Below are 144,179 nucleotides of genomic sequence, written 5' to 3' on the forward strand. Positions count from 1 at the left end.
AGACTGATTTGGAAACCCATATGGAAGGAACGCCCGAGACTGATTTGGAAACCCATATGGAATTTTGTCTACCAGCTGGTGATAACTCTGATTCAGAGTTTGATTGGGAAACCTTCATGAACATCGTGCCCCCAGAGGGTGGAGATCTGCCGCATGGGACATTGGAGGATTTTTGGGATGGTGACATATGTGCTTTATTTGCCTAAAGGCTACAATGAATTGAGGCAAATTGTTCAGATTAAAACCAAGTGTTTTTGTTTTGCTGTTGGTGTCTCTCAAGAGATAGGAAAAAATTGTAAATTTTTTATTTGTTTGTTATATTTTGTTGGAGCATAATTCCAGTTCCATCATATTGTAAGTCTTGCAATTTTTTTGCACCCGCAATAGAGATATTTGCATTTCATAAACAATTATGTTCATGTCAAACTTATTACTTTTATTTTTTTATTTTTTTATTTTCTCTTTGATTAAGAAAGAAAGAAAGAAAGAAAACGTTGTTAATTGTGGGATGCTAATTAATCCAATTAAAAATTCATTTCAACATTCTGATTCAGTCACAACAACGCTCAACCCCATCAAAATCGTACTAATAAATCTAGGTACTAATCAATCTAGAGGGTAATGCTAAAAAATAATTAAATAATCAGCGTTGGTGTCTACTACTTCAAAATGATTTGAGGAGAATTTAGTGAGATTATATTTCTCTAAATGAGGTGATTTTAGATGATCTCTCAAATGGAAAAATAAGCAACATATGAACAAAACCTATTTACGTCTGTCTTTCTTCTTCTTCTTCTTTTTCTTTCCTTTTTTTTTTTTTTTTTGAAATTCATTTTCATATAGAATGTAATCTATTTTCTCCTTTCATATGCAAGAATTAGCTAAAGACAAAACATAACTTATTAAACTAAATAAAAAAGTCAAAATAAGCACCCCCCCCCCCCCCCTAAAAAAAAAACAGCTAATTGGTCTTTGAGTTAGACTTGCGTGTCCTCACTGAATTACAATGCATGTCGTCTTTGCTTTATCCTCTTTCTGTTTTTTTCTTCCTCTTTTTTTCTTGTAAATTTACCAATTGATCAATGTACCAACTGATCTTTAGGCATGGAAGACTTTTAACATGTTATGTGATTTTCCTAACAATTTGCGCATATATATATATATATATATATATAGCCATGATCTTTAGGCATGGAAGACTTTTAAAATCAGACGTTTTTTAAAAGAATTTTATTTTAGATGTAGAAACTACTAAATTATTATTATTTTTTTACTAATTTGTAGAAATGTTCCTAATTTTTTCCTATTTTGATCAATTGATTGAAAATATAAAAACATCACCAATATAAACAATTGAAAAATGTGTGAATAGAGTAAAAATTTTGTTGGTACAGTTTCTGATTTGGTGTCGTGTTGCCTTGTGATTCACCTTCTTCAAGATCTACAAGATAGCAAACAGCTTGTCGGAAGTGCCGACTAGATCCTACTTAGTGCGTTCTCACCACACCAATTAATTAGTGTGTTATTCGGGTTTTTTTTTTTTTTTTTTTTTTTTTTTTTTTTTTTTTTTTTTTAAATCATGGTTCTTTTTTCTATTGTGTAAATATCAACTATGGAGTCAAGATTTTTCTACAAATGAAATAATACTAATAAAAACATTTAAATAAAAATTTCAACCTAGAATTTTATATATTAATATTACCTTAGAAATAAACCGGAGTGAAAAAAATATACTTGTCAATTAAAATATATTAAATCACTATTTGTATTAAAGGTTTAATTTGATAAAAAATTCAATTTAATCAATTAATTTATATTTTATATTTATATACATATATATTTTTTGAAGGAAAGTTAGCATTTCATTAAACATTCAACAACAATTACAGATCACCATCAACACCATTAAGGTGTGAATCCAACACTGAGCCAAGCTCAGATTAAACAAACAGAAGAAAACGCCCAAAACGAAGCTGCATCTAGAGGAAGACCGCCTCCCAAACACCCGACCAAACATCAACCACCAAAAGTCACCGGAAACCACTGAGCCACGGCAAAAGGAAACGGAGAGTAGCTCTCACGCGCGACTCAGAACGCCAAAGAAACCTGGCACGTGAGAGCTACGCGCCGAACACAAACCATCTTTCCGGCCGACAAAACCAGCAGCAAGACCAGAAGACCCCTGCGACTGAAGATGAGGGGCGCGTGCCGATTCGAGGGCAGCAAAATAAACAGATCTGGCCTCGCGGCATGCTTAAAACGTTGAGGAGCGGCCCCGCTGCCATCAACGACACTAGAAGAGCTCCACTCCTCCTTCAACAGCTCCCTAAGCGTTTCCCTGTCAACAACACCGAAAAACAAACAAAGCCAAACCTTCAAAGTCCAAAAGGACCTCAAAAGGGGCGCAACCACCACCGGATCTAAACTGTGGGGACAAAAACACCACACAACCCTAAATGGTTGGGAGACTTCTAGCCTCCACTGGAAAGCCAGGGAGGAAACAAAAACCCCTTAGCCCAACAAGGCTAAGAGGAAGACAACAGAAGCAGGGAGAAAGGCATGAAGCCTCCCCCCGGCGAGAAAAACCAACAACAGAGAGAGACGCTCTGTTTTCTTAGAGAGAGAGAAGGCTCTTATATATATATTAAGCGCATTTGTTAGCATTATCGGTTACTTTGATGGGTGGGCCATTTATTTGACCCATTCTCGACTACTTCTATGAAGGCTTTATACCTTTATTTTTTATTTTCGTGTAATAAAGGTTTTATATAGAAAAATAAAAAATTGAAAAATCTATAATGTATAGAAAAATATAGGTAACATGCAAGTATTTTTATAACACATCAACAATTTTTTATTATTATTCAAATAAAAAAATTTACTACAATATAAAATTTTTTCACTTTCTATATAAATTCTTTTTATTTTATATTACATCATTACTTTTTACTAATTTCAAAATTAACAACCCACTACTCTGTTCTATACATGTATTTACCGAACAAGCCCCATGTGTTTGGATATCAACCCATAAAAAATAGCTAAGTCAAAAATCATGTCATATAGTTTTTGTATTTAGGGTTATTTTTTGTTGCTCTCTCGTTTTATTTGTGATCACTTTTGTTGAATGAAAAATAATCCTTTTCGTTCAGCATTTCGTCCACCAGTTGTATACTTATATCTAGTTGAGTATTTTTTTTTTAAGATTCGGTTGAGTTTTTTATAGCATCCAATCCAGATTTTTATATATTAATATTACCTTAGAAATAAACAAAAGTGAAAAAAAATATACTTAGTCAATTAAAATATATTAAATCAACTATTTGTAATAAATTTTAATTGAATTTATAATTTATATTTTATATTTATATACATATATATTAAGTGCGTTCGTCGGCATTATCGGTTACTTTGATGGGCCAGATAATTTATTTGACTCATTCCTAATTGCTCTTACGAAGGCATAGTCGCATTTGTATTTTATTTTCGTGTAATTTTTCTTTTCCTCTTTTCACTTCAAATTTAAAAAAAAAAAAATGTTTTAGAGAATATAAGGGCTAAAAGTTTTTGTAATTTCTTTTCGAATATAGATAACTATATGATTTGCAAGAGAGTGATCATCCCCAAAGTCTTCTTCAAGATTATTCAAAAAAAAAAAAAAAAAAAAAAAAAACCTTCTTATTATTGTTGAAACTTGAAACCGAAAGAGTTAAAATAGCGTCCAACATTGTGGACAATTGGATCACACGTGAAACAATTTATTCCATAAGCACCAATTTCAAAGAAATGTGATTTTTTCAACTTTTTAATTATTAATTTATTAATTAAATATCAATAAACTCAAAAAACAAAAATCTCTTGTTATAGCAAATTGACTAATTAAATACTGTTTAAATATCACTTTCTTCAAAACAAGAGTGTAGAAATACACAGAAAAAAGGAAAAGGATTGGAGTTGGCCTATTTTGGTTATACGAAGATCTAATTTCTAGCAAGGATTGAAACAATACTATAGAAACCAATTAGGATGGTCAGGAAAGAAATAAGAAATTGCAATTCAGTCCTTGATAATTTGCCAGTCTTTTAACATCGTTTTTTCTTTTCAAGTTTTTAACTTCTTTCAATTCCCACTTCTTTCACTAAATACTTGGATATCAGCCCATCTCCTTTTATCTTGGAGAAAGAAAAAAAATTATTTTCATCCAATAAATAGCTAAATTCCTAATAATTAACCGGTTGAGGCTTCAGGTCCTTAGGGCATATTATCTCATAGGTCTCAAGTTTGAGACTTGCTAAGTACAAATTTTCTTTTGGAGCTAACCATTCAGGCGAAGTTTGTGACTCAATTGCTCAATGCTTTGAGTAGTGTGAGGCATTGGACTGAAGATTAGTCAGTCAATTCTGGGCCTCCATGAGCATGAAGTGCTGCCAAGCCACAAAAGGTGAAGACGGATACCTCATACTAATAAATAAATAAAAAATCCTAATATTTATAGAAATTCGTAAGTGATTAGTTAAATCAAAAAGCTAGATGTAAGAACATGTTTATTTGATAGATTTTCCTAGTAAAAATACTTTAAAATAATAATAATAATAATAAACAAATATGAGAAGCTTTTCTGATTATTTTCTCCCTGATGAGTGTTGTTTGGACTCCAAAAAAAAATTGAAGAAAATAAGGGGAAGTTCTTCGGCAGGGCTTAATTAATGCTTTACACAAGAATTGGTCTTTCCTTTATTCATTCAATTCAATGATTAAGCGTGCATTCATTGTATATTTCTGACAGGATGCTTCTTGATTGGTTAGAGCGGATGTATGGGGCCCCTTCTAATACCTTCATTGAGGACATTGTGGAAAATTCAATCCTATCTTAAATGAAAGAAATTAACATTCTGGTTCTACCTTTTAAATATATAAAGCAAGTAAAATTTATTTTATGCATGTATGGAGCAACTTCATGCATGCAGAATATCATGAATATATATTAAGAAGACGTCCGTTAGTTTATTTATTAATTAAGGAGAAAGATGCAATTAATATCTATTTCATATATGTTGTATCATTTAACATTACAAAACGCAATACAAATGCCTTTTTAGGATAAATCTCCTGGCATTGGTGATTTGTGGGTAGCAAGATAAAATATAAATAACATGAGAGTATTTTCTTCCTATATTTTATTTTATAGAAAGTTTGTTTATTTTTGTTTTGGTGGAAGGGAAAGTAGTTCATTATATTAGCAAATATTAACCGAATTATTTTTCACTTTTATAAAAAAACAGAAAATACTTCATTTCAAACTAAGTTAGTTGAATTTGAAAATGTGATTGATACAAGGAACTATTTAGCTAAAATAAATGCCATTTTTTGGGACACATTTTATGTGCTTTTTTTTTTTACTTGGATATCAGCCCATCTCCTTTTATCTTGGAGAAAGAAAAAAAATTATTTTCATCCAATAAATAGCTAAATTCCTAATAATTAACCGGTTGAGGCTTCAGGTCCTTAGGGCATATTATCTCATAGGTCTCAAGTTCGAGACTCGCTAAGTACAAATTTTCTTTTGGAGCTAACCATTCAGGCGAAGTTTGTGACTCAATTGTTCAATGTTTTGAGTAATGTGAGGCATTGGATTGAAGATTAGTCAGTCAATCCTAGGCTGGGCTAGGGTTGGCAATTCGGGTCAGCGGGTCGGGTTCGTGTCGACCCGACTGACCCGATTACATAATCGGGTTGAACCCTTAAACCCGAACACGACCCGATTTCCAACAGGGTAACACGAACACGACCCGGGTAACCCGTCTCCTTCCTTCGATTCTCTGATTCTTTGAACTCTAAAGAGTTGAAGAAGTTTCCTGTTTTCGAGTGTAGCTGAGAAAGGGGGGAGATCAGAATTCAGGAGAGAAAGAAAGTGAGAAACACTGAGATCGTGTGAGAGAGTGAGTCCGATCGGAGGGCTAGGTTGTTGGTCGATGGAGCCAGAAACGACGCCGTGGTTGAGGACCCGAATTCTGATGGAACGACGCCTTCAGAGCCAGAGATCGCCGGTGAAGAAAGACCAAACCCGTATGACCTGAAGAGCCGAGTAGACCCGAGAGGCAAGGAGACCAAACAAGAGCTGATCATCAGTGGATTCGACGGAAGGTCCGGGCAAACATAGATCCGCTTCCTGATTTTGGGGATATTAGATTATTAGGTATATCCCCAAAACCAAAACGCGTTAAAATCTTTAAAAAGGTAGGGTAATTTTTGAACAGAGGAAGCTTTTTGAATAGAACGACGGTGATGTATTGAACAGTGAACACAGCAACTGAGCAAAGAGGGGAGTTTTTTGTCAAAGGAAAATAGAGAAAGGGAGAGTATCGATGATTGCTATAATACGCCCAAACGATTAAGGACAAAATCACCAGATTTCTGTGGGGATGATGGCTTCCTGATTTCGGTGCTTGTTCAGTTGTTCTGTGCTTAAGCAGTTAAGCTTCCATCAGTTCCATGGAAGATTGTGGCCGTCGATGCAGTTGAACGTTTGGGGCAAATTGAAACTCTGAAAGTGATGAAAAGGGCAAAACTCAAAAGGCGTGCGGGTCATAGTCGTGTTCATGGTTTAAACGGGTTTGGTCTCTCTTCAGTGTTCACTTTCAATTTTTTTTTTTTTTTTTTTTTTTATTATTATTATTATTATTATTATTATTATTATTATTTTTTTAAGAAATCGGGTCATAATCGTGTTCGCGGGTCAACCCGCGGGTTGACCCGCCAAACACGATTATAATCGGGTCATAATCGGGTTGACCCGAACCCGATTATGTAAAACCCTAACCCTATATTATCGTGTCGTGTTCGTGCCGGGTTCGCGGGTCGTGTCAAAAATTGCCAACCCTAGGCTGGGCCTCCATGAGCCTGAAGTGCTGCCAAGCCACAAAAGGTGAAGACGGATACTTCATACTTATAAATAAAAAAAATCCTAATATTTATAGAAATTCGTAAGTGATTAGTTAAATCAAAAGGCTAGATGTAAGAACATGTTTATTTGATAGATTTTCCTAGTAAAAGTACTTTAAAATAATAATAATAATAAACAAATATGAGAAGCTTTCCTGATTATTTTCTCCCTGATGAGTGTTGTTTGGACTCCAAAAAAAAAAATTGAAGAAAATAAGGGGAAGTTCTTCGGCAGGGCTTAATGCTTTACACAAAAATTGGTCTTTCCTTTATGAGAAATGATCCCTACACTCATTTCTCACAACAGCCCCACAACAAGTTGACGTGGCTGGTAGTATTTTATTATTTTTTTACAAAAAGAAAACAAAACAAAACAACAAAAGTAATAAAATATTATCAGCCACATCAGCTTGTTGTGGGGCTGTTGTGAGAAATGAGTGTAGGGATCATTTCTCTTCCTTTATTTATTCAATTCAATGATTAAGCGTGCATTCATTGTATATTTGTGACAGGATGCTTCTTGATTGGTTAGAGCGGATGTATGGGGCCCCTTGTAATACCTTCATTGAGGACATTGTGGAAAATTCAATCCTATCTTAAATGAAAGAAATTAACATTCTGGTTCTACCTTTTAAATATATAAAGCAAGTAAAATTTATTTTATGCATGTATGGAGCAACTTCATGCATGCAGAATATCATGAATATATATTAAGAAGACGTCCGTTAGTTTATTTATTAATTAAGGAGAAAGATGCAATTAATATCTATTTCATATATGTTGTATCATTTAACATTACAAAACGCAATACAAATGCCTTTTTAGGATAAATCTCCTGGCATTGGTGATTTGTGGGTAGCAAGATAAAATATAAATAACATGAGAGTATTTTCTTCCTATATTTTATTTTATAGAAAGTTTGTTTATTTTTGTTTTGGTGGAAGGGAAAGTAGTTCATTATATTAGCAAATATTAACCGAATTATTTTTCACTTTTATAAAAAAACAGAAAATACTTCATTTCAAACTAAGTTAGTTGAATTTGAAAATGTGATTGATACAAGGAACTATTTAGCTAAAATAAATGCCATTTTTTGGGACACATTTTATGTGCTTTTTTTTTTTTTTTTTTTTTAAAAAAAATATAATAAAAAATTATTTTTAAGGATAATTTCGACAAATGAACCTTAAAAAAAGGGCACATCTTGTGTAATTGGTGTCCGGGTGTTCATAGTGATGCCTTTTGGTTTTTTTTTTTTTTTTGGTTAAATTTGATATAACGATAACATAAGATGTTAAAAATAACGTAATTAATAGAAGTTTGGGAATCAAGCATTATTTTTTTAAAAGTATGGTGATATATAATATAAGAGGGCTAAATATATATATTTTTATTATATTTCTTTAAAAAAAAAAATCCAAAACTAATTTTAGTTAGGTTTCGGACTTGCATTAATAAAATATTATGTATATTTGCAAGTTTAAGGATAATGAATTAAGGTATTGAAAAAGCAAGCAATTTAGAGATTTTCGATGGCTGTCATTACACACGGCAGAAGGCGGGGGTAGTAGGTTTACGGGGAAGCACAAAAGCAAAGGAAATTGTTTTTTTGCACAATAATAAAGGAAAATAATTTTTGCACAATTAAAAGTGCCCAACATATTAAAATCACATTTTTTAAACATTAAATTCAAACCACTCTTAGTTTAGTCTACCATTTTCAAAATGTTATTTTAAAAGTGTAATTATGCCTCTAAGTAAAATAACGGTTCAACATTTAAAATTGTGATTATTTTAAAATGCACCCATTAAATCCGAATTTGAGAGCTTTTTACCACCGAGAATGGAAGTGGGCAAAGTACTGCCCCCACCACGGACGGCCACCACCTATCTCTCTGTGCCTGAAGCTTTTTTTTTTTTTTTTTTTTTTTTTTTTTTTTTTTGGGATATCTAATTATATTACATATATATAAATAAAAATCAACCCGAAGTCCCACCTTGGATTATAATATTAAAAAAAAAACAAAATTATACCACTGGTTTTGTTTGAATTATTATATATTATAAATTTTGAAGAATTTGAAACATTATTTATTAATATCTCATCATCTATATCTGTGGATCACGAATCGCCCCAGCTATCCACTCTTAATATATAGTTAATAATATTTTATTTCTTGAATAAGAATCCATATGTTACTCAACAAAAATAAAAATGGAAAGTTATTAAATAAAGTCTACTATTTTTAATTATATAACAGACAACTTAGTGCAACTCCGAAGTTTCAGTGTCAATTCACTTCCTTTGTCGACATCAACTGTTAAATTATATGAAAAAAAAAAAAAAATGTGAAATGACCAAATTGTCATTCACAAACATGTTCATTTTACATTTATTCAGCCATAAAATGTTTAAAACGTTGCCTAGGACTAGGATGAACAAAATCCATATAAAAGGGTATTTTAAAATGAGACTATCTATTTCACATTAAATAAAATGGATAATTTAATCATTCCACTTTTCTTTTTTTTTAGGGAAAAATATATATTAGCCCCCCAAACTACCACCTATTCTCCGGATAGCCCCCCAAACTACCACCTATTCTCCGGATAGCCCCCCAAACTACCAATGCTTAGATTCTGGCCCCCCAAACTACCATTTTCTGATTTTTTGGCCCCATCCGTCCATTTATGCCGTTAATTCTAAACAGAATTCCGAAAATACCCCTCCTATACTTTGAAATTCTCACGGTTAAGGGAGGGGTATTTTTGGGTTTTTGGCCAATTTCTGTTAGAATTAACGGCATAAATAGACGGATGGGGCCAAAAAAATCAAAAAGTGGTAGTTTGAGGGGCCAGAATCTAAGCATTGGTAGTTTAGGGGACCATCCGGAGAATGGGTGGTAGTTTGGGGGGCTAATATATATTTTTCCCTAAAAAAAAAGAAAAGTGGAATGATTAAATTATCCATTTTATTTAATGTGAAATAGATAGTCTCATTTTAAAATACCCTTTTATATGGATTTTGTTCATCCTAGTCCTAGGCAACGTTTTAAACATTTTATGGCTGAATAAATGTAAAATGAACATGTTTGTGAATGACAATTTGGTCATTTCACATTTTTTTTTTTTTTTCATATAATTTAACAGTTGATGTCGACAAAGGAAGTGAATTGACACTGAAACTTCGGAGTTGCACTAAGTTGTCTGTTATATAATTAAAAATAGTAGACTTTATTTAATAACTTTCCATTTTTATTTTTGTTGAGTAACATATGGATTCTTATTCAAGAAATAAAATATTATTAACTATATATTAAGAGTGGATAGCTGGGGCGATTCGTGATCCACAGATATAGATGATGTAGTTTAGTCAGCAAAATGACTAATTTAAATAGAGGAAGCAAATTGACACCGAAATTTCAAAATAATATTCAAGTTACATTGGATTATAATTTATACAAATAAAAAACACATGGATGATAGTTTATGAGACCGAAGTGTAATTTACTTTTCTTTTTTAAAAAAAAAAAAATGAATCATATTGATTAAATTTGGGGAAAAAAAAAACGGGGATTCTTTTTTAGTGTATCACGGAAATAAATTCAGGAGATTAATAAAATTGAAATCCCGGAATAATTAGGAAATATTGGGTTTCCTGACAAACACCAACAACATTACCACAAGTAGTCAAGAAATGTCATACTCAAGCATTTCATTCCAGTTGCCACAAGTGGTCAAGAAATGGTCAAAGGTAGACTACAAACAGCATTCATAACTCAAGCTATGGTGGAAAAAAAAGGGGGATTTAGAAGAAAATTCTGAACCCCAAAACAACCTAAGATCGTGAATCTTACAACTTACAAATTAACAAAGTCTATGATTTCATAGCCTTTTAAAAAGTATCCATGTAACAAAAATAGATAATTCCCAAGTTTCTTCAAAAATTCAAAGTTATTTAGTTGTTTTCGGTCATTTTCTTGCGTTTTCTCAGCTACCAAACCGTGCGTAACTCGAGACTTCAATAGAACAAAGAAGAAGCAACCACTATCGAATTACACAACAGCAAGATCTCACACTCCCAATTAGAATTCATCAAGTATAATACACATACACACATACATACATACATACATACATACATACATAAATGTATATGTGCCTGAGTACCTGAGAAGCTGAGAGCGATGATACCGGCGACGAAAATCAGAAGAAGCTGAAGACGCTTCTTCTGAAAATCCATGGCGATTGAAAAACCTAACTCTAAATCTAGTTTTTGCTGTTTATGTACATAAATGCATTTTGAGATCAGAGAGAACTATCCAAAGCTTGACTAAATTTAGAAGTTTGATACACTAAATTGTAAGGGGTAATTACCTTTTCCCCCATGAACTACCAAAAAATGCGCGATACCCCCATGAACTACCAACTCGACCAAAATAGAGCATTCAACTACCAAAGATGACCATTTTCCCCCCTTCCGTCAGTCACACGCCGTTTTACCCTCATTTTCTTCCTCTTTTCCCCCTATGAACTACCACCATCTTCCTCTTTTCCCCCCATGAACTACCATCATCTTCCAACATGCCCCCATATAAAACGGCACATGACCCGTTGACCGTTTGTTTTAACCCCTTTGACTGACGGAATGGGGAAAAATGATTGTCTTTGGTAGTTGAATGCTCTATTTTGGTCAAGTTGGTAGTTCATGGGGGCATTGCACATTTTTTGGTAGTTCATGGGGGAAAAAGGTAATTACCCCAAATTGTAAACTTTTAAAGAGTAATTGCAAATAGCATGGAAGTTCATGGGGTTAAGTGAAGGTTTTCCTAAGAACAAATCCTAACAATTTTTTTTCAAATTAACAACTTGATCTGTTTTTTTACATGTGGGTTCTACATATTCAATGGTTGATTTTTTTTTAAAAAAAATTGTTAGAGTTGTACAAGAGTTATACAGATCCAATTGCAGAAAATCAATCGCTTGAAATTGTGTTTTTAAAAAATTACGATTTGAAAATGCAAAAAATCTGCCATTTCAAATCAGACCATAGTTTTTTTTATTTATTTTTTTTTTTTTCAAAAACAGGTAGATGAGACAAAAACTATTCAAATTCCTTTCCTTGTTTCCTCGTCCCTCCTCAATACATCTTCATCCTTCAGGCCTTGTGTGCGATGCAAACGAGGATTCTTGCCTTGTGTGGCAGTTCAATTTCAGGGACTTCAACAAGGAGACTGATCTTCTCAATCCGGACTCTATTGCGTTACTGGAGCGGCAGGGAATTGACTTCCAAAAAAATCGAGAAATGGGTATAAATTCTGTGGATTTTGTGAGGCTAATCATAAATTCTGGTCTCTTAAGAAATCCGACCATCACTTGGGCAACTTTCCACGGAGCTTATGATTTTGGATACTTGATCAAAATCTTGATCGGGCGAGAACTGCCGTTTGATCTGATGAAGTTTATGGGTCTGGTGGTACATTTTTTTGGGTACAGGGTATTTGATATTAAAAATATGATCAGAATGTGTGATGGACTGTATGGAGGGTTGGAGAAGGTAGCCAAGGCTTTAGGGGTGGATCAGGTTGCTGGGTCGTGTCACCAAGCTGGGTCTGACAGTCTGTTAACGTTGCAGACCATAATGAAACTGAAAAATGTACATTTCTTTGGAAAATTTTTGATTGAGTTTCAGTTGGTTCTTTACGGCTTGGAAGTTGACAGAACTAGACTCTTGACTGCACCAAAGTTTCCTAAGATTATTTACGTTATGCATCCTGGAAATTGTTGTCTAAGCATTCCTTACTCCCTGCAACCCATAAACTGTGGTCCAAGACTGTTTAAAGGGAGTTATGGATACTATGTATAATGTATGCATTATATTGTTAAATACAATTTAGTATATTTTCTTGTGATTTTTTATACGTTTGTTGTACTCTTGCTTTCTGGTTGTAGATTTATTTCCTTTTTTGTTCATTTTTTTTTTTTCCCAAGAAACTACTTACCTACAAAACTAAGAACAACTACAAACAGCAGTTTTCTCTTTAACCATAACCCACCACCTATTTATTTATTTATTTTTTTCTATTTTCTATTCAAATATGGGAAAAGGAAAATGGGTCGATTTACAAACCAACTGAACCTCATCGAAAAAGACAGTAAAACACAAATACAATCAAGAAACATTAGGCAATGGTGTACTCTCTCATAGTCAAAGTATTACAGTTCATATTATAAGTCTCCCAATTTTTTGCACCCGCAATAGAGAGATTTGTATTTCAATGGTAACAATGCATGAACAACTATGCCCAAGTCAAACTTATTACCTTTTTTTGGATTTCTCTTTGATTAAGAAAGAAAGAAAACGTTGTTAGTTGGGATGCGAATTAATCCAATTAAAAATCCAATTTAAAAAAATGAAGAAAAGAAGAAAAAAAGCAAAAAGAAAGGGATGAAGTAAAAAGTGATGGATGAAAGATGAAGTAACAGTTCTCATATCCATATCAAGACTTAATTACGAATTTAAAATAATAAAAATTAAGTTATGCGAGTTTATATATGAGTATAGCTTGTTTAATAATCGATCTTAATTTTATGTTCATGGTCAGCTCAATTATTAATTATTTGATTGGTGTCTTCTCTCATAAAGAATTTACAATTCATATGCCATCTTATATTACGGAATAAAGTCTCGGGTAAGGACAAAACAAGAGGTTCAAGACCCCTAATACCCTAAGCCAGATAAATCTGACTTGATACAACAACCTGAACAATATAAAATCGTTACAGGGACAACAATGAGCCACTCTTTACATTTACAGCACAACTCACAAATAAAAGAGAGCAGATCTAGCACCTAGGCCAACAAATAGTCCAGTAACTTTTCAGCATTACAAAGGCAAACTGCGAAAACAAACACTTAAAAAAAAAAACACCCTAAACCAGAAACACAAATCGGGATCGGAGTCGGGTGGCGCCGTCGCCGGCATAGGCGCGTGTACCACATGCGTCGCCACCGGAGACCTCCTCAACAGCAGAAATCCGCCAGAAGACCTCGGATCCACCATAAAACCCCCAACCTCGCTGTGGAAGACAAGCTATGACCCACACGCGCCGGTCCAGGGAGAGACTTCTCTGGCGCGTGTAGGCCACGCGCCGAGCGTGAAGCACCGAAACGGTCGTGGCTGGAGGTTGCTGGACCGGAAGAAGCCGGCGACCACTGTGGTAAGGCGCGTGTCTTGGAAGAAGCCACCGAAGAGAGCATATCTGACACCAAAGAATGAAACCCAAACAAAGAAAATCAGGTCAGAGACTCCGCCGAAAAAACACGCCAGATAGTCGCTTCACAACCCAAATCCCGTTTAGCCTTCTGTTGGGGATCAACAACCACTACCAGATCTAACCCGGGGGAACAAAAAACTCCAAAAACCTAATGGTTGGAGGAAAACAAGCACTCCACTGGCACTAGCCAAAGAGGAACAAAAGACCATCCCCAGCCGAAAAGGGCAAAGGGGAGGAGAAAAAACACCACCGGGGGAGGGAGGCGTGAAACCTCCCCCAGGAACAAAACTCTCTAAGAACTCTCTCTAGGGCCGGCGGAGTACTGTGAAGGTTTTTAACGAACAAGTGTTCCAATTAATTACGAAATGGAAATAATAAAAATAAAGTTATATGATATGCATGTGAATTATTATTATGTATGATGTATACTTTATTAAATACAGTTTAGTTTCTTTTTCTTTCTTTTCTTATGAGGTGCAAGTTATAACTTGAATAACATAATTTGACATGATTAAGAAGAGTACATAGAGTTTATTAGATTAGCCTCTGTTAGAAAACTGTCCAAAGCATTTAAAGATCTGTTTCGACAGCAAGCTGTTATTCAGAAGTGAGAGCAGTCAAAGATTAGGAGTTGAAGCTAATAATTTGTTTTTCCCTGGATTGGTTGTATGCTTCCATTTCGTCAGGGTTGGTGATGGTATTATGTTATGGCTAGAATCGTAATTTCAGGTTAGGGCTTTCCTTAGAGTGTCAGGACAGGGTAGGGATTCGTCTTTCCTTTCCCATGGTAGGGTGGCTCTTTATATGGTCAGCAGCTTTGGTGTAAAATTTGAAGTGGCAGAATTGGTAGCTTGTTTGAATAAGGTATTGTTTAAGGACAGTAGTGTGGTTTGGAAGGCATTTTCACTGTGCCTCATGTGGTGTTTATGGTGAGAGGAAATCTATGTACATTTTAGGATATTAAAACTTCTGTGTTTGGTGGATGCTATGACATGGGACAGCTTTGTATTATCGATGTGTAATTTTAGGTGGTGTGTCATGGTTTTAGAGGAAACGGCATTGTTGGAATCGGCAAGCCTGTGTTGTCTCTCTTGAGTCTTGAATGAATGGAAAATTGTACTAGTGTTAGAAAATATTGAGGCTACTAATAGCTACATCATGCATGGATCATCAGTCCTTTTTTTCCTGGGTAAGTTCAGAGGTCATAAAGTTGATAGATTATTAGAAAAATAGGTTATTCACACCTCATTAATATATGTGTTTTGTTAGCATTATTGTGAAGCTTTTTGCTAAGCTGAAGGGTTATATCACTAATGGCCAGCAATTTGAAGTTACACTGAGAACCAAACTGGGAATGGATATGTGATGGTTGAGTTGTGGTTGTATAATTTTGGTTCACTCTCTTGTCTTTTCCAGTTTGCTACTTAGTGAATCAGTTAAGTATGTTAATTGGCAGTTTCACTATAAGCGATTTAGAAAGAGCATTTTATTTTATTAACTGAACTTAATTAATGATCTTTAACCGAGGGTAATTTGTTCTTTTTACTTTTTTTTTTTTAGTCAGTCTGACTGGATAATGTGTTGCAGTATCTGATTCTTGATAATTTGCTCTTCTTGTACCATACATATTTCCATAGTGCATTTAGATTTATATTTTTTTGGAAATTTAGAATTTAAGACTAAATTGGGTTTGCAATGTCAGTCCTTTTAGCCATAGATACTAAAGAAATTTAAGGAAATTTTGATGACAGCATTATCATCAAATTTTGAGTTTGTGGTTGCGGTTCAGAATTGAAATCCATTGTTGCGGTTATCTCTATGTTACTCCTTACTACATGCCTATAAATACTGTTGATATACATTCTCAGCTTGTGCTCTTATCATTTCCTTGCATGCTTGATTTCTTGAATATTGCCATCTTGACAAATGTTTCTCATCAAAACTGACTTGTAACTCATTTATCAGCTGACAGTGTGAAATTAGGGAAGCTAACTCTGTAGACTACCAAGTATTGGTCTTTTTTTTTTTTTTTGACAGCACTGACTGTTTAAATGGGTTGTTAATTTTTAATGAGGAAAGTCATTTGATTTAGGGTTTTGAAAATAAGAAATACTACACATACTCTTAAGTATTTACTTCTTGTCGTGACAGTAAAAATCATTATTAGATTTTACATGTACTTTCATTTGATATACTTGTTGCTTGCATACTTCTAAAACCTTCCCAAACCCCAGCATCTGAAAGAAAACTTACGGCCAAGTATCCATTGATCACAGAACCGATCACCAAACCCAATAAAATCAAACGTATTTCCACAACGTTTCTAGAAAATTAATCCCAAATTCACAAGGCCAAAGCAAGCAAACGTATACAAATCTCCAATCAACAATCCAACCAATCCCCAAAATCACAAACGAGGGGGATGGGTTTGGAGAAAGAAGGGGAAATAGGGGAGGGGATTTTATTGACCAACGAGTGAGAAGAGATAGAGTGCTGAGAGAGAAGAAGCTCTATTTTTTTTTTTAGAAAAAAAAATTAGAAGCTCTGTTGTTTTGAGAGAGAGAGAGAGAGAGTCATGAAAGACAAAAAGTGAAAATTGTATGGCGCGAGTTAGGCCTTGGTATCGGGGGAATCGGTGACGGTAGGGGGTTTTCCGCCTACCGTCCTGACTTTGTCGGTGAAATCGGTAATTTCACCGACAATGTGCCGATATATCATTTTTCGACCGTTATCGTCATCGGTTAACTGGAGACAGTAACGGTCGGTGAAGTCGGTTAAAGGGAGATTAGATATGCAGAAGAAGAAGAAGGTGGCTGGTAGTGGTAGATAAGGTTCTTTTCCTCTTGTGCGAAATTGCAAATATACCTTAGCTCTCTTCAAATCAGGCCTCAAGTAACCGAATCTGTTTCACTGTAACCAGTAAACATGACCAAAAAAAAAAGAAAAGGGGAAGGTTGCTTATGCTGTAATGGAAAGAAAGAAGAGGGTGTGACAGTGTTAGACAGGGAGAGAAGAAGATAATGGGGGACTCGGTAAGAGGCAAGACTTTTTAGTAAAAAAAAAGTGCAAAATAATTAAAATAAATTAAAATAAAATAATTATAGCACTGCACGAAGTACAAAGTAATGATGGCATAGATTTACTTGCATTGGGCGATGTAAATGCAAGTAATGAAGGCAAGATTGTGGTCCTGGTTGAAAACCTCTTTTCCCCACCCCCAATTTTTCCCCCACGCACTAGGCAGGCTTTTTGAAGTAGGTGATAGTTTTGCAGACTTTTTTTTTCCCATTTTACCCCGCTTTTCCCAAATTTCTTTCCCATTTTACCCATTTTGTTTTTTTTTTTTTTTTCCATCTTCCCCAAAAGGGGTAAAATGGGAAAAAGATGCTGCGTCAGTGAAAAGGTTGCTTCACATTTTAAAAACAAATGCCAAAAGCACAGAATCGGGTGGATGGGGCCTGGGGGTGGGGGGAAAATGAGTTTTTTTACCACAAAATTAATAAATAAAGTGCAAAATAATAATAATAAAAAAAAAACAAAAAATAATAAAAATCAAAATTATTTTTTAAATAATACAAATATACAACAGATACTATATAACAATTAAACTTAACTTTATTATTCATATTTCTCAAATCATAAAATACTTTAGTGCTTATATCATAGTTCACTAAAACAAATAAACAAAAAAAAAAAAATTAACAGTTTGCAAACCAAATTAAAATTTATAGAAGAAAACTAATACAAATTAAATAGTAAATAGCATCCTTCAATTTGATCTTCTCAATAATCCAATTAAACTAAACATCCTTCTATTACTTTTATTTGATACTTGCAATGATCAAATAAATCAAAATATAAGCATAGTGATTAATAAAAAAAAAAAATACTACAAACGAAATATTAAGTAAAAATAAATTATTACCTAAAAAAAGAGATCATTCGATAAAGCACATCCTTCAAGCCTTAATCCGCATCATATGTGATGGAATTGGATATTATTTCTACCACAAAAAATTTTCAAAAGAATTAATAAAATTAATGAATAATCGAAACAAAAAACAAAATATGAAATTTATTTTGTTATCATTACCTGAGTGAAGCTTGTAGCTCTCTTCATCTTCAACATTAGACAAGTATGTCTCATGGGCACTAATGGGAGTAGATCTCAACCAATTTTGAGTACATACAAGAGCCTCAACTGTTTTTGGAGCCAAAGAACTCCGATAAGGATCTATCACCCGACCCCCAGTACTAAATGCTGACTTAGAAGCAACCGTGGTAATTAGAATTGCCAATACATCTCGCGCTATCTCAGCGAGGATTGGAAATTTTGTTGAATTTACCTTCCACCACATTAAAATATCAAAGTTTTCACTAGGTATCTCAACATCCTCCAAAAAATATTGTTCTATTTCTGTCTTACATTGCATCAAATTTCGAGACGCCCGAAATGAATGAAAATTTTGTAAAAAAGTAGTTCTAGACTTAGAACTACCAACTAATGTTGTATCACTCCGCACTTCATCATTTGATAATATAGACCCACTTCCAACATTTTTAGAACCACGGGTGTAGTGCTCATATAACCGACCTAATACCCACTTCAGTTGAGAGTCAATTCTTTCCGCTTTCTCAGCCCCAAAACTAAGCTGGAACCAATATTCCAAACCAGTCATCTTGTAACGTGGATCAAGCAAAGAAGCCACAAACAACAACGGGTTAATCTTCTCAACATCTCCCCAATACTTATCATATTTCATTTTCATTCTGTTCACCATGGCATTCAACAATGGATCACTGCTTTCAGAATACTCCGTCAAACATGAATGAACATCACAAAGTACGTCGAAATATAAGTTGGAAGTTGAATGCAAGGAACCAGAGATTTTCATTGTGACATCATAAAACACTTGCAAGAACTTAATAAAGTGACGGATATTATACCAATCATCATCAGTCGGAGAACCCAACCCCATTTTTCCCGCACCATCCTCGTACAAATAGTTTAAAAAATGTCCATCTTCGTCTATCATAAGTTCAAATGCCCTTTGGTACTTTTCTGCCACCTCTAACATCATATAAGTAGAATTCCATCTAGTGGGAACATCAAGTGTCAAGGAAGCATTACACTCAACGTTTTTTCTTTCTGCACAAGACTTAAAGAGAGCCAATCTTTGGGGAGAAGACTTCACATACTTCACCATATTTCGGACCTTTATGATTGAATTGTCAACATTTTTCAAACCCTCGTGAACAATCAGATTAAGAATATGTGCAGAACACCTAACATGAATAAACTCATGACGACAAACAACTTCTTTATTGGCTACTGTTCTTTTTTTAAACCAATCAATTGCAGTATCATTAGCACTTGCATTGTCAACTGATATTGTCAATATCCTATGAATCCCCCATTCAACCAAACACTCTTCTAATTCCCTTGCAATTGTTTACCCCTTATGATCTGGCACTTGACGAAATGCTAATATCCTTTTGTGAAAAGTCCATTTAGTTTCAATAAAATGTCCAGTGACACACATATAATTCATATTCTGAATTGAAGTCCATGTGTCAGTGGTCAAGCAAACCCTTTGACTAGTCATAAAAAACGTGTTTTTCAATGTGTTTTTATCTCTCATATACAGTTTGACACAATCCTTCATTACTGTATATCAAGAAGGAACCTTAGATCGAGGCTCAAGAATCCTGAGTAATTTTTGAAATCCCTTTCCCTCCACGGTCATAAAAGGCAATTCATCAACAATAATCATTTCGCAGAGTGCCTCCCTAATAACTTTCTCAGAATACTTGGCAATCATGAGGTTGTTACCACTACCACCTTGCCCGGCCCCAAAGGTGAACTTAGACTGAGACCTATCCTGTTTAGGTTTTAGGCTCTTGTACTTTTGGCATGAATTCACATGATACAACATAGATGAGGTGCCATTGTTCTTTGGGTGACATTTATAGGCAGTCCCACAGTAATTGCAATGAGCGACAGGATCATCATCAGGGGTACTTTTATCTCTAGTGAAATGGTCCCACGCTGCAGATTTGTTTGAAACATTTCTTTTTTTTCTAGGGAGTGGTGGCCGTCCACCACGACCATGACCACCCGCTGGCATAGATCCACTAGCAGATGTTTCTACATCCTCAATCTCTATGGGAGTAACTGGAGTGTCCTCAATCTCTATGGGAGTCACTGGAGTGTCCAAAGGAGAAGATATATGACAAGAAGTACCATTCACTGAATGTGTGCCTAGAGGTGAATCCATCTATAATTGATTAACAACTAAAAATTAATATTATTCCTTATTAATTATTATAGTAAACAAACATGATGCGTTATGGTGATTTCATGATTTGAGTCATTAAAATGAAAATTTTTTCTAACAAATAATCATAACCACCTAAAAATTAATATTATTCCTAATTAATTATTATGGTTTTTAACTATAAATTCTTATTTTTCTAAGAGAAACCGATCTAAGAAATTTTATATAAATTCTAAACCTATCTGTAGATAATTTTTAGGTTGGCAAGCCATTCCACCCGGTGAATAATCGCATTTTTTTCCCATCATAAACAGTAATTCATGTCAATCTGAACCGATCCTGTAAAAAACAATTTTTTCTCTCTGACTTTGCTTCCTGTATTCGCCAAGTATTCGGTATTCCACAAAAAAAAAAAAAAACAAAAAGTGGGTTTACTCGGGAAGGCAACAGGCGCATCACACGAAGAGAAGTCAGAGAGAAAAAATAAGTTGCAGGATTTGGTTCAATAGGATTGACATGAGTTACTGTTCAAAATGGGAAAAAACAAAGTGAAAACGTACTGTAGACGTGCGAAAATTCAAAGTGAAAATGTACTGAAACACGTTGCTCCATAACCTGCATGTCAGTTTGATTTAGAGAAACCGTGTTCTCACTGTGCGGCAGAGGTAGGAAAACCGTGTTGATTTGTCCTAAAACCTTGTTCTCTTTTGATGATTTGGTCATGGTTTTAACTTTCAAACTTTTGAATTGATGTCAGACTTCTTTTCCTCTTTCCTAGACTAAGAGTCTAAAACGTGTGAAATAAGGCAATAAGGCATAAAATATTAAAGTCATAAAACTTCAAACAAAAAAAAAAACATAAAGAACATACAGAAAAGATATAAAGCGTAAAAGACTAAAAGTTACAAAAAGAAAAAACAAAAAGACAAAGAAAAAGCCAAGGCATAAAATAAAAGAACATTAAACAAGTTGGAAGCTTTAGCTGTTAGTGACTTAGTGTTTTGTTTACCCTTCAAAAACTGCACGGCTCCGCAAGAGGAGGAGTTTCAGAATGCAGCTTGTAGAGTTTGAGTCGTTTGACAATGGCAACAGCAGCGTCCTTTCAGCCTTTTAGCCTCAAGCTAGGTTAAGGTTTTGAGTTTTTTCATAGGGATGTATATATAGGATGGAAGAATGAAGAACACGGAGACTCTCCCAATATGTTTCTACTTTTTGTAAACACAAAACGATGTGTTTTTGTTAATAATTTTTTTTAAAGGAAATACGACTGTCGGTTCGGGTTCCGACTACGCGAAAATCATTTCCCCTACCGACCGAACCGATGTCGGCAAACGAAATCTATACCGCCTACCGGCCGCTTGGTGTCGGCGCGATGACGGCCGGTGGTTGGCCGGTGGGCGGCAGGCGGTCGATACGCACTGTCCTAGCGCGAGTTACAAAAAATTAGGATTATGTCGTTTTTCATAAAAGGATGTGAATAAATCGGCTCTCAAATTATTTGACCGAATTTGAAAGAATTCAAGTTGGTGATTGTGAGAGACCACGTATATATGAGACTCACTTGACTAGATAAGTGGTAGACAACCTAATTTTTATTTGGTCAGATGAGTTCCATTAGTGGTCTCTCATAATCACTTGTCCGAATTATTTTAAATTCAGACAGATAATTTAAAAGGATCTTGATCTAAATAAATCACGTCGCTTCTGACAGTATAAACGATGTTAATAAAAACTACTGTATTTATTAACGTCGTTTCCAATCCACAAAGAACGTGAATTTTTAATGTCCTTCTTAGAAATTACGTGAATTCACGTCCTTTCTAAAAAGGACGTGAATAATTACCGTCCTTTATTTTTTAAACAACTTAAAACCTTAATTTAAAGTCTTTTTTTTTTTTGAACGGGAACATTTCATTCATTGCATAAACGCCCGAAGAAATATACATCGGCCCGAAGGCAAAAACACTATCCCAAATCTACAACAGAAGCCCAAAGGCTCAAGGTAGTGAGTAGAGATGAAGAATCCCTAAACATTAAGTCAGGAACAAACCTAGCTTAAAGCAGCTACTAAAGCAACAAGCTAAAATTACAAGAACAAACATTTGACCCTCTCTTAGCAATGAAGAACAACCCACCAAAAGTGAAAAGGTCTGGTCTAGCTAACATGCCACCTAAATGCCCAAGTAAAATTTAGCCCACTACAATAGTAAATTGTGAAAGAAAGAAAAAATATACAGAAAAAACATAGAAACAAAACGCTGAGCCGGAAGGAGGAACCACCCTGACCAGTGTGTGTAAGACCACGTGCCACACCCGGGCCTCCCTTGCTGCAACCAATCAGCCAACCATCTTGAAAACACCACCCAGACGGCCGAAAAATTGCATGTGGCCCACACGCGCAAGCTACACCCTCGGCGCGTGCAAGCCACGCTCCAAGCGTGGAGGTTCGACACCGCCAGAGGAAGAGGCGACAGGATCAAAGACTGACAGTGAACAACATAGGGGGGGTCGTGTTGCAAGAACTCCCACGTAACCATGTAGATCTAAACTTAAAAGAATGCCGGAGAACACGAACGAAGGTCACTCCCATGGACGACTTGAAACGAAATGAATCTGTCAAAACAACCAAAAAAAAACAACCAAAAAACAAATAAACAACACTCCATAGCCCCAACAGCTAGGAGAACCACAACCACCACCGGAAACTAGCCGGGGGGAACAAAAACTCCCACTGGGACAAGCCAGGGGACAAAAAAACACTCTAGCTCAAAAAAAACTAGAGGGAGAAACACCACCAGGAGGAGGGAGGCGTAATGCCTCCCTCCTCTGGAGAAACCTACTCTCAGAAGCTCTCTCTCTATAGACAAAGAAAAACGAGACTCTCTCTCTAGAAAGAAGGTCGTCTTAATTTAAGGTCATTTGTTAATAAAGGATGTTAGTTTTTTAAAATTTGTGTCCTTTAAAAATAAAAGACACAAAAATGACGTTGTTTATATATAAACGGCATCAACTTTAAAAATTCTTGTCACTTGTTTGAAACGGCACTAAATGCGGGTGTTTTTTTTTTTTTTTTTCGTAGTGTGCAATAGTGATTACTTGGCCCTACATGGAAGTGATCATTCCGCATTTATCTCAGGTGCCGTCCAGAAGAGTTAAGTGAAGATTCAGATGCACGCATTTTGAATCGCATTATGTAACACGCGTCTTCAAGGGTGTCCGGACAGTATTGCAAACGGAGCCTCTCGGACTTATGCGTTCGCAAGAGTGTTCGAACGGCGCTACGAACATGAACTTTCTGCCAAGGTCGTCCGGACAGCTGTTGTGCCCGTCTGGACACCTACTCTAGACACCCTATTTCTTGGCATTTTACTAACTCTAATAATTTATTTAATTTAATTTATATTTTAATTACCCAATTAATATCTCAGATAATACAATTACATTTTGTTGTTCATTATAATATCCCATGGATTATGGGTTGGGATTATGAAATCTCAGTTGGTACTTGCATTAAATATATTACCAGAAAAATAGATTATGCAACAAATTAAAGAAGAAAAACAGCTAGGATTAGATGCCAATCGGGTATAACTTTGTATCGTTTGCAAGGCGCAAAGAATGCCTTGCAAATTAACAACTATTCTCTTTTACATCATGGCTAAGTCCATCACATGCTGAATTTACGAGTTTACTCATTATCATCAAATGCTAACAGTTTTAGACCACTTTGGAAGCCGATCGCAGTTTGCAGGCATCCATCCAATCAACTGCTTCTCGTTATCGTAGATAACCATCTTATCTTGCATTGATATGTCTGTAAAAAACGAATTAAGGATGTGGTTGCGTTTAAGTAATGATGATATATCTAGCTGCAGTACTGTATGTTTGGGATGTTTGATATTTTTGTTTCCATTATTATGTACCAATCATTACCTCCGATGATGTTCAAAGTACTCAACCCTTGTTCTAGAATTCCCAAGCAAACATTTCCCTTGGACTGGTATATATATATATAGCATGTTGTTAGTGAGTTTTGACACAAATTAAGTGGCAACTGAGACAAGAAATGATGGTACGGGTATTACCGATATGATTAAATAAGCTTCAGGGGGGAGTTCAAACTGAATTTTGGCTTTCCCACCATTGATGAAGCTCAATGCTAAGGGCTTGAAGTATTTCCTGACATCTTTTAGGCTTTTGAATGGTTTTCGACCTCTCCAACAGATTGGGAGAATCTTGTCATCCAGTTCTTCTGTTAACGGCTTTCCACTTAATTCTCTCTTCACCTACAAATAATATGCATGACATCATCGATCACATGTATATATATAAAACAAAAAGATAAAAGATTTTGCAGGCGTTTAATGATGTAAATCTACTCACCAAAGAAGTTAAAACTTGGTAAGCTTGAGAATTTAGGTAGGTGTAGGAGCTCCCACTGTCAAAAACTAGGACCAAGTTTTTAATTCCAGTGGTCTTCCCTCCAAATATTAGCTCCGCAAAGCCGGCCGATGAGTAATGTTGGCTGACAAATATATGAATGAATGTAAATTAATATATGAATGTCCATGCATGCATGTAAATAGAATAGAGGGGGAAGGGGTAATTAATTAATTACGGATGATCATGTGACATTGATGTCCAAAGCACACGTGAAGAATCATAAGGGCCGTCACCGAAGAAGAGATATCCTCCACCTCGCCCACTTAAACAATGTTTTCGCACCAAACCCTGCCTACTAAGCTGTGATACAATGCTGGACTGTCCCTTGCCGAGCCCAAGTACTCCGTCCAAGGGATGAGAAGCTGGATTAGACATCTGATCATATCCACAGCTGTGTACGTACGTATACAAGAAAATCAGTACGCATATATATATATATATAGAGAGAGAGAGAGAGAGAGAGAGAGAGAGAGATTCAAGTCATTTTTGAAAGTCATTGGTACTTATAAATGTCAACTTTTCCTTCACTATTTCTGAATAATCAATTTACAGTTATATTGTGCATATATATAGAGATATTGCCTATGCTATTCTCGGGTATACAGATTTTGAGGCTAGAATCAAGGTTGACAACTCTTCCTAAATTCACTCTGATTTGCTATTCCTAAATTAAATCTCTCTTGATTGATTCTCAATTTACAACTCAGAGTTTACAACTCACGCCAACACTCCCCCTCAAGTGGATGCATCTAATTCTTTAATGTGCAACTTGTATAGTGAGTTGTGGAAATCTTTACTTGATATGGCTTTTGTAAGAATGTTTGCTAGTTGGTTCAGACTTCACAAATGGAAACCGAATGATTTTAGCTTCAATATTTTCTTTAATGAAGTGCCTATCAATCTCCACGTGTTTAGTGCGATCATGCTGGATAGGATTGTGAGCAATAGCGATGGCTGCCTTGTTATCACAAAAGCGGTCCATCTCAGAGGACGGTGCAAAGCCAATTTCTGTTAGCAGACTTCTTAACCATAAAAGTTCACAAAGTCCTTTAGCCATTTTACGGATCGAACTCTGCTTCAACACTTGATAGAGCCACCACCTCTTGCTTCTTACTCCTCCATGTAACAAGATTCCCCCCGACAAACATGAAGTAGCCTGAGGTAGATCTTCTGTCTGTGGTATTCCTTGCCCAATCTGCGTCTGTATAACCATTAACTCTGAGATGGTTATTTTTTGCAAACATAAGCCCTTTTCCTAGAGAGGATTTTAAGTATTGCAAAACCGAATCATTGCTTCCATATGATCCTTACTAGGTTGGTGCATAAATTGACTTACTACACTCACTGCGTAAGCAATATCAGGACAGGTATGTGAGAGGTAAATAAGTTTCCCAACTAACCTCTTGTATCTTCGTTCGTTCGTTGGTATTTGGCTTGGATGTCCTCCGAGCTTGTGATTCTGAACAATTGGAGTGTCTGTTGGCTTACAATCCAGCATTCCAACCTCACATAGTAAGCCTAATACATATTTTTGCTCGGATAGAAATATATCTTGCTTTGATCTAGCAACCTCTATTCCTAGGAAATATTTAAATCCTCTCAGATTTTTCATCTCAAATTCGGTTGCCAATTTTTCTTGAAGCTTAGCAATTTCCTCTGTATCATCCCCTGTAATGATCATGTCATCAACATATACAATTAAAGCTGTTACCTTGCCCTGTTGGTGCTTCAAAAATAATGTATTGATCTGAATTACTTTGGCCGAAGCCATACTTCTTCATTGCTTGACTGCACTACCCAAACCATGCTCGAGGTGATTGTTTTTGTCCATACAGTGCTCGCTGCAACTTGCACACAACTTCAGTTTTTGAAGATGCTGTATAGCCTGGGGGGATGTCCATGTAGACTTCCTCTTCAAGGTCACCATGGAGAGAAGCGTTCTTTACATCCAATTGATGTAATGGCCAATCAAGGTTGGGTGTGAGAGATAACAAAACCCTGACTATATTCAATTTAACCACCGGTGAAAATGTTTCTTCGTAATCTACGCCATATGTCTGAGTGTATCCTTTTGCAACTAGCCTCGCCTTGTATCGTTCTATAGATCCATCTACCTTGTGTTTGACCGAGAAGATCCACCTGCACCAAACTGTCTTCTTCCCTTGGGGTAGTGGAACCAAGGTCCATGTTTGATTTTTTAGTAGTGCCCCAATTTCTTCCTCTATTGCTTTTGTTCGCTTGGGATCCATTACTGCTTCCTAAACTGTAGTAGGAATATGACATGCATAAAGTTCTTGTGAAAAAGTCTTAAGAGGCTTAGGCAATTTTTCTGTGGACACATAGTTGGCAATTGGATACCTCGACCTTCTTTCCTCAAATGTTTGGGTAATATCTGTTTGGTGGCTTGCCCAAGTTATGCCTGAAAGGTAAGTTATATATCCAGCGGAAGTATCAATAACATTGATGTTAGTATTTTGGCCTCATTCTACATTTGGACAAAATCACTTATGTGTAAAGATGCAGTAAACAGGGATTGCACTATTCAGAGTGATGTCAGACGATTCTGCCTGCAAGTCAGAAGAAATCCAAATTCACTGTCAGCCGTCCGGACGATCGAGCCATCCCGTCTGGACGCCCCTCTGTCCACTGTTCCATCCGTTCAGACGACGTGTCATCTCGTTCAGACGCCAGACAGACCAGCATCATCCGTCCGGACGACGTGCTCCTTCCGTCTGGACCCTTACACTGTATTGAGAAGCTTTTGTTCCAGCTTGCATCTGTCCTGATATTTCAGCAGCACGTCCGGACGCCTCTCAGTTCTCGAACGGTTTTCTAATTCTTTCCAAGTTCCAAGAAAGGGAAGATCAATCAACCGTTTGGACGATGTGGTATCCCGTCCGGACGCATGTCTCCGTAAGGCAAGAATCGCAATTCAAAATTAACCGTCCGGACGTCTGACAGCCTTGGTCCGGACACGCATTCATCAAAGAAGGAAATTGCTGATTCGACTTCAACCGTCCGGACGCCTGCCCCTCATGGTCCAGATGAACGCAATGCATGTATGGAAATTGCGTGTTGAAGAATTGCCGTCCGGACGCTACTCCCCCATGGTCCGAACGTGCGAAGCCTTATATGGAAATTACTTGCAGTGGACGTGCAACCGTCCGGACGTTAGTGTCTCATCGTTCGAACGATGTTCTTATACAGGAAAGATTTTCAGCGAAATTTTCAAAAAATTCTGTCGCATTATTACCCGTCCGGACGGCCCAGCTTCACCGTCCGGAAGGCGTCCGTACATATTACTGCAGTTGCCCATTCTGCACCTCAACCTATAAATAGAGGCCTCTGGGCATTGAGAACTGCAGGAATTCGGTATTGAATTCCACAACTGCTCAGAGACGTGATATTTCCTCTGAAGCCCTGTCAAGTGTACTGTTGCTGTGCTACATCTAAAGTCTATCTTAGAGGTCGGCTCTAAGGTAAAGGATTCAATTGAAGACCCCTTCAGGTAAGAGACCTGGTTATGAAGCGTTCGTGTTGGGTTACACGTCAGAGATCAAGATACGACCACTGCATCGGGTATATGTGAGTGTTACTGTCTTGTATCTAGCTTTGTCTTCTGAATCGTGGAATTCCTGGGTTTGGCTGCCCCGGAGTGGTTTTTCTCTTAATTGAGTTTCCACTTCGTCAACAAAAATCTGTGTGTTATTTATTTTCCGCTGTGCTTTAATTTTTGTTGACACTTGTGCACACACTTTATTTTTGAAGTCAAATTCAATTTTCAATTGATAATTGAGGGTGTGCCAATATTACGTACCTCAGGAATATTCTCAGGAGATGGGCTTGCAGTTACTAAGAGACAGGGGGGTTCTGGCTCTTCTCCTGATGGTGTAGGCTCAGTTTCGAGAGGTTCTTTTCCTAATGGTGTGTTTATGATCTTCAAGCCATTTAAAGGTAAGCTACTTCAACTCTTCATCTAGTGTCTCCCCTTGAAGAGAAGTAGTGGATGTCGAGGAAAGGTAGAAAGGAGTGGACTCCAGAAAGGTGAAATCCATAGTCACATATGTACGCTGAGTAGTAGGGTCATAGCAATGGTAGCCTTTTTGATTTGTAGCATAGCCCAAGAAGAGGCACCGAAGAGCACATGTATCAAGTTTGGTACGTTGGTTCTAGGAAGGTGGACATATGCCACACATCCAAATATGCGAGGTGGGAGCATGCGGGTAGTAGGTAGAGAGATTGAGGCTGACAAGTGTTAGTATTTTATGTTGGCTACATTTTGGATGACAAAAACACTTTATGTAATGGTTGCTATTTAAACAGGATTATCAGTCTTATTCATAATCTTCAAGTTTTATGGACAATGTTTATTTCAAGCCATGTGCCTTGTCACAAGTTTCTAAAAAATGTTCATGAAGATACCATGCAAAATCCAAGTCAGCTAGCTGGTTCCTGTGCAACCGTCTGAACAGGCCTTTGAAGGCATCTAGACGCCCTGTAGAGTCTAGAAGTTTAAGCGTTGAAGATGTCCAGACGACAGGGCAACACTATCCGGACGCTAGGTCGGATTCCATTGAAGACCCCTTCAAGTAAGAGACTTGGTTGGGAAGCGTTCACGATGGGCTTCGTGTCAAAGTTAAAAGTATGACTACTGCATCAGAGGTATGTGAATACGAGTGTCTTATAATTAACTTTGTCTTCAGTATAGTGGATATTATGGGTTTGGCTGCCCAAGAATGGTTTTTCTCTTCACTGAGTTTCCACTTCGTCAACAAATATCTTGTCTCTTTTATTTTCCTCATTTAAGATATTTTGTTGCACACAAACACACACTTGGTAATTTAAAAGTCATTATTTATTTTCAATTGGTATCAGAGCACACTATGTTAAGATTTATTTCTTGAGTGTGATCTTTTTGACTTCTATTTTTTTCATAATGTCTCAATCTCTTAATTTTATTCATGCCTTTGATGGCTCGAATTATAGGTATTGGAAAGCTCGTATGTGCTTATTTTTAAAATCTATTGATGTTTGGCAAATTGTGAAAATTGGTTGGACTAATCTAGAGGATACAATTGCCAAACCATCTATTGTTGAAAATAAAGCACGACTTTCCAATGATAAAACCCTCCATGCTCTATGTCAAGCGCTTTCTCCATCTGAATTCGCAAGAATTTCAAATTGTGAATCTGCTAAAGATGCATGGCAAATCTTAGAAACAACATATGAGGGCACCAAACTTGTTAAATCTGCCAAGCTCCATATGTTAATTTCTAGATTTGAAGAAATTAAGATGTTGGATAATGAGACATTCAGTGAGTTTTACACCAGGATCAATGACTTGAGAAACTCGATGGTGAGTCTTGGGAAGAGGGTCTCTGATGTAAAACTCATCAAAAAGATTCTAAGGTTTTTGCCAGAGCGTTTTAGGATTAAGGTGACTGCCATTGAAGAAAGCAAGGACTTAGATTCTATGAAGATTGAAGAGTTGGTGGGATCTCTTCAAACTTATGAGTGTTCCCTAACCCCAATCAAGAAAGCAAAGGGAATGGCCTTCAAGGCGACTAAAAGCATAGTCTCCCCTGATGAAGACTTAGAAGAAGAAGACGAAGTAGCCATGCTCGCCAGAAATATCAATAAAGTAATGAAGACTGATAAATTTATCAAAAGACCAAGGGAAACTCCCAGTGAAGCCGAGCCAGAAGAAGGATCCTAAAGGTCCTAGATGCTATGAATGCTTTAGCTTTGGGCACATGAGGGAGGATTGTAGGAATTTTAGATAGGCCAAGGGGAAGGTTTACAACACTACTCACAGCAAATCTGAAGAAGAAGAGACCTCAGATAAGGATCATAAGTATCTGGCCTTCGTAGCACCTCATAAAGAATTTGAAGGGTCACAATCCTACTACTCAGAGAGTGGCGATAAAGAGAGGGAAGAATTGAAAAAGGCATATGGACTCTTGGAAGAGACCAATCAGAAGAATGTGAAAGAGATGAATAATTTGAAGATGGAAAAAGGCACATTACTTCAGAAGATCACAAACTTGGAAGATAAACTAATGGAAGTGTAGTTATAGTTGGAGAAGTTCTCAGACAACAAGCTAGCCCAAATGCTGATTGGACAAAAATGCTTATCTGACAAGACTGGTCTTAGGTATGTAGCTACTACTGATGCCTCCAACATTGCTTCTACTTCAAAAACTGTGTTTGTGAAGCCCTCAATTCCAGACTCTCAAAATGCCTGTGGAGACAGAGGTAAGACAATTGTACCAAAAAGCTTCCCTACTTGTCATCATTGTGGGATGGTGGGACACATTAGACTAAATTGTGGTCAATCAAATTCCCCTAGGACTTGGAAGGATTTTCCTAAGAAGAATAAAGGGGTAGAAAAAGATTTCAAGTCAAAGTATGTCCCTTCACATAAGAGACTACCCACTCACAGGTTTGTCCCCACCTGCCATCATTATGGCATAAGCGGTCACATCTGACCTAGATGTCCTCAGCAACACGGTTCTCCTTTTTCACTTGTCAAGAAAGAGCCGCTGAGACAAGCTCCCTCCGGCATTAGACCTCCTAAGAGGCATCAGGCTCCACGGCATCAGCATGGACCGCAGAAATTTGTTCTTTCCAATCAGAGTGGCAAGCCAAAAAAGAACAAATCAAGACATTACAAGAAGAAGCTGTTGAAGCCTGTCAATCAATAGTTTTATGAAGAACTGCCTATTATAATGTAGAACATATTGAGATGGATGGACCACCAGATGAAGGCCTATTCACATCCAACACGGGTATGTCAGACATGGGTCAGAAAGGATGAGACCACTCACCTCCCAAGGGGGAGGGGACCCACCTAGTAAGTGAGGTCACACATGCCTAGGATTGTGGTTCCTAAATCCTAGTGTATGTCAGGTATATTTGCATTGCATCTTTTACATTGTCATATTTGTGCATGCTATGGAACCATTTTTTCTATCCCTATATGGTTTCTCTTGTTGTATTGAGAAAATTCTGCAGGTATTTCATAGGGATGATAGAAAAAGCACGACAGACGGTTGCTTTTCTATCTTGGTTTAGGTAAACTTCTCTCCCTGAGGTTAGGTTTGCCTTTACCCTACATGCTTGGACTGATTATCTTTTATTTTCTACGCATGTTTTCTTTTTTAAAAAAAAAAAAAAGAAAAAAGAAAAAAAGGGGGGGGGGGGGATTCGATGCAAGGTTTCTTCTAAAGTTTTCAGCTATCTTATATATGTTTATCTGTTTTAACAATTCTCTGTGCTTTGATAGAATATGCATTCATATAATTAAGTTTCTCAGTTTGATCTGTGCTGAGTTTTCCTGTTGCATCTTTACTAGATAGTTGCTTTCCTCATGCGATGAAAATGTGCACTATCCAAGGCTCTCCTAAGGTGCATTTTTTTTTTGTCTTTGATTTTCTGCTTCTGAAAATTCTTTTGAGAGATTTTTTATGTGCTAAGATTGTCAAATTGACCAATTCACTAGTTGAACCTAGCTTTAAAAATTCTGGCTTCCTCTCTAAGTTGCAGCACCAAAAAGAAACACGCAATTTTACTTCTGAGCTTAAAGTTATATGAATAAATTCACTGCTTCTGTGCTGATACAACTATATATCTTGTCCTTCATGGTGCATGTAAAATTCAAAATTATGCTGCTTCTTAGGGGGAGAGTATCAGATGAGGGTGACTAGGACCTAGTAAGATAATGTTTGACTTTTGACTGATCTAACTGTGAAATTCTCCTTTTTAGAAAATTCAATTGCTTTAAATCATATCAGCGAACCTCATGCGATGAAAATGTGCACTATCTAAGGCTCTCCTAAAGTGCATTTTTTTTGTCTCTAATTTTCTGCTTCTAAAAATTCTTTTAAGAGATTTTTTATGTGCTAAGATTGTCAAATTGACCAATTCACTAATTGAACATTGCTCTAAAAATTCTGGCTTCCTCTCTAAGTTGCAGCACCAAAAAGAAACACGCAATTTTTTTTTTGAGCTTAAAGTTATATGAATAAATTCACTGCTTTTGTGCTGATACAACTATATATCTTGTCCTTTATGGTGCAATTAAAATTCAAAATTGTGCTGCTTCTTAGGGGGAGAGTATCAGATGAGGGGACTAGGACCTAGTAAGATAAGGTTTGACTTTTAACTGATCTAACTGTGAAATTCTCTTTTTTAGAAAATTCAATTGCTTTAAATCATATCAGCGAAGATCATACCCTATTGAGAAAGTCTTCATACACACACACACACACACACACACATATTGCATGAGTTAAGTTGACTATTGAAATATCTCTACCTGCATGGAATTTATGCTCATTGATTACTTAACTCTTTTCTATATGCTTGTGTATTTTTTATCAGCTATCTAACCGTTTCACAAATTTAGATACATGTGTGTGCTAATTTCTTGTTGAAGACCTAACCTTGTTCTTTTCTCTTGTTTTTGTTTTGGTTATGGTTTTTCTATTATACTTTGTTTACCCTTTGTCCTTTTGTGACAAAAAATGGGAGTATTTTTTGTTTTGGACCGGGAATGTATTTCCAAACTGGCCAAGTGTTTTTTGTCTTAGAATGACCAAATGGGGAGTTTGTTAGTATTTTATGTTGGCTACATTCTAGATGACAAAAACACTTTATGTAATGGTTGCTATTTAAACAAGACTATCAATCTTATTCAGAATCTTCAAGTTTTATGGATAGTGTTTATTTCAAGCCATGTGCATTGTCACAAGTTTCTAGAAGATGTTCATGAAGATCCCATGCAAAATCCAAGTCAGCTAGCCGGTTCTTGTGCAACAGTCCGGACAGGCCTTTGAAGGCATCCGGATGCCCCATAGTGTTTAGAAGCTTAAGCGTTGAACACGTCCAGATGATAGGGCAACATCGTCCAGACGCTAGGTCAAGCTTATCTAATTTCTACATGGAGTTGGATTTTAGTCGACACTTATTTGGGAAGTTTCTGCAAGACGTCTGGACAACGTGGCAACACGTCCGAACCCTACCCAGTGTTTCAGAATATTCTGGTTTTCCTTTACGAACGCCGAAAGGATTGATAGTGAAGACCGTCCGGACGTGGTCCTGTTTTGGGAAGAATCGCACTATTCTGGAAAGACGGTCGCAGAAGACCATATGGACGAGGCTATCTTCTGTCCGAATTTGTCTAGAATTAGGTTTTCTGAAGCCTATATAAAGAGGGCTCTAGGCTTGTTATTTGTAAGAATTGAGTATAGAATTCCGTAGTGCTTAGAAAGGGTGTTTAGGGAGAATTGAAGATCCGCTAGCTCTCTAGCCGTTTCCGGTGTGTGATATTTGTTTTGTGTGAAGTCTATCTTAGGGGTCGGCCCTAAGGTAAATGATTCTATTAAAGACCCCTTTAAGTATGAGACTTGTTTGGGAAGCGTTTATGATGGGCTTCATGTCAGAGTTAAAGGTATGTCTACTGCATCAAGGGTATGTGAGTACGAGTGTCTTGTAACTAGCTTTGTCTTCGGTATAGTGGATATCCTGGGTTTGGCTGCCCTGGAGTAGTTTTTCTCTTCATTGAATTTCCACTTCGTCAACAAATATATTGTCTCTTTTATTTTCCGCATGTAAGATATTTTGTTGCACACGAACACACGTTTGGTAATTTAGAAGTCATTATTTATTTTCAACAGGGATTGTAATGGGGTTTGAAAATTTAAGATTTTGGATGGAAGGTGATTGATCAAATGAACAGCAGTGGAAATAGCATCCGACCAATGTCTTGTGGGAACATGTGTGTTGAGGAGGAGAGCTCAGGCAGTTTCAAGAATATGTGAATTTTTCCTTTCAGCTACCCCATTTTGTTGTGGTGTCTGGGGACATGAAGTCTAGTGGATAAGGCCGCGGAGTTGGAAATATGACTGAAACTAGTGATTGACATATTCTCCAACATTGTCAGAACAGAGAATCTGAATCTGAGCTGAAATTTGAGTCTGAATCAGAGAATGAAATGATCTAAAAACCCCAAATACTTCATCCTTATGTTTCAGCAAACATAGCCAGGTCATGCGAGTGCAATCATCAACAATTGTCACAAACCAATGTACACCAGATACAATAGAAACGGGGGATGGTCCCCGTACATCGGAATGAATTAAGGCAAAAGGAGTATCACTTTTATTAATGCTTAATGGATAAGTAGCCCTATGACTCTTGGCTAAAATACAAGTATCACAATTTAACTTAGAAGTTTCTTCATTGGAAAATAAATCAAGAAGCAAATGCCTTAGATACCCGAATGATGGATGTCCCAAACGACGATGCCACAACCAAATCTGTCGAGTCTTGGAACTCACGGAATAAGACACCTTATGTGCTCTTCCCACACTAAAATCTTCCATGTAGTATAGCCCCCCCCCCCCCCCCCCCTTAGTACCACACCTAATTATCTCCTTGGTGAGAATATCTTGTATAAGACAAAAATCAGCAAATATGAGTACCACACAATTAAGGTCTATAGTGATTTGGCTCACAGATAGTAACTTATGCGACAATGAGGGAATAAGTAAAGTATTGGATAGTTGAAGAGATGGTGATAACGTTATAGATCCGACTCCTGTGACGGGTGAGACCACTCCATTGGCATTTGCAATGCTAGTGCGTCATGGAGGTGAATAGTGAGAGATATCCACAGGATCAAAGGTCATATGATTCGTGGCTCCAGAGTCAAGAAGCCACTCATCACGATCGGAATTGAAACAATGACTAAGTACCGCATGACAGAGATTACCTTGATCCACAGAAGTGGAATTCTGTTAAGGGATTAGAGAGAGGCACGGTTCGACTGCTGCTACAGCAGCCTTGCCTATGCCTGTACCTGTACCAGCAGTATCTTTTTTCTTCCGAGCTTGGAGATCATGCCACTAGTCTAGGTATCCATGCAGCTGGAAGCAATTTTCCAGAGTGTGCTTCATATTACCACAATGAGTGCACTTTAGTCCGTAAAATGATGATCGGGCTTTAAAGCCAAATTTTCCTAAATTGTGGGAAGTCGAACTAGAGGATCCAAGCTTGAGACTTCTTGAAGCCAGCACTGCTTTTGGCAGTTCAAGGTCACTTGTATTCATCACGGCCTGGCGAAGGGCCTCCCTTCAGACATGTACATAGGCTTGTTCCATGGTGGGAAAAGGATGCAGTTGCAATACATCACTGCGAATATTGTTTAGCTTGTCGTCAAGGCCATCCAAGAAAACATACACCCAATCTTCTTGGAGGAGATTATTGTATCATTGTATATTAGCAAGGCATTCCATTGGATTTGGACGTTGAAAGTCGATCTCACGCCAGAGTCCTTGTAAGCCAGTGTAGTATTTTTCTAGGGATCCACCTGCTTGACGGAGACGGGAGACACGACGCGGAGATCATAAACTTGAGAGGTTTCTCCACCATCAAAATAGGTGGTAGCAACCGAGTCCCAAATCTGTTTTGCAGTTGGAAAACGGATGAAGTTGCCAATTAGTACTGGATCCATGGAGTTAATTAGCCAGCCTTTGACAATAGCGTTGTCAGTACGCCATTTTCGGAAGGATGGATTGGTCGATGATGGCTGGGTGCATTCACCATTGATGTAACCCAACTTGCCTTTGCCAGAGATGTACATCTCGACAACTTGGGACCATAGGGCATAGTTGTAACCATCCAACTTGATGCCAATCGGTAGAGCAGCAAGTTTGGAGATCACAATCGAGGCCTGGGCTTTGGACAGAGCTTTGGCCATTTGAGTGGTGAATAGTTCAGAGAAGAGTTCAGCCATCTGGGTTGATATTTCGGTGGCTTCCATAGGTGAAGGTGGTGGTAGACACGAGGCTAAACACTAGTGATGGGTGTGAACAGGGAACCAGATCGTAAGATGCTCTAATACCATGTCAATTTTTCCTTCATTATTTTTGAATAATCAATTTACAATGATATTGTGTACATATATAGAGATGTTGCCCATGCTATTCTAGGGTATATAGATTTTGAGGTTAGAATCAAAGTTGACAACTCTTCCTAAAATCACTCTGATTTGCTATTCCTAAAATCTCTCTTGATTGATTCTCAATTTACAACTCACGCCAACTGTAAATCTCCTTCCTAGTCATAATTTGCAAAAATTAATTCCATTCAAAGTAATATATGATTCTCAAGATTGGCTTCTAAAACAATATTATCTTAAGATTTAGTGAAAATAAGTAAGATGATGATCATGAAATGAAGTGACGGACCCGAGGGGTAGGTGAGGTTTAAGTTGCATCCCATTAGTAAGGTCGATGGAAAAGACTTCCTCGAGAAGGACACCAATGGATGAACTGCCATCTGCATACTGAACCTCATAGTCACATTGCTCTGGGGTTTCACATCTGTGTTCACCGTATGGGTTCAACGCTTGACAAAGAGGGTCCCTGCAGACTACCAGGTTGTTGGGCCTATAAAGTGGATGAGGTGACTGCAGCCAACAACAACATAACAAACTTAAATCATTTTCTCTCTCTCTCTCTCTCTCTCTCTCTCTCTATATATATATATATATATATATATATATATATACATACATATAAAGTGGATGCTCTCTTTTGGTCGAGGTGTCAGTTCATGGGGGCATGTTGACAATGGCTGGTAGTGATATAAATATATATGGGAAGTGATTCATGCACAACCCATATTTCACAACTATCCCACAACTAAGACACATGGGGTGGGACCCATGCGTGTGGGTCTCACATGTGGATCCCACTCAATGTATCTTGGGGTTGTAAGATAGTTGTGCATGAGTTGTAATTTTATCATTTCTCATATATATATATATATATATATATATATATATATATATAGCTAACCTCAGTGCAGCGGACACAGGGAGCGTCACACTGGAGCCATGTGAGGTCACTACCGGTGTCAGGATCCAGAAAGTAAGGCTTTGACGGCTGCCCTATGTTGAGGGTGACTTTGTAGAACCTACAAATTATATATTTGTACGTCTTAAATTCAATAGATGGTGTCTTATTGTGGGTCTAGAATTTGGACATATCATATATATGGACTAATACCCCAAGTGTTTTTTTTTTTTTTTTTTTTAACAACAGGAAAAATCAAGTCATGGATTTTCGTGGGGAAGAAGAAATACATATAACATGTAGATTATATGTACGTACCCAATAGGATAGACATTCCCGTAGAGTGGGAACATGACGGAGGACCCAACTCGGTTGAGCAACAGTGACGATGTTGGCTTGGTTAGCATGGATTTCCTCCTACTATGCACCTGATCCATAGAATTCAGAATGATTTGCAAAAGATTCTGATCCAATATGATCAACATAAAGAGCTGAAGACATTGATAACTCACATAAGCCGCCAAAACCAACATCAGCACTGGTAATAGCACCAACACCACCACCACCTTTTGTCCCTTCATCTCTCTTTGTTTCTCTTGCCTCAATTAGCAAATGAATGAATGAGTTTTAGTGATTTAACTATGTGCTTGACAAAATGACTCAAAGAAATAGCAATTAGACAATTTCTTGGGGCTTTGTGGCCTTTTGCTTGAACCAAGTTGTGTTTTTGATGATGAGGTTTTTTATTGGTAGCCATGGGAATATTTATATATAGATGCGTGACAAATAATGGGGGTCATCGAGCATATAAGTATTACTTCTGAGCTAAGCATGAATGGGTATTGATTGCTTGCTCCTTTAATTGTCTCTAATTGCCTTACTTCCCTTTTGACTTCAACAATGACATTTTGTCTATTGTAGGGGTTTTAGTGATTTAACTACATGCTTGACAAAATGACTCAAAGAAATAGCAATTAGACAATTTATTGGGGCTTTGTGGCCTTTTGCATGAACCAAGTTGTGTTTTTGATGATGAGGTTTTTTATTGGTAGCCATGGGAATATTTATATATAGATGCATGACAAATAATGGGGGTCATCGAGCATATAAGTATTACTTCTGAGCTAAGCATGAATGGGTATTGATTGCTTGCTCCTTTAATTGTCTCTAATTGCCTTACTTCCCTTTTGACTTCAACAATGACATTTTGTCTATTGTAGGGGTTTTAGTGATTTAACTACGTGCTTGACAAAATGACTCAAAGAAATAGCAATTAGACAATTTATTGGGGCTTTGTGGCCTTTTGCATGAACCAAGTTGTGTTTTTGATGATGAGGTTTTTTATTGGTAGCCATGGGAATATTTATATATAGATGCGTGACAAATAGTGGGGGTCATCGAGTATATTAGTATTACTTCTGAGCTAAGCATGAATGACATTTTCTCTATTGTAGGGGTTCTTTATTCTTTCCCTCCTTTTGGGACTCGAGGATTGTATTAAATAATGGATTTTATAAATGTAATAAACCTTGGTTCAGGAGTGCAAGTATGCACAAAAAAAAAAAAACTCGAAATCCAGGCATAAGTGCTGACAAAAAGCACTTCTAGTTGAAATATGTGAAATTTCTTGGAAACTTCTTTGATCATAAACTCTCTCTCTCTCTCTCTCTCTCTCTCTCTCTCTCTCTCTCTCTCTCTCTCTCTCTCTCTCTCTCTCCCCCTTCCATTTCTCCCTTATTTATTAGTGTTTCATATCCTCCCATATAGGAAGCTTCCAAGTTCCATCCACAATGGAAATACATTCTATATATACCTCTAATCATTTATAAAGATTGCAATGGCTATGCCTTATTCAATTGCTCCCAAAAACAGTTTTAATCACTACAAAAAAACTACATTTAATGCCGTTTTGGACTATATAAACAACACTAAACACTTAGTGTTGTTTAATTATTCTAGCTTCTTAAACGACATTAATGTAGTGGTCTTAAAATAATTTCATGTCGCCACTACAAAAATCCTTTCATTTAGTAACCTGTAATGTAAAGTTCAGGTTACTATACCTTCAGTTACTAAAATATGGTTTGTAACGTGGAAATTTGACATCACGTTATTGCATAGTAACAAGACAAATGATCCATGTTACTGAACTCTAGTTATGTGAAATTGCACGTTACTGACTTGTTGTAACGTGTAAATAACAGATTATTGATTTGTTGTAACGTGCAACTCATTTCCATATTACTTAATTTGTGTAACGTGGAAATAATAGGTTACAAAATTCAGTAATGAGGTAATAATTGCCATGTTACTGGATGTTGTAACGTGACATTACTTTTACGTTACAATAATTAGTAACCCGAAAAACAGATTAGGTTACTAAATTTAGTAACGTGCAACAAAACCGAATTTGTATTTATACATAATGCACACAAAACAAGAATTGATTTTAATTGATTAACAACAATAACTTTATTGTTTACCTAATGCACACATTAATTATTATCACATGTATTAATGATTCACCAATTCGTTAACAATTGCCAATCAATGTAGAAATAAATAACAGGAAACTAATAAAGTTTTATTGAATCACTTACGCTAAGATTGGATTTGAGTCTGGTCGGACGTGGTCAAAATCATCACTCGAATCATTATCGTTAATTCTGGTTAATGGGAATGGCTCACACTTATGGTAGTTGTCACATGTATCACGAGACCCGTCACCCTAACCAACGTCGTAGACGTTCCAGGGTTTAGTCCACAAGGCACAAGCCCAACCTGGGTTCCTTTCATCTTCGACATAAAATACTTGGTCAACTTGTGAAGCTAGCACATACGGGTCATTAGTCTCCCAGACTCCCCTGTGGACAAGGCGATTGAAGTTGACAAGTACGACATCATACTCGTCCACCTTGTACTCTTTATCCCTCGTGGTGTCCACCCAATCACACTTGAACATTATGTACTTAGTCCTGTCGTAGTACTCAACCTCAATTATATCTGTTAACTTTCCATTGTACGTTAAGCCATCAACGGCTGGCACACACACGCCGCTGTTCTGAGTCCTCTTCTCCACATCATGTGCAACAGTCTGAAACAGTTTGCCGTTAACCACGTATCTGTTGTACCTAACTGTTGTCTCCTTCGGGCCCCTACAATGCATAACCAGCTTGTCACTCATCTCTGTCCTATGTTGATCGTCCAATTGATCGACTTGCTAGCATAATTACGTAAAATGGTAAGCCAAAAGTTAATTAGTTCAATTAGTTTTTATGAAATTCTTACATAGTCACAGTACCAACTGCAGAACTGCCGATGATGTTAGGCTTCTATTCTTACATAGTCACAGTACCAACTGATCGTTCGTAGTTCGCCCTCTATTGCATGATCGCCTAAGCATATCCATGTACATCCTACAATTTATAATTTAAATTCATTGTCTATTATTCACCTTTACATGCTACAACATTATAGAACACATGCTAGAACTTTTTTTAACTTACGTCCACAGTTGAAGAAACTCGTCAGAGTTGAACGTAATATATCAGTGAATCTGGCTCAACTGAGTACGGTTGAGGCTGACTCATGTTCCCGCCCCCTTGGGACCATCAGGATTTCGTTAGGGTCTATACTGGAAGGTTGATGCATTTTTCAGATACCTCGAGCAAAAAGTCACCAACTCGGTTGCTATGTAGCCTTTCTGCAATGCAGCCCTTAGGAGCTGCTTTATTGCGCACACTAGACTTGAATACCCCGAGCCTCCTACATATTAAAATCAATCAATCCAGTCAATCACAGCCAATTATTCATTGTGATATATAAAAAACACATACTAATTACAATTATGAATATACAAAATCAATATTTTACCTCTCTACCGGATACATCTACCTATACTGTACGGGGCAAAAGTCTTTACTCATGAACCATACTGGTAAAAAAACCGGGGGGAATGCTTGTTCCATCTTTAACAAAGTGACACAAACGTCACCCTCTAGTCAGTACATGTGCTCTTGGGTTAAATTTGTTGAGCATAGGCCCCTGAAGAATGCGGACATCTCAATAAGCAGTCTAACCACGTTATCTGGCAGTGATCGGGGCAATGCAATAGGGAGAACCTATTGCATTATTATGTGGCTGTCATGGCTCTTCAATCCTGATATCGTACATTCCTTAAGGCATACACATCGAGAAACGTTCGATACATATTCGTCGGCACCCTTAGATTTCGAATCACCTTCAGAAAATTTGTTTTCTCTTCATTGGACATTATGTGGCCAGCCGCTGCCATATAGATTTTACTATCATTGCCTATGTACAAATGCAGTTTAGGCCTCAAACCCATTTCTTGCAAGTTTGTGTGAGCTGCGAGGTCGTTCTTCTTTTTTCCTTTAATGTTGAGAATTGTGCCAAGTATCTTGTCCATCACATTTTTCTCTATGTGCATGACATCAAGGTTGTGCCGCAATAAATTATCTTTCCAGTACGGCAACCGGAAGAAAACACTTTTCTTTTTCCACACAACATTCTCAGTTGTCGCTTCTGCTGATTGTCCCTTCATCTGTTTCTTCTCTTTTTTCTTGCCCGCAGTCTCATCCCCAAATACCATCCCCTCCAACTGTCTTAGGATGTCATCACCACTTTGCACGGAGGCACAAGGATGATCCATTGGCAAGTATAGCCTGTGCCTCATATAACAAAATTTCTTACCGCGTTTCAACCATCTAGACCTTGTCGAATGCATACAGACAGGGCATGTCTTCTCACCCCTATTAGGCCACTCGAACAAATCTGCATATACAGGGAAGACATTAATTGTTCACATCAACTGCGCTCGCATCACAAAATTATTTTTCTTTGATGCATCAAATGTGCGCACCCCTACGTTCCACAATTCTTGTAACTCCTCAATCAATGGCTAGAGTCAAACATCTATACCCATTCCAGGTGAACTTGGGGCCCGGGATAATCAGTGATAGTATGAATGACGTTTGTTTCATGCACATCCAAGGAGGCAAGTTGTACGGAACAAGCATTACTGGCCAAGTGTTGTGGGAAGTACTCATATTCCCAAATGGATTAAATCCATTCGAGGTTAGACCAAGTCTCACGTTCCTGCTGTTGGCTGAAAATTTTTGATGTAATAGGTCGAATGACGTTCATGCTTCATTGTCGGCCGGATGCCTCAACACGCTGTCCTTAGTGCGGCCTTCTGCATGCCATCTCATATGGGACGCAATATGCTTTGACATAAAAAGACTCTGTAGGCGTGGGATGAGTGGAAACCATCGCAACACTTTCACCGGACATTTCTTTCTCGACAATATGAGTTGACTATCTTCGTCCAAATGAATTTCATCTTTCCACTTAGATTCACCACATACGGTGCATGAGTCTAATTCCCCATTGGCCTTCCAGAATAATATGCAATCATTACGACACGCAGGGAATAAAAAACAAATTTGAGGACATTTTTTAAAAAAACATTCAAACGGTGCGTTTTAAAATACACAAGAATTTAAATATTAAATTATAATTTTACTATACACTTAACCAGCTATATTTTTTAAAACTTTATTTTGAAAATAATTAGAAAATGGTAGACTAAATTAAGAATCTGTTTGGATTTCTATTTTCAAAAAGTGCGACTTTAAAATATATGATTTAAAAAAAAAAAAATTGATGTAGCTTTTAAAATCATTATTCAATTTGAGATAAATTACGATTAAATTTTGATCAAATAGTAATTTAAAAAGATACGTCAATTTAAAAAAAAAAAAAAAAGATAAAAAGATAAACTTGGTATTACTCATATTTTTAACACAATTTTGATGCACTAAAATATTTTTTAAAGAGACTTAAAATATTGGGCGGGCTGATGAATTTAGGGCACAAGAGTCAAAATTTCACAGCAGTGACAAGAAATGTCATGGTAGAAGGCAGATGTTTAATGCTCTATTGTTCAAAGATGTGAATCGGATGAATTTGAGAGATTGATGAGTGTTGGGTTTTGTAGGAGGCGTTTGAGTTTCCCAACAGGCAAAAGCTGTTGAGTATATTGAATAGTGCAATGGCATTTTGAATTGAATGGTGATCGGACGTTAAGGCTGCTCTCTGTCTGGGTCATTGCACTAAAAAGCTATTAGTTTTTTTTTAAAAAAAAAAAAAAAAAAAATTCCAAAACTATTTTTCCTTAGGGGTTCAGACTTCCATTATAAAATATTACGTATATTTGCAAGTTTTAAGGAAAATGAGTTAAGGTAGTGATCCAAATTAAATCAAACAGTGGGCACCAACTGAACACTCAAACAAAAAACATTTGCAGAGTAACTCACCTTCCAAGAGTAACACAAACTCCAAAGTAACTAGTTTTCTCATTATTCTTTTTCTTTTGCGAAACAATCTTTTGCAAATCACCATAACCCACTTATTCTTCCATATTCCGGTAGACCCATAACACAGGGGGCAGTTATGAAACAAGCCAACGAACAACAATCACGAAAAAGACAGGAAGAACTCCGTCAAGTCGTTTGACGGTATTCGAGGCCTCCTGCGTTAAAACTCTATAGTTTTTCAGCTGATGACCCCTCCGACAGAGTCTCTATCGATGTCACCGATGACCCAGTTGCTGAGTTGGTCACTGGATTCAAGCGCCATTATGAATATTCATATGTATGCTATTCATTTAACGAATAGGGCAATATGACACGTCGTCTTACATCGCCTTACTTAAACAGTAGGCTTGCACCATTGCGGCTACTTTTATTTGTTTTATTTATTTATTTATTTAACTGTGTCGGTCGGTGTAGGGCTTACAAATACATCTCGAGTTTGAACTTGATTTCCAACTTACGTACTGAGAGAAGTCTTTGTTCTTATTGTTCAAGGAGAAAAGAAAGAGTGATGGAGTCAATGGTTGCAATGCTGCTGGTGGGGTTTCGCTTTCGGCCTAACGATGAAGAGCTCATTAGTGACTACTTGTTGAAGAAGATCAAGGGTGAAGAGCTTCCCTGGGATGGCATCTGTGAGTACGATCTTTATGGTGAAAAGCCCCATTGGCAAATCTGTGACAATCAGGAGGAGAATGTTTACTTTTTCACGAGGCTGAAAAAACTAAGCAAAAATCAAGTGGCACGAACAGCTGGTTGTGGGGTTTGGCATGAGAATTCTTCTGCCAATATATATGGTTATCAAGGCGATGTTATTGGGGCCAGGAAACTCTTCAATTTCAAGGTAAAAGAGGGCTCAACCATGAAGAAATCTAACTTGATTATGCACGAGTTCTCACTCTTTGGGGAGCAAGAAGAGAATTCTAACTGGGTCCTCTGCATCGTTCAAAAGAAAGGATCAGAATCAACAAGTGGGGTCAAAAGGCGCTATGAAGATGGATCCCAGCAGAGAAAGAGGATTTGCTGTGATATTGTTCAATACGATGGGCTTCAAGCAAAATGTGGAACGCCCGAAACTGATTTGGAAACCAATATAGATTGTTGTCTACCTGCTTGTGATAACTCTGATTTTGAGTTTGATTTGGAAACCTTTATGAGCTGCCTGCTACCAGAGGGTGGAGATCTGCCGCTTATTTGCCTAGAGACTACAATGAGTTCATGATCAAAATAGTGATAGGAAAAGATTGTAAATTTTTATTTGTTTGTTCAATTTGGAGCATATTGGTGTACTTAGTCAACTTTGTTTGAGACATCCTCAAAATAATATTATAATCTCTTGTTTGGATTTGTTTTTATGATAGAGAACTTGTCCACCTTAAATCACTTATTATTTGCGGATGATTTGATTATCTTTGCAAAGGCAACTTCCTCTGAGGCAAACTGTGATCACCTCATGTCTCCACAAATATTGTATTTGGTCCGGCCAGAAAGTTAATAATGGGAAATCTTCTATTCTTTTCAGCAAGAACACCTCTCCTGCCAGTATTTCCAGTGTTCTAGGGATTATTCCTTATCGCCTAGCGACCTCTGCTCCATTCTATTTAGGTTTGCCTCTGATGTTTGGATCCTCTCAGAAGGAGGCTTTCCAACCCCTAATTGATAAAGTTCTTTCCAAAATCAATGGCTGGCGCATGAAGACTCTGTCTCAGGCTGGACGGACTGTTCTTATTAAATCTACTGCAGCGGCTATCCCTACTTATGCTATGAGTACTTTCCTTCTGCCTTCGTCTCTTTGCAAAACTCTGGATCGGTGTTTCAAAGATTTTTGGTGGGGGTTTCCTCCAGATAAATCTCGTAACCTAAGCCTCAAATCTTGGGATTCAATTTGTCTTCCTCAAAACCAAGGTGGTCTTGGTCTCCGGAACATGACCACCACAAATCTGGCACTTATTACCAAACTTGGCTGGAAATTCCTTCATACCAATTCTTTATGGGTTCATCACTTGCATAAAAAATATATACAGTATGGGTCCTTCTTTTCGGCTCCCTCTACCCCTACTGCATCCTGGCTCTGGAAAGGAATCCAAAAATGCAAGCAATTTCTCATTTCTGGTTCTTGTCTAAAGATATCTACAACCAGCTCTGACTCCATTTGGACCACGGCCTAGGTTCCTTCCCTACCTTCGTATCGTCCTTCTCCAAGAAACCATCATCAAAGGAATCTTCCATCTGTCTCTATTTCTGATCTCATTGTTCCAGGTACTAGGCAATGGAATGTGCGTCTTCTTTATGCTATCTTTGATTCCTTCTCTGCTGATGCGATTAGCCATTTGCCTATTTCACAGACAAGCACATCCGGTTATCTTTGGACTCCATCTACCTCTGGCCGGTTCACAACTCATTCTGCATACCTGGCCATTCTAAATAATGACTTTACTGGTGCCTCTCTCCACTATCCATCTTCTTTCTGGAAGGATATTTGGAGATTACAGCTTACAGATCGTCTCCAACTCTTTATTTGGAAAATTGCTTGGAATATTCTCCCAACTACAATGCGGTTACAGTCTATTATTCCAGCCTATAGACTTGATACTCCCTGCCTGCTTTGAAGGTTGGTCCAGATTCTACCACGCATCTTTTCTTTCATTGCCGTTATGCGCGTGTTATCTGGCGCCTTTCGCCGTGGCCGTTTGATTCTACCACATTGGATTCACCCAATTTATGCGACTGGATCAGAATTATCTTATCTCCTAAAGCCACTCTGAACATTCCAAGATCGGAGCATCATCGCTTTCAAGTCTTTGCTGCTGTTACTTGTGACCTCCTTTCGTTCCATTGTAATAAAGCTTTCCATGATGGTCTTTCCTTTGATGCTCCTATTCTTGCAAAGCTTATTCTCAAAAACTACCACCAACACTGTGCTGCTTGGTCGCACAAGTTGGAACCTACCTCAGAAAAGTGGATCCGCCTGCCCCTGCATTGGCACAAGATCAATTTTGATACCGCTATTCGAGACTCATTTTCTTGCCAAACTGCTATTTGTAGAAACCATAATGAGCAATTGATCAAGATGATTTCCCAAATACAATCCAAATGTTCTCCTAATAAAGGTGAGGCTTTAGCCGCACAACTTGCTATTTCTCTAGCTTCCTCGCTACATCTCAACAAGTTCATACTTGAAGATGATTCTCAAGTAGTTACACTTGCTCTTCAACAGTCAACAATTGTTCAGGATTAGCGTATCACTGACATTATTACCAATACACTAGACTTTATTCTTGCTGATGCTTCATGGTCAATATGGAAAGTCAATAGAAGTGCAAACTTCGGTGCCCATTATGTGGCACATTGGGCCGCAGCTAGATTCAGTCCTAGCAGCATTCTCACCTTATCCTTTTCCCATCAATCTCTTGTTCCTCTTGTCAGTGACAATGATCCTCCGAACAATAGTGCCTTGCTTTCATTTTAGTAGTTGTAATCTCACCAAAGCCTTTCGGCAATGGTTGTCTGTTTCTTGTAACGTATCTGAAAAAAAAAAAAAAAAAAAAAAAAAATCGATGGGATTTTTTCATATATCCACACGTTTCATAGTGAAAGTATTCCAGTTTATCATATTTTAGCCTCTTTTAACATTATGTTCTTTTTCTATTTATACAGAATTTGAAAACTATATCGTACCAAGAGAAATCGAAGCAATCGTTTTATGAGAATATGTCGGAAGTTGTGTATCTTTCATAAACAGCCATAGTTTCTGCTTCAACACGACATCTTGCGACAAGTGATCTGAATGTTGCATTTCTTCACAGTACAAATTACAAGTCTTCCATTTTTTTGGCACCCCCAATAGAGATATTTGCATTTCAAAAGTCAACAATACTGACAAATTACAGGGTTATGCTATTATGAAAGATAACATATAGGATATAACTTTCAATATAGTATAAACCCAACTTGCATTCCAGACATAGTTTGAGAGTGAAAAAGAACAACACATGGGGGAAAAAAATTTCGGTAAAGCATTAATTCGAGCAACGTATAGGAGTTTCTTGTTTACCCAATAATATATGCAATTAATTAGCTATAAATATTTGAAAAGAATGATAAATGAGTAACGCTTTTTTTTTTTTTTTTTTTTTTATTTTTTTAGAAAGATAAATGAGTAATGCTACACACATTTTCATTTATCGACACCCTTAGGTGGCTTTTAAAACCACAATTTGAATTTGATATAGATTTTTATTGGATTTTAATCTAATGATGGCCTTAAAAATTACTTAAGGGTGTAAAGAAATGAGTGTAAAGAAGTGAGATTATGTGTAACATTACTCTTTTGAAAAAGCAAAAGCAACGTATCACTGACATTTTTTATTACCTCAAATCTACTTTGTCTTTCTTCGCTTATTTATTTCTTTACTTCTTTGCATTTGATGCTCCTGACAAGCAGCCATCACTGCTCGCATACTTTCCTCGCGTTCTCGAAACATGAAGCCAAAACCACCAACCCCTTCTCCGTTGCTTACCTTCACATGAAATTCGGGCAAATGCTCTCATTTCCATCTCAAGAAAATGAGGTTTTGTTTAAAAAAAAAAAAAAAAGTGTGCATGATGATCCTCTCTCAAATGATAATCCTAGGACTAGAAATTGTACAACGCCAGGTAAGTTTATGATACATGATGCTCATGCTGGCAATTTTCTAATGCATTATACATATTTGTTTGGAAACCATGAATGTAGATAGAGGCAGATTAGCTCCAGCTCCAAATTCTAACTGTTAAGACAACCTGAACTTCATACATAGCAGTACAATGCTCAAAGAGGGAGACTTCTAGTCAATGATTTCACCCTCTTCTTCCTCGGGTCTCTCAGTTCCCTCACCAATACTACTACATTCTCTTCTAACAAAATAAGATGCTTCTTTTACTTGCCCATCATTATCATCAGCATTGCCGTCGTCATCATTTTTTTCTTCACCATTATCATCATTAGATCTTTTAATCGTGGTCATGATGCTACCTTCAGCATCTTTCACCACGGAAGGAGATTTCACTTCAACCACATCGTCCTCACATCCACTTTCTTTAACTATTACTAAAGGAAACTTCAGAGGTTTATCAGTCATATCTTTGAAAAATGAGTTCATCACCATGAACCTAAAAACCTGCAACAAGCGGCTTTTGTCTCTACCTATATCGGCACTCAGAAGTTTCTGCAGTAGTGTTGGCTTTCTTTTGTTCAAAGAAGCTGCATTCGATGAATCCTTGTCTGCTAACCTCTGCTTCTTGGCAAATCGGTCTTTTTTGTCATGTCTTCCTCTCTTATTAAACTTGTTTTGGAATCTCTCCTTCTTAGTCAATGGCCTTCTGTTCTCTTCCCTTCCATGCCGTTGCTTCTCTGAATCCGAGAGATAGTATGATGGTACCTCTGCAACTTCAACTCCCAATTCAGCCTGCTTTGCTAGAATCTCCTTGAGTTGCTGAAAACAAATTTTTTATCATATTATTACTAGACCTTAAATACTAATCATGACAAAAAATTAAAGAAAAGTTTGAGAAAGCATATCACGCAGAAATTATACTTAGATATAGACCAGTGAAAAAAGGAGAATATGAAAGTCAAGGCAAGTATGGATGTGTTAGACATTTCTTTCTTTTTCTCTTCCTTCTCCTCCTTTTTACTCATTTCTGGGATAAAACCAGTCTCCATACACAAAAAACAGTAGACATTTCATGTCCTGCACTCTCTAACTACTAGATTAACTTCGGCAAAATAAGGGACAAGTTGCACTCTCTAATTAAACAACATGGTAAGAATGTACTTAAGAATGACTGGAAAGTGTCGAAGGAAACCAATTAGTATCATGTAAAACATAAAAACAAGTTCCATTACTGAAGGTTATTTGGATATAGAAATATTGGTCCTGACAAATTTAAGTAACATCACACTACAACAACAGTGGATAGGAAACTTCGTCGCTTCTATTCCCGTTGTTTCTGATTATGTGACTTACCTTCTAGATTGTGGAGATGTTGACATGTTGGAAAGAACAGTTTGTTAGGCAAGTCGTTTAGATTCCTGCTCCTAATATTGCATTTCAAGAGGATGGCGAACTAGTTATTGTTAATTTTCTTCTTATGATTTTCTTTTAATATGTTAAACTTTAGGCCCTAGTTTTTGTTTTGTTTTGTTTTTTTTTTTTTTTGATATATTTCTCTAGTATACTTCCTGGTAGGATTTTGATCCTCTTTTTCACATTTTTAATAATATTTAACATATAAAAAAGAGGAAAACAATCCTATGGTCGGGGGGGATGGAGGAAGCAAAGAGGGAGGAATGGAAATTACCCTTTTTTCATGTGTTTTATTTATTATTTAATTTTTTTTTGAAGAATAGCAGAGAAAGTAAGTGGTGGGGCCATATAGATTAAAATAGAATTAAAAATAAACTCTCTATCACAACTCTTTCTTTCCATCTCACTTGATGGAATAGGAAGTAAACAACCCTTTCCTTCCCTCATTCCATTTCCAGCAAACCAAACTAGGTAAACACCTTTGTTATCCTCGTCAATCTCTCCTTTCCTTTCTCCCACTTACCAAGTGATTAGAGAGAAATGAGGCTTTTTCCATACAATGTCCTTCATTGAATGTTTGTATTTCTTTACATGTAAGTAGCTGTGCTTTAGTTGGCCAAAGTGCGGTAAGATTGAGTTAAAGGATTGCTCAAATTTCATGCAGTGAACATCCATACCAAAGAAAAATGAAAAAAGAAAGATAAAAGGTAAGTTATTATACCGCTTTCCGTAGTTTGGCCTCTCTATCATTGGCCTCAGAGTTTGCTAGCTTCTCAGTCTGCTTCTACAAGTGGTAAATTCAATCATCAGAACATCCATATCCGACCAAAAAACATGGCAAGAAGGTAGTACAATAAATTAAACCTTCTCTATGTTGGCATTTGATGGGTAGTTCTTCCTACGTGCTTCACGCCACTGTTTGATTTCTTGTTCCGTGTAGTTCAAAGGAAGAGATCTTTTTGTGTAAAAAAATTATGGAAGACAAAGGGAAATAATAAAAAATTAGATATTGAACAAGTAGGGACTAATAGATATCCTAGCCCCCCGCTCAAAAAATAAAATGAAAGGAAAAGTAAGGAGTAGCGTATAAGAATGATATTACTAAAGAGGCACTATGCAAAATACACAACTGATGAGTAAACAAGCCAGTTCATGAAATAAATAAATTATAGACTGCAGTGTCAGAACTAAAACACAAAGAAACATCCTATATTTCAAAGTCCTTTTAGGACCACAACATCCACACAAAACATCTGAAAATTCTAGCGTCTTAGTATGCAATAAGAGTTTACTCTTGAATTGATAAGCCATGATATATTATATAGAGATCAAGCAACAATTACCCTTCAAAGTCCTTTTAGGACCACAATATCCACACAAAACATCTGAAAATTCTAGCGTCTTCGTATGCAATAAGAGTTTACTCTTGAATTGGTAAGCCATGATATATTATGTAGAGATCAAGCAACAATTACCTCTTCCACTCCCTGGCTTGGTTGGTAGAATTAGCAAGACCAAATTTTGCTGTCCTCTCATTGCTAAACCCTGGTTCAGCAATACATAGTAGTGAGAGAAGGTTGTCAAAGGTAATACAAAAAAAGGGGCATATAGAGGTTATCATGTAATACCAAATTAATTCAGCAGAAACAAGTTAATGGGCTTTCTTTGAAACTCAAAGTTATAAAAATGCATGGTCAAAAATAAAAAAATAAAAAAAAAAAAAAAGAAAAGAGAAGAAGAAATAAAAAGAAAAAGAAATCGAGAACAAGGTAGTGAACAACCACAATAATATACCAACTTTTTAGCAAATTGAAATTGATCCAACAAGCTATTTTACAACCGTATATAGTACAGTACTACTAGTGATTTAGACTTGAATGCATGTCAGATAAAATTCAGGGCACAATATTTTCATTTTCAATCATCAAGTCCTAGTTTTTTTTTTAAAAAAAAATGGAAATTCGGAAAAATCAATTTCGGAATAAGATTTATTTTACAAGCATAGCTGCCAAATGTCATAAGGTGTGAGTAAGGGCAACTGATCCTGCGACGTAGGAAGCTAGGGGTTGCATTGCCAATGCCTCGTTCATATTACTAAATACATTTCACTGCATCTAATTCCACAAACGTAGAGTTCTAATTAGTGCTTTGCAGATGAGTAAGCAGAGGCAGAAACATGCAAGAGCCTCCAAAGTAAAGCCAATAACACCCATGATATTTCTAATAACTCCTTTAACCTAATATCATTTTTTTTTTGGCAAGTAAAATCAATAAAAAGTGCCAGGGGCGCAACCTTTTGAGTGCAACGAACCCACCCAAACCTATCGTAAAAACTCTAATTTATTGCTGCCAGGAAAATTCCAGCATTCAGTTTTCTCTAAAACCATAACCCACCCCCTATTATTACATAAACAGCCATAAACTCAGTAATACAAAGCTGTCCTATGTCATAGCATCAACCCATCACAGAAATTTTAAGATCCTAAAATGTACACTGATTTCCTCTCTCACCATAAACACCACATGATGCACAGTGGAACTGCCTTCCACACCACAGTACTTCGTCCCTAAAGAAAATCTTGTTCCAACAAGCTAACAAATCTCCCACTTAAAACTTTACGCAATAGACGACGGAGAATTTGTTTCAAAAATTCTTTTCCATGGGAAAGACAAATCCCTCCCGTCTTGAAACCCTACATAAAGACCTAACCTCAAATTATGATTCTAGCCATAACATTGTATCATCACCAACCCTGAAGAAATGAAAGCGCACCCGCTCGCTCGCGCGCACACACACACATATATATAATTCCTACTCTTGGACTGCTCTCACCTCCAAATAACAGCTTGGTGTCAAAGCAGCTCTAACATGCTTTGGACAGTTTTCTAACAGAGGCTAATCTGATTCTTAATAATGTCAACTTATCTTATTCAAGTTATAACTTGTACCTCTTAAGAAAAAAAAAAAAAAAAAAAAAAAAAAAAACTTAAACCTTCTTCTTTGAGGGGGCAGGGGCAGGGGTGTTGATGAAATTTAAACATAACATAGCAGCAAGGTGTAAAACCACAAACCTTTCCCCTTCTGTTCATTAGGAAACCCAAACTTTCTCTTTTCATTTTTCATATGATGAAACTGAGACTTCTGAGATCTACATATGATTTTAAACTGTAAGCAACCAGTCCAAAGTTTTGAAAGTAAAATGATGGAAACAAAAGTAATCCCAAAAAGAAACATACCCCCCTTGTGGTACCCCTCTTTTTGGATTCCTTGTGAAGTTTTTGCTTGGTGAATTTTTCCAGTTGGAGCTTGCAGCATTAATCCCACCATTCTTAAAAGGATTGCCCTAAAATAATTGATAAAACATGAGTTAGTTTATAAGTACCAGAGCTCATTCAATATTATGTATACATCAATTATTTTCGTAAAAGATATCATACATAATTATTCTTTCCAAAAGAGAAAATCTGCCCAACAATTCATGTCGAGAGCGCAACATAAAACTACCTGTGACCTTGTGAAAACAGAAGTTTGCAAGTCCTTAGACTGCTGGGGTTGAACTGGACAATGATTCAGTGGCGCAGATGAGTTCCCTTGTAATTGAGGAGCCGCAATAGGTGATGGTTTTAATGCATTTGCATCTGTTGTAGGTGGAGCCAAGTTTTGCTGATTCTGGTTACCTTGCTGCCCAACCTGATTGCAATGAACAAGACCAAACTGCATATTTGCCATGAAGGTGGGATTTTGAGGAACCGTGGCCTGAGGTGGTTGATTCAGACCACCCAATAGATAAGGAGGGATACCGTAAGGACCAACTTGAGAAGAAGTTGGCATTTGCAAGGGCACAAGTTGGTTCATATTTTGAAACATATTTGGAAAACCGTACTGTCCATTCGGCAAAACCATATTCTGATTGAGTTGTTGAGGTAAATTTGGAAAATTATGCACAAAAGGAGGCTGAGACACATTGACTTGATTAGCATTCTGCGCCAAATTAGAGAATTGTCCATGACCTAGAAACCCTGCAATCGTGTTCCTATTGCATACACTGTTCTGTGGACCAATCCCCAAAAGGGACTGACCCGGTTGAGAACCCAAATGGGTCATACCCAGATGAGTATTTTGGAAGGGAAGAAGATGGGTAGGTCCATTCACGAAACCAGGTTGAGTTATGGATGGCCGCACACTGGGGCTCAAGTGGGCATTGGAATTACTGAAGAGCACTTGAGTTTGAGCATTGCTCATGCCAAACTGGGGTTGAAATTGCATAGGATTTAGCACTAAATTACACGAATTTACAAGGGAAGGATTAGATTGCATAACCTGATGGGTGAACAAATTAAAAACGAAAAAAAGAAAAGAAAAAGAAAAGGCAGATTCAAATTAGATAAAAATCTTTGTTTAAAGCAGATTTAGCACTCTGTATCTGAGCGTGTAAGTAGAGAGAGAGTTACCTGTTGAGGAGGCGGAGCAGTGGAAGCATTGGCTTGCTGGGTTTGGTTTACCAGTTGAGGAAAGGAATTGTAGAAAGGCCGCATTTTATAGCATAGAGAACAAGCCAAGCAAGTTGCAGAGTAAAGCTTAGGGCATTGAGAGAGTGATTTTGTTGAGGTAGAGCTTCCGAGCTTCAAACGCACAATTGGAACTGGAAGAGGCGGGTTTAAGGCTGTCACTGGAATTCAGGGTTTAGATCTTCTTTTTCTTTTTTCTTTTATATTCTTTTATTTTTCCAAGTCTTATAATCTTTTAAACGGCATTGTTGATATTTTATATAGCCTCTATTATAAATTAAAGAAAAAAAAGTTAAGGAGAACTTCATTAAAAAAAAAAAAAAAAACCCTAACTTTAAAATGTGTTAATTTAGAGTACTTATCTTTAAATTATTTTTTAATTTTCAACATTCCTTTAGAATTTCCTGTTAAATCTTGTCAAAATTTTCAAAATACCCTTCATTTTTTTTAGGAAAAAAAAAATTGCTAGAATTTAGGTGTTGGTCAAAATTTAACGGAATTTGCAAAAATATTCATGCCTAAATCTTGAAAATTTTATAATTTTTTTTATTAAAAAAAATAATAAAATAAACATAGAGTATTTTGAGAATTTTGATAGGATTTAATAGAAAAATCTAATAGATTGTTGAAATTGAAAAAAAATTGAAAGATAGATACTTTGAATTGACATGTTTTAAAGTTTAAGTATCTTTTTTCAAAAGTGATGAAAGACGAAGGTTTATAAATAAAAATTTTCCAAAAAGTTATGGAAGTGCATGATAAAAATGAATAAAACTCAAGACTTTTATTTTTCAAAATCTAATACTCATAGAACTGTTTAAAGCAATTTAAAAAACACATGAAACTTTGGTCAAACTATGCTTGAAAATTTCCTACTATAATTCGCCCAACTCACCTTTTACTATTCGGGAAAAGCTCTCTGCACAATTTGTGCACAACCTATTGTGCAGCTATCAGTTTCCTGACCATCCTTAGACCCTTTAGAAGTAATCCACCACTTTCTCGTGAGCTTTAAAAGGTGGTTGGCTCACTCTCAAAACCACCTGAAGGGGTGGGAGGATCTCAACCACCTCCTTAACCTGCACAATTTTTTTTTTTTTTTTTTTTTTTATTCTAAGTATAATCTTTTAGGGGATATACTTAACACATTCAGATTACTTTTGTTAGAAAATATGATGGAAGGACCTTATTAAAATAATTAGAATTCAAAACTTATTATTGCCAAAATTTGAAAACTCTAGGAGTTGTTTGATATGACTTAAAAGTTGGAAGATAATTTGTATTTTTTCCTCAAAAATATTAGGTCCATTTTATAAAATTGTCACGACACATTGGAAAAATTCTAAATCTTGATGTTTAAGTTATATGATAATCGTATTATAAGAAGAAAATACGTTAACTAATTACACATGTTATGTTTTCCACATGGCTTTTTTTTTTTTTTTTTTTTTTGTGTGTGAAGGATTCCACATGGCTTTTTAAGTGTGCGTAATTTCATTCCAATCAAACATCGTTTATTGCAAAATTCGTAAGCTTATTATAGTTTAAGTGTTTTTCAAATAATTTGACAAAAATATATTATAAAATATTACAAGAAATTATTTTAAAATACATAAATAAAATAGCTCTTAATGTAGGTTCATTTTGATATTTAATGGGCATAAAGAATATGAGGAGTACATATAAATCCAATAAAACAATATTACCTGCAAGATTAACAAAAATTATATTAGGTTTATTATTTTCTTTTACAAATGATAGAAAACACTCTATGCCACATCCAAGATTAAGACCGAGTTTTTCTCTAAATTGAGTTGGAAAAAATTCTTCTAATCTAGTCTATTAAATTAACATGTGTTCTTAGAGCATGTAATTCTCATATGAATTTTTAACAGAATTAGCATGCACATGACTTGCCCTTAGAAGATGTGATTTTCACATGAGTTTTAAAATATGCAATAATCATGGCTGTAAAGACACGTGTTAATTTAATCAATAAAATATGAAGAATTTCCTCCGATCTATTTTGGCTGAAAACTCTATTCTATTTTGAAATCCATCAAATTGTCTATTTGAAGAAACAATGCAAAGTTTTCCTATTACATTTCAGGCCATTCGATTTTATGACTAAACAGTCACAATGCTATTTAGCACTCTATCGTCCTTCTCATACATATCCTTCTCCATCTCCATCTTTTAAAAATCAACAATTAAATTTGTAGGACCCACATAAGTCAAGATGTGAGTTATACAAATCAAATGATTAATTTTAATTTTAATTTTTTTTAAAAAAAAATATTAGGATGAAAGAATACTATATAGCATTCCTCTTTTCAAGAACATTTTCGTCCCGCTCTCCATTTTAATTATTTACTTTCACTATTCCCAAAGTTGAGAGAAGCATTTTTTTTAATCAGTTTATTTATGCATTTGATGAGCTACAAGCTCAGCATTGTTGAGCAATATAGCAACTAGCAACTAGCCATTCGGATAGGGCTAGGGCTAGGGCTAGCCAAAATTACCTCTCCCAATAAGAATGCCCTCAATCAACCAGGCTAAGAAAACACATGAATGCAGAGTGACGAATGAACATCTTAATCAACATTAGGGTTCCAGATTGTAAAGTTTTTTAATACATCAAAACAATTTGGTATAGCTGTTACTCAGGAAGTACGTAAGCCCTAGAAATCTGAACATATTAACACTTTAGTTACAAATGGCTCAACCTTTTACCATTACAAACAGGGCATTTGCCTCATCAGCCTCTCAGCTTTCTTCCATTTTTTGTTGGCTCGCAAAGTTCACCAAGTTTGCAGCAAGCAAACATGACAACATGAAAGAAACAACAGCACTAAAAAGTGCATTTGGCCATGAAATCCTTTCCTCTTTATTTGAGTCAGGCATCTGTTAAACCTTGATTCTGTGCAATCACTCCACCTAGAATTTTGAAATTAAATAATTAAAATACCCCCCCCCCCCCCCCCCCCCCCCCCCCCCAAAAAAAAAAAAGAAAAAGAAACCAATAACTGTTGCATGAAAAATAAGGATGGGATTATTGATTAAAGCATCTGTTTACCTAGGAAGCAGAGGCTAGCTTAACCCATGCGCTATAGATCCCATGATCTTTCACCCTGTACAAATATAACAGACATCATTTTTACCAAAAATTGAGGAGAATAATAAATATCAGAGTATTCGAGTCATAACAACTTCACTGATATATGACAGTGAAAAAGACCTTATCATCATCTTCATTGAAAATATTATTGAAACAGAAACTTATTATTTGTGAACAATGAACAGAAAACGATAACTTAAGTTAAATTATCAGTGGACCCCACTAAAGCAGCTTGAGGAATAATGGTGATCCAAAGGGCCACAATCAGGGCAGGTGTGATGGCCATGATCTTTCCAACTATAGTGGAGTCACTCTTAGCAAGCATTTTTGCTGTCAGTTATAAGGGCACCCCACTTACCATGGATGGGTAGCAATTCCTAACTATTAAAATTTCAGCCATTGATTTGTTTAAGGTACAAAACTTGTAAGACCACCAAGTTTGGCTTACTTCCAATTCGATCAATCTCTCTCTCTCTCTCTCTCTCTCTATATATATATATATATATATATATATATGAATGATAATAATTTATTGGAAAAAAAAAAGGCAAAACCCTCGTACATGAAAAGTATACAAGAGAAAACTACCCTAATGGTGTCTAAATCTAAAAAGTGAACAAGTTCTACAAGATTCAAGAAGGCAAAATTAAGAACAAAAACTACAGTCCAATAGGACTTTAAACAAAGCACATTAGACTCTCAGTCCTCAAATAGGCAACCATTTCTCTCTCTAAATGCTCCACAATAATAGTGCAAGAACGACTTTTCAGATGGCTTCGTTGGAATGTCCCTGTCCTTGAGTCTTTCAACGTTGTAACAGCTCTAGAATATTGCTAGGCATGACTCACAAGACTCTGAATAAATTTAGAATCAGGTGCCAAAGATCGGAGGTAAACTCACAATGTAGCAGACTAGCAGTTCTAACAATCTCAATTGTTAGAACTCATAACCTCCAATTCTAGGCTCTTTTTCTTAAAAGTAAATAATTATTGCTGGTGAGGTAATTTACATCCCACAAGCTAATGACCATCTATCCAAACTTTAAGCTGAGAAAATTTCCAAACAATCAAGCACTTAAGGAAATTCTTTTTAATGCTAATCCTTGTCTGTTGAGTTTTTTAGTAAAGTCCCACTGCAACTGAATGGAAATTGCAGTGAATGGAACTTGCAACTGAATGGAAGTTTGACAGCATTTTCCATTGCCTTATGCAACAGGAGAAAAGCATTATTAACTCATTCCAAGGGGAAAGAATTACAACCACCCACTGCAGGCCCCGCAAACACCCAGTTTCTACCACAGATCACAGCATTCATTGGTCACTTCTCTTCACTTTGGCTGTTGCTCTCTGCCATAGAGTGATAAGGTGAATTATGGAAAGTAATGGTTTACAGCAACCCTTTTGGGTTAATTATGGAAAAGTTTTCACATTCTAATGCCATTTACAAAAGTAGGGGGGGAAACTCCTGAAAAGTGGAGATGTTCTACAATGAGTACTAGAAGTGATTAATTAGACATGTTGACAGAAATGATAGATAAAGTATATAAAAGACCAACCACAACGTAAGAGCATTCATAGTAGCCTCATCAAATTTTACTAATCAAAGTAGCTAAAAACCACTTTTTTCTATTCTGGTGAGCCACCTTTTTAAAATTCCCCTAGCAGCCTCATCATTTTAACTATTCACTATCATTATTCTATTTAAATAATACTTTTTCAAATTTCTTTATTCTTTCTCTATTTAGTCTTTTTATACAAGTTACTATACATCTTCATCTTGAGATTAGATCATTGCTAAGAAATTTACAGAAGTTTTCATTTGCTTTTCAACCAAATTCAAGAAAGAAAGAAAGAAAAAATAAATGAAAGAACTACAAAGTTTATGTCAAGGACAAAGAAATCTTAATGTCTATGAAATAAGGACATCCTCGTGTGGGAGAGATGGGAGAAGAAAATGGGAGAAGAAATGAAAAAAGTGTGCTGTGATCATGTGAGAGAGAAAGGAGAAACAAAATTGGTGAGTGAATATTACTCATCAAAATTGGTGAGTATTTTCACTCACCAAAACTTTTTTAAAGTGGTGAGGCTGTTAGGAGTGGTTTTTCAGTGTTTTCATCAAATTGGCTCACCAAAATAGCTAAAAAGTTATTTTGGTGAGGCTACTAGGAATGCTCTAAGGCTATCATAATAGCATACTAGAAGGTGTAGTACTTGCTAGACCTCATAAAGTTGACCAGCACTTCATAGAAAAAAAAAAAAAAACCGGATATGTGAAATATTAGCTCAAAATTAAATGCTGTCATGTATAATGAAAACAATTTTGTATTTAAAATCGACCCACATAAGCAAAAGAGTTTACCTAAGAGGCAAAATGTTTCACACTTACAGCCACAGTACGAACAAATTCAAAAAAGAAAATATAACGTCCTCTGCCCCCCCTTTCTACTAGTGAGTTGCTAGGTAGTTTCGATATCATTTGAATGACCCAAAAAAGCACTACACATTTGTGATATCATTCCAAAAGGACAAGTTGTAATTGAAGCTCTTCAAAATCACTTATAAAACTCAGTCTCACCTAGTAAGAAGCCAATATGGAACTTAGCATCCATGAGCTTCTTTATAATCCACTCACTCCATATGGGGCAATTTATCTTCCCAATGTGATATTACCTTTTCAAAGTGTCACACTAGGTCTTGTATGGAACTTAGCAAGGAATCATACATAACCAATATGAGACATAGCACCATGATAGGCTTGGCAATTCAGGTTGGTGGGCCGGGTTCGTGTCAACCCGTCGGGTTAGCGGGATGGAGTACGGCCCGATTAGCAACCCGATTAATAATCGGGTTGGGATAAGTCATCCTGTCGGTTTGGCGTGTCAACCCGATTTTTTTTTTTAAAATAAAATAATAAATAATTCAAAAAAATGCCATAAACGGGTTGACGGGTCAAGGAAATTTTTTTTAGCCGGGTCGCAATCCAAACACGACCATAATCGGGTTGATCCGATTATGACCCGAACCCGACTAGCCCAAACCTAAATCTATATTTTCGTGTCAGGTTCGGGAATCATGTTAAAAATTGTCAACCCTAACCCATGAGTTCTTTTATAATCCACCCACTCTATCTAGGCAATTTATCTTCCAAGCATAGGACTAACTTTTAGAGGTGTCACACTAGGTCTTGTACGGAGAAAACTTTCTCCTTTGTTGTATTGGGCATCATTGAAACATGGGTCACACAATAACCCAAAGGTTGGCTTTCTTTAGTAGTAAATATTACACATTGCATAACGTGCCAAGTGCAAATACTTGCATGGTTCTAGTACTATGTATTTAAAAAAAAAAAAAAAAATCAATTTTGATAACTATTAAATGGAATTTTAGAGAAGGAAAGCATTTAAGTCACTCTTTTACACTACTATAATCTATAATTGGTTAAATAGCACTTTCTCACCCAGTCCCCTTAAATTATGAGGTTAGTTATAACATTTGTCTTAAACTTAATATTTGAGCAATCAACTTCTCGAACTATTTGATCAATAGCAATGTCACCCGACCATTAAAGTTTTTCCAATTTCTATCATACTCAACTTTAAAATTCAAATGCCTATCTAGAGATCACATAAAAATAATAAATAATAAAAAGAAATAAGGACCCTTCACTTGCTTATTCTCGCCAACAAAACGTGAATAGACAGACATGATAATTCTCCCTCTATTTTTTTCCTTTTTATTCTTTTCTTTTATTTTTTTTATAATCACTTAATAAGTGTATGGAAATTAAGGTTAAAAACAACAAATATTTGGAAAACATTAACAGAGAGGAAACATAGCAATTAATCAAATGATTTTTTAATAAGTAAACAAAAATTTGTTAAAAAATGCAAAGGTGCAACCCAAGTACACAAGAAGTATACAAGAGATATAGCTCACCAGAAAGAAAAGAAAAGAATCATGAAAATAGTATTTCATAAAGCACTAGCAGTCTCACAATGGAGAAAGATGATCTACAGTCTCCCACTCCTACACATACAACATCAATCAATAACTATGACATGCCGCTTTCTTAGGTTATCCATGGGAATATTACAATTAATTACAAAGTTTCAAGGATTAATTGCTTAATTTTTAAAGTTTAACATGAATTGTAATGAATCTAAGATGACTTTCCCATATGTCTTAAAACTCTCTTACTTGCACACAAAACTTGAGTTTATCTTTTCCAGGATGCACAGAAACTGATACTCGATGGCACACTTCCACAACTATGCTAGCTTATCTTTTCGGTGAACACATGCAATCTAATCTTAAAAGTAACAAAGGCAGGTGCATAATATACAGTAAAAGAGCTTAACAACTGAATAAATTAGCACCAAAAGATGCAGGCATATAAAACTCAGAAAACAAGCTGTTGTGCCTATAGAGAAAGAAGCACCAACCAAAATATAAAATAGATATGGACAAAGATCAAATAACCAAAATCAAACATAGAATATTTACTTACAAGTAAATATCATCTCGACTAATTTCAGTAAAGAGGTTACTATAAAAGCGAAAGCCATCAGGGCTTATATCTCTGCATAGCAAACCTGCCACATAACCACCAATGATCAATTAAAGCACACAACTACAACAGTAATATTCCCATCAAAAGTTGTGCAGCAGTCTACCTTTGCTCTCAGCAGTTAAAAGATGTTCCTTTGCCATGGCTGGAGCAATTCCTAATGTGATTGCAGCATCACTTGCACTTATCCCAGTTCGGAGGGCATTAGGATTTGTTACAAGGGCCTTGATTCTTGCAAAAACCTACATTCGACAGCACTAGTTGGTTATTGTCATGCAACTTCAAATAGTTCCAGAAATTATGCAGAGCAGAGTGAAAGATAATACATGTGACAAAAGTCAAGATTTGTTTCCAATCTAATGTGAAATACAAAGCTGTGAAAAGAATAGATTTTGGTTTGCTTGCTCTTACACATACCTTGAGCCACATAATAGGAGGAGGAAAAAAGAAAACTAAAGTTTCCTCCAACATATGCTTTTTTTACTTCAGATAAAAAATTCAAAGATAACAAATGATGGGGCAGCACCACTTCAACATTGATGGAGCCTCACCCATGTCCACATAAATTTGTAAAATTACTCATAGATTGAAACCATACAAATAAAGGTACAAACAGAAATGGTAGCCCAAATATTTTGTTCATTTTTTTACTTAAATTTTTAATGGTGGATAGCATGGTATATATGGAAAAAAAAGAAAAGAAAAAAAAAAGCATCTGTTTTACTTATAGAAATAAAAATAATAATAATAATAATAATTCAAATATATCACTTTGTTATCTCTGTACAAAAACCAGAAACCTATTAGATATTCCAAATTGTTATAAAATTTCAAAAATTAAAAAATTAAAAAATTAAAAAAAAATGAAAATGGGCGAGCCCCCATTAAGATTGATGGGAGGCTGTCCTCCATAGTTTATCCCAAAATCTAAAATATAAGCAGCTGCCATTATATACAGATATGTTCAAGCCTCAATAGGGAAAAAGGTTTTGGAATAATGCAGATGTACTATGGCATATTCAGAAACTACTTGATCAAAATTTTGATTTGAGAGAGAGAGACCTTTTGTCTTTTTGATGGAAAGTGTCTGAATTGTCAAATAATACAGAAAAAAAAAAAAAATCATCTCATGTAGCAAAACATTGTGATTTTTTGTCAGCAATACCAATAGGCATAAATGATATTCATAAGAATACAATACGTACCGACACCGTATTTGCAACCTTCATTAAATCCATGAACATATGGTTTTAATATTCCCCAAAAATTAAATCATAGGGGAAAAACTTTCTAAGATGTGCACTTCACAATTTCATTGAACGAATGATTCATGGACAAGCCTCCAAATGAAGAAGGGAAGAACTGCATTCAGTTTTCTCTACTAGTCCTTGAAAGATCTAAGTAGCTAATGCTCAAAGTTCCACATCTAACATCATAGTGTATTCTACCTACTATAGATTTTACTCACCAGAATCTTTAACATGTTTGGATGTCCTTTTATTTTTTACTCTTTTCTTTTCTTTTTTATTTTTTTATTTTTTTTTTTCGAATTTTATGTTTGGATGGGACTACACGCAACTCAAATGTTTTCAACTCAACTCAAATTTTTTTCAACCTAACTAAAAATAAAATAAAATAAAATAAAATAAAATAAAAACAAAACAAAAATGAAAAACAAAAAAAAAATCAACCCAACAAAAAAAAATATAAAAAACAAAAACAAAAAAAGGGTGGTTGAACCTACCGTTTAGCTAATTGTGTCAGGTTCAGGTTAGCGGGTCATAAACGGGTTGATGGGTTGAGCCGTCAGCTCGTTTAGCCTAAACCCTAACCCTATAATTTTGTGTCGTGTTCGATTCAAATTCACGGGTCATGTCAAAAATTGTCAACCCTAGTTGAACCACCCCCAAAGTAATGGGGGATGGCCAGGCCACCCCCAAACAAAAGTTGTGGGTGGTCAAGCCACCCCCAAGCATTTTTTGGGGGTGGCTCTACCACCCCTTCTATTTATTTTTACTTTTTTCAATTTTAGGTTTTTGAGTTTTTTATTTTTTATTTTTATTTTCAGTTTTAGTTTACTTTTCCCAATTATATTCATTTGATTCACCTTCCCAAACATATATTCCCAATTTTGTTTTCTATTCTATAAACCATCTAGACCTAATTTCAAATATTTTTTTCTCTCAGTATTTACAATTTTAAAAACAATACAAAAAAAAAAAATCGCACATCCAAACAAGTCCTAAAGGTGAAGACTTATGATATGTAAGGATGTACCACTACATAACTTTATATTTCTATAGTTTTCAACTTTTCAAACAAGTTAACCAGTATATTCAAGCTAATTAATATGCAACTCATAGGACAAGCAACTGCTGCTCCATTCACTATTTAATTTGAAGGTAATCAAGAATATAAACTAATAAGACCATTTCCAATCAAAAAGGAAAAGGGGGAATTTGTTTCAATCATAGACAAAATATGATTTCATTATCATGAAACTTGTAAGGACAAGTTGGGAGAAGGGAGGGAGAGAGGGAGGGAAGGAGGGAGAGATCACCTCCTCATCACTGTGGGACTTGTTCTGGATGACCATGACTCCACTATCAAACTTCCGAAGCATTACTGGACTGCAATAGAACAATAAGATAAATTACTCCAAATGTTAAGGATGAGCTTGAAACAGATAAAACAGAATTGAACTCCATGGACTATAATGTTGATATAAGCTACTCTTTTAGATTTTTCACTCTTATCTCTACTATGGGGTAGACTGCAACATACATAAATTGAAGAATTAGACATACACATCAAACGTTTATTATTTACTTATTTATTTCTAATGAGTACAACATACACATCAAACTTCTCCCAGAGTGAACATGCTTGCAACAAATCCTCCGGTGAGATCAATTCTGCGTAAAAGGGAGATACAAAAAACAGGTTTCACATTCTACAAAAGTTGACAAATGATATATCAGAAACTTATTAAGATAGATCTTGCTTCTATGCAAAACAAGAAATATTAGTATACAGACAAACAAACCTGTCCCTCGAGCACGGTTGAAGAGACAATAGACATCAATAAGATTGATCATTCCTCCAGCTCTATCAAGTGGAATTCTGACAAAGTCTGCCAACTAAGTGTTAAAAAATAAAGTTAAAATTATCTTCCTAAGAAAGAGAAATCAATCAGAAGGCAACCTATATCAACACAAGAAATTACCAACTCAATGATGAAACAACACATGTGGGGATGAAGCTAGGAATTTACTTTTGGGGGGGGGGGGGGGGGGGGGGGGGGGGGTTGAATCAAAAAATGGATAACTAAGAGAGTGTGATTAAAAAAAAAGAAAAGAGTCAAAGTGAGTGGTATCCTTACATTTTGCCCTTTTTATTTTGTTAAAACCCACTAAAAATATCATAGAGTCTCCAGCATCAACCTTCCATTGATCATACATATTTTACAAGTCAAGTCACAGAAAATGATAGGCAAGTGTTCAAGTTGACTATTACTCTATTAGAAATGCAAAAAGGAAAGTGTAATTCTACATGTTCACACATTTAATACCATTCTCATACGCTAAAAAAAAAATATCATTCTCATACAATTGCATGCTCTTCTGATAAAAAGGAACTAATGAGACTATCACCAATAACACATACTGAGGAGAGAATAGAACCTGACGAGACAACTGTTGATGATACAGTGCACCAGCGGACTCTTTTGTAACAGGGGATATAATACCAACACTCAACAACCAATCTTGCATCTCCTCTTTGGAACCCAGTTCGTCATCATTTGTTGAACCAGTCTGAGAATTTGAGCCAGATAAAAGTTTTTGCCTCATTTTCTCTGCTAGCATCACCATCTCTTTAGCCTTACTCTGTAATCCAAGATGGTTCTAATACTTAGAGCAGCAAAAGCAAAGAAATTAAACAATAACATTGCATTTACTATTAAGTGCTCAATTATTCTAAAACTCAAAATTTGAAATATGTTGCTTTCCCTACATTTTCTCAGCAAGTAAAAGAAAGAAGAGCTCACTTTAGTTATTTGCTCTCCAACCAATCTAAAAAAGAAGAAGAAGAAATTCCACCAGAAATGAGCCAAATGGTTAGAGCTAAGTTCAGTTTATCACTTTCTGTTTCCCACATTCTCACATCCAAAAACTTTTGCGCATTACTTCAAATTTTCTAATGAACCAATCAGACTTGTATCACAAAAATCAGAAGGACATGCGCATAAACCATAAATCATAAATATAAACCAACAACTACACAGGGACACATCCCCATGATAGCAATTGAGGAAAAGAAAAGCATGCTCTAATTGTTTGGTCCCCACCAATTAAAAAAAGAAAAAGAAAAAGAAACTCCACTATAAACAAGCCAAATAGTTCAAATTAAGCTCAACTTATCATTTTCTGTTATCCCACATACCCACATCCCAAAATGTTCGTACAGTACTACGAATTATGGATAACAATCCTCTGGAGATTCTAATTCTACCTTGTAAAGTTCGTTAAATCTTAACAATCCTTTTCAAATCAAATGGTTCAGATTTTACCATCCCAGCATTTATCACCTATAACATCCATTTAATTTGAGAATTTAATATATATATATATATATATTAGGATTAGTACCATACTAATATCACAAAAATCATCAGGACAAGCACAAAAACCATAAACATAAACAAAGAAAAACACACACACACACAGACATTACCATGAGAGCATTCAAATCCTGGAAGGCGTCCTGCAAGCTCTTGTCCGTACTCTCCCACATCTCCTGCTCCTTCCTCAGTATCCCCGCCACCCCCACCATCCTCACCGCCCCTTCCCTCGTATAAAACCCCGAACCCGACCCAGACACGGACCCGGACCCCGTATTCTCTCCCCGAACCGGCCCGGCCACCTCGCTCTCCCATGCCCTCCCCCTCCAGCTCTCCCAGAACTTCCCCAGAAACGCGTCGCAGTCCCCCTTCCCCCTCACCACGATGGTCAGCACCGCCGATCTCGGACCCGCGTCAGGGTTTGGACTGGGGTCGTGGCAGAGGGAGGCTTGGAAGCGGATCCGGGGGGAGTGGAAGATGGACTTGAGGGACTTCTTGGTGGAGAAGATGTGGGAGACGGAGGAGAGAGGGACGGCCACGGCGGAGGATGTGGTGGAGGTGGAGGTGGTGGAGGAGTCGGGAGGCAGCCAGATGAGGCGGTGGTTGGTGAGGATGAGGAGGCCGGACTTGAGGGAGGGGAAGGAGGGGAGGTCTTCGCATTCGAGGTCCGCGGCGGAGACAAGCGAACGCTCGATCTCGTTCGGGAGGAGCACCGGCCGGCCACTGCCCGTTTGCTCCACCGTCGAAAGCCATTGCCCGCTCATTGAGGAAGAAGGCTTGTTGGCGTGTGAGCCGACGAGTTAGACTTGCGGACAGGGAGCAATGGGTGACATGGACGCCTTTAGATTATAGGACAAGTACGCTGTCGCGTACGCAGAAGATTCGAAATCTCTGATTTTCTGGAATTAAATAATTTCAAAGTTTTCTTGCAAAAATAATAATAATAATAATAATAATAATAATAATAATAATTATTGAAGGTTTACTATGTTAATATTTAAAAAAAACAATTAAAAGAAAAAATATACATACCCGGTAAACTATCACTACAGTGTTAATGTGGTTCCAAACTATTTATTGAGTCCGCGTCCCTCTTGAGATGATGATCATTTTCATTTCAAATAAAATAGAGAGGAACCGATTAATTGATTTATGAGGAATAAAATGGTTATTTTTTTTATTTAAACCATTTTGCTCCTCTTAAATCAATTAACCGGATTTAAAATGGAAATGATCCATTTCCCTCTCGAGTTACCAAATTTCGTCAAAATCTCCCACAGTCAAAAATAACTCTCATAAAATTTTTGAAAAAAAATCTTAACATTATTATAAAAAAAAAAAAATTATTATTATTATTATTATATATATATATATATATATATATATATATATATATATATATAAAGAAAAAAGAAGCATCCCCAAAACCTACATTTTTTTTTTAATTAATAAAGGCATTTTTGTCTTATTAAAAAACATAATATCATTTTTATATTTTCACTAGCCTTTGGGGACATTGACAAATTTTAGTAATTTGTAAGACATTGACTCAATTAATAATTCGAGAAGATATTGACAATAAAGTTGTAGTTTGAAGAGGTGTTTGTATTTTTTTTTTCCATTTTTAAATTAATATAAAAAAATAGTCATATTAGATTGTAGGTTTATAGGATAAGAACAATGAAAGAGAGTTTATGTCCTATAAGTGATTTTAAAGTCTCTTTTGAGACTTTTAAAAAATAAAGTGACTTTTAAAGTTATAATTTGATCAAAATTTAAAAGTGATCAATCACAAGCTCAATAATTATTTTAAAAGCCACATAATTATTGAAAGGATACAAGAAAAACACGAAAGAGACTTCTAGTATTGCTATGTCGGAGCATAGGCTCATCTCTAACAATGGCTTCTTCTTTTTTATTGGCAAAAGTACAAATTACTAATTGTGTCAATGTTTTCCTTAAACTACCAAACAATGTCAATGTGCCCCACAATGACAAAAATGCCCTTTATAAAATTATAAAAATTCTTAAATTTTTTTATAAAAAAAAATAAAAATAAAAATCAAGGCTTTTCACTTTTTTAAAAATAAAAAAATAAAAAAAAAAATTAGATTTTGTTTTATATAATTTCTATTCGGGTCACTCCTTGGATTTTCATTTTTCTCATTTTTTTTATTATTTTATTTTGGGTTTTTTTTTTTTAAAAAAAAATAGTTCAATCTTTCAAAAAAAATAAAATAAGTTTTTTATTTTCTTTTGAATTTTATAAGGATATATTTGTCTTATTCAAACTTTTTTAGGATTACTCTTGTCTTTTTATTGGCTTTAGGGAGATATTGACTTTTTTGATAGTTTAAAGAAGCTATTGACACAATTAGTAATTTAAAAAACACATTAACAATAGAATAATATTTTGAGAGATATATATACTTTTTCCTTTTATTTATTTTATTTTTATTTTAGCTATTTAAAAAGCAATTACATTCATAGTATTTGCAAAATCTTGAATAAACGCGGTTTGAGACGCCGTTTGTGCTAAAACTTGTGAAGTTTAATCGTGACCGTTTATTTGGAAGGGAATGACGTGTCAGATTAAATGTAATCATAACAGGAGATCTAACAAAAAACACTCAATTTGGCTTCTTTCTTAAAAGCACAATATTTTTTGTTCGTGCAACCGGGAAAAACGTTATGGAAGATTTTGATAAGAAGGTATCGATCAAAGACGAAGAGCCAATGGAGGCCGGAGAACCGGTCTGCGCCGATTCCCCCAAAGTCGTCGATTTGCTCCGGAGATTTCTCGCAGTTCAGCAGCGCAGAGCTGAGGCCTACGCCAAGCTCAAAAGGTTCGTCCTCTTTTGATCGTCTCTCTGAGATTTGGGAAATAGGAGATTTTGATGCGTTTCTTTGTTTTTATTCGTTCTTCAATGTTAGTGTTTGATTTTTGGCAGTGGGTTTGGGGAGTACATGGTTTCAGGAGGGGAATTAGCATATCAACAACTATGCAGTGAGATAACAGTAGAGTTTAATGATTGCTCTAAACAAGTACTACTTTCATGCCCTTAAATAATGGTCTAATTTGTGTTTTTGAAATGTTTTAGGGTTTGATTTGTGTAAGTTAGTGCTGTTTTAGGTTCTTGAAATGGAGTCGCTGTTTCTGAGTCCTGATTATAGCCGAGTTGATTTAGCACAGCTGCTCAGAGCTGTTCAAGCTCAGGAAAAGCAGAAATTGCATCTGGTATGCCTTTTATACACATTAGCAATAGTCCTTCAGTAGTTTTTTCCCGATAAAGAAGAAAAAAAGTTCAAATTTTTATGGCCATATAAAAAAGTTAACCAATCAATGAGACACCTAGATTACATGGTTTGGCTTGAGTGATTTGGTTTGTTTTCTACTTGTTTGTGGTCTCAAAATCTTAATTTGTTACAAAAAACTGGTATCGGAGCTTTTGCCGTCATAACATAAATTGATAAGCTAAGCTAAACACGCTTTCTCCATTTCTTTTGTTATTATAGACTTTGACCAAAATGGTGGTTGAAAGTTCTGCTTAAATTTACTTGTTGAGTTTGTTTTTAGTTGAACCACTTCTATGGATTACATTTTGGGTTGTGCCACTGTGCATTTTGTATTACCCTTGTTTACTTTTTGTTGAATGTGTAATGTATGCTTCTACCTGGTGCCAGGAATGCACTCATCGTTTAAATGAAAGACATGATTTTTTCTATTGTGGTTTAACCTCTAAAAATTTGATTCTGAGACAATGAGGACTAGCTCTATCTTAGAAATTATTGCTGTCATTTAAGGATGGAATTCTGCCAAAATGGGTTGCAAGATTGAATGAGTAAATTTTTAGAGCTTTGGAGCGTGGATGGAATTGTGGAATTTTTAGACAAGTTTCTCAAGAAAGGTATAATTTGAATATACGAAGTGAAGACAGATTTTTCAAATGAGCTCTGATGCAGAAATAGTTCTTTATGAGTATAATCTCACTTATTGTCAGATACAAAGTGATCTTGTTCTAGCACTATTTGTGGAAGGATACTAGTTTTATACTAGGAAAAAGAAAATAATGTTTTAGCAAAGGGTCACTATGTGCTTTTTGAGGCAAAGAAGATACCATATGGAGAGAGGTTGAAGATTCATGAAAATGAAATGATGCTTTGAGCTTCTTTCGTGTGTATCCTTCCTTAAAACAGGGGCTATTTATGAAGAAGGCTCTGCTTGTTATTAGAATGCAGTTTTAGAGATCAAATTTTGCAAGGTGTGGCTCATTTTCCTTTGGACTACATACTAAGATCTTCAATGTGCTGATGACCTTTTTTTTACTCTCTCTGGTAATGTGGTGATTTTTATGAAGAAATAGAAACAAAGGGTGAGGTAGAAACTAGTCCCGTGTGGCAAAAGGCTAGACCATCATGAAAACTTTGACCCCTACTTATAATTATACATTTTCTTTATGCTCTTCACAATTTGAAAATGGAATGACTATTTGACAATGAGATAAAAAAGAAAAAGAAAAAAAAGAAAATGTTTGCGAACCCATAAAAAGAGAAAAGAAAAAGAAAGAAAAGGTCAATACACACAAGTCTGGAGAAGCTGCAGGATAAACAAGCCGAGCAGTATGGGCCAACTTTGACAGCAACCCAGCAGTGAATGGTTCATGATCGATCATTGTAAACTGCTGCAGACCATGCACCACCTGCATAGTGTTTACTCATAACTATCAATTTGTCTGGGAGGACCATACTTGGACAGGAGTTAACTTGTATTGTCACTAGTAGACGTCGAGGACCCTTAATGGCCAATGTCAAAATCGATCAAGCGGGCTGGTTGGGAAGGGGTTATTAGCGGAAAAAAGAATCACTGAGAAATAGATTCTACTATTTGGTCTGGATGAATGAGCAAGTGGCATATTCACGGGCAGCAGCTTAGACTTTCCCTAAGGCAAAGGGGCACTCAATTATTGAGACACGGTAGCGAAACGAGGGAAGTGGAATCTCTTCAAGTGAACCAGCCTATACTCTTTATTGGGCTTATGCGGTGGTTGGAACAAAGACATGTTTATTTACATGTGAATTCAATCAAATGTGGCTGATAAGGAACTTATTTGCACGGACTAATCAACAGTTCAAGTCACAAACTACCACAATCCCCTTTCTCTTCGTAGAATTCAATTCAACCATTAGTGTTGCATTTTACTGGGAAGGATCGAACCATGGGAACGAATCTTTAGGGCTATCACCATCTTTTGACAAAATTAGCCCCTCAAAGGTTTTTGCTTGACCAAATTAAATTTTAGGGTCTACTTGTCCTTTTTAAAAGTGCTTTGTAAAACCTTAATGCATATTGTAAAATTCTTTGGATGAATGTTTTAATAATCTATTTTGCATGAGCACAACGCAACGACAATTGAAGATGCTAAATATTCAGTCATGAAGCCGGAGATGCTGTTTTTCGATCCTTGTTTGATTGCTTGACAGCTTTTAATGATCTATCTACTTCGTTGTTTATGAATTTCTTAGATCTTTTTAGTTTTAGATTCCAAAAATTACTTTGCAATTTAGAGGCAAAGATGTCAAACTGTCTCTCTCCATGAATAATATGTGATGCAGCTGGGGACGAGAGGTTTCGTGATTGTTTTACTCCATATCTCTATCTTTTTTTTTTTTAAAGAGGGGGGGGGGGTAGTTTTTTTTTTTTGGATAAGTAATAAAATTCAATAAAAAGCGCAGAGGGGCGCAACCCCAGTATACAGGAAGTATACGAAAGTGCCTATAATCAGAGAAAACAAAAGAACATGAATGTAAAAACTCAGCGAATATAATACGACTCAGGCTATGTGCCGAGACCCAAACATATAACATATTAAGCACATTTTGACCTAAGTCCACAACCGGTAATTCCACATCTTCAAATAGCCTTGCATTTCTTTCACGCCAAAGACCCCACATAACACACAAGGGAACCTAATTCCAAAGACACGTAACATGACCACGACCCAGCAAGGTGCTCTAACTACTCAACAAATCCAGCACGCTTCTTGGCATGATCCACTCCACCCCGAACAAATTATAGAAAGAGCTCCAAACAACCCGTGCCACGTCACAATGAAGTAGGAGGTGATCAATGGATTCCCCTATTCTTCTTACACATGCAACACCACTCTACCACTACTATATGATGCCTACGGAAGTTGTCATGTGTCAAAATCTTTCCTAATGCTGTTCACAGAAAAAATGCCACCCTCTTTGGAGTCTTAACACGCCAAATACCTTTCCAAGGAAAAGAGACCGCTTCCTGACAAGCTAAGGCTCTATAAAAAGTCTTCACTTCAAAGCTCCTCCTCTTAGAAAGATTCCACACAAACCTATCAACCTCTCCATGCCGAATCCGAGTAGAATATAGTTGCTCATAAAAGGAAAGAACCATTTTCACCTCCCAATCTTGAGCATATCGCGTAAAGATAACATTCTAATGAGCAACTCCATCTACCATAGACAAATTATCAACCACCCAAGCATCTGGAAAACGAGCAAGAGTGTACAAAACTGGATAACATAGCTTGAGAGGCATATCTCCACACCACGGATTGGGGGTAGTTTTACAGCAATTCTCAATTTTGGCAGTCTAAATTTTATCGCAGAGGGCCCATATGTAACCTTTTCAAGGAAGTGTTACAAGTAGCTTAACTATTCAACAGTTTTTTGATTTGGCTCCTTGGTTAAGGAGATATAGGAATACGCTTTGTTAAATTTTGGAGATTTTATCGTTCCCGCCTCCCAACTACTTCAAGAAGTAGCTGCCTAGCAATTCTTCCATAAGACTTCTATTGCCTTTTTCTTTCTTTTCTTTTATTTGGCCTCTAATTATAGGTTCTCCTGATAAAGTGCAAATGATTGTGTAGACTCAACTAAAAAGGTATGATTTTCTCAAACCTTCTTGGAATCTACTCTAAGATTTAATAAATCAATAAAGTCGTGGTCTTGAACAGTCGTCAGCTTATGCAATGATCTTGACTATAAAGATGTCAACATGTTAGAGGTTAGCTCCATTATGTGAAAAGCCTAACTGTTTCTTCACGCAAGATCACATTAAGCAAACTTGGACAGCACTTGAAAATGCATTGCGTTTGCAATGGCCGTACATCCCTTTCCAGCAATGAATTACTTCATAACCCTCTTTGGCAGCACCCACTAAACCCCACCAGGAGAAAAAAATTAGTGACAACAGAACCCTCACAACTTAGCAATGTAAAAATAAATGGTCAGTGGCCTCTCCATTCAATTTGTGCATAAAACACCATTATGCTGCCTTCCTGGTATCTTGGTACACATACTTATCCAAGGGAAAAACTCAAAAGTAGACCCTCTGAAACCCTCCAAGTAGGATCGAGCATAAAAATACCGTTATGGTGTAACCTTCAAGCCAGCTTATCATCCCCTCTACATATCGGCCCATTAGCATTAAACTACTCAGAAAAGGACTACACTAATTCTATTTCCCAATCCTGGAAATCACAAATACATTAAAAATTTGGGTGCTTTTGAGATCTATTTAGTAATGTTTTTAGTTGGGAAATATTATAGAGCTTAGAAATTGGTCTCTAAGTTATAAAATGAAAATCAATTTGATATTCATCAATAATATTATTGAGGCCTCGTTTGGTCTGCAGAATGACTATTCCTTTAAGAAAAGGAATAACTATTCCTAAGAATAAAAGGTGGCGGAATGATATGGCTATTCCTAATCTTTAGTTTGGTAAGAACTCATATATTTTAATTGGAATCCAATCAAAATAACTAAAAAAACCCCACATATTAAAAAAAAAAAGAAAATCAAATTATTAAAAAAACAAAAAAAAAAGAAGGAAAAAAAGAAAAAGAAAACCCATGGGTGGCCGGCCGCCCACCAAGAGCTGGGGGTGGCCGCCACCCCCAAAATACCCGTCGGGGGTGGCCGGCCACCCCTGAAACCAATCCAGGGTGGCCGCAGCCATCCCCGAAGCCAACCCAGGGTGGCCTGTGCCACCCCCAAAAGCGCTGGGGGTGGTCGTACCACCCTTGGAACGCCTCGGGAGTCCACCACGAGGTGTTCCGGACCACGAGGCGTTCCGGGGGTGGTGCGACCACCCCCGGCTCCATATATGGGGTGGCCAGCTAGCCAGTGAAGGGTTTGGTTTTTTTTTTTTTTTTTTTTTTTTTTTTTTTTTTTTATTAAATAAAATATAAAATAAATGGTTTTTTCTGGAAAATATGGCCTTTACTTCAAGGAATAGCTATTCTTCTCATTTTTTAGAGGAATAGGCATTCCTCTTCGTAAAGGAATAAGTATTCCAATGGGAATAACTATTCCAAGTATACCTCTACTAAACAAAAGAATGCCTATTCCATAGGAATGGCCATTCCATTCCAGGGGTTTATTCCGCAAACCAAACGGGGCCTGAGTGTTTATCTTGTTTTCTGGTGGACTTCATAGCTCTTTCCCTGTGGATTGAAGGATTTTCTAGGGTGTAGTCCTTGACTTAGCCTTCCTGTACTATTAGCACTACAATGAATGATGATCTACACAAACTTAGTTTGCCGATATGGCATATTATTTAATTGTTCGCCCAATCATAGTCTTATCTAGGCTGCTGAGCAAATAGAGAACTTTAACAGAAAAAAGGGGGGGGGGGGGGGGGGGGGGGGGGGGGGGGGGGGTGGAGGGAGGGGGGTGGTCTTTGATGGCTAATGATAAGAATATTTAAATTATGATAAGAAAAAGAAAGTTAGGATAATCACATCATTTTAAGTCATGATAAAATGATTTATCAGAACAAGCCAGAGTTATTCCAAGCCCATCTGTAGCTATTGCCGCCATCCCATACAAACTAATTCTAAAGCCAGCTGATTTAAAGGAACTCTAGGAATTCCTCAGTCTGCGGGCCTCTATCTCAATTCTCAACCAAGTTTAAAAGTAGTTTGTGTTTCCTTTTTAAATAAATAAAGAAAAAAAAAAAGTACTGCTTGTACCTCTATAGCATGAAAATATTATTTAAATGATGATCTCCACAAGGCATATTAATCAAATTGTTGCTTTCAAGTATGATTGTTTTATAACTTCTCTCTATATTCTACTACTACTGACATAGGTACTTAGTATACATATTATTGAAATGATGATCTCCAAAAGGTATATTATTCAAATTGTTGCTTTCAAGTATGATTGTTTTATACTTATCAAAAAAAAAAGTATGATTGTTTTATAACTTCTCTCTATATTCTACTACTATTGACATAGGTACTTAGTATACATATTATTGAAATGATGATCTCCACAAGGCATATTAATCAAACTGTTGTATTCAAGTATGATTGTTTTTTTAACATTTCTCTATATTCCACTGCTGGCATAGATACTTAGTATACATATTAAGAGCGTTTTTATGTATGTATCTTTTGTTCCAACATATTGAAGTTGCTGATCCCTTGTCTTTTTCCTTGCAACTCAAAATTTACTGGTGCTTGCTTTTGTGTTTGCTGAAAACTACAAATTCTTTTTCTAGACAGCTACAATCCAGGTGTTGAAGAAAGCTGGTCGTCCCTCGGAACGTCTAGTGAGCCATGACAACTGCAGATACAAGAAGCCAATGGAACATGAGTGTGCCCACGTCCATGAGATAACTGAAGCTGCTGGAACTGAAGAGGCAGAAGCAGAAGCTGAGTATGATAACGCTCTCAAGGAGGCCATTAGAGGTGTGCAGGATGCGGTGACCACCATAAATGAACATTTGGAAGAAGTTAGATACGAAATTGAAGCCCTTGAAGCTGATTGACTTCACATCTTTGTCTGTAGGCTGGGGAAAAGAAAAAACCGAATGGGTTATGTAAAGCATTGTCACATATTTGCAGATTGGTGCCTATTCAAATCAATGTGTTTTTGTTTTCAAAAAAAAAATCAATGGGTTTGTTTGACAACTTTTAAGTGAGTTTTTTTTTTCTTGGTTGTGATGTGACATGATGGCTAAAATAGTTGAGTTATTTGTTAACATTTTTGCCTTTGCCATAGTGAAACCGTACATTCTTTTAAAACTCATCCAGCACAAGAGAGAAAGGCTATGAGTTAAAGTTGATGTGAATGACTGATTTGAACTCGCTGCTGCTTGAAATGACTTTAAAGTCATCCATCCACTGCATGCACTTCTGCATCCAAGACAATGATAAAAAATAATAATAATAATAATAATAAAAGTTAGAACGTGGTGTTATATATTTGTAAGTTAAAGATTGAAATCTCTTCTATTGGCTATTCGAATCGACTGAATTGCAGCCAATTTCAACAGCCAATTGAGAGGAAGCTTAAATGGAGTTCATTTGTTCGGGCATGTAGGCTTTATCAGGGCTCTCTTACGTAGGGTTGGGTCAATGAATTGCAACTATCTTGATCTGTCAGTTAAATAGACATAAGAATGTTTTTGAGTTTCATGGAAAATGGTGTGAAATAGCTGTGACTGAATTGTAGCCATCCCGATGAGAAAGTTGTGACCGAATATCAATCATGACTAGACTTTGGCATGGTAAAAAATGTGAATGGGGAATCGCTATAATCTTCTGCCCAAAGAAGAGGGGCAATGGGAATTGTAGTGAAATCCCCCTCCATGTGGGAGACTGCCAAATTGTTGGAACAACTTGCTTGGGCGATGAGCTCCCTACTCAGGCAATGATGTAGGCTGGATTTTAGCAATGAACAAAGAACAAAATAAATGTAAAATATCTAACGTTGAACCAGAGTTTCACTGATAATGATGAGACTCGAATTTGAACCAGAGTTTTACTTGCCAACGATGGAGTGCTGTGAAGTCTCATACCCAAAAGAAAGATGGGTCATACTTCAAAACAACATGTGTTTATTCATCAAAATTTGTATTATTAAAATAAGAGTTACAAGAACTCAAGAGACAATATCACATAAGAGTTATAAGCACTCAAGAGACAATGTTTCAATAATTACAAGCACTCAAGAGACAAGAGTTACAAGATGATAAATTAGATTTATTGTTGTTAATGTAAAAGTAGAAAAGACTTGTAACGTTTATTTCTCTATAAATAGTGTCTTGCATACAATCAAACAAATAATCAAGGAAATATGTAGTCAAACAAAATACTTTGATGTGTGGATGTAGGTCATAGATCGAACCACCTTAATTATATTCTCTTTATCTCTCTTTCTTGTTCTCATTTCTTTCTAAATTATGTGTTATTATATGTATATCTTCATTGGAGTACAAATCACACTTAAATCGACACACTAACTAAAGCCTAACCCTAATTTTGAAAATTAGTCCAACTACTCCTAACAACACCTACAAGGGGAGTTGAAAGTGTTTCTCTTGGTGTACTGTGGATGACCATTTTAAGTTCTCTTACGAACCATATATTCTATGTTTTAAATTTAATTAGATATCTGCATATTGTCCAACTCCCCCTTTATTTTTGCAATAAAAAATCTGTAGGATTTTGTTGTATATGGGGAACTGTCGGCAGCAGTTTAAATTTTGTCCTTTGATTTAGTGCAGTTGATTTGAAATGTTTGATGTTGTTATGGTTTCTTTCCTTGAGTCTAAATCTTCTGAAATATCTATGTTTGTGGGCAGTAGTTGTCTTTTCTGTATTATCTGCAGTCAAGCGGAATATTACCTGGGAATAAGTGGATTTGGAAAGTCATTACCAATTTATCATTGGATCTATTTATTTAGTTTTAAAAAAATTTGATTATCTAAAGGTAAATTGACAATGCCACATTATCATAATGGGATGGTGGTGAGATGGAAATCTACCATATAGTTTTACTCAATATAGTGTTCTTGAGTCTCGTAGGTTTGCTTTTTTAAGTTTAGCTAGACCTAAATCACTCGATGTGTATTTTATTGAGCCTTGGGCGCAGAAGGTGATTAAGCCTTAATTACGCTATTTACTTTTGGCTTTTCTCAAAAGTTTTAACAAAACTCACAAAACATGTCATTTAACGAATTCTTCGCTCAATGTTAAATTTAACTTCATGCATTCATGTTTTTTAAATACAAAAAGCCTAAAGGTGAAAGTTATTTATTTTTAAAATGTACAAGCAAATATGAGGGTGGAAGCCATGCAGCGCGCTTTAAAGTCTATAATAAAAACCAGTAGATAAATCTAAAAGATGAACGCACCTCGTTCCAAGAGGGCTGGCTCCGAAAGATTGAAGGTAGATAGAGAAGATGAGAGCAAACAAGGAATGAGATTCTGGTTAGTTTAGGTAGAGAAACAAAAAGAATATTTAGTTAAAATAGAGAAATATTTAGATAGTGTGATCGATGTTTATTAGGACCGACCTAGCTACGTACTACAGAAGCATATGCAGCAAGACGGGATGGAACTTTGCCGAGACTTGGGATTTCACTCGATCATGCTAGAGCTAAATCAGTTAAAGTAGATTTTTAGAACTAAATTTAGAAATCTTTTGAAAAGTTTAATTAGAATGATCTTATGGGTATTATCTATAGGGATTCCATTATGAGAGATGTTACATGTAATTTTAAGTGTTTATTCATTGATGTGGCAGTGAACAGTAATGGAGCTAGCCAAGATCTCGTTGATCTAGGCGCGGATTAATAATTAATTAAAATAAAATAATATTATATTTTAATACTGGTTACCAAAAAATCAAATAAATATTTTCGTTATTCCAAGTACCCCAAAGAAAAGTATTGCATCATGCCCAATTAATTGCTTCTAATATTTAATTATATGTCAATGATATATGTAAATGTAATTATTTTGGAGTTATTTTTTTCGTGGTAAATAGAATTATTCTGGAATTAAAATGCACTGAAATACAAATAAGATAGAAGCGAGTGCCACCCACGAGATCAAAAGCTTTTTTAAAACCACGTTTGAATTCAATGATCCATCTGAAACAAATGAAGGGTGGAGATGAACGACAATTGGCTCACATAAAAACATCGACTTTTAAAAAAAATCAATCAACTTTTAAATAAAAAATCTCACTATAATATAATTTTTTTTTTTTTTTCATTTTTTTATAGAAATTTTTTCTATTTTATATTACATCAATCACTTCTTATTATTATTCAAAAAAAAAAAAAAAATTATCTCAAGTATAAGAGAAAGGAGTTGCCAAACGGGAGCGATCATCTTTGAAGATAAAAGAAGAATATAAATCCTACATATTGAGAAATATGAGTACATGCATGGAATTTGGGGGAATTTGAGTAATATGCAGGAAGAACCTTGCTTTTCTTTTTTGAAATAGAAAAATGATAGAGATTTCATTGATTTGCTTCATCCAAGAAAGAACCTTCTCAAGAAAAAAGAGGCACAAACCTTCCCCCCCACACACACACACACATATATACCAACATTTTATTACAATTAGTGAACAACCTCCACTGGTTGCAAACTCTCACTTTTGGCATTGCTCGACAAAATTTCTATAACTAATACAAATACTTGATCATGTCACGCTTAGATCAGGATTCTCTCAAATTATCTTATCGAATTTGAAAAAACTACAAGCTCAAATAGCCAAACTCTCTCTCTCAAACAAATCACAAAAGCACATGGAAAGATAATTGCTTTTATTTTAGATCTCTTGCTGCCACACCAAAGAAGAGTAACAATCAAGGGCTCTGATGACTCTCTCTACCAAAGAGTGAAAGAACAAGGGTTCAAACCCCTTACAAGGTCAAGTGTACGTGGCCTTAGTAGCGGGATTAGGATAATCTATATTTCAAGAGATATAGAAAGGTTTCATTTCATGGTTCAGATTAAATTTCACTGATATAATTAATAGTATATATATTGTCACATGGTGAATATATTTTCATGCCATTTAAAATTTTTAAATGATATGTAGAAAATTTACAATGTTGGATGTAACAAAACAAAAATTGTAACCGTAAAATAGGTCATCTCTATTTTTATTCTTTCTAGTGACACAAACAAACCATGAAATATTTAATTTCAGCCAAATCATTATTAATGTTGTGAATAACCATACTCCAAGTCGAATTGGGGTAGTAGTCCCAATTCGGGTCTAAGAAGGACTCTTGAAGAATCTAGTTAACAATTCAACTCTCAGTTGAATGAGGATAGGACTTCTGGACCAAATCAAACTTCAGGCCAGAGACGGAGCTGGGAGGTGGCCAGTAGGGGGCCATGGCCCCCCCAGCTCATTTGAAAAAGAAAAAGAAAAAGAATGATTATATGGTGATCATGAAAGATACAACATCAAGAATAATGGGTACTCAGGCGATGATACTTCAGAAGAATATGGAAGTAGAGGGGATTAATTACCCGCAGCCTATATCTTGCGTGAAGCCACTAGATTACTCTTTGCTGCCGTTGGATTTTAATCCGATAAGGGGGAATGATGATCAGGATTATTTTGCTAACTTTGGAGGCATGTATAACAGTGATATGGTACAGAAATTTTGGCCCATTTTTGCTTTATAGAAATTTTGGCCTATTTTTGTTATTAAAGTTTGAAGGAATAAATCTTTTAGAACTTATTTGTGTCGATTAGCTTTTTGTGAAATAGTCTATAATTTGTAGAGAAATAGAAATAAATTAAAGTATGGGTGCATGCCGAAAATAAAGGAGCAAATTTCTCAATATTTTTTTTTGGAGGTTCGTTCTTGAGTGCTGAGAATTAACTTGGGAAAATGAAGATTTAGAAAAAAAAAAAAAAAAAAAAAAAAAAAAACTTGAGAATATTAATCTTTGCAGGAGTTGGAATCTTATGAAGAAATTTTGAAATAATAGGCGATTCAACCACGCCGTGAAAAGCATCACTCCAACATATTGTGACTGATATAACCTGTTGAATAAAAGGAAATATTAGTTTGTATTGTAGATGATGTAGTGTAGAGTTGAAACAAAAATAAAATAAAATAAAAAGAAGAGAAAAGGGGAGCATTTTTTTTTTTTTAAAGCACTTAAAAGACTCAATAAGGCGTTGAAAAAACTTGAAGATGAAGAGATACCAAATCCACCCAATATATTTTGTATTTATACTTTAACTACATATTTTAGTTTATTTTTTGTTTGGCCCCCTCCCAACTAAATGTCTAGCTCCGTCCCTGCTTCAGGCACTCGTAATTTAAGTGGAAGTAGTAAACTCAATTCAGATTTGACTCCACATTTTTGCCTATAAATAAACTCATACCTCAGATTGATTATTTTATGCATTGAACATACTTTTCTCTCAGAAGTTAATTTAGGCATCGGAACGAGATCTTCGAAAGGGTCTCTTAATTTTAGTTGTTTTGCAGTATTCTTGGGAAGCGTATCTTAGAGGGATTTGGATTAAACCCCATGGAAAATTTATTTTCATTTCTTTCCACCAAAATTAGGAAAGGCAACTTAGAAATTACAAACAATAATTAAGTCCAAGCATGCTTGAACTCAAACAAAAAAATTAAAATTGGCGTGGTGTTTCCAGTTATCTATTGAATTGATACAGTAACCTATAAACTCTTCTGTATGATAAGAAAATCAAATCAGAACTAATTAAATAATAACATTGCCATTTGCCACATTTTTCTGTTTTAATTTGGAGAGTGAAAAATCCAATAAGGATAGAACATGTCACATCAAAATGGAGCATGTCCATTTCCATATAAAGTTGAAATGAAGTAGCATAACATTTGTTTCTCCTTTAGTTATTTTGATGTTTCAATTTCTAATTATTATGCAAGACTCTTCACAACATGTTATGATAGCCAACGGAAAAAAAAAAAAAAAAAAAAAAAAAAATGTAAACCTCCTTGATAATCAAAGTTCCTTACTCGGAGTATACATATGATTTTTGGTGATTTCAAAGAGAGTCTGGGAAGACTAAATAAACTTGAAAGCATGCTTATGAAGTGTACAACATAATAACAATAAATATAGAGGTAATTGCATCGTTGGTTCTTGAGGTTGGCCATAATTATTTTTCACTTCTTGTGGTTCAAAAAGTTCATAGGAGATTCTCATGATAAACAATAATTACAAATCAGCCCCTGAACACATTTTTCGTCCAAAGTTAACAGATTCCGTTAGTCAGCCATATTACACCCAATAGAAAGTCGACACGTGTCCATTACAATAAAAATATATAAAATCTAATAAAAATATAAATAAATAAAATAAAAATATTTGGTTTTTTAAAAAAAGAAATTAAAAAAAATTCAAAGGTTGTTTTAATTTTTTTTTAAAAAACAAATATTCATATTTTATTTATTTATATTTTTATTATATTATATATATTTTTTTTATTATAATGGACACGTGTCGGCTTCCTATTGGGTGTGAAGTGGCTGACTAACAGAATCTGTTAACCTAGTGGATGAAAAATTGGTCTAAGGAGTGATTCGTAATTATTATTTACCACGAGGATCTCCCATGAACTTTTTGAACCACATAGAGTGAAAAATAACTATGACCAACCTTAGGGACCAATGGTGCAATTATCCCATAAATATATCACAATCCACAACTATCATCTTCATGTCTTATCCGTACCCATAACCTTTTTAGAATGAGGTTTGTGCATCTTATGGGACATATGGTGCAATATTGGCGTCTTGGAAAGGTACAATAGCTAGCCACCCACAAGTCGCTTGATAGAGGCGATACTAGTGATGCCACAAATGTGACCTTTACCCGTGGGTAGTTGCGCTGGTCACGGTAAACCACAGATACAAAGTCAAGAACAATAAAAATATATGGGCCATAGGATCAAGTCTATATACTAGTGTGCATGTATTACAGATTCTTCACCCATTTTTTCAATGGCGGTATGCAACATAAGCATTATAAATTCATAGTTAATTTCATGGGTATTGATACTAGTAACAATGCATCATCAGATTAACATTTATTAGAATGCTAGGGATCAAAACACTTTTTTTCAAGAGACATGTCTGTTAAAATGCATGGTTTATAGATGAAAATATTCAAATCGATGATAAAGTGTTGTGGCGTTTCCACTTCCATGAGTGATTACTTGAAAACCAAGCACTTTATCATAAACAAAAAATACTTGATCAGTGGCTAGTATTAGAGTATGAAATTTGACTTCAGGAAACGATTTGTAAATTAAGCCAACCATATGGATCTCAAAATTAATTTTGATAACAGAGGTAACAATTTATAATTTAGACCAACCACAATGACCAATTATGCAATTTTTCTTATTTTTAACCGGTAGTTTTTTTACGCTTTTCAATGTAAAAAAAAGTCTAAATTTAAAAAATTTAAAAATCTAAAATTTCTTTAAAATTATAACAGTTGTAATTTTCGTTGCCATAGGAGTTGTCTTGTCAAATATTACAGTAGATGAAGACGCAGTCGCATTTGAAAAGCCACGAACAACCTCCCCCGTCTGCAGACTCCCATTCCATGCATTGCTTTGCACAATTTGGGGTGCAAACACCCGACCACGTTACGCTCGCTCTCCAACATCTGATACAATCACCATAACTATATGGCTTACAGTTGTTTGTGGCGTAGACTCCTAATAAAAAAGCACAAACAAATAATTATAAAAAGGAAACGAAAGATATATGTTAATGTACAGCCACAACCATACCTGAGCAAGTAAAGTGGACGAAGATGAAGAGGTTGGCACACACAAAAACATGAATAAACTTTTGATTCCTAGCCATGCTTTCCATCAATTGCACCAAACACTAATGAATTTATAACGAAAGTTGCTGTCTTAATTTCATGCTAAAATAATAAGAGATGCGGCTTAAAGTTTTGGCTATAACATGATCTCAATAAGTACTTAACCTTTTGATGTATTGGGAATTAAGCTATGCAAGACTTAATCTGTTGGCATGGTAAGCAATATTAATAAATTGAAATAGAGAAATAAGAATGCAGTAATTATGTGGGAAAGGGCAAGGGAATGCCTCATAGTTGTCCTTCTATCTGATTGAAGAGTTACACTCTCAGAATAAGCTTTAATTTGGCCCAAAGTAATTAATAAGATTTGCTAAAGAATCTTTCAAAAGTTGGCGGAGGCCGGCCATGACCTATATTGATTCCCTGCGTCCGTTTCTGCACATGGTGAATATATTATCACGTTATTTAAATTTTTTAAATGATATGGCGCAATGTACATCATTAGATGTAACAAAACAAAAATCTTGACAGTAAAATATATCATCTCCATTTATGTTCTTTCTAGTGACACAAACAAACCTATAAATATTTAATTAATATTCTTCATCTAACCCCTTGGAAGATTTCTTCTTGTTTATTTCCACCAAAATCAGTAAGGCTGCAACTTAGAATTACAAACAATAATTAATGAAACCATAATATATAAACTCTTCTGTATGATAAGGAAATCAAATAATAACATTAATTGTTGCATTTTCTGGTTTAATTAATTTGCATTAGAGTGAAAATTATGCATCAAAATGGAACATGTTCATTTCCGTAATAGCTAACAATTAAATATATGTAATCCTCCATAATAATCAAATTAAGTTCCTAGCTTGGAGTATACATATGATTTTTGGGGAGTCTTAAGAGAGTTTGCAGAGACTTTTTTTTTTTTTTTTTTTTTTTTTTTTTTTTTTTTTTTTTTGAACAGAGAAACAATTGTTATTGCTACTTCAAAAAATACATCCATATTGATCCTATACAAGTAGGATCTTAGGGACCTGATCGTTCCCTAAAAACAATGTTACTAACACTCAAGGGGGTGTCTTCCAGCCAGTGGAGATCTATATTGTTATGAGAGGCCATCTTTGCTAACTTATGGGCCGCCATATTATAATCACGAGGGATAGCTTGAAAACTGGTTGACCGAAAATGGTGCCTTTCCTTTTGAATACTCTCTATAAAATGTCCCGCCTTTGAAAACGTAGGAGGATCCGACAGAATTTCCTTGACCACTTGAGTTGCATCTCCTTCGAAAATCACCTCCCAGAAGCCCGCTTCTTTGCAGAATTGCATAGCTTGCAGAGACTAAATAAACTAGAAAGCATGCATAAAATCGTAAATGTAGCAGCCTAAATTCTTTATGCACAAACTCTCCCTTAACTTTATAAGTAACTTTATTCATAATTATTACCCCTTTATTTCAAAAACTTAAGCTTATAAAAATGATATGAATTTAATCATTTAATTTATATTCTAATTACAGTAGGTAAAGTAGGAGTAGCATTTTAAAAGTATCGAGCATCCTCCGTCGTTTGCAAACTCCCAGTTCATGCATTGCCGACCACATCCGACCACGTGACGCTTGCTCTGCTACATCATATGTCCTACAATTTTTATCATATGGCTTACAATTGTAGCCAATGACATGGGCTCCTAGCAAGCACAAAGAAATTAATAATTTGAGAAAAGTATAGATAACCTCCTCAAACTACTACTTCATTGTCAAAGTTCCCCTCCCCTCCCCCAAAAAAAAAAAACAACTAATTGTGGCAATGTCCTCCCCTAAACTATCAAAAAATGTCAATGTCCCCCATAATGACAAAAATATCCATCATAAAATTATTAAATTTAAAATCAAAAACTAAAAAATTATTAAAAAAAATCAAAAATAACAAAAAGTTATACAAAAAAAAAAAAAAAAAAAAAAAAAAAAAAAAAAAAACTCAAACTACTACCTCATTGTTAAAGCCTCCCCCCCATCCTCCAAATTTCCAATTGTGTCAATGTCCTCCTCGAAACTACCAAAAAATGTCCATGTCCCCCCTCTAATGACAAAAATACCCTTCATAAAATTATTAAATTTAAAATAAAAAAACAAAAAAAATTATTAAAAATAACAAAAAGTTATACAAAAAATAAAAAAAATATTTAAAAAAAGTCTCCCCCCACCCCAAAACTACCAATTGTGTCAATGTCTTCCCCTAAACTACTAAAAAAAGTCCATGTCCCACTAATGACAAAAATACCCATAATAAAATTATTAAATTTAAAATAAAAAACTAAAAAATTATTTTAAAAAAATCTAAAATAACAAAAAGTTTGTAAGGACATTTTTGTCTTATTGAAAAAATTTTAGGGTCATTTTTGTCTTTTTGTTGGTCTTAGGGGGGACTTTGAGATTTTTTAGTAGTTTTAGGAGGGATATTGACACAATTGGTTGTTTAGGGGGACATTAACAATTAAGTGGTAGTTTGGGGAGGACATCGACAATTGGTTGTGTTTGAGATTTTATTTAGTATTCTTTTCTTTTTGGTCTTGATGTAGATCTATTTCTCTTAGAATATTGGAGTTTTCTATTAATATATATACTCATTGATATACCAATATCAACCCAAATAGGCCATCAATTAGGCTAAGCCCAAAGACAATCCAATGGCCCCAACATGCCGGGGGGGGGGGGGGCAAGGAATGATACCATTAGAGATAACTGCTTTGCCACATCACCTTAATTGTTCCCTACATTCTCAGATGACATTTAATTTGGTACCATTAGTCTACCATGGCCGTATTCTTAGGGAACGTGCCTCACCAGGGACATCAACCAAATGCTACACCTATTGATGACCAATTTTGTGGGACCCAATTTAAGCCCCCAAAAATTAACTAACTTATAGTTAACTCGATCCACTTCCAAGACCAGTTTATAACATAAATACGGCTTAATGGATCTAACTAACTAGTTAACTCTATAAAAATAAGCCTAAAAAATACTTGAAACTTAAGCAAGATAGCATATCTAAACAATTCCATAATTCAGTAATTATCCAAATCAGTTCCTAAGTCACCAAAAGAAAACAACTTAAGTGTTTAGGTATTACAATTCTCAAAAGAAAATCCTTAACACCAGCAAGAGGAAACTTCACTTAATCCCCAAAATTGTCTTTGCTTTTGCAATTATCCCTCTAAACTTCAAAAACTCTCAATTCAATATATTCATTTTTCAATTTTTTTTAAATTTCACTAATTCATTAGGATTTTCCGTTAAACTCTAGCGGAGGGGTGTCAAAATTTTCAAAATACCCGTCTCTTTTTTTAGGAAAAGAAAAAAGAAAAAAGAATTGTAAGAATTTAAGCATTGGTCAAGATTTAACGGAATTTGCAAAAATACCGAGGCTTGAATCATTGAAATTTTTGTATATATATATTTGAAAAGAAAAAAAAAACAAGGATATTTTTAGAATTTTGAAAGGATTTAATAGAAAATCTAAATGAATTGGTGAAATTGAAAGATTGATACACTAAATTGAGAGTTTTTGAATTTTAGAGGAGTAATTGCAAAAACGACGATAATTTAGGGGAGTTAAGTAAAGTTTTTCCAAACCAGCAAATAGTAAAGAATCTTTATTGCGTAAGTCCACAACTTATTAAGTAAATTATTATGGAATTTGTCATGCAATAAGCCCTTTGTAACAAATCACATTCCACAAACTATAGTAACCATTAATGTCATAGATTTTGCAAAATGGACTAGTGTTGCCTCTGTTAATATGCTAATAAGGAAAAACAATTTATTTTGAAGTAGAGGGAGCATAGACCTTGGGACAAATCACATATTATTAAGGATTAAACACCTTATTGGTATCTATGGTTTTGAAACTTTATTTTTTGCCCCATATGCTTTCATTCGTATCAGAGATAGTACATGTAGTTTAGAAAAAGACGGAATTGGTATCTCTGTTAGTTTTCTTGTCCAAAAACTAATGGTTAGACATGTGTCATAATGTAAAAAAATAAAAAACTTTAAAAATTAATAAAAAAATTGAAAAATTGAAAATAATAAAACTTTTAAAAAAGGTATTAAAAACTTTAAAAAAAAATTGAAAAAAAAAGAAAAAGAAAAGAAGAGGGGTGGCTGTCCTTTTTCTTTTCTTCTTCTTCTTCTTCTTTTTTTTTTTTTTAAAACTTTTAATACTTATATATTTTTTACAGTTTTATTATTTTCAATTTTTATTAATTTTTAAATTTTCTATTTTTTTTTTTTAAATTTTTAAATTTTTAAATTTTTTTAACATTATGACACGTGTCTGCTCTCAGGAGTTAATACATGTCCAACCGTTAGTTTTTGAATGGAAAAACTAGTGGAAGTACTAATTTCGTCTTAGCCCAAACCACAAGTACCATCTGTGATATGAATAAAAAAACAGGGGGTAAAAAATAAAGTTTTCAAATCACAGGTACCAATAAGGTGTTTAACCTTATTGCTAGTTTTATTGGCTACATTCTGTTGACAAAATTACTGCCATGTTAGTGTACTGCTGAAATAGGGACACCGTAATAATTCAAAGTCTTCAAAATATTCATAGCATATTTTCTCAACCATGGAAAGGCCTTAATATGGCAAGTATCAGTGTCACAAACTTCAAGAAGACAATTTCTGGATCCTAGGAAGATTTTGCGTAGTTTTTATCTTAGCAAAAGTTAGTTCCCTAGTTGCCATCCGGACGCCCATTAGAGATTGAGAAGATTTTAGACAGCTCAGCAGACACTATTAATGAAGACATCATGCAACAGTTCGGACGCTAGGGCAATACCATCCGAACACGAAGACTGAAGTTTAATGAAGAAACGTGTGAAGTGTGTTATGTAAGTCGGTTGCTGCTTGTCGTCCGGACACCCTATGTCTAAGTCTGGAAGCCGCCCATAGAACTTTGAATCAGTGTTGTAATAGGTCTTCTAAAGCCTACAAATAGAGGTATCTAGGCTTGTATTATTTACAGAATGCAGTATTAAATTCTTTTGTGCTTAGAGAGGGTGTTTAGGTAGAGATTGTGAGATTTGCTAACTCTCTAAGAGTTTTTTTTTGTGTGATTTGATCGTTTGAAGTTTAGCTTAGGGAGGAGCCCCATTGAAGACTCCTTAAGGCAGGATACCTGGTTGGGAGGTGTTCACGTATAGGTACGTGTCAGAGTTAGAGGTACGACTACTGCCAGAGGCGGAGCTAGGAATTTATTCTAGTAGGGGTGAAATTAGAATCTTCTTAGCATCTTAGAAAGGCGTCGCTCAGGATTTGAAACTTGAGGATTAGATGTGGAATAACACATTTTAGAATTGGAATCTGCATATTTTTTCTTAAAAATGCATCAATTATTTTTTGCTTGCCCATGGGCCATTATATAATCTAAGATTTTTCGGAAACCTAAAAATTTATTTATTTATTAGTTTTAAGTGTTTTTACACTAAAAAAACTCATTACTTATGACACATATTCCAATGATATTATAATTAAATTATTACAATATTATGATCACCATTAATCTAACCAATCTTTAAAAAATATCTTAATAAAATGACCAAACAGTAACAAATAACTTACCTAAAAGTGGCAAAAATTTACTGAAACTTATTGACACTAGCAAAATCCCAAAGTATAAAGAAAACCTTCTCAAAAGATGTCAATGTTGTTCTTATCTGAAGAATAAAAAAACAATTATAATAAAATAATAGTTGTCAATGAATCACATAAATGTAAAATAAATAATCAAAAAAATTGTTAGCATAAAAAAATTTCTAAATTCATGGATACACCTTTACATCTACAAGACACATATACGACTACCCATTTAAAAAAAAAAATTGTACATATGCAATCAAACATAAATAACTACCCATTAAACAAAATCACACATATTTAGAAATTGTAATCTAACAAACGAAAAAAAAAATGGTGTATGATGACCGGGTAATCGTGTTATACAAAAAAGAGGAGTTTTACTGTTTTATGTCTACTAAATTTTTTATTTTTTATTTCTTTTATATTGGTATGTCTAATTGTACAAAGGTGGTGAACAGAGGTGTAACTGGTTCTGTTCATCTTGGCGAAAGCCTTGAAGCTAATTTGTTTTGTGGGAATTTCTTGGTGGTGTGAGTTTTGGAGGTATTCTTGTTATTGAGCATTTGGATCATCAGACATTCGTTTAATTTATAGCAGACTAAAATGGTTCAAGGCGTGTCAAATGTATCATGGGGTCCCTGCAGCCTTCCCTAGCAGACTACAAATTTACATAAACACATTGACAAGTGAAAAAGACAAATAAAAAAATGTTTTTTATATTCTAAGACTACTACAATATTACTCGATTACACAGTCTACTACTAGACTACATGTGACATGACAAAAGACTACACTGCACAGTGTACACACTATACTGTACTGTTGTACAGCCTGTACACACCGCATGTCCCCATGAATCTGAAATCTCCATTATTTTTAACTTCGGACATGAATCTCCATTAAACCATTCCAGAATGAACCATTAATTCTAATAGATGGAAGATAGCAGAGCAGACGGACAATATTCATCAAAAAGAAAGAAAGAGGAAGATAGCAGACGGTCGATGGACAAGATGGACAGACTCACCATGGTTTGCAAGCATATGCTACCACCATCAACGATTCAACCGACAAAGAAGAAGACCAGAAAAGGCCGAAGAGCCAACTTCTTGAGCCTAGCAGTAGCAGCAAAGGCTTACTGAAAGAAGATTAGGAAAAAGGTTTATTTCATTGTTTCATTGTTTCGTTGTTTGCTTTAGATCAGTTGTGCTTTAGATCGGAGTAATCGCCGCATAAAGAGAAAATAATATTATACATTTATACGGCTGTATAGCCTGTTGTTAGGTAAAAAAGTTTAGTTGGGTTGTTTGTAGTGGTAAATGGAACTAAGAAATCCATCTAAATTATAACATGTCAACCTTAACGATCTATCTTGATTAGGAGAAGCAAGAAGGGCTTCGGATTGATATGTTAGTGTAAGTGCAAGGTAGTGCCATGCACCGAACAGTGACCATATAAGCCATCATTCTTTCAACACTATAATTAAGAATGATGTATGTGCACGACAACTTATAATAGTTACTCTAAATCTTGAGAAGATTGCGAACTCAGATGTAAAGTGTAGGTCACTTTGATGTACAAGAATAAGATCAAATCACTGGTCAACACTTCTGTGCGTTGGGTGATCGGATGTAGCATTGTGGGAACACCTTCTTCAATAAGGAATCAAAATCCTTTGTTAGAAAGAACAAAGCGATAAGGAATATTCCCCTTGATGTAGATTTAATGAGGTTGATTATCCTAAAGCTCGAGCCTGAGTATTTCGGTGGAATTTACTGAAACTTTTTATTTTGTACAAGATGAGATGAAAAACTCACAAGGTACAAAAATGATATATCATGTGATTAAATCAGAAGTATCAAGGAAAAAGAGGTAGTGAACTAAGTAACAGTGTTTCGACTATGGTTTGGCTACAGAATGGTTCCATGGAGGGGTAATATGTAATAAATAAGTATGTCGCGGGAATTTATTCATTAATTTGAAAATACATAGTAGAGTGCAGTCACATTTGTTTAGTGGAATCAATTGTGATTAAATAGGGTCGTGTGAAATACTCACAGACCTATTTAAAGCTAATTGTATTTTTTCTCTTTAGGTCCATCATCAAGCTGATTTAAATTAACCAGATCAAGCTTTTTTATTTAATGGGTTGGTTGTTTTTATTTAATTAAAAACATGGGATAGAGAGAAACTATGCATTTGATGCAAGTGGAGATTGGGCTTTGGGATAAAACTCAAACCCAATAGCATGTATGGGACACATGGGCCAGGGAGCTTATCCCTAGCCCATGCGTCACATTGAAGTGACGGAAGGCTAGGATGAATCCTAGTCCGAGCTATCCACCACTTGGAGCTCTAGTCTATCTAGAACTTCATTTAACAGCTTGTCCCACATTGCTTGTGTCTCCCAGTCTCCTAGTATTTCGAGCCTATAAATAGATATGCCTGTAGTTCTTCAAAGGTAAGTGATTTTGCTATAGTTCTTTAGTTTTTACTAAGAACTAATATTCTTGAATTACCTCTCGAGAATAAAGTTTAAAACTTTGAAGAGGGAGTTGAGAGCCCGCTTTCTTGGTTATTATCAGCCATTGGTGAGAAGATCTAGAGGATGAGTCAAGAACACGTTCTTCAACATGCAATGAGCAAATCAACCAAAGTCAACTAGCCCTAGTAGCCTAGGAGAGGCTGATTTCGATTGTAAGTACTCTAAACATGTTTGTTTAAATTATTTAGCCTTGTTTATCTTGAAGAAAAATTTTGTGGGATCGGTATTCTGCTACATCTAATTGGATTAGCACAAGATCCCCAACAAGTGGTATCAAAGCCAGGTTCAAGAAAGCTTGGTTTAGATTTTATAAATGTTTTGTGTTTATCAACTTATGGGTATATTGCTTGTGTTGAATCTTGACTCAATTGCTCCGAGGATTTTTGATTGATCGTTCTCGATCCTAAATGATGTTTTTTAACATGTAAGGATCTGATTTGGAACGTGTTAGTTTATTGGCTACATTTTGTTGACAAAATCACTACCATATTAGTGTATTGCTTTAACAGGGATGTCGTAATTATTCAGAGTCTTCAGAATATTCAGAGATTATTTCCCTAACATGAAAAGCCTTAATATGACAAGTTTAGTGTCACAAATATCAAGAAAGGCAATCAAGGAAGATTCTGACGCACTTACAGCTCAACAAAGTCAATTCCCTTGCTATCGTCCGGACGGCCTAGAGGAAGAGTTCGGACGCCCATCAGTAGTCGAAGAAGTGTCCGAACACTTCAGCAGACACCAACCACAGGGAACTCATGTTTGCATAGATATTCGGACAACCCAGTGGACATCAACTCTCAAGAGCACCTGTTCACACAGGTGTCCGAACAGCAAACTGAAGGCTGCAAATAGTGAAGACAGCATGCAACCGTCCGAACGCTAGGGCGACACCGTCCGGACTCGATGACTGAAGATTAATGAAGAAACATGTAAGACCACGTGAAAAGAAGTCGGTTGCTGCCTGCCGTTTGGACACCCACTATCTAGGTCCGGACGCCACCCAGAGAACTCCAAATCAAACTTGTATTAGGTTTTCTAAAGCCTATATATAGAGGTCTCTAGGCATGTATTCTTTAAGAATTCGGTATTGAATTCCATTGTCCATTGTGCTAAGAGAGGGTGTTTAGGCAGAGATTGTTAGATTTGCTAGCTCTCTTAGAGTTTCTTTATGTGTGATTTGATCAACTTGAAGTCTAGCTTAGGGAGGAGCCCTAAGCTAAAGGAGTCCATTGAAGACCCCTTCAGGTAGGAGACCTGGTTGGGAGACTTTCACGTATAGGCACGTGTCAGAGTTAAAGGTATGAATACTACATCAGAGGTATGTGAATATGAGTGCTTTGTTACTAGCTTTGTCTTCTGAATAGTGGATTTCTTGGGTTTGGCTACCCCGGAGTGGTTTTTCTCTTGATAAGAGTTTCCACTTTGTCAACAAAATATTTGTTTCTTTTAAATTTCGCATTTAAATATTTTGTTGCACAATTGATCACACACACGTTAAATTAGGAGTCTTTATGTTTCAATTGGTATCAGAGCGGGTTCACTATTATTGGATTAATTTCCTGAATGCAATCCTTGACTCCTTATTTTATCTTGTCTCAAACTCAGAACGAATTATGGCTATTAGAAAGAGTGTTTGCGCTTCTTTTAAAAATCTATTAATGTTTGGCAGATTGTAGAATCTGGTTGGTTTAAGCCAGAGGATACAACTGATGAATTCACAGTTGCTCAAACTAGCGCACGACTTTCCAATGATAAAGCCCTCCATGCTCTTTCACCGTCTGAATTCCCAAAAATTTCAAAATGTGAATCTGTTCAAGAAGCGTGGCAAATTTTGGAAACAACATATGAAGGCACAAAAATTGTTAAATCTTCCAAGTTCAAAATGTTGATTTTAAAATTGGAAGAAATTAAGATGTTGGAAGATGAGACATTCAATGAGTTTTACATTAGGATCGGCGACTTGAGAAACTCTATGGTGAGTTTCGGGAAGAATGTCTCTGATGTAAAACTCATCAAAAATATTCTAAGGTCTTTGCCTGAGCGTTTCAGAATCAAGATGACAACAATTGAGGAAAGCAAGGACCTAGAGTCAATGAAGATTGAAGAGTTGGTAGGATCTCTTCAAACTTATGAGAATTCCCTGCCCCCAGTCAGAAAGGCAAAGGCAATTGTCCTCAAAGCATCCAAAAAGATTTTGACAATGAAGAAGAGGATGTAGTTGCTATGCTCACCAAAACCTGTATTTTTTATTAAAACCTCTTCTTTCCTTAAGAACTTCGGTAGATTGATGAAGAATGATAAATTCAAGAAGAAGTTTATCGAAAGACTAAGGAAAGTCCCCAAAGAAGTCGAGCCGGAGGAAGCTGAGAAGAAGGATCCTAGGGGTCCCCAATGTTTTGAATGATCTGGTTTTGGGCACCTACGGGCAGATTGTGGGAATCTCAAGCAGGCCAAAGGGAAGGCTTACAATGCTACTCTCAGCAAATCTGAAGAAAAGGAGACCCCAAACAAGGATTAGAAGTTTCTGACCTTCGTAGCACCTCATGAAGAATCTGAAGGATCATAATCATACTACTCTGAGAGTAGTGATGAAAATGGGGAAGAACTAAAAGAGGCATACAAAGTCCTCTATGTAAAGCTCTTGAAGCTAAGGGAGACACGCTAACAACATGTACAGGAACTGAACGAGCTAAAGACGAAGATAAGCACAATGCTTATCAAGATCACAGATCTAGAAGAAAAGATGTTGGAGGCACAGTTGCAAATAGAGAGGCTGACTGATGAGAAGCTGACCCACATGCTATCAGTCCAAAAGAGCCCAATAGACAAGATAGGACTCGGGTATGTAACCTCTACTTCTGATATCCCTTCTACTTCCAAGACTGTGTTTGTCATGCCCACAATCCCCGAGCTTCCTCCCGCCTACATGGATAAGGGAAAGGCTCTCATTGGTGAAGATGATTCGGTTGTTACAGAGTCCACGCAGAAGCCTCCTACCATGAGAGGGCCTCCCATATGCCACCACTGTGGCATGAATGGTCATGTCGACCCAAGTGTCCACTTCTCAAAGCTCAGAGATCGAAGATCAAGAAGGAGCCACCAAGACAAGCTACCTCTGGTAGGATATCAGGCTCCACAGCATCAACGGAAACAGCAACGATTTGCTCCTGCCAATTAGAGTGGCAAACCAAAGAAGAACAAATCACGGCATTAGAAAAAGAAGCCTCAGAAGCTTGAAAGCGACCAATCTTATGGGGGTTACCTATTTTGATGCGGAACTTGCTGAGATGGATGGACAACTAGATGAAGGCCTGTCAACAACCACCACGAGTAAGGCAAGTGAAAATTAAATTGACTTCTAATTTAACAGTGTGTGTGTGTGTGCAACGTGTAACAAAATATCAAAAGTGCGGAATTAAAAGAGACAGATATTTTGTTAACGAAGTGGAAACTCAATTAAGAGAAAAACCACTTCGGGGCTGCCAAACCCAGGAAATCCATTATCAGAAGACAAAGCTAGTACAAAGATAGTAACAGTCACATACCCGATGCAGCGATCGTATCTTGCCCTCTGACATATAACCCAACGTGAACGCCTCCCAACCAAGTCACCTACTTGAAGGGGTCTTCTATGGATTCCTTTACCTTAGGGCTCCTTCCTAAGATAGACTTAAAAAATGAGCACAGCAACAACACAACAGCAACGGCTTGAGAGCTAGCGGATCTTCACAATTTCTCCCTAAACACCCTCTCTAAGCTATAAAGAATTCAATACTGAATTCTGTATAGAGTACATGCCTAGAGGCCTCTATTTATAGGCTAAGAAGACCTAAATCGAGTCTGTCTTTGATTTCTCTAGGCGGCTTCCGGACGGTCTTCTGTGCAATCAGCTTTCCATAACGGGCTCCTCGCGTTTTCATATAAAGGCCGCGTAAGGATGGTGTTGCCCTAGAGTCGAGACAGTTGCATCTCCTAATGCACGTAATTACCATAATAAAGACCGCATCCGGATGGTGTTGCCTTGACATCCGGACGGTTGCAATTCTTCTCCACGACTTCCCTTATTAAGGACCTAGTCCGGACGATGTTGCCCTGACGTTCGGACGGATGCAGCTGTCTTCCCATATACGTGTCTGTGAAGGAAAACTTAATTCTTCTCAAACTTTGATGTGCGTCCGGACGTGTTGCCATGACGTCCAAATGGATGTACATTGAAGCATTGAGAATCTTCTAGACACTGATGGGCGTCTAGACGCATGACTGCGCTGTCTAGTCCGAATCTTGGGATCTGACTTCTCTGAGTTGGAATCTGCATAGAATCTTCTTTGAACATCTTGTAACACTTTTATGAAATATTCGGCATCCCTGTGAAAACAGCAACATTACATGATAGTGATTTTTGTCAACAGAATGTAGCCAATCAAAAACTAACAGCAAGTTTGGGTCAAAAAGGATGAGGTCATTCACCCATAGAAGGGGAGTGGACCCACCTTGTTTGTGAGGTCACACATGCCTAGGATTTTGGTTCCTAATCCTAGAGCATGTCAGGTTTGCTTGCATTGCATTGGTTTCTCTCTATCATATCTTTACATATGCTTTGCATTCTAGGAACCATATTTGTTTTATCCCCATATTTTCTCTTGTTTGCCTTGAGGAAAATTTCTACAAGTATTTGATGGGGATGACGGAAAAAGCATGTCGGGCTACTGTTTTTCTGTTTTGGTAATTTCAAACCTCTCTATGAGGAATAGGTTTGCTCTTACCCTACATGTTAGGATTAGATTTTATCTATTTTCCACATAGCATGTCTTTGTTGTTTTTCTATTTTCTTTTAACAAAAGAAAAAAAAAATTGGGGGAGAAGATGCAAATATTTTCTTATTAGAAAAAGAGAAAAGGAGATAGACAATAAATCGAAATCTCATGACTTTCCTGTGGAACCCCTAGCTTCAACACTCAAGTGGCAATTTTAGTTCCTAATAAATTAATACTAGTACTTTTAGCTACTTGGAACACTGTAACTTCTTGTCTGCAATTCTGCAATTCGAGCTTTAGGCGAGCAACCTCTTGCAGTGGGTTTACAAGATGATTTTGTTTCGGATTAGGATCCCAACAATTTCTATATTTTCAAATTATGTAAATTTATGTTTTTTTTTTCTTTGCATCAAATGACGTGAAACATGCTACATCTTAAAAATGTGACATGTTACCAATGAGAATTGAGTATATTTTTATCAAATTTTTTAACATTATGCAGTAGAAAAACCTTGAGCCAAAAACTGTCTTTTGGTTTATTGAAGAAGCAGCGTCTCTTTAAAAGTGAAGAAGCACTGCCTTTCCCTATTTTTAACAGGTAGTATTTTTCACGTTGTTCAATATAAAAGAAAATTAATTTTACATAATTTAAAAATATAAAATTTCTTTAAAATTATAATGAATGTAATTCCCGTTGCTATAGGAGTTGTGTTGTCAAATTCAAATATCACAGTCGATGAAGGCGCAATTGCATTTGAAAAGCCACGAACAACTTCCATCGATTGCAGACTCCCAATCCGTGCATTGCTTCGCACAACTTGGGGTGCAAACACCCGACCATGTTACGCTCGCTCTCCAACATTTGAGACAAGCATCACCATATGGCTTACAATGGTATGTGGCGTAGACTCCTAATAAAAAAGCACAAACAAATAATTATAAAAGGAAACCAAAGATATGTGATATGATCATAATTATTTGATATTTCCCATGTCGTGCTAGAGTCCATTAAGGAGTATATCTCCATAGATATTATAGTCCAATAAAGAGTTAGATTCCTTCCTTATTAGATTTGTCCTAGTCCTAGAAGGCAAGACCTAATTAGTCTATTATGTAAACCGTAATATATTGTTTCTCTATTTAAAGGGGAGCTATCAATAAAAAAACAGGAGTTGATTATTGTTTTAGAATACAGTTTACTGTGTTTTGAACGTCAAGGCTCCCTCAAAGTAGACATTGCATGGAGATCACGGCTCTCTCAAAATAGTCGATTTATCATTTTCTATGTTTTGTTACTAGTGGGTTCGCATCAATAAGTTAATGTACAACCACAACCACACCTAAGCCAGTAAAGTGGATGAAGATGAAGAGGGTGGCACACACAAAAACATGAAGAAACTTTTGATTCCTAGTCATGTTTTGCATCAATTGCACCAAACACTAATGAATTTATAACGAAAGTTGCTGTCTTAATTTCATGCTAAAATAATAAGAGATGCGACTAAAAGTTTGGCTATAACATGATCTCAATAAGTACTTGACCTTTTGATGTATTGAGAATTAAGCTACGTAAGACAGAATTTGTTGACATAGTAAGCAATATGAATAAATTGAAATAGAGAGATAAGAATGCAGTAATTATGTGGGAAAGGGCAACGGAATACCTGCTGGTTTTCTATCTGATTGAAGAGATACACTTCCAGAATAAGCTATTGGCCCAGAGTAATTAATAAGATTTACTAAAGAATCTTTCAAAAGTTGGCAGAGGCCGGCCATGACCTATACTGATTCCTTGCATCTGTTTTTGCACATGGTGAATATAATATCAAGTCATTTAATTTTTTTAAAATGATATGGCGTATGTCGCAATGTACATCATTAGATGTAACAGAACAAAAATCATAACAGTAAAATAGATCCTCTCCTTTTGTGCTATTTTTAGCGACACAAACAAACCAATAAATATTTAATTTGATACCACATAATTAATTAATATTCTTCATCTAACCCCTTGGAAAATTTCTTCTTGTTTATTTCCACCAAAGTCAATGAAACTTAGAAATTACACACAATAATTAAGTCCAAGCATGATTGAACTTAAACAAGATTAAAATTGGCGTGGTGTTTTCAGTTATCTATTGTAACGAAATCGTAATATATAAACTCTTTTGTATGATAAGGGGAGTTAAGTGAAGTTTTTCCAATCCAGCAAATAAGAAATCTTTAAGTGCATAAGTCCACAACTTAGTAAGTAAACTATTATGGAACTTGTCATGCGATAAGCCCTTCGTAACAAATCACATACCATATACTTTAGTACCCATTAATGTCATAGGTTTTGCAAAATGGACCAGTGTTGCCTCTGTTACTATGCTAATAAGGAAAAACAATTTATTTTGAAGTAGAGCGAGCATAGTCCTCGGGACAAATCACATATTATGACATGGATAAATAATGCTAGTGGAATTCTTATACGTATATATCTTCATAACTTTCCTCTGTATAGTCTATTCAAGCCCTTAACCCCTTCTCAATAAGGTTGGCGCTATGCCGAGGGATCTATAGTACGATATCGATGCCCCGATGTTGCCATCTACCGTCATTGTTAGTGGCACAACCAGATTACAACCCCGGGTCATCCGCTCTACAAAGGATGTTGTAATTATGACCCCATCCGCACATGGTCCACTGATCATCTATAAAACCATTGAATCTAAATGCAGACAATAAAAATAAATCTCTTTGATAATAAGATTAGGCCCGTATATAGGTATGTGGCCACCATCCTTACATGACAATCCACACTATGTGTTCAATTATACAAAATTTAATGAGCAAATATTCGTCTTGAAGCATTTCTAAACATTTGATAATATCACTAGGCTCATGAAATAATCTTTTTTAGTAACGTATGAGTAGTTCATTAAACATGTCTCATGGTGAAATAAATAACTGTTTCGTAAGCATTTACTTACATCTTTGGCTCATTCTTATTTCTTGACATCTTAGTCTCCATATTACTGTAAATCATACTCTAATTAATATTAGACATAAAGCATACTAGAAACTTGTTCTTACATGTAAAACATTAACCAAGCATGAAAAACCATAATTGTAACTTGTTGTCCCAATTGAACGTTCGGTCTGTTGTCACAACAACTATAAACCTAAAAAATAACACATAACACCCTAATATCATACAATAATGACCACCTAGTCACCACAAAGACTCTAATACACATACATGGCAAACCCATTAAGAAAGCCTCATGCTACATAGCTACCATTTTAACTCAAAAATGTTTTCTTCCATTTAAATGTCATGCCTCTTCCTAAGGATTAACTTTATTAAGACAAACCATCAACTTAAACCTATGAGTTTTGGAATAATTACTAAACATGTATAAATACCAATTTAAACAGTAAAGCGTGGATGAAAAATGAAGGGTTAGAGTTTGGATTACCCGAAGGTAGAATCCTCCAAGCTTGAGAAGCAAAAACTTTCAAGATTAGCCTTCTCTTCTCTCTCTCTCTCTCTCTCTCTCCCTCTCTCTCAAATCTATTATTGGCCTTTATATAGGAAATTGCATGCAACTAGGGTTTAAGATGTTGTTTTTTAAAAAAACCAAAAAAAAAAAAAAAAAAAAAAAACCTGTCTGGAAAGATTCGAACATTTGGTGGAAACTTCGAACGTTCCTGACCTTGAACGCTTGATGATGGAAACTTTGATCATTCGTTTATTGTATAATTTAATAATTAAAATCCTTTTACAAATTTTTTTATGGAATGGGTACATATACATACTATTTTAAGAGGAAAGTATGTATATATATACATCTTTATACACTTTATTATTAGGGGTAATTACCTTTTCCCTCCATCAACTACCAGTCATTGTCAAAATGCCCTCATGAACTGATACCTCGACCAAAAGAGAGCATCCAACTACCAACTTTACACACTTTGCCCCCTTCCGTCAAGGAATTCCGTTAACTTGGACGGAATATTCCATTTTTGGGCGTTAATTTTGGTTTAAAGACCAAAATGCCCTCCAACAGTAATTAATAAAAAAAATATTAAAATTAATATGTTTAAAAAAGTTGAGGGCATTTATGTCTTTTTACGAATTAAACTGACGGAAGGGGGCAAAGTGTGTAAAGTTGGTAGTTGGATGCTCTCTTTTGGTCGAGGTGTCAGTTCATGGGGGCATGTTGACAATGACTTGTAGTTGATGGGGGAAAAAGGTAATTACCCCTTATTATTATTATTATTTTAGAAAAAGAGCTTTAACAACTTTCCTTATTTGATGATTTGATAGTTATATAAAATTAATTAACTTGTTAATTATACGCCATATTACATGACCACTTTTCTATGCTGATTTTTTAGATGTTGGACCCCCTCTTAAGTGTCGAATTGTGGCGTGATATCGAGAATCTTTCGCATGATACATTTTTGGGATTTCTTTGGGAGTATTATCAGTTTTATGGTAACACTTTGATGGATCAGTAGTTTTGCTTATCTCAAGACTATGGTCACTGATTTATGATTTGGTTTGCAATAACTTAGTATGTGGCTTGATGACCATTGAGGCTGAGGCTTTTGATGATTATCTCTATGTTATAATGTGCTCCGTTTGTTTCGACATAAAATGTTTTCCGTCGTAAAATATTTTTCAACAAAATCATTTTTCAGAAAAAATGATTTCCTTGAAAATATTTTTCGATGTTTGGCTCGATCAAAAAAATTACCATCGGTGAAGAAATTCCAGCAATTATGGCTAGAATCCGGCAGCACTGAATAGATTCTGTCGCCTACTGGCAAAATTCCAGCCAATTTTGCTAGAATCTAGAACAATGCAGCCGGATTCTGGCAAAACTGGCTGGAATCTGGCTGTACAGGCAAGATTCCAGCCAGATTTACCGGTTTTTGATGCCCCGCCTTTTACAAAAAGGCGTAAGTGAAAATTTCGATTTCCACGTGATGTTACGACATCATCAAAGTTTAATAAGGAACTTACCCAAAATATCTTTGAGATATTTTGTAAGGGATTCCAAGCTCACACAAAAATCGGTTAAGAGGGAGTGAGAGAACTCTCTCCCATTTCTTTTTCTTTCTGACCCGAGAACGTGAGAGAAGAAGAAAGTGAACTTCTTCTTCTCTATTTTAAGCCGAGAGAGAGTTACTGAGAGAAGAGAGGGAACTTTTGCTCTTTTTTATTTTCTTTTTAACTCTAATATTTTTGCTTTTCTAAGCGAAGATAGAGAGAAGGAACCAAGAGAGATGCAACAGAAAGTGAAAGACCTTTTCTTTTCTGCAAACAGAGATAGAGCAAGAGAATGAGAGAATTTACATTTGCTGTAAACCGAGAGAAATAAGTAGTTTTTCCTTCCCTTTTCTGTTTCTAACCGAGTGAGACAAAGAGAGAGAGCTGCTGTTTTTAAAAGAGAAACTTGCAGAACATGGAGAAAATGAGGGAGGGAAGTTTGGTTTTGCCTCTTTCTTTTCTTTTCTTTTCTTTGGTTGCAAACTGAAACAAAGAAGAAGAGGGCTGGGTTTGCTGCAATTGGAACCGAAAAGGAAAAGGAGAAAGCTAAAGAGAAGAGAGGAGAGTTGTAGGAAAACAGAGAAAAAACCGAGAGAAGAAGAAATATGCGTGAAACTAGGGAGGGGATGCTTCTCCTTATATAGTGAATTGGACGGCCAGGATTGCACTATTTTGATCTGATCTAACGGTTGGGGATTCTACTTGGGCAGCAAGTTTGCAAAGATGAGATATTTTTGGTTTAAAAATCGAACATATGGTGCAATGGAATCTGGTCTCTGCAACGCTACATTGATCGATTGCCAAGTATTGGCAATCGAGCGCCATGCCGATCAATAGCCCATTTATGGGGATCAATTGCCCACTCGACAGAATAGTTATTTCTTTTTCGATTTATAGTTTAAGGTCCAATAATTTTGTCTAATCAATTTAGAATTATAAACATGCCTTAAATATTAATGAATATTTATTCTTGTAAATATTCATACATTCTTTTGTTATTATTATTAAGTTTTAAATTCTATTTAAGACGCTATATTTTATGTCTTAAAATCTGGGGTGCTACATTATTTTATGCCTTAAAATTTGGGGCGCTAGATTCCCCCCTTAATGGAATTTTGTCATCTAAATTCGTAAACTATGCTACGCATAAAGTTTACACTAACGAAGATTTAGACCTCTAAATCTAATGTCAAGTGACACAAATTTTAACTGTAGTGGTGTCTAATTACTGGACATAAGTCATTCTAACCTTGATCAACAAAATATTTTGAGAGAAAAATGATGTAAGAAAAGAATGTATATTTTCTATCAATTATCTCATCATATCACCTTAATCACTAGGGTCTTTCATCTTATCCTCCATTGTTGAAATTCCATCTACCATTCTGATGAGAGCATTTTATTCATGAGCTAAAGTCTTGACTTTAGTATAGATCATTCCTACTTATCCAAAAAGGGTGTAAGAAAATAATGTTTTATCTAGGTACAAAATTTTCTATAGTATCATGATCTATTTTATGGGTTCGACTAATCAATTAAGGTACGTATGGGTACTAACCTTATATGGTACCATGATCTTTTTTCTCGTTCCATCATAAACACTATCTTAATGGTTGAGTAATTTAAAAAAGAAAAAAATTCATGTAACCAGCGTAAACGAATGAATGTGAAATTTCTAAATTAAGTAGTATGCTTAATGTTATCTATTTAAAGAATGATACCTGCCACCATATCTATATGCTCCTTTCATTGAGATCCGCTAGGGGTGAGTGAATATACTCGTGCTTGGGCAGGTTTTTGTTGCCGTGATCCACTCCCTTGTGGCCTTGATCCAAAATCAAAATTCATAGGGCAACTCCTCTGATAATGACCAGACTTACCACACCTATAACATATCGGGTTTGCCTTCCTACATTCTCCTCTGTGTAGTTTTCCACACGTGTTACAGAGAGGTTTCTGATTTCCAAATGTTGGTGGAAAACTTCTGCCAACAGCTGGTCTGGAATCATACTCTATTGCTGGCCTCTTTTCTTAATATGATGTCTCCTGCTTTGATCGCCTTTTCAGGTCGTAGGTTGCGGTTGATTCGCGGATTCCTCTCTCCGCAAGAGACGTTACCTCCACTAATTTGGCCTAGTCTTTAATCTCAAGGCATACGACTCATTCTTTGATCCGGGGGTTGAGACCATTCTCAAAGCACTCTGCTTTCGATTCCTCATCTGGGATTAGGTTAGCGGCGAGCCTAGCTAGTTTCATGAATCTGACGGAGTATTGTTCCACCGACATGTTACCCTTGACTAAATTTTGGAACTCAATAGCTCTCAGTTGTCTTTGAGCTCGGGGAAAGAATCGCTTGTTGTATTCTATCTTGAACAAATCCTAAGTGATTACTGTCTCGTTTGGAGGTTCTAACAGCAACACTTTCCTCGAGGTCCACCACCTTCCAGCCTGTCAGCTTCAGTCTGATGTACTGGACTCTTTGTTCATTGGAATAGCCAAGAAAATTGAACAACACTTCTATATCCGTGAGCCACGCTTCTGCTACATTTGGTGCTTCTATTCCTTCAAAGGATCGGAAATGGTGACTAGTGAAGTCACGGATTGAGCAACCTGGATATTCGGCTCGCTCGTTGGGTCTTGAGATTTGTGCTATTGCCTCAGTGAAGTGCCTAGTAGTGTCAACCATGAACTGGGCCAAGACTGGGTGTACTCCATCGTAGAAAGGTGGAGGTGGAGGTGGCAATTCTTCATCAGCATTTTCATGGTGATGTGCATCTTGGTTAACATTGCATATGGGGCGGCGTCTAGGTGGCATGGTTCTGTACCAAAGTATCTATTAAACCTTATAAAAGAATATGTATTCACTCTTTTCATAATAATCCAATATCCAGTCCCTTATCCAATGGCTTATGAAGAGTAAAGAAATACTATCATTTATAAGATTACGATGCTAAGCTTCGAGGTCACATAAATTAAAGGTGTTTATACCCATGATCTAGAGCTGTACTATGCACTATGCCAGACATTTCAACATGCATAATATTAGTACATGTTTTTAAAAGTTCCTACTCGCCTTAGACACTTATGTCTAGAAATGATAAAAGCGACATGTAAATCATATCTACATATTATCCATACAGTTTCTTTCTATGGGTTAGGAAACATACAATTATTTCAATAATCATCCAAGGCATACATTCATAAAAGCATAGATAATTATATTTTGAAAATCCTAACTGTGACCCACAATTTAATAATAAAAATTAAGACAAAGTCTTTTATGAATTTTTGTAGAGTTTTTATCACCTATAGCTCTTGTGTTATTTCTAGACTTCTAAGGTCAAGCCTTAAGGTTCTTAGAGCAAACCACTCTGATACCATACTGTAAAAGGCCTTATAATTATTGGTGATTGATTAGTGAGGCTTTGGGACTTAAACCTTCGGTCTTGCTAGGCTTGGGACTAAAACCTTCGGTCTTTGCCATGGATCTTTAACCTTTGGTCTTCTAATTGATTAGTGCCTTGCGACTTAAACCCTCGGTCTTTGCCTCGGGACATTAACCCTTGGTCTTTCTTATTAACAGGTTCATATCTCATAGCAGTAAAATATGCAATGTTAATTTATTAGAAGGCTCATGATTCATAACAGTAAAATATGCAAAGTCCCAACCAAATCGCATACAATTAAATAAAGACGAGATCACAACATTATAGAAACCAATATCACCATATAATTAAATAAACCCATAAACATGATATTAAAGAACTCAGTATCGTCCTCAATAAGTATTTTAGAAATACTTACAGTTTTCTTCAAAGAAAGATCCACAGAAATGATGACTGCATCGTTGTATACATGCAACAATGGATCAACATAATTTACTAATTAAACCTATTTAAACTCTTTTGTCACTTTGACTTCTAAACCACATAATTTCGTATTATTACTTTTGATTTCTAAATAACTTAAAATAATGTCGTTTGGATATTATAATTACATATAATAATTTGGTTAGTTTTATTACCACCCATTTTATTATTACGACATTTATTAATTAATTACTAAAATACCCTTAAGTAAAATAGGTATCAATACAACCATATATATATATATTTTATAGCTTCAATTCAGTTAATTAATCTATTAAAACTAGATTTTAGACAAAACTAAAACTCATTAAATTCACAATAGAGTTTGCAACCCAAAATAACTGAATCATTAAACAAACAATGTCAAGGCAAGTACTCTAAAATAGGAAAGCCAAAATAAGTTTAAGCCAACATATGGCTTATTTTACTAACAACTAATTAAGAGTCATACAACTCAATTATTAATAAAATAGTGTTTCTAATACTTTTAAAATATACGGGAGGCATAACTGCAAATAATAATAATTCTTATTTTATTTTTTTATAAATTGTGTAGAATAACGACATTCATGAAATTAATGCCTAAAAACACTTTTAGAATTTTGGACAGCATAACGACACTTTTATAAAACATTTCTTTTCACTCGAGCATTATAACGACATATTTATTAATTAAATATCCCATTTTAAAAACACATGTTTTAAACACAACATTAAAACGTTAAATAATCTAATAACTTTAAAAATCAAAACAGAGTTTAATAAAACCAGAGGTTTAAGTATCGAGGCACAAATTAGTAAATGAGATTGTGCATATGAATTTGTCATTACATCATATTGTTGTATAGAGTATTGTTAAATAAATTAGTATTTCATTATTTTATTGAAGGCATTTGACTCACTTGATTACAGTATGGGGTTTTTGATAACAACAATCACATATATGTTTATGCAGGATGGGAAAAAGGTCAGAACTACTAGGGTTATTATGATGATCTGGATATTTATGAATGATACTTTTAAGTATTGTTTTTAATATGTAATATTCTATGGTTTGTATTAGATTAAAACAATGGTTACGTATTATTAGTGCCACATGTGGCACATATGTTAACGTTTTGTGTGTAATTATTATGTGAGAACATGTTGGTCATATCTAATTATATATTAAGGTAATTCAGTCAGCTCTGATGTCTTAAATTCCTAAGTTTTTGAGAAAAATATATATTTTGCTGCCAAATCTCAACTTTGATGATGTCGTAACGTCACGTAAAAATCGAAATATTTACCTACACCTTTTTGTAAAAGGTGGGGCATCACAGCCGAAATCTGATTACCTTGCCAGATTTCGGCCATAATCGCCAGAATCCAGCTACTATTTTTAGATTCTAGCTACGATGGTAGGAATCCAACGCAAATGGCCAGATTCTAACATCAACTGGCTAGATTCTGACGACATTGATTGGAATCTGGCAAAAGTTTCCGAATTCCGGCAACAATGGCCAGAATTCGGCAATCAATGTCTCTAGATTCTAGTGCCCAAATCCCAAAATTTGGAACCCTTCGGCGCAAATTTGAGCTGCCAACAAACTCTAATGTTCAGCGGTGGCGAATTTTCATGAATGTGCGTGCAAAAATAAAGAGTTCAAATTCAAAAAATGATTTACCGTTTTTAAAACTATAAATCGTTTTCCAAAAATTAAAGAGGTTTTTTGGGTTAAGCTGAAAATGATTTCTGTTGACCATCATTTTTAGTTGCACCAAACACCGAAAAATAATGAAAATGAAAATATTTTCCACCCAAACAAATGAAGCATTAGTTGCTCTGGTATTGTAATCATTGTGGATGTGTTATTAGTTATCTTGTAATATAGGCGAAAAATATGCAATTTGTTTCTAATAAAGTGAAAAAGACAAACATTATTATTATCAACATGTGTCGCCATCTTATTGGAGCTGACATGACGCTTAACGAAATCCGTCAAAAATTTTAACGGAATTTGACTCCAGGGAGCTATTTATAAATTAAGCCAACCATAGAGATGTCTGAATTAATTTTGATACTAGATGAAGCAATTTGTAATTTAGGCCAACCACAAAGATCAATGGTGCAATTTTCTCTATTTTTAATAGGTAGTATTTTTCGCGCCCTTCAATGTAAAAAACAGTCTAAATTTATATAATTTAAAAATCTAAAATTTCTTTAAAACTGTAATGGATGTATAGGAGTTGTCTTGTCAAATATTACAGTAGATGAAGGCGCAGTTGCATTTTAAAAGCCACGAACAACTTCCATCGATTGCATACTCCCAATCCTTGAATTGCTTTTCACAATTTGGGGTGCAAACACCCGACCATGTTACGCTCGCTCTCCAACATAAGATACAAGCAGCATAACCATATGGCTTACAGTCGTCTGTGGCGTAGACTCCTAAGAAAAAAAGCAAAAACAAATAATTATAAAAAAAATAAAAAAAATAAAAAAAAAATTAAAGATATGTTAATGTACAACTACAACCATACCTGAGCAAGTAAAGTGGACGAAGGTGAAGAGGTTGGCACACAGAAAAATATGAAGAAACTTTTGACTCCTAGCCATGTTTTCCATCAATTGCACCAAACACTAATGAATTTGTAATGAAAGTTGGTGTCTTAATTTCATGCTAAAATAATAAGAGATGCGACTTTAAAGTTTGGCTATAACATGATCTCAATAAGTACTTGACATTTTGATGTATTGGGAATTAAGCTATGTAACACAGAATCTGTTGACATGGTAAGCAATATGAATGTGCCATTAATAAATTGAAATAGAGAGATAAGAATGCAGTAACTATGTGGGAAAGGGCAATACTCTCAGAATAAGCTATTGGCCAAGAGTAATTAATAAGATTTGCTAAAGAATCTTTCAAAAGTTGGCGGAGGCCGGCCATGACATAGACTGATTCCTTGCGTCCATTTCTGCACATGGTGAATATATTATCACGCCATTTAAATTTTTTAAATGATGTGGTGCAATGTAGATCAATAGATGTAACAAAACAAAAATCTTGACGGTAAAATAGATCCTCTCCATTTATGTTCTTTCTAGCGATACAAACAAACCAATAAATATTTAATTTGACGCCACATAATTAATTAATATTCTTCATCTAACCCCTTGGAAAATTTCTTCTTATTTATTTCCACCAAAATCAATAAGGCCGCAACTTAGAAGTTACAAACAATAATTTACCAAACCATAATATATAAACTCTTCTGTTTGAGAAGGAAATCAAATAATAACAATGCTGCATTTTCTGGTTTAATTCATTTGCATAGAGTGAAAATTATACATCATAATGGAACATGTTCATTTCCGTAAAAGCTAACAAATAAAAATATGTAATCCTCCATAATAATCAAATTAAGTTCCTGCCTCGGAGTATACATATGATTTTTGGTTCAAAAACACTCCTCCACATATTGGTTAGGTTTCACATTTGCATACAACTAATAGCCTAATTGCACAAAGGCTTGAACTATTTGTTTACCATGAATGCTGGGGATTTTATGTTTATTATTTGTATCTACATGCATCTAGACAGGATTGCCTCTGTTTGATCTCTAAAAGTGTATTTCATTGATGTGAAAATTTCTATAAGGAGAATTCATGGCTTATTTTGATGTATGCATATATATCACTACCAAGCAGTTCGAGCTCAAACTACATTTTAATAGATAAAGTTCAACACATAGAATATTTAATAGAAATGTGGGGTAAATGATGAAGTCAAGGTTTGACCTCATGACTTTTGACTTTGATACCATGTTAAATCACCACTTGTCCCAAAAACTTAAGCTTATAGGAAGAGTTAAATTTAACCATTTAACCAATACTTTAACACCACAAGAGGAACACAATATGCTTACATTATATACAGCTGACCAGAACTGCACATATGTACATTGTGGTATCTCACGCTATATATTTTATAAGCAAGCAATGGATAGTTGTGCTTAATACATAATCATGCAACCAGGGACAGAAAAAGGAATTTTTATTAGAGAAATGCTACAGGTACTTACAAACCTTTACAAAGGGAGATTTACAAACTGAGGTGGAGTCTATGTGGCATTTTGACGTCATTCTTTTTTTTTAAAAAAATAAAAATAAAAAATAAAAAAACTTCATTGTTCTTTCTAGAAAGCACCAAGGATCTCTGTAGCCCGATCTCTTCCCCGTCGCCAGACGGCTGGTCCTCCAGCGGGAGCTCGCTGGTGGTCACCGAGGCTCTCTGTCGCCGGATCTCTGTGGCCGTGGCCGTTCTCCCCTCTCGCCAGCCCAAGAAATCCAGCACACCGGTCGTTCTCCCTTCAACAGTCCGTTATCCCCTCTCTCGAGCTCCAGTTGCGGCCGTCCATGGCCTTTGGGAATGGACGCGCCTCTGATCCGAAGCCCCCCCCCTCGGGTGGGTTGCCGACCCGATCCCCTCGACCTTTACCATCTATGTCTGCGCTTTCACCGGAGATGGTGGTAGATGTGCGCGACAGGGTCGGCTCGGTGGATGGTGGCGAGGCACAGATCGGCGACGTGGGCTTTTGTAGTGCTGCCGTCATCCTTTGCCGTGGGTCAACGCCACAAGGAGGCGGTGCAGAGGTTGGTAGCTCCGCGATCTGGCTGATGCCGGTGCAGTGGTGCTTTGGATTTGGATTTTCGGTTGGGGGTGGGTTTGTTTCTGGGTATTTGAGTGGATGGGTATTTTGGCAGTTGCAATTTGCTGTCTTCCAGTGGGTTAGGTGCTTGTGTCTTCCGATGGGGTGGGTTTCTTGCAATAGGCTGGACTGTGGTAGTGGGACTGTGGGAGCATGGAGATGGTGGGTTTCCGGCCGGTGTGCTTAGTTCAACTGGACTCCATCCTATTTGTCTATGTTTTTTAATTGATGAAAATCCAATCTTACTTGGAATCTTACGTGTCTAAGTTTTTTAATTGATAAAATGCCACATAGACTCCACCTCAGTTTGTAAACCTCTTTTTGTAAAGGTTTGTAAGTACCACTAGCATTTCTCTCTTTATTATATGGGGCCAAAGCATAAATGAGAAATATATCAACATAGAGGGGCCATAGCAGGAATAAGAAATATATTAAGATTGAATATTAATTAATATATAAAAAATTAAAAAATCAATACTCATTCAATGTTAACCAAATATAAACAAAAGAAAAAACACAAAATAAGTTTTCTAAATACATTTAAAATTTCAACCCAATCACCTATAAAAATGGAACCAACAAGCAAAGACAAACTTCTTTCAAATTTCTAGAGCATTCACAATGAGGTCTCAAAAAGTAGTGTTTAGCCATATTTTGAATAAAATTCAAAAAATCTTCCTTTATCAAGCTTGGCATTTCTCTTGCCATTTTAGTTTCTTTCAGAACCCTTTCTAAACCTGCCTAACAAATTTTTTTTGCCACTTCATTTCTTGGCATTTTTAATTCTAGTTGGTCTCATTCTTTCTCTTCCCTCTATGCTCTGCTTCACCAAGACACCACCACAAAGAATGGTTTTTCTTCATTTCAATGAAGGGGGACTATCATGGCTACATGGTGGAGTTGAAGGTCGGGGATGAGAAGAAAGTTGCTGTTGAGGATAATATTTTTGGCATAAGCTTTTTCTTTCAAAGTATTAGCAACCATGAAATTTTCGTTGATAAAAATACTTTATTTCCAAATCTTTATAGATTGTCGTTGTTAAAGCACTACTTATCCCAAAAGCTTAAGGTGATAAGAAGAGATGAATTTAATCATTTAATTTATATTTGAACACTCTGATAAGTCTTGAATTCGATTCAAGACCCCTTAATTTGCATTTGTTAGACCTAATTCTTGTTGTATATATAACGTGTTATTATAGTTTTTGTGTTTTGTCTTATTTTCAGGTCTTAATTAAAATCTAATTCAAAACAATTGAATTAGACTTGGAAATACATCAAGGGTATTTTAGTCATTTCCAAAGTTCGAGATTATTCCTGGGAGCTGAAGAATTGGCTAAGGAAATTAGATCGATCGAAAGTTAGATCGATCGACTTTATATTCGATCGATCAAATTTTCCGTCTTCCAGAAGATCAGATATTTCAAGATCTTTTGAATTCTTTATGCAATTCAAATCATAAGTTGGATTTTGTGGACAGAAATGGACGCCAACCAGCTCTGAATACTTGGCTAGAATTAATTCTTGATGGTTTTTTGTAAGTCCAATTCTCTATATATATGAGATTAGGGACTTAGGTTTAAACATGCATATTTTGGGGGTTTCGGATTTTCTCAGGTGTATCACTTCAATTTCTTGTATTTTCATTTACTTTGATGCACGTTTTTCTGGGCTTAGTTCCAGGGAACAATTTCCTTTGTTAAAATTCATGTTCGTAGCTTAGTTTGTTTTCCTTTTCCTTTCTTTTCTTGTAATCCGAATTTTAGAAGTTTTAATCTACTGTTTTAGTTAATTTTCATCTTGTTTCTTTACTGTTTTTCATAGATTTCATGCTTAGATTAGATTCAATTATGTCTAGCTAAATTAGTTCTTAGGGTTTGATCAAAATCCTATCCAAAAACCATGAAGTGTTCTTGAGGTTCTTAGGATTTTCTTGAAATGTTTGATGATTGTTAAGGGCTAGAGGATCTCAAAACCCATGCTAAAAGGTTTTGTTTTCAAGATTCCAATCTAATTATTCATGAAGAAGAGTTAAACTTGTCTATGAGTTTTCTTAGATTTCTTGAGTAAAACCAACGTTCTTGGAAACAAGAACGATGTCTTTTGCAATGATTCTAATTTGACATAATTTATGTTTACCTATTAGAGTCACCTTATAGGGTATACTAGGGAATACCGGTCGTTTCACACCTTTGGTAGTTTAAACCGTTTTTCAATTATAGTGTAACTTTTACGTGATGCGACCGGTGTGAAACTAGATACCTTATCATTATGACCTAGTTAGGGTTTTCATATATTGTGTATGCTTATTAGGATGTGTTATAAAGTAGTAAGTTAGGGAGCATTAATCACTCCACACCTTTGGTAGAGTAAACGTTTTTCAATTGTAGTTTAAATCTTTACGTGGAGTTGTTTAATGTAAAACTAGGTGCTTTATGATTACGTCTTAACTAAAGTGTTTTCATGTCGAGGTCGTCGTAATGGTTGACGCCCATTACGCGCTCATATCATGCATGTTCAGAAGAACCATATAGACTTTAAGCATTTCATTGGTTGAGGATTGGATAAGATCAACACCCTAAGTTTCTTTTAAGTTTGTTTTCATTTTCCGCTTTCATTTCTTCACCTTATTGTTGTAGCTTCAATTCTACAACTTTTACTTTGTTTTTTATTTTTAAGTTAAGTTAAATACACTCTATAAGTATCCCATTACGCAAAACAACCCATAATCTCTGTGGATTAACGGTTGTTTATGGGATATTTAGGATTGTGTTTAGTTTGATTTAGTACATATTGTAAATTCTGTTTATAAGCTGTTTTCTTTACTACCTACTTTCTGTTTTTGCTGTTTTTAGTGCATAATTTGGTTCTGACTGTTTTCTGCAGAAAAATCGATCGATCGACTTTAGTAACCTAAAATTTTCAATCGATCGACTTTCGAACGATCGACATAAAATTGGATCGATCGAATTCTGTTTTTGAGCAGCACTGCTTTTCTGCTGTCTCTAGACCGAACCTACATTTAATTTCTTATTGTCTTGTGCATATTTAGACTTTAAATTTGTTTTAGATTTATTTCCCGCATCTTTCTTGCATTTTTCTTTTCTGCAAATAATCGATCGATCTAATTTTATTTCGATCGATCTAATTTTCGATCGATCTCATTTAAAGTCGATCGATCTACTTTTCCTGCATCAGCACTTCAGCTGCTGCTGCACTGCCTCACTGCAGAATTGGTTAGTTTTCTTCCTTTTTCATTTTTTTTCCTGTACCTTGTATATATAGATTAAATTTTGTCGGTGCATGTTTGGTCATCGTTCATTATCATTGCCTATTTTTCCATACGACCCAAACTTAGAGCGGATTTCTAGACGAAGTAGATCTAAACGAAACTCACGTCTAAGAGCCCATTCTAATTCACCTATGGTTGAAGAACCAAAGCCTATGTTGTTGAGGGATCACTATGTTCCCTCCACATACACACCTACTTCAAGCCTTCAGTTGCCAGACATTATAGCAGCTCATTTTGAAATTAAGTCCGGATTCATTCAAATGCTTCCATTATTTTACGGACTTAGTACCGAGGATCCTTATAAGCATTTAAATGAATTCATTTAAATCTGCTCTACCATAGGGTTACAGAATTTTACAGAGGATGCTTTAAGGATGCGTTTGTTTCCGTTCTCTCTTAAAGACAAAGCAAAGTATTAGTTAAATTCCTTAGCGACCAACTCTATTACTTCTTGGGCTCAGATGCAACACGAGTTCCTTAAGAAGTACTTTACCATAAGGAAGACCAATCATATACGAAAAGCCATAACTGGTTTTTCACAGATAGAGGGAGAACCTTTTCATGAGACTTGGGAGAGGATGAAGGACCTTTTATGAAAGTGTCTACCTTCACGCATGTTTTCCCTCCTCCTCCTCCTCCTAGCTTTTAGTTTTTTTTTTTTTTTTTTTTTTTTTTAAGGTTTAGATTTTTATTTTTGTTATCATGTGTAGTTAAACTCTCAACTAAGATTGATGATGAAGCCTCACTATTGAAGAGTAACAATATTTTCTTGTGAGTTTATACTATCCGATTTTATGAATTTTGATTTCTAATTGTTCTACTTCAAGTCAATTATTGAGATGATTCTTGGATATCTATTGTGATTTACGGATACATGTAATGATTTGAGATAGTTTCATTTATCAAAATGTTATATATTCATTGTGTTTCGTTTTACGAAAGCATTTGATGATTTGGTTTAAACCGGATATCTTTTGTGATTTGTGCAAAGAATGGATTCAATGAATGATTTAATTAATTTTTTGAAGCATAGTAGAACATATATAAGATTTGTATGGTGAGAACTTCGGATATGTATTGATAAACATGAGGATATGTTGCTATGATGTGGTGGGTGTAGATTCCAAAACCTCAGTATCTTTTCTTTTGCTTTATTTTATTTTATTTTATTTATGTTTTCTTTAATTTATTAAAGTCCCAAAAATTCAGGACTAGGTTAAAATAAAATTAGTTTAAATAGAGATTAATTCTCGTAACACAATTCCCTGTGGATTCGACCTCGCACTTGTACACACACTATATTGCAAACGATTCGTGCGCTTGCGAGTACTTTAAAATTTGCACAGCATGTAACATATTGCTTTGCTTGTGTTAAAGAAAATTTTGATCCATTCATCTTTTGATTTTCATGCCTATTTTGCACACTTTGAGCATTTCTTGTGTTGGGAATTCATTGTTTAACACATGAGCTATTGCTGAATTTTTCTTGTGTACTATTTGGATATTTAATCATACATTAAGGGGGCGAATATGATTTTTTTGCAAAATATTCACTTTTGCATATCATGTATATTATTGTTCATGGTCTGGCATTTCTTTCATGATGCATTCTGTGCATTGCTCATGGTTGAGATTAGAGGATAGTGAGAGTTTTAGATGTGATAATGTCTAGCTCTTTGAGAGGTCCATTTTTTTTTTTATGGATTGCCCACTAATGTTCTCAATATACATAGGTGATTGATTTGGCTTATTTAAATTATTTATTGCTGGACAATATGATTTATGTTTCATTGAAAACCATTTGTCATTTCGTGACAAAAATAGGGAGAAGGTTTTGTTTCAATTGTTGGTCATTGATGTATTTGAGAGGGGGAGTAGTATTTTTTGATGATATGATTGATTAACATAGTTGTGCTAATGTATTTATTAAATATCTATTCAATTATTCATCTTTATATTAATATGAATTTTAGTACTTCAATTCTCTATGTGTTTAATGGTTTGTTCATGTTTCAGAGAACATGTTAGACTCAGAACTTCATTTAAGACTAGTTTGTGGTTTAATAGGTTTATGTTGGGTTTTGGGGTGTTAGTTTTTGACTTGAGCATTTTGTTGTAATTGGGTTTTGTCACCGAACTGTCAAATGGGGAGTTTGTTAGGTTTTTAGTATTGGCAAATTTAGTGTCAAAACATATTTGGTTGTAAGTTTTAGTCTAGTGGTTAAGTCGGTGAATAAGTTTATCTAAGGCATGATGATAGACTCAAATTCAAGTAGGCTAAATCCAACTCAAATTGGAAGACCTATAAAATGTGGTTAAGCCTAATCAATCAAGGAATATAAAGTCTAATCAATCAAGGGAATAAGCCAATTGGAATTTCATTAATAGGAGTTAAAATTGGATTTGTCACATCCAAATTAAGCACGTCTCAGTGTTTTGACCATAAGTATTGGATTCAGGTGAAACTAGCGGCATTGGAAAGCTGACTCACAATGCAACAAATATCCCGAAATATAATTTTCCTAATTCGGACGTTTAATATGTCAAAATCGCCCCACAATATAAGCCCGAAAATCTAGGCTATTTTTATCTGAAGTTTCCTTCTCCTTTTAGGTTTTCTTATCCTATTCCAACTAGAACTATATTTTCTTGAAGTCTATTTAAGGAGATTTCCGAGCACAATTTTTTTTGGGAAAAATATTAAAAAGTCTCCTGATCAACTAACAGCTGATTTTAAAATAGCCCTCTGAATTTTCAAGTGTGCTAAAGTGACACATCATACTACCAAAGTGTACCAAAAAAGCCATTTTATTATTATATTCCTATAATACCCTTGCCACATGTCATTTATTCCATCCAAAATAATAAAAATTTAAAAATCAAAGAAAAATAAAATATTAAAAAACTAATATATATATATATATATATATATATATATATAGAGAGAGAGAGAGAGAGAGAGAGAGAGAGAGAGAGAGAGAGAGAGAGAGAGAGAGAGAGAGAGAGAGAGAGAGAGAGAGAGAGAGAGAGAGAGAGCTCGAGCCATTCCTTTGGGCCAGACACCCCCATTTTTGCCAATAAGGATGGCTGACCACTACCATTTTGGCCAATGGGGGCCATTGAGCCACCTCCAAAGCCGGTGGCCCTTAGCACCCCCAAATGGCAAAATGGGGGTGGCCGAAACCACCCCCAAGGGCCTTGGGGGTGACGCGGCCACCATTGTTTGGCCTGGAGGTGGTTTCGGTCACCCCTACGACTAATTTGGGGGTGGCGCAGCGACCCCTGTGTGGCATGGGCCATGGGGATGGCCATAGGGTAGGGGGTGGCCATACCAGCCGAACCACCCCATGGCCCTTAGGGGTGGTTCGGCTACCCTTAAAAGGTCAAAAGGAAAAATAAAAAGTTGGGGTTTGGCCCCTTTGTGTAAACCATAATTGTTCATCAACAACAATTGAAGACTATTAGAGTTTCAATAAAGGAGATCAAGTAGAGGGATTGTTCCATACATTCTAGGAAGGGCTATTGCAGTAGAAGTCAAGTGGGAAGGGCAGTATACTCTGCACCACTTTTAGATGCTCAAATGTGCTCCGATTGACATGATATTTTGAGGCTAGATAGAGGACTTAGAAATGAACACTTTTGTTTTTGGGTTCGACTCATTTAGAATTCTTTTTTACCCAGCTTTGACCTTCCCAAAGTTTCATTTTACTAACACGTTAAACCAAAAAGTCTTCACCTTATTACTAAAAAGTCATGTTCACACAACTTTATGACTTTGTTCTCTTAATCATTTTGATGACTATTGATGAGCAAGATTCCAAGCTCATGTGGACAATGGTGGTAGACCCTAGTACAGTGTTTTTAGAAAATTTTTAACTTTTGTCAATAGTTGGAAGATTTAAAAGCCGATTTCTAGGCCAACAAGTCAATTATCTCCAAATTGAATTATGACTTCACTAGACTAAACTTGTAGTCAATTAATTGCTAAATTTGATTCATATATGTCCAAAAACATATTTGTCAACCCCAAATTTAAAAGTAAAGCGATAGTCAAAAAGTACTATTAGAGGTGGATAAATAGTCATTTACTTGTCAGAAAAGTCAATGAATTGACTTTTATTGAAATTCTATAATAAGGTAGAAAATTCAAATACAAGCAATCTGGACTTTAGGTTGACTCAATCTGAGTTCATTTGACTCAGTTTTAGTTTAGTCAAAATTTTAAGCTCAGAAAGTCAACATAAACTTTAAAAGGGTTAAAACATGATAAGAAAATTCCTAAATTTCTAGGACAACTTTAAGACAATTATAAAAGCTTAATGATATTGTTTTCTCAATATTATCACTGAGTTATATAAATGAATTTAAGATATTTAAATTCTCGTGTGTTACACTGTAGTAGGCCATCTCCCTCCCATGTGCGCTCTACGACGATATCGAGATATGATAATGACACCTCTGACTGCTCACAGTGCTCATATATGACCAGCGTCCCATCCTTCATGCGCACTAAAGAACATGCTACCGTAACTAGCTAACATGTGGCGAATGGCACTGCAAATGCCACTGTATATCCTAAGGTCTATTACGTGTCAGGGCAAAAGGCAATGATGCCATTAGATATCATATCCATTGAGCCAAATGCGAAGAGTACGAAGTTCGTCCCATATCAGCACATGGCAACTAGTTGCGTCACGGGTTACGCCGAACATCTCAGTCTTTGGATTTTGTAGGACACAAGGATCTACCTCGCTTAGCATGTTGTGAGTATGTAAATGGAAGGAGTAACCAAATCAAGGTATGTCGAAAACACATTGAAAACAAAAAAGAGTCATCACTTTTCCTTAAAGGAATACCATACCGACTTAGGCATCAGAGGGTCTTTGGCTTTGGCCAAGGATCCCTTCACCCTTTCTCTGTTTTGCAGAAAACTATCCATCTCAAAGGTCACGCTCCCATCCAATTGCATAGCAAACACACCTAGAATTTCTAATCCAACCTAAGTGGGAATGCATCAACCTAGTCCATCCTCTCTGGGTTGAAAATCTCCTCGACAATAATGAAAGGAATTAAACATAAGATTTTACACACTGAATGAAGCCAATTTATAAAACCTAACAAAACAAATAACAGAATAATACAAAAATGTTGACCACCTTTTAGTTAAACCCGACAATGGCACCCTCATGAGGACCCACTAAACACACTAAAACACGACAAGGAACTTAAAAATTTTCAACCTTTCAGAAACATCAAGAAGACCCAAAGATTGAAAATGATGAAACCCATAGTCCTAAAACTAAATTTATCACACAACATAAAAAGTTATTGAAAACCCAAATAATTACAAAATTGCATAAAATAACATGCAAAATTTAGAGAAAACCCAAAGTCCCAAAACAAATTTACAAAATAACTAACACATAAAATCATATAGAATCAATTGTTACTCGAAAAAAAAATAGGCCTAAAGTATCCAATTTAAAGAATTAAACTTTTTCACTTCAAGAAGAGAACTTGTTCTGTTGGAGAAATTATCAATCCTAAACTCGACTTGGCTTAGCTAGTCCGATTAACCTGACCACGATTAGCTCGGCCAATATCGCCTCGGGTATTTGTTACAGTATCACGTGGCAAAAGTGCCAAGACTCCATGGACCTCGGAGATAAAATCGTCTCGGAGTACAAGCGTCTCGGGCTTAAAACTCCTCAGTGTGTAGAACATCTCGGGATCTCTGTACTCGATGGTAAACCGTCTCGGGATCATCGTCCCTCGGACATATTGTCAAAGCATGTAAGATCGACTCGGATATATCTCCTCGATCTCTACAGGAGATGTTGAGATGCATTCAAGGGATTATGTTCGGATTTCATGGATTAATTTCTCTATCCAGGACTTTCCATATCATCAAAAGACTCATATCCCGAATATCTCGGGATAGACCCTTATCCCATAAATCAGGGGATAAGGCACCTATTAACATGGAATCGGCTGAAGAGTTGGAGTCCTACCTAACTTAGAGTCTATTAAGATAAGTTTGAAGCTTGTGTAATCTAGGACTTAGACTCCTAATCCTATTGCATGTAATCACTTTAGTAGTTTCAAAACTGTGTGCCTATAAATAGGTTGCTACCCCAAGTATAAATTTACATTCAAATCTTTGAGTTTACACTGCTCTCAATATTCCCAAATTTGTCAATAAAAATTGACTTAAACATCAGAGTGAGAACGGTCGGCACCCCCGATGAGCTGTTTACTATTTTACAGATCTTGAAGCGGAAGACAAGTTACAAGGCAATGACGAATTACTATGCGACACGTCACCATACCGAAAATTGTACCAACATGTTCATTACCTGGTCAAGTTTGTCACGAAGAAAACCTTATTGTCGCAAATCACAAGGTAACATGGCAAATCGCAAGTCAAACAAGATGTTAGGTTTCGTCTTCCTACAAGAGTTGAAAACGATTGAAAGGTAATTGAAAAAGATTGTCTTTTATTTGGTTTTATTGCATTGAACAATCAAGACAATTAATTAAGGGCATTTAAGACTTCACACATGAATAGAAGGGGTATAACGAGTAGTTTAGATGAAAAATAGCACTTGGAATGCACTTGAGGCAGTTTCCGACTTTCCGTTAGGATTTAATAGCAAATCTTAATGGATTGGTGATATTGCAAAGTTTTCAAACATGACGATCTGACATTGCAATTTTTTAAACTTCAAGGGCACGATTACTAAAGTGCCTAAACATCAAGGAGGTAAATGAATATTTCCCTAAGGGAAAATGTAAAATTAATCAATGTGGTTACACTAATTTGCAATAAGCTTGATGTGATATAAAATGTTCTGAGATTTTCTTGTGGTATTCAAAAATAATGAATAGGTCCTTGTACCTAACTTCCGTATAATTTTTTGATGGAAACCATAAAATGTTACATCAATACTAAGCACTAAGAAGACGTGTTTGGTATTTGATGTTTTTTGTCAAAATAAAAAGATGGAGGTTAGGTGTACGGATCTATTCATTATTTTTTGCATACTACAGGTAACTCTTTGAACATTTTTATATTGAGATGTGTTTGATGTTATTCTCATATACATCTCATGTTCATCTTTCTAAGAAAATCCACCGTTGAATCAGTGGAACCCACATGTAGGTCCAACAAATTCAATGGTGAATTTGCACATCTCTTGTACAGAGATGGACAAGAGATGTGCAGGAAAATGAAATCAACCATTTCTATTTTTATATTACATGCAGTTTATTGCAAATCGGCGTAACCACATGTACTGATTTTGCATTTTTTCTTATGAAGTTATTTGTTTAGTTAAGCTTTAGTATTCGGTTCAATTTATATAAGTTTGTGATTTCAAAAAAAGGAAAAAAAAAGGAAAAGGGAATTAGATAAATACAATTTTCATTTTGTGAATCATAAGTTCGTAGTAGTGCCACCTGGAATATGCGAATGTTCCACGTCAACTTATTATTTAAAGTTGGGGCGTAAAATGGCCCTTCCTAAAATCCCTTTGAGAATAGTTTCAGTATGGATATATATATTTTTTTTCTTTTGAATAATTCAGTAACACTTTTATAACTCAATTAAAGAAATAGAGTAGATTGCTCTAATAAACTAATATCACATATTAGAAAAAAAGGCCAATATGACGGTTCATGGTTTAGCTCAAGCTGCCGTTAAATAGATCCGATTTAGATAGAAGAAATTTATGCACTTCCCTCAAAAATAGGGGAACAAGAATTTGGTTGAAATGCGGGAAGTAATATGGTGCTTCGCGGGCACGCATAGAGTTGAGTTATTGGGTTGATTTGGACATGGGTTTGATTGGATGGCTTTTGATGTATCATGTATAATTAAATGAAAATTATTCATTAAAAAAATATATTAAAGAAGGATAGAAAGATCCAATACATAAACAAAATAAAGAATTTATATGTAAATTAAACGAAAATTATAGATATAAAGCATAAACAAAACGAAGATTGTTCAATACATTGTTTTAAATTAGAGAAAGATTCATGAACTGGTTCGCTTGTTAATATTTTTTGTTTTCTATTTTATATATTCTCTTTTCAAAACAAAAATGCATTAACAAAAAATTTAAACACAAAACACTTTTAAAAATACAAAAATATATTTCACATTTACATTAAGTGAAAACATTTTTTCAAATTTAAAAAAAAAAAAAATACTCTCCAAAATAAATTATCATGTAGGATCAAAAACATCATTGAGATTTCATCATAATAATATTTATTATTTTGTACTTGTAATATATTGTCATAGTTTAAAGATTATAATATAAGTATATAACAAACTTTTAAGCATTTAATTTTAAAATAATAATGAAATTTAAGGATAGATATTTAGCAATATATCTATGAATTAATTCTTGAGCATCTTTTCTTATAGATAGGGAGGGTCATAAGGGACGTCAACTAAGTCGAAGGCAGAAAAGGCGGAAGAAACTATAGCTCGAGACTGAAGTCAAACCCCGATTGCAATCGCATCGTTCAACTTCGGCTCAGTCTGCTCAGATGCCACCATTTTCTCTTTCAATGCATCATATCTGTACATAATCACTCACAGACAATGGCAGTGGCAGCCTTCAAATCCTCATCCAGAAGAGCAAATCTCAACACCACCTCCGCCACACACTCTGCAGGAAAAGAAAGCACAGAGAAAGAGAACCCACAAAAGAAAGCCGCCCCAGTTCGAAGATCACGGAGCGTGAGCGCTTTCTCGAGGGGGACTACCTCCACCGTCGCCGCCACCAACGCTGAGATCTCCGAGTTCTTGAATAAGCGAGACAACCCTCTTTTCTGGAGCAGCGGCTCTGGCTCGCCTCCAAAACCCGACGCTACGAATACGAAGGCAAGAACGGCGAGCAATGCTACTGCGGATGACAGGAGGGGGCGCTCGGTGACGAAAGGTTCGTGGGTCGACCCGGGTCGCCGCAATAGGTCCGCGTCGAGGCGGCGCTGTGTGACTTCAGAGGTTCGGACTACTTTTTGGGATGGAGTTCTGAGTTATTTGGATTGACTGTTTGTTTGGAAGTGATTTGGGGTTGCGTTTTGATTAGTTTTATGTGGAAGAAATGAATGGGTGTGTGAAACATAGAATTTTGGTTTGAATTGTTTGCAATTTGTTGTCTGTGCAGAGTGAGGCTGAGAAAGAATGCGGTTCATCAAAGGATTTGAGGAATGGGAGTCATTGGAATGTAGTGCCTAGTAATGGGAAAAAGGGTGGCTTGGTAAGAAGTAGTTCTGGTATATGGTCTGGTCAGCATTCGGGTCTTGAGCCTTTGGATAGTTTGTCCGCGAATTCGGTACGAACTGGGTAGACCCATTTTCTTTTTGAGATATTGTATGAAGTTTGTGGAAAGGGAACATATTTAATTGATTGGTTTTGGGCTTTTCATATGGTTCTCTTTCAGACTTGTTCGAAAGCTCAAAGTTGGGAAGATGAAGTGTCGACGACGAGTTCTGTGGGAGCTGAAGAGAAAACTATTAAAGCAGTTTGCGAACAAATTAAGGTGAGGTGTAGACGAAATTGTGGACTAGTTAGCGAAAACATGAATGCTGTGATGGAAAATAAGTATTGCTAAATGATGATGGATAATGTCCTTGTGGTATACAGTTGTTTCATAATTCATTTTGCAGTCGGTCCAAGGGGATAATGTGGAAAGTGATGCTACTGCTAGTGGAATATATGAAACAGTTCGTTCTGAAGTGAGGCGTGCTGTCTCTGAAATCCAAAATGACCTTGAAATTGTAAGTTGTAATGGCATCGGGTATGTTATAGCGATTAGTTGATTGCATAATGCTATTATTGAAAAAGTGTTATTGGGCCTATTAATTTGACGATAGTTGGGCAATATAGAATGGAGTTCTACCTTTTCTTTTTCATATTTGCCGACTTCTCCTGAACCACACTTGCTTGTATTTGATTCTATTTAATCAGCTCAATCAACAAAACAAACTAGTTGCGAAATCATATTAGTAGCAAATATATTCGCGATTAGGTTAGGATGCTGTTTTTTCTAATTACGAGAAATGCTTTTAGGCTTTCACATTAGACATTGTTACTAATGCTGGTGTATTTTGTAAGACATCATTTCGGGGAGGGGAGGAATTGATTCACCTCATAGATGGTAGTGTACACTGGTGTGTGAAAAAAGAAAAAGGTTATAAAAAAAAGGTATAGAAGAGACCTTTGTGGGGGCAACCCAACTTTTATTAATGGGGTGCTATGATCAAATGTTCTAGCATATACGCTATTCCATTATGTTAACTGTTAGGAACTTAGATTGAGAAATGAGATGCTTAATGCTCATTTGGTGCCTCCCTTTAAGTGGTTTTAATAACACTGACACTGTTTGAATTCTTGGCGTATCTTTAGTTCTTTAATAAAGAACTGTGATTTCTAACTTGATACATTTGTGAGGCTACGGATTCTTGTTCGTTTTTCACTTTCTAGCTAGGTGCGTTCTCTTGTATACTGCCGGTGTATTTAGGGGCGCCTTACACTTTTAATAAGACCAACTTATTACTTATCAAAAAAAAAAATTTGTGAGGCTACGGATTACCACAAATTTGTGGGTTGGTAAGTCGAGAATTCATCTGTGGGTTTGTCTTTATCAGAATGAGGATTGCGGCACTCCCTCAGTTGTAAAATGTGAATGTGGTAACTCCAACTACTTGTTAAAAAGAATAAGAAGAAAATATCGTTCCAACAGTAAAGCAACAACCACTTCTTCCATTAATTTCGAACTTAAGATATCCTTTTGATTGTGTACACACATGCTTGCTCATATTTGTACCCACGTTGGTGCTCTATATCTTGCAGAATCTTTTAAATTGGCAACCTAGCTTTCGCTCCTCGTATTTTTTGTTACTTATGATAATGCCACAACGGCCAGTGTCAGCTAGTTACGTTTATTATCTTCTGCTCATTTGATTGTATCATGCAAACATACTTTATTTAGTGTATAATTTGGTCTTTGGTTCTTTTAAGTTCAGGCTATCCGAAGGAGTAACACTACTGCTATTGCAACTACCAATATGGCTGATATCCCTCCTGACTTGGTAAACCCAGGTGCAGTTGATTTAGTTTTGGACATCAGAAGAGAATATGCCAAAAAGCTTGAGCAGGTGATTTTCCCTTGCTATATGTGTAGATGGGGATACAGTTGTACCAGAGTTGTCTTGTCATGTCTGGTAGTTGGGAACATGCCCAACTTCTGCATTTAAGCCTTTAGGCAGATAAAGATTCATGCACTTTTCAATTTAATGACTGCAATGATTCAGTGTAAATATTGCTTCCATCCTGCAGGATATAGAACCAATTCATGATTATAGAATATTAAGAAAATGCCCTAGTTACTCAGGCCATATGGTGAATCCTGATTGTCCATATGATGGTGAACCATCAGAGTAGGTCTTGTAGTTAGTCTGCCTCTATTTGTATTGACATAGTTATCTATGATAAATTTTGTTTATGCACTACTTATTAAAAATATAGTGAGTTTATTCATGCACGTGGGTAGAGGCAAGTAAATGCTCATTTCCTTTAAGAAAACAGGCCTTTGTTTTGTACAACCGTAAGCCTTACGCTGTTGAGCACAAGTGCACAGTTTCAGTCCTCAAAATGTCCACTTCATGCTGAAAAATTGAAGGTTAATACGGTAACTAAATCAACCTCCTTAGGGCATTTGGCAAGCACTTGTGATGACCTCTCTTCTGTTATTTACTTTAAGCACTTGTCCTGAAGCTTCTCCACCAATGGTGTTGAAGAACAGTTGTTTTCTTAGTCCTAAGTCTTCATCCCATATTGGAGAATCATTACGGTGTCTAATCAGTTTACTTGGTTGAGTAAATTTTCTATTCAGCCATGTCTCTCTCTCTCTCTCTCTCTCTCTCTCCAAATCATTGTAATTAAAATGTATTTCATTGACCTTGTGTTCAACTTGTAGTCCCTGGAACGGGCTGGAAAACTTCGAGCAGACTTGGCTGTTGAGGAGCACCGTGGACACGAGTTGAGTAGAATCCTGAAGGAAATACTTCCAGATCCTAAAACCCCTAGTGTGCAGAAGTCTCGTCCAGGAAGAAAAGTAGGCTCTTTTTGCTACTTCTGTTGAAATTGTGGTGCATTTTTACACAATCTATGAGCAGTACTTGGATTCATTTGCCTCATATCTTGTTAAATTCATTCAGATGGAGAGAATAATTAGCCAGCAATATTTCATCTTATGTATTGAATTGCTTAAAGTTATGGGGATCCTGGATGCACAGAACTACATAACTCCATTTTTTTTAATGAATAATAATTTATTAAGAGAAAAGGCAAATCCCTCGTACACGGACAGCATACTAACTTGATTTGTTTAATATGGCTTTAGAATAAGATCTACTATAATCCTGCGTAATGCATCATTTTTTTTTCACTATAATGATCGTCTTTGGTTATGATCTTGTGACTTAAAAAAGGTTTGGTTGAGTCTATTGCTCTAATTGTAAACAAGGAATGTGTGGGTACAAATACTGTAGAAATTACAATAAAGTGGTTTTCCACCCCCTGTTCAAAAACACTCCTCCCATATTGGTCAGGTTTCATCGTTGCATACAGCTAATGTGGGGAAAGGCTTGACCTATTTGTTTACCATAAATGCTGTGGATTTTCTGTATAGCTGGCATCTAGGCAAGAATGCCTTTTGTTTGATCGTTCTAAAAGTGTATTTCATTGATACATACTGACAGTCTAGCATTGAAAGAAGAAAGATGTCAAAACGTCTAGAAGATGAAGCCCTGGCTTATTTTGATGAGTGCATATCACTATCAACATTTGATAGTTCTGACTTCTCATCACCAGAGGACCCACCACTTGATCTTGCTACCCCAGTAAATTACAGTGCAACTCTACCCCAAGCAAGTTCAGGCACTTCGGCCACCACTTTTACTAAGAGTTCCTTCAATATTAAACAGGTCAATCTCCTCACTAACTGGTGCTTATTTTTCCATTTTTCATCTTAAATTGTTGTGTCTATATACGTCAGTGAAAAAATGAGTCTGCTTAATACTATTCACAGGTTTGAATGATTCTCAAAGCTTACATAATTCTAGGAATATGAAAAATATCTCTTTTTTCTTATGTTTTGATGACTTTTAGTTGTGCTTTTTACATATTCATGCAAAATATTGTGACCATGAGAGGAACATCATATGCTTACCATATATATATATATATAGCCGTCCGGAACTACACCTATGAACATTGCAGTATCTTATGCTGTATATTTAATAAGCAAGCTATAGATAGTTGTGCTTAATACATACTCATGCAACATATAATGACCATGAGAGGACCATGATATGCTTACAGTACATACAGCTGTCCAGGACTACACATGAAGATTGCAGTTTCTTATGCTGTATATACTATAAGCAAGCTATAGCAATGACATTATTTTTACCTGGCATGCACGTTGAGTCACTTGCTGTCTCCTTGAAGGCCCCATTTAGGTTTTAAGTAATTTGTGTCAAGTTCATTGGTTGCATGTCTCAAGGTGCAGTTATCTTTTAGTGGTTAAGAGGCATGCCCCAACAAAAAGTTGGGTGTGTCTATTGATGAATGTGGAATAAGTTCATAAGATGGAGGACTGTCTTCTTGCCGAGTAAGTTTTGGTGGCTGCGTCGATTCCGATGCTGGATTCTGTTGGAGTGGCAGCTTCCATGAAGGCGGTTGTTAAGCAATGTACTTTGGCGAGGGGCTTCTTACGGCAGGAGTTTCTCAATCTGAGTCTGTCTGTGCCAATTACCCCAATCTCTTGCCTATAGTGTTGTTCGTGTCGTCGTCAACTCTGGCTGTAAAGGAAGATGGGGTGGAAGGGGCTCCCTCTCTATTGGGTGGTTGTGTTACTCCAACTGCTGAAAAGGGGGAGAACTTCGGGTCAAACGGTTTGATACAATCTTAGAAGTGGCCGGTAGGTTTTGGTCCGTCTAGGGATATTGTTGTGTGGGATCAGGGTGATGAGGTTTGGGATGGGAAGGATGGAGAATCCCCTTACCCTTTTGGTGTTTTTCCTCTCAACTTGCCCTTGGGTTGGGCGTTGGATGGTGATGAGGACGAGGATCCATCTTTGGTGATTTTGGATGCTATTGAAGAGGATTTTCATTGGGAAGTAAAGGTTGCGCATGCAAAGACCAAAGGTAGGAGGGAGCTGTTGAATCTTAAAAGCTCCATTAACTATGGTGATGAAAGCACGTCCTCTCGGCAATGGAAAGACAAGGCTCACGTAATATCGGGTTTAGTGCTCCATGTAGGTTTCGGGTTTCAGGGCTTTAGGTCCTTGCGGGTTTGGGGGGTTTCTTTTTGTGGGCTGGCTAGGTTGTTCCTATGTACTTAGGCGCTTTATGTATTTTTTTTCATAAAATTTTGTTACTTATAAAAAAAAAATAAGTACATAGTAAAAAATTTGGATGTCTTTTGCACCGGACCTGCAAACACAATGGTGTGAGAAGTGATTAACTGATGTGGAAGAAACAAAAAGTGCAAAGGGGGGGCTGAAATTGACATGAGGAGAAGTTATTAATAAAGGATCTATCTAACCATTCTCCAATAGTTGGGATCAAGTCTTAGTTGAGTTGAGTTGAGGTTTACAGTATAAATGGTAATGACCATGGTTATCATCTGAAGGTGCTCGCTCCACAGCTTTTGTATATTGTTACATGAAAATGATGCATAAGATAGTTACTTAGATACACTGTTATGTCATTGACCTTTGCTTTAGTTTCACCCATCAAATAATTGAATAGGAACTTTTAACTTTATGTTCAAATCCTTCTCTATATTGACATATTTTAAGTAGTCATTTTCTACCATATCTTAAGAAAATATTTTGATGTAATGAACATTGAACTTGCCAAATACTATAATTGGCCCAAATTGGGTTTAATAGAAGTATATCCAAGTCATACCTTGTAGAATCAATTATAAATTATTCTGAGTTTTCAGTCTACAGCAATAAGTCATTTTCACTCAAATATGTATTCTATTTGCTTGTTTGAGTAATACCTATGAGGGATGGGGTTTCTCTAACTTTTGGCATAGTGGGCCCTAGAGGGACTAAAAAAAAAAAAACTCATAGCCGCGAAGGTTATAGCACGTTTGGGTGTTCGATTTTTTGAAATCTGAATTCAATTATAATTTAGTGCGCGAATTCCGAGGCAAATAAAGTTGAAAAGGATATTTAAATAGTTTGACTTTCTAAGATAAAATTAGAAAAAGCAAGATAAAATCTTATTTGTTTTTGAAAAACCCGAACATTGTAGCAAATAGAATCAAGATTCTTCTTGTTCCCAAACATACTATTATAGTAGCAAAAGCCATTGGAGTTTTGAAACGGTAGGTACAGCTAGCTCGTGAACAGCCAACCACTGTAAAAATTGGATAGGTCCTACCTATGGTCATTGAGGCCTCCTAAAATACATCCCAAGCTGAAATATCACAAGTACTACCTCGTCCCGGGCCACTGCAAGGAAAACTGTTGTCAATATAAAAGTGAATGTTGTGAAAAGAACATAATGTAGAAAACCATAAATTTTCATCCACTTATCAAAATAAATTTCCTCTTATTTTTTATTTCTTCATACTATGTCTCTTATCGTTGCAGTGAATCCTGATGTGAAAAAAAGCTATTATTACAAACAGTCGGACTAGTGGGGAATGATGCGGTAAACCAGAAAAGTTTGGGTAGATAGGAGCCTACCTAATTTTATTGTATAAATTAAGTGCCTCTCTCTCTATAAGAATAAGTACGCTCCGAAGCGTGAAGTGGGAGAGATTTCGTAAGCATCAAACCCCTCTAGAGCCCAAACCTCCATTTCTCCTACCTGTTGTTCTCCTTGCTTAGCCCTTCTTCTAAGGGTTTGTTGTGTAACAAGTGCATAATGTTCCCTAGAACATCCATGTAAGAATACAAAAAGAAATAAATAAATAAACTTTGGAGTTGTTGAATATTGCAGCTTTCTCCAAACCTTTGGGAAAAGTGTTAATAAATAAAATAGGAGGGTATCCTCTTGGGAATGAAATTATGTTATTTGTTTTCATATTTCTTTGGGCTCTATAAGAATTTGTCGAGATTTTTCGCCCCCATGTTGCCACACGGGGGGGACATGGGGATGTAAAAAAAATTGACTAATCCTTTATATTGGAATGGTTGAAGGTTCAAATGTTTTGGCAGTTCCTCACGGGGTGTTGAATCAAGATATTTCCTTTGTAGTATTGGACTTTGGTTGTATTTATCATGCACTTCTGGGACCTGAGACTCAGACAGATAGGTAAAACAGCAGTAACCACATGGTTTCATAAAACCGATTTCCCGATCTAACTTGATGAGTCGATCTGCCTGCATTTCTTGCTCCCGAAAAGTAATCTATTGATTCTTTCCCAATTCGTTGGACTAAAGGTGTGATGATTTACTTCATGGGTGAATTCTCTGGTTTAGTCCAAGATGGCCTAGTTGCACCTATTATATACATCCCTTTTCTCATCTTGGTTTTTTTTTTTTTTTTTCCCCTACCTTTTTGTTTGCTTGTTCAACTCTAACATAACTCTATGAAAATGTATATCTTGAAGTTCTCAAACACAAATCCTAAGCAAGTATGTAGGTAGCAAAATTATATAGTCTAAGGTTTTGATTATGAATTGCACCATGTTTTCCTGAAAAAAAAAATTCATACTCGCAGGAATCGGATGTCCAAAGTCAGTTCATGAATGGCCATGATGCTTCTGGACTAACAGCCAGTAGCAGCAGTAAGGAGCGAAATGTTGATCCATTCAGTCCAAACAGTGCCATTGCAGAAAAGGGTCGGAATTTTAAGTTCTCCTTTGCTGCCAAGACAACAAAAGCTTTTGATCCTCAGCATGATATTAGCAAGTATATCAGAAATTTTGAGAAACATGACATTGACTCGGAGATTGCAAGATCAAACTGTTACAACATGGATGAATATAATCTGCAGGCCTCAGCAGAAAGCTTGTTGTTTGACAGTGTCATATTAAGAAACAGAATTGAGTCTGGCAGTTTGCTTTTGTGTGGTGGTAGTTTCACAATTTCATGTTCTCCTTTTGCTTCTATCATCTGAATGTACTGGTTACTGAATTCCCACAAGTCACATGTGAAGCTGGGACTACTTTTATGCACAACAAAAGAAAGACACTTGTATAAAGCCATGTAATTTTGCCCTTTGCTTGTTATGTAAGTTACCAAGAATATCATGAATGATTTCTCCTTTATGCTTAGTGAACTACATGCTTTCGGTACAACCGTTTTTCCTTTCATTTCTTCAGGCATGATTTTTGCCAATCGGGTTACTTGAAATAGAGAATTTATTTTATACTCAAGATTTTGTGCTTTTTCATTTAACAATGTAGATAGTATCGCGTCATTAAAGTAAAATATACATGGTTAGATTTGTGAAATTTAATCTAGACTATCAAATAGATCATTTTCGTTTTACTTGAGATGGTGAAGATCTTTATATGTGCAAAGTTTGATGCGGTTTTGATTAACTTTGGCCTGACTTTGTACTTTATCAAAATTTCTTCATATATTCTACTAAAAAAATTCAAATATTTAGGGAGCTTTTAAGCCCAATATCTATAATCAATTAAGAGTTACCCACTTGAGCTACAAAATTTCTTTATGGTAAAATAATAGTTTTCAGGCTTCACCTAGTCGAGTCCAGGCTATGGCAGCCCCAAGCTGGTCAAATACAAAGGATTAGAATCCTTCCATTTGTCTATTTGACCATTTATTAATCATGATCAACGAAATATATCAGAACTTTATTATTAAATAATGTTCTTGAAATGATGAGATGTAGGACTTTTCTCTTTCATGCAATTGCTGTGACACATTTTAAGATTGTTCACAGTTCATTCTAGTGATCCTGAGTGAACAACTAGGTGCATATCCCTAATAAAATGTGAGTGATATAGTGATAATCTGCTCAAAGATAGCTAGGGTTTTTAAAAATCCTCTCTTTATGAAAGTATAATAGACCCACGATAACCCCTATTCACAGAGTAGTATTCCCTAACAATAGGAGTATTAACATGTTGTTCTAGCCTTATGTGCTGACTTTGTAGTAGTATGATGTGTGGCATTGCATGTCTGCTAAAAAAATTTGCACAAACCCTTTTTTGGTTGGTACCTCTACCCACCTCCAAGTCGGGGGGGAGGATGGTCATGACTACCAAAGTTGAGGTGCGACCATCCCGATGGCTCCGGAGTGGTGCAACCATCTCAGGAGGTTCGGTGGGGTGATTGCATTGATTGGCGACTCCTTTACTCCTTAGAGAGTGGTTAGCCACCTATGGGAATGGTTGGAGGTGGCTGTTTGGCCACCCCTTAGTAATTGTGAAGGGTGCTTTGTTTGTGCAAATAATTTTTTTAGACTGGCGTGGCAACTTTCACATCAAATAAAGAAAATCGCAATATAATAATAATAATAATTCACACCATTCTTTTTTAAAACTCATCTACCTAATAGGCCCTTGGCTCATGGGCTGCCGATCTTCTTAGTGATTTCTGATGATTGACCTTCTTTGAAAGCCTGTTAGTAGTTGAGCTTTCCAATAGTCCTCTAATTCCATCGAATAAGTTATGCTAATAGTTATTCATGAGAATTTGTCTTGTGTACCTATCGGTAGCCAGGTAGTTTTTTGTTTTAATTTTTTATTTGTTTAAAAAACAAAACATCATTGAATGGTTTCTTTGTAAAATAAACGGCAAAAATTGTAAAATTAGGAAGAAAAAAAAAAAACTTGAGTTATTTTTTCACTTTTGTACAAGAGAATTTTCGATAATTTTTTCACTTAAAGCAAGCCAAACTCTTTTTAAAGTTTTTTCACTTAGCCAAGCAAAACCCTTTTTAGAGTTAATGCAGTAGGACAGAGACCATAGCTCTTAATATAGAGCTCCACCTTGGGCTGGCTAAGCTTCAGGCCCATCTAAGACCAATGCATATATAGTATTCAAACTAGTTTTAACCTTAGCCCAAATACAAGAAATTTCAACCAAATCAAACCAAACCTGACTTGGGCTATTTTCTTTGGATTTAAATAAAACAAACTTTATTTAATCTTTATCTTCTATGACTTTTGCAATGTCTTCTCAAAGTTTATAAACTCTCAATTTAATATATTGAATTTTCAATTTTTTTTTGCAATTTTATCCATCTCATTAAGGTTCGAAGTTAAATCAGACGGTCAAATGATAAAATAACCCTCATACCCCTATAAATTTTATAAAATTACAGAATTATCCTTAAATTACAATTATTTTTTATTTTTAATAAGAATATTTTAGGAATTGTAACAGCATCTGTTAAAAGTCGTAACAGAGGAATGAGATTGAATATTTTTATTTTTTTTAAATTTGATACATTAAATTGAGAGTTTTTAAACTTTGGAAGGACATTGCAAAAGTGATTACGTTAAATTTTCGGTTTAAATATGTGGGGTTTTTTTTTTTTTTTTTTTTGCCCTAATTTAGTAAAAAATTGAAGTCTTTTTTATGCTCACCCCACTGTTCAGATACCTCCTTACACGTTCCTTGTGCTAAGCAATTTACAGTGGTAAAACCCAGAATGTAACTGACATATCTTTTTCAGATTTTTAAATTTGAGGATTCTTTTTCCAATTTTTTTATTTTTTTTAAAAAAAATCTTAGAATGCCAGAATATAGAGCAAATCTTATTGGTAGCATGGCTGAACCAGAAAGCCAAGTGTTGGGCATTTAATTAACTCATGGTGGTTAACTAACCATCTCCCACTAACCCATGGTCAAACTTAAACTTAAACCCTTCTTCAATTCAGAAAAATAGTTTTGGCTGGCATTTTCTTAACATCCTCCATTTCCATACTCCTTCCTGTTTTTGGTAAACCACTTTAGGTTACCAAAATGCTGCTACCAGTACTTGTACAAGCCTATTCATAGAGAAACAGAGATACCCTTTTCCTTTCATCAATTGTTCTTCTTCTACGTCGTCTGTTGGGGGAAGATGAAGAGGTCTCCAACTACTTCTTCTTCTTCTTCTTCATCCTCCTGTATTGGGTCTCACCAATCAGAGAAGCTCAAGACAAAACGCGTTCGGAAAACACACAACCCAGAGAAATGCCTGCAGAATGCCAACAGCCCTGCAAGCTCTGCCGCCGCCGCCGGCCGGAGAAGCTCAATTTACAGAGGAGTCACCAGGTCAATTTCCTCACATTTTCCTTGATGGGTTTTCATTTGCATGTGTGATATTCATGTTTGATGATCAGCAGGCATAGATGGACGGGGAGGTTTGAAGCTCATCTCTGGGACAAGAGTTCCTGGAATAACATTCAAAACAAGAAAGGACGACAAGGTAATTTTAAGATTTTTCTCTTTTTAAAACTGAGATAATCAAGGAGATCTCTGCCAATCCTTTCTTTAATATTATATTGCTCACAAATCTTTCTTTTTTATATATATATATATATAAATCTTCTCTGTTTTCTGACTCTGTTTTTATTCCTCATAATTCTCCCCATTGCAACGTTCATCTCCACTTTTGTCGCCGTTTAGTTTATTTGGGTAAGTTTCAATCCCCTTCTTCTTTCAAATTTTCTAATCTTTGATGTTTTTTTCCATCTGGGTTTGTTTTTGTTCATCATTTGATTACAATATATAAATATATATACTGATATACATGTAGGAGCGTATGATAATGAGGAAGCTGCTGCTCATACTTATGATCTTGCTGCCCTTAAATATTGGGGCCCTGGTACAACTTTGAATTTTCCGGTACATTAATTATTTCACATGTATTTGAATTTCCTCTTCTTCTTCTTCTTCTTTTTTTTTTTTTTTTTTTTTTTTTTCACTTTCTCATTAATTCACCATCCATGAACATGGACACAGATAGAGACCTACACAAAGGAGCTTGATGAAATGCAAAATGTTACCAAGGAAGAATACCTTGCATCGTTGCGACGGCGGAGCAGTGGATTTTCCAGAGGAGTCTCTAAATATCGTGGGGTGGCTAGGTTGGTTTTTTTTTTTTTTTTTAATTAAAAAAAGAAAAAGAATATTTCACTTTAAATAATAAGTATTTCTAGTTATTCTCATGTAATATTTAAGATTTTAAAAAATAAAAATTATGGTGAAAATTCTAATTCTTGATAATATTTTTCACAGGCATCACCATAACGGGCGGTGGGAGGCAAGAATTGGGAGAGTTTTCGGAAACAAGTATTTATACCTTGGAACTTATAGTAAGATCCAAAATTCATCTCATTTCTTATAATATATAACTCTATATATATATTTACATTAAAAAAAGAAAAGAAAGTCCTAGTAAAATGGAAGCTTTTCAACCCATTGACCTTTTCTGATATTCTTGTTAGCCTACCTTGCATGATGTTGTGCAAGATTCGATTTGTTACTGTTGGATTAGGTAGGTAAATAGAGCTACCTTATGGAGTACATCGTACTTATTGCCGACTTTTCTCAGCCACTAATAGGATATAAATTCCTTAAATTCTCGGCTCGAATTATCGACTCCAAAAAATTAAGGCAACGAACGAGAGGAGATCAGAGTTTGATGTCCCGAATAACTTGAAGTTCGGGATTCACTTGTCTAATTCACTCGAGACCCACACCTGCATTCTTTCTCATTCTCTATCCGAATTTGAATTTGAACTCGATTTCATAGCGATTTCAATTCTCCTAATATACTTTAGCACAAAAATTCCCTCCGAGCCTCCACCTCGTATAACATTAATTCATCAAGGAAGATCATTGGTGGCTTTTTTTTTTTTTTTTTAAGTTTATTTTAATTTATTTTTTGAACTCCTTAATTTTCTCAAATCTCGGCCAATTTCAAAAAATATATAGTTATTAGGATTACAAATTTTATTAAAATGTTTAGTAATATTGTCAAGTACAAAATATCGTATCCGGCCCAAATTTATGGCGTGAATCTCTCATATAACTTGACGGGTTCAAGAATTATATCTTAAATTTATGGCGTATTTTTTTTTTTTTTTTTTTGGGAGTTGTTGACATGAAAAGTCAGTAAAACCATTAAAAAAGAAAAAGAAAAATGAGAAATGGTAGTTTTGTAATTAATGAGACAAATATTGGGTTTGGTTTGGAAGGTGTACGTACGTGTGAGTTGTGCGGTTTGCATGGAGTGAAGGTGGAGCAGCACCGTTTCTACTTTCTACACATGAAATTGGCCGGTCGATTGTTTGACCAGATTTGGGAGTCACCGTAATAATATGCGTAAAAAAATGCCATACTTGTTACGGCTGCCAGCTGTGCGGCACGTGACCACCCCCCCCCCCCCCCCCCCCCCCCCTGCCTGTCCTTCTCAAAAAGAGGTTGCACCTTTTGGAAAGTGACAGGCACGAGGGCTCGTGGGTTTGTGTCTGTGAGCGCGCTTGGCAGAGGGAAGAAGGGATCGATCGGAGTAGCTTTGGTGCTGCACACCTGGCTGCTCAAACAACTAACATTTGCACTTTTAATTGCTGTAGGGAAGCCGAAGTCCTTCACCTCAACGTACACCTTCTTAGGTGGCTAATTATGATTGATCTTGATTGCGAATTTTTGGTTGGTCCTCTTGTCCTATGGTTTGAAATTTAGAATCCCACTTGTTGGAGTAGTCCATATAGATCGAGTACTGTATGATTTATAAAGATAGTCATGAGTGCTAAGTTCTATGTTACTTAGTTATCAAGTAAAACTAAATTTAATAAGTGATTTTAAGAAAATTCTAAATTGATTGGTCTTTTTTAGATGATAACACAGATGTCGTTAACGCTTTTTTTTTATGGTCGTTACATCAAGTCTTTCATACTGGGATTGGAATCTCTAAAAATTAGCCTGACTGAAATTCGAACAACCTAGGAGAGAGGGCTGTAGGGTCTATCTATCTCGAACAACCTATGGTGCAGAGTCCACTTGTTCCCGACAGCCTGAAATTTGGATAACCTAATTTTAGCCTTTTTAGGGGATCGGATGCTCAATTTCCCTCCCATGGGCTCCCTGGGTCAACAAGTTCAATAGTTAGGCTTTGAAAGGGTTAACATTCCTACACCCAGCATCTTTGAGAACTTAAAAGTGTTGGAAATTTAAAAATCGACAACACCTTTTCCCGTACTAAAATAAAAATAAGTTTATATCCTCTTTTTTTTTTTTTTTTAATTACTTTACAGGGTGAATCATCATATATTTCTCTTTTTTTTCCACTTCATATACAATGAACACAGTCATTCCATAACTTGGAAAGATTGGGGTTGTTGGTACAATCTGTACAAAAAGTGTATTGATTTTCGAGAATCAAGTGGAAATCATAAATATGTGGTAGATTTGGGCAGGCTGTTCATCGTGGTTCCATATTTTAAGCTAAAAATCTTGGAAGTAAATAAAAAATGAAGTTTTATGAAACTTAGTAAACTATCATGGACACGTGAATTCCCATCCCAGCCATACTCTATTATAAAGTTTTCTGCATTATAATACTCTTTATCATAAAGTTATATCTTTGTTTACCTGATTAATTAAATCCTTCTCTTTCTTCTAACTTTTTTGAACATTTTGCTTTCAAAGACACACAGGAAGAGGCAGCAGCAGCATATGATATGGCAGCCATAGAGTACAGAGGAGCGAATGCAGTGACAAATTTTGACATCAGTAATTACATTGACCGCTTAAAGAAGAAAATCCCCGGCTTCATTCCCACCGGTAGATCAGAAGTAGAGGTAGAGCAACAACCGCCACCACCACAAAAACAGCAAGAAGAAGAAACGGTTCTAGACCAGCAGCCCCATTATACACAGCTCCCTCCTTGCATGGACACTACTTCATCAATGGAGGTTCTGGACCCTGCAGCCAACGAGCAGGACCCTTGGAGCTTTCTCGACGCAGGTTTTGCTCCGTTCACAGTTTCCGACCTCCCACTCGAAAAACCGTGCGAGCTGACGGACCTCTTCGATCACGCAGCGTTTGAGGATGACATTCATTTGATATTTGACGCAGCGTGTAATGAAGATGATTCCAACTTGAATGGGGCGGAGGTTGTTGGTGTCTCAAGGAGCATGGAGGAGGACAATGTGCAGGATAGGTTGTTGTTGTCTTCTTCTACTTCTTCCCCATCTTCAACAACAACATCGGTTTCTTGTATCTACTCTGCTTGACTGTTTTTTGGTCTCTTAGGAGGTTTGGGATTGTTGGGATTTGTTTAAGTTTGTTGGTGGGATCTGTTCTGGGTAGGCAGATTGGAAAGATTCTAAATGTCTTTGGCTTCTTCTTTCTTGTTTTCATTTCTTTTATTCAAAGGTAAAAAGTAAAAGGCTAGGGGACACACAAAAGTTATCACTGCTAATGTTTTTTTTTTTTTTGGTCTTTCCCTTTATTTAAGCAATTGAGTTAATTCTATTTGGAAAAAACTACAATTACTATCCTCAAATTATCACCTTAACTTGTAATATTCTTAAAGTTCAAAAAGTCAATATATCCTACCAATTTACCAAACCTTTCCATTGTCCTTGTTAGTTAAGATTTTCAGTTAAATCTTAACTGAGGAAGCAAAAACGATAAAAATGTCTTTTTGTAAAATTTTTTTTTTTAAAAAAAAAAATCAGAAAAGAAAAACTCATGGCCGTGGGTCAAATTCAACAATTTTTTTTTTAATCAAAGGATTTTCATGATTTTTATGGGGTATAACTTATACTGACATTTTACATCACGTGATATATTAGCCATCTAAACTAATGAAAAATTATAACGATAAGAGACTAAATGAAAAGACTTGATAGATTGGTAGGGCACATTACAATTTTTTAAAATTGGAAAAGACATTACAAATTGTGTGCTAATTTAAGTTGAGAAAATATAGTTTCATTCTATTTTAATAAGATGAGTTAAAGCTTGCAAGCTATCTGACTAAGCTATGCTTAATGAGGGCAGTATCACCGGCCCTTGAATCTGGCTTTGTTTTTACGGTTAAATACCTCACAAGTACCTGTGGTTAGATTTGAAATCAAATCGCCGCCTCAGTTTCAAAAAGTGTCACAGGTATGTCACAGGTAGTACCTATCGTCAATGAAAAACCTAGTTGATACTTCTGTTAGTCCTCCATCCATTTTTTTTTTAATGGCCCTACACGTCACCCACCTTAGAATGCTGTTCTTCCTTCCACGTATTTCGCCCAACTCAAATTATAGCTCCCACGTGGCTCGGCCACGTATTATAGGTAATACTTAGAGTTTTAGTGTCACATGGGATGAGAAAAATAATAATAACAAAATAAATAAACAAAATAAATAAATTGAAGAAAAAAATATTAAGGGTGGCCAGCCACCCCCATTTTGGCCAAGGGGCGGCTCAAGCCACGCCCTATGGCCGGCCAGGGGGTGATTCAACCAACCCCAAGGCCAAAATGAGGGTGGCCAAAACCAGCCCCAAGTCCCTTTGTTTGGCCACCCCGTTTGACCTGTGGTGGGTTCGGCCACCCCCAAGCGCCAACCTTGCCATTTCTTTTTCTCCTTTTTGGCATTTTGAGGGTCGTCGAGCCACCCCCAAAGGCCATGAGGTGGGTTCGGCCTCCTCCAAGGGCCAGCCCTTTTCTTCTTTTTTTGGGGGGGTGGGGGGGTGGTCGAACCACCCCCAATGGCTATCGAGTGAAACTACCCCAAGTGCCAGCCACCCCCATTTTGGCCTTAGGGGTGGTTTGACCTCTTCCTAGCTAGCCATAAGGGGTGGCTCGAGCCACCCCTTGGCCAAAATGGGGTGACCGACCACCCCCAATATATTTTTCTTCAATTTTTTTTTTTAGAATTGAGGTATTTTTTTTCCTCATCCCACGGGGCAATGAAACCCTAAGTATCACCTGTGATACGTGGGCCACATGGGAGCAATAATCCGAGTTGGACGAAATACGTGGAAGGAGGGACAAGTGTCAGCATTCTAAGATGGGTGACATGGAGGGCCGTTAAAAAAAATTTACGGAGGATCGACGGAAGTACCAACTTGATTTTTTCATTAACGTACTACCTGTGACACTTTTTGAAATCGAGGTGACGATTTGATTTGGGACCTAACCACAAATACCTATGAGGTATTTAACCCTTGCTTTAAACATCAAAACCAATAGGCCCAAAAGAGGAGGAAGAGGAGGGGAGGGCCAGTGGGCGGTGAGGTTTAGACATTTAGGATACATGCCTCAACAATGCCATCAAACTTCCTTCTAGATCAAACATTGTCAGTACAAAATGGAGCTAACCCAGATATGCGTTTAAGATCTTCTTTCAAGAAACACAATTGTTAGGTTTTATATATTTACATTGTCCCACATTGGTTATTAATAGGTGTATTTGTATTATTGGCTTCTATATATAGTACCCAATTGTATAGTATTATGGGTGGGTGATTCAATATACAGTCTTATTCTCAACATGATATCAGAGTACAAGTTTTGAATCTCGTTTTTTTCCTCTCCTCTCTCTCTCTCTCTCTCTCTCTCTCTCTCTCTCTCTCTCTCTCTCTCTCTCTCTCCAGCATCCTCTCTAGCACCACCTTTCTTTTCGGCAATCTAGTAGCTTTGCCTTCTTCAATTCTTCTTGCTCGCTCTCTCTCTCTCTAGCATCCTCTCTGGCACCACTATGTGACGACCCCTTTTTTTTTTTTTTTTTATATATATATATATATATATATATAAACGTAGAACGAGCCATCACAGTAGCACGACTACGTGTCGCTCAACCAACAATATGGCACATGCCCCATAACATGCACCTGATATACAAAGTTATATCTACATCGGAATACATCATGATACCATCAAACATTGCGGAAAAGTATAACTATAAACAAACACGTTGTCTATACAAAAGTGAGCCAAAACACAAGTCCAATTGTTTAAGGCTTAACAACATATAACTATTACAAAAGAATGACTTTTACAAAAGAATACGTGACACATACGTCACAAGCCATATACAAAAGTACTCAAAATAAAGATACCATAGTCCATCCCACTACAACTGTCGCTACGACCTTCAATCGTAGCAACTCAAATAAAACGCTACCAGATCATCATCCGCATCAGGAGTACCTGCAATCATAGGAATATCATCTACACGGTTGCGATGGTATCCACATCTTCATAGGTGAAAAAATGAGTCTACCATCCCAGTATAAAACATACTAAGACCTCAATAATATTAAACTAACTGAGTTTTCACAAAGAACCAACATTTCTTTTATTTTCCTCTTAAATAACTTATTTCTTTTGACCATAAAATATTCTCTGCACGTCTTATTGTATTTTCCAGTCGTCAAATTAATTTTGGTCATTTATCCATTAAATTTTATTCTTAAAATGGTAGATAATATTTGGGACATCACAACTTGTCTTTTCAGCGATCTAGTAGCTTTGCCTTCTTCAGATCTTCTTGTTCCACACATCATTTCGAGCCGGCGACTCCACCAATCGAAACCTTGGAAGACGATCTGTTTGGAGCCACCTAGACTAGTCCCATCAGAGTTGTGTTGCTTTTTGGGTATGGGTTGGAACAAAAGGGTTATCAATGTTTAGATCTTTTGCTACACCGTCTTCGAATCTCCTATCATGCAATCTTCTATGAGCATCAGTTATTTCTCGAAACTGACAGAATACAACCATTTAATGATAAGCGCCGAATGTTGCACATTCTAGCCCCTTAACTCGCATATGTTAAATTTCTTAGTGTTTTTATTTGTTTAATTTTGTTTTGTTTTGTTTTCATGTTTTAGGGCCTTATAAAATAAATACAAGAATTCTAGTGGAAATTGGACTTAAAAGACATTTTTGAAGTATGTTGAAGACCTGGGATTGAGCGCACCAAAATATGGGCTCGAGCACCTCAGCATTTAGGATCGAGTGCAAATACGCTCGAGCGCACTTCCCTTGGGCTCGAGTGCATGCGAGCGTACTGTACATGGCAGGAGTCCTATTTCAGTTTGGATTGAAATTTCAGAAAAGGAAAGGGGTTTTATTTATTCTACTCGGACTAGGGAGCCTATTTATGATTTTTCTAGGATTCCTAGGGCTTCTAGAGCTTCTTTAATTCCTATAAATAGGTCTTTAACCTTTGAAGAGAAAAAGACAAGCTTTGGAGAAGAATTAGGGGTTAGATCAAGAAGGATTTTTGTTTTTCTTTCTTCCTTTATTTATTTTCTGTATGTATATATTTTTAGTCTAAATTAGTTGTAGTTAATTACTTTTGTTGGGGCTCGATTGAAGCCCTAATCATGTTTCTTTAAGGTTTCCAATTGGTGCCTTTGTTACAATTCAAATACTAATGCTTAACTTGATTATTTCCCGTTTTCTTGAAATTTCTCATATGCTTATGCTTGATCATCATATGCATGTGATATGGACTTGTTATTTATGTCAATTTGGATGGCCGAGTCCAGGGCATAATAGAGTAACAAAAGAATCTCATCATAGGTTCTTGGATTAATCAACATGGAAAACCAGAAGTAGATGCCATGCTCTAGGCTCCATGTGTTTGTCGATCTCCACAGTTTTATGCTTTCTTAAAGACATTAGAGTAGATGTCATGCCTAATCCTTTAAAAAAGAAAAGAATTAGAGTAGATGTCATGCCTAATTCGTTGCTTAGGGAGATCAATAGCCTAAGAAGAAGATGGCATACCCTTAGGTTGACAAACATTAAGTATCAAGTTGTGAATTGTAGCATTAGTAATATCTTCATTGAGTATGATTAGCGGTAGATGTCGAAGCCCTACCTTACTTCTTATTATATCTTATCAATGTTTTTATCTCTTCTCACTCATCTCAGTTATTTAAGAAAATATTTTAAGCATAATTTACTAATCCTCGTGGGAATGATCTCGTATTTGCCTGCTATACTATTGTTTTGATCTTGTGCACTTGCGAGTAAAACGTACAAGTGTTTGCCTATTTATTTAAGTAGATATTTGCACAACAAATTTTTTGCGACATTGCCGGGGATTGTGTTACATTGTGTTTTTAAAGTTTTTCCTTTTACTTTAGTTATTTGTGTTTATGTTCATCTAAAAAAAAAAAAAAACTGTTTTGCTCTTTATTTTATTTTGTGTATTTTTTTTTTTAACACTGCATACAGTAGTACTGATGCTACTGCATGATTATTTCAATTTTGTTTTGTATGTTTTCTTCTTTGTTTTCGTTTCAGGTTTGGCTACTGCACAAACTAGCACTCGAGTCATGGGACGCTGTGCTCGAGCAACATCTTCCAGGACAGTGGTACTAAGGCCACTTCATGTCTTGCGCGACTGTAACTTTGAAATATTTTTTTTTTCGTTTTCTAATGGTTATTTTTAGTTTGTTTTCATATTTTTAGTTTTTCATTTGTTTTGTTTAGTAATTGGTTTTTCAGGGACAAGTGTTCTTACATTCAAGTTTGGAGGTATGCTATAAGCCATGCCTCCCCATTCAGATTCCCTATCTCCCTGGTATGATCTTCCATTTTATCTACACATTGAGGACAATG

At 35.9% G+C, this 144,179-nt stretch overlaps 9 protein-coding genes and 2 long non-coding RNA genes across 17 annotated transcripts in view; 5 read left to right on the forward strand and 6 right to left on the reverse strand.

Moving 5' to 3' along the window:
- LOC133878940 (NAC domain-containing protein 83-like) overlaps nt 1-206 on the forward strand; it is a 795-nt gene extending 589 nt beyond the window's left edge. Inside the window, exon 1 of the mRNA XM_062317503.1 lies at nt 1-206. This exon is cut by the window's left edge and continues 589 nt beyond it. Coding sequence (XP_062173487.1) covers nt 1-206 — 206 coding nt within the window.
- Nucleotides 207-12,034: 11,828 nt separating this feature from the next.
- LOC133878941 (probable CCR4-associated factor 1 homolog 11) lies at nt 12,035-12,808 on the forward strand. Its single transcript, XM_062317504.1, has one exon. It carries the CDS (start codon nt 12,035-12,037, stop codon nt 12,806-12,808), a length of 774 nt encoding a protein of 257 aa, XP_062173488.1.
- Nucleotides 12,809-24,045: 11,237 nt separating this feature from the next.
- LOC133879308 (aspartic proteinase Asp1-like) lies at nt 24,046-38,557 on the reverse strand. Of its 2 annotated transcripts, XM_062317837.1 has the most exons (9): nt 38,314-38,555; nt 38,120-38,229; nt 37,805-37,922; nt 37,193-37,413; nt 25,117-25,332; nt 24,882-25,023; nt 24,584-24,784; nt 24,432-24,495; nt 24,046-24,312 (listed from the first exon to the last, which is right to left on the reverse strand). In XM_062317837.1, the coding sequence occupies exons 1-9, from the start codon at nt 38,380-38,382 to the stop codon at nt 24,200-24,202; spliced, it is 1,254 nt and encodes a 417-aa protein (XP_062173821.1). In that variant the 5' UTR covers nt 38,383-38,555; the 3' UTR covers nt 24,046-24,199. The 2 variants fall into 2 exon arrangements, with proteins under 2 accessions (XP_062173821.1, XP_062173822.1); XM_062317838.1 differs by lacking the exon at nt 24,432-24,495 and having other exon boundaries at nt 38,314-38,557.
- Nucleotides 38,558-48,850: 10,293 nt separating this feature from the next.
- Nucleotides 48,851-54,950, reverse strand: LOC133880692 (uncharacterized). Of its 2 annotated transcripts, none has more exons than XM_062319686.1 (8): nt 54,714-54,950; nt 53,767-54,582; nt 53,499-53,605; nt 53,334-53,410; nt 51,737-51,806; nt 51,126-51,216; nt 50,983-51,039; nt 48,851-49,667 (listed from the first exon to the last, which is right to left on the reverse strand). In XM_062319686.1, exons 1-8 carry the CDS (start codon nt 54,795-54,797, stop codon nt 49,020-49,022), a joined length of 1,950 nt encoding a protein of 649 aa, XP_062175670.1. In that variant the 5' UTR covers nt 54,798-54,950; the 3' UTR covers nt 48,851-49,019. The 2 variants fall into 2 exon arrangements, with proteins under 2 accessions (XP_062175670.1, XP_062175669.1); XM_062319685.1 differs by having other exon boundaries at nt 50,983-51,045.
- A 2,392-nt stretch (nt 54,951-57,342) lies between these two features.
- On the reverse strand, nt 57,343-67,937 carry LOC133880668 (vacuolar protein sorting-associated protein 36). The gene is made up of 9 exons (XM_062319652.1): nt 67,189-67,937; nt 66,138-66,341; nt 65,501-65,594; nt 65,312-65,369; nt 65,015-65,084; nt 62,561-62,696; nt 62,395-62,479; nt 57,847-57,901; nt 57,343-57,707 (listed from the first exon to the last, which is right to left on the reverse strand). Exons 1-8 carry the CDS (start codon nt 67,837-67,839, stop codon nt 57,847-57,849), a joined length of 1,353 nt encoding a protein of 450 aa, XP_062175636.1. The 5' UTR covers nt 67,840-67,937; the 3' UTR covers nt 57,343-57,707.
- Nucleotides 67,938-69,713: 1,776 nt separating this feature from the next.
- Nucleotides 69,714-77,103, forward strand: LOC133880386 (uncharacterized). Its single transcript, XM_062319338.1, has 4 exons — nt 69,714-69,921; nt 70,027-70,120; nt 70,209-70,313; nt 76,621-77,103. Exons 1-4 carry the CDS (start codon nt 69,767-69,769, stop codon nt 76,888-76,890), a joined length of 624 nt encoding a protein of 207 aa, XP_062175322.1. The 5' UTR covers nt 69,714-69,766; the 3' UTR covers nt 76,891-77,103.
- A 3,214-nt stretch (nt 77,104-80,317) lies between these two features.
- Nucleotides 80,318-84,904, reverse strand: LOC133880388 (uncharacterized). 4 transcript variants are annotated; one of them, XR_009902255.1, is made up of 4 exons: nt 84,687-84,904; nt 84,429-84,611; nt 83,618-83,773; nt 80,318-81,929 (listed from the first exon to the last, which is right to left on the reverse strand). XR_009902255.1 is itself a non-coding variant. In XM_062319339.1 (3 exons), the coding sequence occupies exons 1-3, from the start codon at nt 84,769-84,771 to the stop codon at nt 83,697-83,699; spliced, it is 345 nt and encodes a 114-aa protein (XP_062175323.1). In that variant the 5' UTR covers nt 84,772-84,851; the 3' UTR covers nt 82,821-83,696. The 4 variants fall into 4 exon arrangements, 1 of the variants encoding a protein (XP_062175323.1); XR_009902256.1 differs by having other exon boundaries at nt 83,625-83,773; nt 84,687-84,903; XR_009902257.1 differs by lacking the exon at nt 83,618-83,773 and having other exon boundaries at nt 84,687-84,842.
- A 9,568-nt stretch (nt 84,905-94,472) lies between these two features.
- On the reverse strand, nt 94,473-97,499 carry LOC133880610 (uncharacterized). Its single transcript, XR_009902339.1, has 3 exons — nt 96,477-97,499; nt 96,194-96,242; nt 94,473-96,098 (listed from the first exon to the last, which is right to left on the reverse strand). It is a non-coding gene; the product is annotated as an uncharacterized LOC133880610 (long non-coding RNA).
- A 698-nt stretch (nt 97,500-98,197) lies between these two features.
- LOC133879323 (uncharacterized) lies at nt 98,198-101,230 on the reverse strand. Of its 2 annotated transcripts, XR_009902038.1 has the most exons (3): nt 101,150-101,230; nt 99,350-99,483; nt 98,198-98,596 (listed from the first exon to the last, which is right to left on the reverse strand). It is a non-coding gene; the product is annotated as an uncharacterized LOC133879323 (long non-coding RNA). The 2 variants fall into 2 exon arrangements; XR_009902039.1 differs by lacking the exons at nt 99,350-99,483; nt 101,150-101,230 and adding an exon at nt 99,026-99,097.
- Nucleotides 101,231-123,058: 21,828 nt separating this feature from the next.
- LOC133880402 (uncharacterized) lies at nt 123,059-131,934 on the forward strand. Its single transcript, XM_062319350.1, has 8 exons — nt 123,059-123,606; nt 123,770-123,937; nt 124,046-124,144; nt 124,272-124,382; nt 125,631-125,762; nt 126,584-126,721; nt 127,368-127,592; nt 131,355-131,934. Exons 1-8 carry the CDS (start codon nt 123,202-123,204, stop codon nt 131,751-131,753), a joined length of 1,677 nt encoding a protein of 558 aa, XP_062175334.1. The 5' UTR covers nt 123,059-123,201; the 3' UTR covers nt 131,754-131,934.
- A 2,580-nt stretch (nt 131,935-134,514) lies between these two features.
- On the forward strand, nt 134,515-139,025 carry LOC133879955 (ethylene-responsive transcription factor WRI1). Its single transcript, XM_062318788.1, has 7 exons — nt 134,515-134,869; nt 134,941-135,023; nt 135,224-135,232; nt 135,354-135,442; nt 135,560-135,684; nt 135,836-135,912; nt 138,251-139,025. Exons 1-7 carry the CDS (start codon nt 134,676-134,678, stop codon nt 138,835-138,837), a joined length of 1,164 nt encoding a protein of 387 aa, XP_062174772.1. The 5' UTR covers nt 134,515-134,675; the 3' UTR covers nt 138,838-139,025.
- The last annotated feature ends 5,154 nt before the right edge of the window (nt 139,026-144,179 follow it).

Source organism: Alnus glutinosa, chromosome 10, assembly GCF_958979055.1.
Source record: "Alnus glutinosa chromosome 10, dhAlnGlut1.1, whole genome shotgun sequence".
Lineage (NCBI taxonomy): Eukaryota > Viridiplantae > Streptophyta > Magnoliopsida > Fagales > Betulaceae > Alnus > Alnus glutinosa.

Bases quoted from the DNA above. Each gene is read 5' to 3' on its own strand.
- LOC133878941 (XM_062317504.1), top strand. From the start codon at position 12,035: ATGAGACAAAAACTATTCAAATTCCTTTCCTTGTTTCCTCGTCCCTCC.
- LOC133879308 (XM_062317837.1), bottom strand. From the start codon at position 38,382: ATGAAGGGACAAAAGGTGGTGGTGGTGTTGGTGCTATTACCAGTGCTG. The intron at 37,414-37,804 runs GTTAGCTATATA...TGTTGGCTGCAG, and splicing joins CCTGTGTCCGCTGCACTGAG to TCACCTCATCCACTTTATAG. The intron at 24,496-24,583 runs GTAATACCCGTA...TATATATACCAG, and splicing joins AAGCTTATTTAATCATATCG to TCCAAGGGAAATGTTTGCTT.
- LOC133880692 (XM_062319685.1), bottom strand. From the start codon at position 54,797: ATGCGGCCTTTCTACAATTCCTTTCCTCAACTGGTAAACCAAACCCAG. The intron at 54,583-54,713 runs GTAACTCTCTCT...TTCACCCATCAG, and splicing joins CTGCTCCGCCTCCTCAACAG to GTTATGCAATCTAATCCTTC. The intron at 53,606-53,766 runs GTAGTTTTATGT...CAATTATTTTAG, and splicing joins CTGTTTTCACAAGGTCACAG to GGCAATCCTTTTAAGAATGG.
- LOC133880668 (XM_062319652.1), bottom strand. From the start codon at position 67,839: ATGAGCGGGCAATGGCTTTCGACGGTGGAGCAAACGGGCAGTGGCCGG. The intron at 65,085-65,311 runs GTATGTTGTACT...GTTCTATTGCAG, and splicing joins CTCTGGGAGAAGTTTGATGT to TCCAGTAATGCTTCGGAAGT. The intron at 57,902-62,394 runs GTAAGTAAATAT...ATATTTGTACAG, and splicing joins AGTCGAGATGATATTTACTT to GGTGAAAGATCATGGGATCT.
- LOC133880386 (XM_062319338.1), top strand. From the start codon at position 69,767: ATGGAAGATTTTGATAAGAAGGTATCGATCAAAGACGAAGAGCCAATG. The intron at 69,922-70,026 runs GTTCGTCCTCTT...GATTTTTGGCAG, and splicing joins GCCTACGCCAAGCTCAAAAG to TGGGTTTGGGGAGTACATGG. The intron at 70,314-76,620 runs GTATGCCTTTTA...TTCTTTTTCTAG, and splicing joins AAAAGCAGAAATTGCATCTG to ACAGCTACAATCCAGGTGTT.
- LOC133880388 (XM_062319339.1), bottom strand. From the start codon at position 84,771: ATGGAAAGCATGGCTAGGAATCAAAAGTTTATTCATGTTTTTGTGTGT. The intron at 84,612-84,686 runs GTATGGTTGTGG...CTTTTTTATTAG, and splicing joins CGTCCACTTTACTTGCTCAG to GAGTCTACGCCACAAACAAC. The intron at 83,774-84,428 runs GTAATATTTGAC...TACCGTGACCAG, and splicing joins CGACTGCGTCTTCATCTACT to CGCAACTACCCACGGGTAAA.
- LOC133880402 (XM_062319350.1), top strand. From the start codon at position 123,202: ATGGCAGTGGCAGCCTTCAAATCCTCATCCAGAAGAGCAAATCTCAAC. The intron at 123,607-123,769 runs GTTCGGACTACT...TTGTCTGTGCAG, and splicing joins GGCGCTGTGTGACTTCAGAG to AGTGAGGCTGAGAAAGAATG. The intron at 125,763-126,583 runs GTGATTTTCCCT...TTCAACTTGTAG, and splicing joins ATGCCAAAAAGCTTGAGCAG to TCCCTGGAACGGGCTGGAAA.
- LOC133879955 (XM_062318788.1), top strand. From the start codon at position 134,676: ATGAAGAGGTCTCCAACTACTTCTTCTTCTTCTTCTTCATCCTCCTGT. The intron at 134,870-134,940 runs GTCAATTTCCTC...GATGATCAGCAG, and splicing joins ATTTACAGAGGAGTCACCAG to GCATAGATGGACGGGGAGGT. The intron at 135,443-135,559 runs GTACATTAATTA...ACATGGACACAG, and splicing joins GTACAACTTTGAATTTTCCG to ATAGAGACCTACACAAAGGA.